This window comes from Eubalaena glacialis, chromosome 8 (genome assembly GCF_028564815.1).
Source record: "Eubalaena glacialis isolate mEubGla1 chromosome 8, mEubGla1.1.hap2.+ XY, whole genome shotgun sequence".
Lineage (NCBI taxonomy): Eukaryota > Metazoa > Chordata > Mammalia > Artiodactyla > Balaenidae > Eubalaena > Eubalaena glacialis.
In genome coordinates, this window is record NC_083723.1 from 85,805,512 (window position 1) to 85,949,690 (window position 144,179).

A 144,179-nucleotide genomic window follows, 5' to 3' on the forward strand; every position below is an offset into this window, starting at 1 on the left:
CTTATATAGGCATGTGTCATTCAGAGGAAGGAAGGTAATCCATTAATTAATTGGGAGAATTCCTACCCCTCCCACATGGAGAGACTGCCTAATTGCATAAGATATGCACACTGATTTGAGCAGAAGGGTACTCAGTAATCATTTTTAAATGACTTAACCAATATATACACAAGCACATACATGAATATTTATACCAGAACCCAAAAGTCAATTTTTCCTTGAACCCAGTGGTGATAGTTCCATGAACAAACTCCAACATATTGAGATTTTTAAAACTTTACCACCAAAGTAACTAATACAAGAATTACTACATTCAATATAAATAAGCAAAAGTCTTAGACTATATTAAAGAATGAACTGTAGTATATGTATGGGCAGGTTAAATACAAAATATAGCAAAAACAGAAATGAAACATAAGGCACCTGTGTGCTATGTTTTATATCATGTAATATTTTAGATTGACTTAAGATTTAACTTTGATCATGACATAGCGGTCAAGAAATATCACAGTAGGGTATGAGCCAATATGTTTTGGGCAGTTTACTTCTCTAGCTCTGATTTCTTCAACTATGAAATAAAGACTTCGGACTACATGACCTTATTAAAGTCTTTTAAACTTATTTGATTGTAGTTAGTATTTGAACATATGTTTAGGTAGCTGGAAAAATATACCTAATGAGTCATCAGTGCCCTGTACCAAACTCCCTTCTTAACAGTGCTTCTCTTCTCTCCTCATCTGTCTCCAGCTATGTGTTCTGATTCCACCTTTATGGTCTTACTCTCTGCAATCTACCCCACAATTTATCCCCCATCCTGTCCTTTAGTTGCTACACCTCTCACTGCCAACTCAGATGAATTAAGCCTATCCCTCTCTACCTATTCAGGCAGCCCCAACCCGGCCTCCACCTGATTTCTGTTCTGGTTCCTCCCTGATTCCACTTGCTTTCCAGTCTCTTAAGTACAGTGGGCTTCATTGTTCCTATTCTCTAATTACATCTGTCCTTTAGGAGCCAAAATGGCAACTGGAGTATAAAGGGAAGGGGAAATGTCCCTAAATAAGTAATAAGTGTTTATATGAAGACGACCAGGCTCTTGCTTTGGGCAGCAGAGTCCTGCTTTCACATAAATATTGACCCATCCTTAAAAGGTAAATGTGGAAGTTTAAAATTTCCTTCTTGTTTTTGCTACAATCTGAAACTCTTCTTGAGACACACTTACCAGTGACAATGTAAAATTCATTAGGAGAAAAATTGTTGAGTTTTGCTTTTATGTTTCTTATTTAAGGTTGCGTACCTGGATTCCGTAAAGGCAATGTAGACCTTAACTTTTTTTTCTTAAAATCTAGAAATTTTTGTTATAGGGGTTAGCACAGTGTCTTAGTTATGAGTACAGACAGGATTTGAGTCCTGGCTATCTCACTTACTGTAGATCTCTGAGCATTTAATTTCTCTAAACCTCAATTTTCTCATACCTCAAATGGGAATAATAATAGCTCCTACCTCATAGAGTTGTTGCAAAGATTAAGTAAGATAATGTATATAAAGTACATAGATATATAGTAAATGCTTTACAAAAGGTAGCAATTATTATCATAGCAAGGCTCAAGATGGAGAAGGAATTATTTATATCATCTTTTTCTTTTCGGGGCATCCAAAGAACCAGCTACAATTCCTCCTAGGGAAAACAAAAAACGGAGCTAAAAATAAGCCAATTTAAATTGAGAGCCTAAAACCATACAATGCTATCTAATAGGCAGTATTATCTTCTTTTCACAGATAATAGGCAGTATTATCTTCTTTTCACAGAATTTTGAGGCAGGCAGAAGATTCTAGACTGCTCACTCTTAACTCACAAGTACACAGGATTTAACTCCCCTGGAAGTCCTCAAAGTTGACAAGTTGGGCCCTATGAAATGGAAATAAAATATTTTCTGGATAGCTTTTTCTGTGTTTTAAAGTAACAGCTTTAGTGAGATATGATTCACACACCATAGAATATATTCTTTTAAAGTGTAAGATTCAGTGACTTTAGTATATTCACAATGTTGTGGAACTATCACCACTGTCTAAGTCCACATTTTCACTACCCCAAAAAGAAACCCCATACTCATTAGCAGTCATTCCCATTCCTCCTTCCTTCCAGCCCCTAGCAATCTGCTTTCTGTCTCTCTGAATATGCCTCTGCTGGACATTTCATATAAATGGAATCATACAACATGTGGTCTTTGTGTCTGGCTTCATTCACTTAGCATAGTGTTTTGAAGGTTCATCCATGTTGTAGCATTTATCAGTACTTCAGTTCTTTTTATAGCTAACTAATATTTAATGGTATAGATATACCAAATTTTATCTGTTTACCAGTTGCTGGACATTTGGGTTGTTTCCATTTTTATGGCCATTATGAATAATGCTGCTATGAATATTCATGTACAAGTTTTTACGTGGACATATGTTTTCATTTCTCCTAGGTGTATACCTAGGAGCGGAATTCCTGGGTCATATGGTAACTTTATGTTTAACAACTTTATAAACGGCCAGACTGTTTTCTGAAGCAGCCACATCATTTTATATTCTCACCACCAATGTACAAGGGGTCCAATTTCTTCACATCCTTGCCAACACTTGTTATTGTCCATCATTTTGATTATAGCCATTATCGTGGTGTGAAGTGGTATCTCATTGGCTTTTTTAAATTAATAGACTTTATTTCTTAGAATAGTTTTAGGATTACAGAAAAGCTGAGCAGAAAGTACAGAATTCCCATATATCCCTTCCCCTCCACTGCTGCACACAGTTTCTCCTGTTATTAACATTTTTTATTAGTGTGGTACGTTTGTTACAATTGAACTAATAATGATACATTATTATTAACGAATGTAACTATACTTTGCATTATGGTTCACTCTTTGAGCTGTACAGTTCTTTGGGCTTTGACAAATGCATCATGTCATGTATTCACCATTATAATATCATACAGAATTGTTTCATCACCCTAAAATGCCTATGTGTTTCACCTATTCATTCCTCCCTCCCTCTTCCCAAACCCCTGGAAACCACTGATCTTTTTACTATCTCCATAGTTTTGCCTTTTCCAGATTGTCATACAGAGTGGCTGTACCATTTTGCATTCTCACCAGCAATAAATGAGAGTTTCTGTTGCTCTTTCTCTTTGTCAGCATTTGGTATTGTCGGTGTTTTGGATTTTAGCCATTCTAACAGGTGTGTAATGGTATCTCATTGTTGTTTTAATTTGCGTTTCCCAAATGACGTGATGTTGAGCATCTTTTCATGTTTATTTGCCACCTTTACATATTTTTTGGTATGTTGTCTTTCACATAGATCTTTTGCCTATTAAAAACTTAGATTGTTTTCTGATTGATGAGTTTTAACAGGTCTTTGTATATTTGAATGCAAACCTATTATCAGATACGTGTTTTGCAAATATACTCTCCCAGTTGTGGCCAATCCTTTCATTCTCCTAATAGTGTCTTTCATAGAACAGACTTTTTAAAATTTTAATGTAGTCCATCATATTAACTTTTTCTTTAATAGATCTGCTTTTGATGTTGTATCTAAAAAGCCAACGTTATCTAGATTTTCTCCTGTTATCTTCTAGAAGTTTTATAGTTTTGCATTTTACATTTAGGCCTGTGATCCATTTGGGGTTAATTTTTGTGAAAGGTGCAAGGTCTGTATCTAGATCCATTATTTTACATGTGGATATTCAGTTGTTCTGGCATAATTGTTTTCAAAAAAGGTTATAGTTTCTCCACTGAATTGCCTTTGCTCCTTTGTCAGAGATCCTTCGACTGTATTCATATGGGTTTATTATCTGGGCTCTCTATTGTGTTTTGTGGATCTACTTGTCCGTTCTTGCACCAATACCATACTGTCTTTATTAACGTAGTTTTATAGTAAGTTTTGAAGTCGAGTACTGTCAGTCCTCCAACTTTGTTCTTCTTCAATATTTTGTTGGCTGTTCTGGGTCTTTTGCATATAAACGTTGGGATCAGTTTGTTGATAGCCACAAAACTTGGTGGGATTTTGTTTGGGATTGTGGTGAATCTATAAATCAAATTGGTTGTCACTATTGAGTCTACCTATCTGCAAATATGGAATATCTCTCCACTTATTTAGATCTTTGACTTCTTTCATCAGAGTTTTGTAGTGTTCTTCATATAGATCTTGCACATATTTTATTGATACCTAAGTATTTCTTCTTTATTTTTGGTGCTGATATAAATGGTGTTGTATTTTTAATTTCAAATTCCAATTGTTCATTGCTGATATATTAGAAAGCATTTGACTTATTTTTATTAACCTTGTATCCTATGACCTTGTTATAATTGCTTATTAGTTTTATGAGTTTTTTTTATTGTTGGAAGTACGTTAATATTATATATATATTTTAAAAATCAGTAAGAAGGAGAGGAAAAAACCTTAAAACTATAAGCAAACTGAACAAATGAACCCAGTTGTATTGCAAGTGAATAACATAACCATATAGGAGAAAAAACTAAGTAACTGCTAAACATGTCATTTGACTATATACACTTAGTTGAGTAGCAGGGTAAACAACTGCAAACAAATGCTGAACTCTTTTTAGAAGGTTTATTGTAGTTGTATGAAAGAAGCAGTATGAAGTTATTTGGGGTGTATAGTAGAATTGAGTAAATAAATATATTGATGATGTTGGGAGCCAGGGTTCTCATTGTGGAAGAAGGCAAATATAGATACGGAATGGGGCAAAGCATGGAAAAAAAGATCCTATGGGAGTACATTGGAATTGGAGATACCAGCATAAACTCATGATTTCTAATACATTTTATATACACACACACATACGTATATTTGAACATGTGTGCTTACATACATATATATATACTCCTAACACTGTCAGCTGAAAAGGCCTAGAAACATATGACAGTGAGCACATCTGGCACGCAGATATTGGTTACTAATACAGTTTCCCAACTAAAAGGAATCTGGGCTCCTGGTAGAAACTGTTGATTCCAGGGCTGAGGCAGGAAAGGTACAAGATGAGCCTGGAACAGTGTGTTATGCCAGAAATTGAAGAAGAACTTTAAAAAAAAAAGGTAAATTAGGGCATGTCAAGAGGACACAGGAGCCAACTTAAGGGGCTCCCAGTGACCAAATCTGGGATGATTTGAGTATCAAGATAACTAAGGGTAGTAATAAATTATAAGCCATTGAAAAATAGGAATTCTTTTGCCATGAACGAAAAAGGCTGAGGAATGATAAGTACCAGATTAAAGGAGACTAAAGAAATTTGACAGCTAAATGCAATAAGTGATTCTGAACTGGATCTGATACTTCTTACTGAAGGAAAATATATGCTACAAAGGACATCATTGGCGTCATTTCACAAAATTGGAGTACAGATAGTAGGTCACGGTATTGTACCATTGTTAAATTTCCTGAACTTGCTAATTCTACTGTAGATATTTACTGGAATCTTCTTGATTTTAGGAAATAGACTTTGAATTACTTAGGGATAATGCGGCATGATATGTGAAGCTTACTATAGGGATAATAGGGCATGATGTGTGAAGCTTACTATCAAATGTTCAGAAAAACAATTTGTTTGTGTGTGTGTGTGCGTTGACTACCCAGTATGAATGCAAATGATAAATGGGGCAAAAAGTTAACAATTGGTGAATCTGGGTAGAGAGTATACAGAGTTTCTTTGTACAGTTCTTGCAACTTTTCTATAAGCTTGGAATTATTCCAAATAGAAGATTTTTAAAGGTTGGTGTTTGGCATGCACAAAATATTAAGGGTAATAGAGCAGACTTCTGAAAGCAGAAGGTTTGATAACGTCAAGCATTTTGAAGGACTGTTACGTGGAAGAAGGATTAAGACTTTGAATTTGCCTAATCTTATTTTGTGTCAATCTGCTTTGTGTAATATTACAGCACATCCAAGAGCTCTTGACTAGAATGAGAGGTAGGAGTTCTTTAAGCTTTATGGAGTCTTCTGTATCATTCAGAACAGAAAAGTGCGAAGACTGGCGCTTCTAAAGGTTCTTCCGGTAGAGTGAATGAGTGAAAGGGACTGGGTGTAGGAAAATGGGAACTGGTGGCAACTTGAGAGCAATGTCCTCTCTAAAGACTTTCAAGTGCGATTAAAGACAAAACCACAATCCTGCATAGTACTGCTGTGCGTTGTGTCTGGCCTGGGAGTGGCCAGTTATGATCCCCTGATCTTACCTAATCCTCCTCTTTTTTTTTTTTCAGGTGAGGAAATGGGTACCAAAAGTCACAAAGTGTGTGAGATAATGAAAGGTGTAAATGTGTGCATGTATATCGAAACACATCATATTTAATGAAAGAAATTAACATCCACACATTTGTACTTTTGTACAATTTTGGGTAATATATAATTTTAAGCTGTTTACAAATAACATGTAATGCTTCAAATATTACATAATGTTGATAATACATTTCTAGCAGAAATAAATATATTGCACTTAAAAAGAACTTCATTAGATGTTACTTTATAGTATTAGGCTTATAACTTCTTTTTTCATAAAACATTTCCCATGCCCTTCCCACCACCCCCAGCACACACACTTCATTACAGTGACTGTTCTCACGCAATTCGTTAAGCAAATGAACACAGCAAACAATAGAACTGTGATAGAGTCTACTAAAGAGGCTAGATCCAATTTTATCCTTTAGGAAATAGAAGACCTTCTTTTAGGTTTCTGAAACTAAGAAAAACAACAACTAAATACAGTATTTTAATGTACCAGAAGTAAAATACAACAAGTTGTATTTTTTGTCCAGATGTACTATTTCACCAAAATGTTTTTATTTTCTTATTATCAGGGGAGGAGATTGGAATTATCTAAGGGAGAGACAGAGAAATAAGGGCCAGAGAATATTTATGGATTATTTGTCTATCAGATATTTATAAATGAACCTTTGCGTATTTAGGCATGCTGAAGAAAGCTAAGTACTGGAATATTTTATAACTGGCATGGAATAGTAGTGAAGAAAGAATGTTATGATTTCCTAAAATTTTAAGAGTTTTTAACCTTCCCTTTGCTTGTTTACATAAAATCCTTACATTCTGAAATAATATAAAAATTTATAAAATCCATCCTCCACCCAAGCCTAGCTCTCTAAAGGAGCCAGCTGAAAATTTTTTCTGTCTAGTCTAAATTTATAGTATAATATTGTTTTGTTTGTAGTAATTATCAATTCCATACACATTTAATAATGAAAACAGTTTTCCTTACTTGGTCAATGGAAGATTGAGTAAAAATACTGTTTTTCTTGCCATATTTTATCCTGCACATTACATAACTGACTTTTTGAACTTTAGTTACTGAGTCATGGCTTGAGTTTGACTGTGTTTTTAATGAGGTGGTAAAGTCACTCCATTTACCTTATTTGAAGCTCATTTTTCTCTGTATAATTCAGCTTAAATATAAGCAGGACAGCCTGAAAAGCTAATGTGAAATTCAGAATTGGGATAAATATCCTACTATCTCTATGAAAAATTCATAGGCAGTATGGGATGAAGATGCTTTGCTTCTAAGAATACTTATTCTTGGGGTTTTAGAGGGTTTCCTTTTTATCCCCCAGGGTGGGGCATTGTGGCTGGAGAAGTGCAATTACAGAGATGCAGATAAGGGTGGAGAGAGGAGGTTTTGGAATATCCCACAAAGTCAATGTGACTCTTACACAGGGTGTTTACTAGATGATGCATCATAATCAGGAAGTGTCTTAATATCTCCTACTCTGTGCCCACCTACTAGAAATGGTGGTAGACCTTTAAGACAACATACCATTGTTATAAACTCAAAAGGACCAGCAATGTAATATAAATTCATTAATGTAGACCTTGTTACCTAATAATTTGTGATATGTTGGACACAAACTGGATATGTTTATCCTTTATACTGCCCAGGGTGGACAGAGGAGGGGGGAAGATTTACTAAGTAAAAGAAATAAATGAGCTTACTCAGAATTATTGATAAACGTTTTAAAAACATATCACATATGTAGAATCTATTAAGTTATGAATTAATTCTTTTGGGTTAGATAAAGCCATTCTGGCAGGGCCGCTTTTAAGCAGCACTATACGTTAGCCAAGCTTTTTAATACTGTAATACACCGGGGGGGGACCCTGAATTTATTCCAAATATACCATAACTAATGCTCTTTATTATTCAGTTGGCTTTGTCCCTAATTATCTAGTTCTTGCAATTGTTTTTGGTAAAATAGACTTTAGAGTTTTAAATGTTAAATACCCAAGGAGTTAAGTAATAATCAACAAGCAGAAGAGCTCAGAAGAACCCTGGTGGGGTCATATATCTACCCCTGGTTTCCATGACTAGAGTGACTGATCAGGTTAAGCTCTATTTCACCTGTGTTTCTTCTTTCTTGTTCAAATAATACCAGATACTTAAAAAGTGTATCCAAGAATTTCAGGTGTGATTTTCCAAGAGCATGCTTTGGTGTCTTAGTCTTTGCTCTTCTCTAAGCGTGCTATTTTTATTCTTATATTGATTAATTACAAAATAAAGTTATGAATTCAGGACGTACTAGCATAAAACCATATTTAACAAAAATATATAAACCTACTTTGAGACACACCAATTGGGAAAAATGTCAAAATAGTATTAAAATGATCCTTTCATGCTCGTTGAAAAGAAAATTCAGATATGGATTTGCTTTAGTAGACCAGTCATTTATTAGGGTATTAAGTAGTATCATGTAAAATAGTATTTACTTTTGTTATTCCTGCTTTAAGTAGTAGTACTCTGTATTAAAAGCACTGACAACAGGCCAACTATTAAACATTAAATCCCTATCCTAAGCTCTGTGGATATTTACTTTAAACATTATGTATAACTACTTTTTTAAAGAAACGCACATCTGTGCTGTGTTTGAAAACAAACTACCTGTGGATACTATAGCATAACATGCAAGAAGTTAGAAATAAGCCTACAGTGTCTGCCATAGGACTTTGAGATGTTTGGTTAACATATGGAGAAGCTGGTGCTTCTCCATAACCAAACCTTGGAATACAGTGGAGAAAGTCAATTGCAAGTTCCAACAATAGCATCACTTAGACAGGCTGTGCCAATTATACCTTGTTTCATAGGCTGGAAGTGCCCAAGAAAGTCATTTGATATGGAAAAGCCTAACATTAAAACAACCAAATAAAATCCCACTTGAGTTTGATGTGATAAGTATATTACATTTGACTTCCAAATACACGTCTACTCTCAGCAGCAAGATTTCCCATCTCTTTGAACAGATTCAATACTTTTGTAGTCAGAACGAAGTAGAATGAATATGACATTAAAAACTAAGAATATTGGGGAGCTTTGTGAAGAAGACAGGTTAAATTCTATAGCTAGAATGCATTATATCTAAAATTGAAGGACTACAAACTTCATTAAACCTCTGTTATTAGGGAAAAGAACTGTTGCAAAATGCCAAATGTACTACCCTGATGGTAAATGCTTAGATATATATGGCTCAAAAATAATACAGATGTTATATATAACTACAATATAGTTAATTACTATTATAAATATTAAAAGAAGGCTTAAGAAGATAGCAAGAGTTGAAAATAAAGTGGATAAATCCTTTAGATTTACTTATAAGCACTTCCAATGTTTCAGTCAGGGTGTCACTGAGTTAACATGCAATTTCATATTATGGCCCTAGAAAAATGGTAGAATTACTGAATGTAATACAGTGAGAAAAAAGGGCCAATCAGATAGATGGACACATACCTATTCATGACCAAAGGTTAAGTGGTGGCTATATGGGCATTTAGAATGGTCATTCATAAATCCTTGTCAATCAGTGGCAGCAGCTAATCAAACAATGAAGCAGATTTACTGAAAATGAGAATTTGACCTGGTGCATTTTAACATCCATAAGGTCTCCCAAAGCTGAAGTAAAAATGAAGGGAGCTTTGGTACCCACGGCAGAAAAATTCCTTTTAGAATAGGGCAACCATCTGTTTATTGTAGTGAAAGAAAGTCTCATGCGTCAAGGTGTAGAGACTTTAAAGTGTCCCTCAGTGAATATATCAGCAGTGTATTTAGAATGCAGCCCAGAAAAATAAAACCTCAGTTTTATTTGTATATGGAAGATTTTTCCTACATAAATGGCAAGTAATTGCAAGAAAGAGAATTAGAAAGAAAGAAAAGACTGTGAAAAAGAACTTGTCAGGTACTGGCCCTTCAATATTACAGAAAGAACTTTGTGAAGTCATTACCACCTATTCATCCACAAAATAGGATGCATTAGCATTATCTCAGCTCCTTCCCCAGCAAACTAACACAAAGGAAAACTAAACATGCTTAAGCTACAGCACTACAAATACTTCTCTATTGGCTCTCATTTCTATAGGGAGAAATGGACTTCAGTTAGTCATTATGCATTATGGTATGTTATATAGTATTGCCTCTTTGAAGATCCTTTTAACCTGTGGAAAGTAGAAAGAAAACCTATACATGTTGACTTTATACATTACTGCAATGACACAGCATTTTTAACCACTAGGAATAATGCATCTTAAGATTCATCTGCCTTGTATTATTAAACTTTCTTGGTACATTGATATCCAATAGTTGCGGGACTTAGGCTGGCTAAGAACTTTACACTGATTCTCTCTCAAAGCCAAAAGCTGTCCGCCACTACAGATGAATCCTGGTCCATGGTGCTTTCCCTCAGTGGTAGGTTTTATTGTGAGTCCAGCTCTCCTCTTTAATAGGTCCCATGTCTCCTGGAGAGCCCCGGCTCCAACACCCCACATCCCACCCACCCAACCCTGTCTTATATTTCCATACCCATTTGCGCATTCTGGATCTGGATTCTCCTATTTTTAGAAGAGTCATACAAATGGCGTCATCACAGCAGAGGAATGGCGCAGTCCTTGGATAGCAGCATAGGGCCCCTGCTGAAAGTAGTGATGATACCGGGGCATGTGGAATGAGGGGAATGTCGGGCCACTCCCCTGCATGGAGCTGGCAATGGCCGATGGGGTTAGAGGCATCCCAAGTCGGCTATATGGTGGCAGAGAGCCCTGTATAGGGTGAGGAATGGGTGTCGCTATGGATGCTGTGCTGGTGCCAAGAGCAGTCAGGGACTGTGGGTGCTGAAATCCAGGAAAACTGGATGAAGATGATACCCAGGAACTGAGAGACAAATTATCAGATGTTGTAAAGGCTGATCCTGAAAGGAAAAAAAAAAATCTCATTAGACTGGAAACTCTACTTCAGTGTGCAAATCAAGAATTACATTATCTGAACAAATACTGTATGCTAACACATATATATGGAATCTTAAAAAAAAAAAAAAAAAAAAAAGGTTCTGAAGAACCTAGGGGCAGGACAGGAATAAAGATGCAGACATAGAGAATGGACTTGAGGACACGGGGAGGGGGAAGGGTAAACTGGGACGAAGTGAGAGAGTGGCGTGGACATATATACACTACCAAATGTAAAATAGATAGCTAGTGGGAAGCAGCTGCATAGCACAGGGAGATCAGCTCGGTGCTTTGTGACCACCTAGAGGGGTGGGATAGGGAGGGTGGGAGGGAGACGCAAGAGGGAGGAGATATGGGGATATATATATATGTAAAGCTGATTCACTTTGTTATACAGCAGAAACTAACACACCATTGTAAAGCAATTATACTCCAATAAAGATGTTAAAAAAAAAAAAAGAATTACATTATCTGCAAGGGTCAATTTTATTTTTAAAAATATGTAATAGATCTATAATTTAAAAGAGAGACAGGTTAAATCATGAGGCATATCTAGCTTTCCACACAAGAAGATATCATTTATACCATATATGGAAAAGAGAATTTACTGACTTAACTCAATAGATGGCCTGCATACTCCCTGAGAGTGGCCAAAACACTAGCACCCTGCCTGAAGGTAATGACCTGATTCCCTTTAAAGGACTTCCAAATAGCTGATATCTGTCTTAACCTCTGTAGCATCCCTATAAGTAAGGCTGGACAGACAAGCCTCAACGAAGCTACCTGGTTTCCAAAGCCACTATGAAAACCCACAAGACTGTTTTTCTTTTTTTTTTCTTTAGCTTCTGTAACTCTTTTCTTTTGGAAATGATGAGAACATTTACTATGTTGATTACATTTAAGACAGATACACAAAATCCAAACACATTTTAATATGCCAGCTCTATTCAGCATAGCTGAGTTATGTGGAAACAATAAGCACTGTCAAAAATAAAGCATAAGTACTTAGAAATTACTCTAAAAAGAAATGCATGATACTTATTTGAAGTTTTTCACACGACTCTATTGAAATAGAGATGTAAGGAAAGATTTTAATAATTGGAGACACATGCCATATTCTGGGATGAAAAATAAAAATTTTTTAAAAGTCATTTATTCCCAAATTAATTTATGGGTTGAGTGTAAAGCCAATGAAATGCCAATGTTTTTTCCCTCTTCAACTCGATTCTCAAAATTATCAGGACAAATAATGACAGAATTTTAAATTTTTTTAAATTATAACAAGGATAGATTTTCCCTACCAGATATAAAAATATGTTATCATGTTATAAAAACAAAGTAATGCATTTATGAAAATAGCATAGTACTGAGCAAGATGAGAAGCCACATCAATAGAAAAGAACAAATTGTCACAATACAAAATAAAATATATATGTATATTGTATTTATCATATATTTAGTATATAATAATATACTAAGTAATAATGGTAATATACATCATTACAAACTATCAGGAATGACAGCTTAGTGTCCATAATTTTTTATTAGATATTTGACAAGATGCAAGAGTAAGTTTTTCTTATATCACAGTATCCAGAAGTTGAAACAAAAGTTGACACTGAATTTTCCAGTTGTATAATTACTAGTAGCTCATCTGGATTTAGCTATAAGAGATGTCATATGTTCTGACTGTTTATGCTATTCCATATCATGAACATAAAAATATGACAGAGGACTCTCCCCATGTGAACATCCCTGTGCCTGGGCACCCCCCTCTGGTTTCTTTTCTCTGGCCTCCCAGATGCAGAGGGCTCCTCTTTGAACATCTGCAGCAGAGGAACTTTTTAGTACTCCGCTATTGTCACCACCTGGGGCACCACCTCTACACAATGTGTTCACTAGGAGAATCTTCTTTTTAAAAGTGTTTTCCATTCTAGTCATTGATCCTAATAAGACATTCCTGATATAAGTAAAACAGATATATTCCCTGATTTTCAGATTGTAAAACTGAGGATGAGAAAGACTAAGGGGCCACCCCCAAAGTCCAATAGCTCTTTGGTAGTAGATCACAGACAAATAACTCCTGGGCCCTGACTCAGAGGCTCAATGTCCTTTTACTGGAAAACAAACTACAGGAAAGCTTTAGGCAGCATCATCACTTAAGATGCAAAGGCAAAATAATGATCAGCCTCAGGCTGTCCCTTCCTGAAGAGGCTTCTGAAATACTTCGGGGCAGTCTCTCCCCTGAGGGCTAGAAGTCCCATCACCTCCCTGCCCAGCAGTTGCATAGCCCAGAAGTGGTCTTACCTCGATTCTGTGTTGTCTGAACCTCATCCCCCAGCACATCCTCTTCTCCTCCGTAGGTACGGATGGGTGAGCGGGCATAGGAGTGTTTCTGAATCAGGCTCTCCACACTTTCCCTAGATTAGAGAGTGATACATCCTGAGTAAACTAAAAAGTTAAGTACTCAGAGAAGGAGAGGAGTCTTAAAGATGATTTACCAGTCAGTAAAACCATTTTCTCAGCCAAAAGACCACCACTTCAGTAAAGAATCCGCCTTCCAATGCAGGGGACGCAGTTTCTATCCCTGGTCGGGGAACTAAGGTCCCACATTCCGCAGGGCAACTAAGCCCACATGCCACAACTACTGAGCTCACTCACGCATCTCAACTAGAGAGCCCGCGTGCCACAAACTACAGAGCCCATGCGCTCTGGAGCCCGTGCGCCACAACTAGAGAAGAGAAAACCCACAGTCCACATGTTTCTAGTGTTCTAGAAAACTAGAGAGAAGCCCAAGCACCACAACGAAGAGCCTGCACATCGCAACTAAGACCCGCCGCAGCCCAATAAATAAATAAATAAATAAATAAAATATATTAAAAAAAAAATACCACCACTTCAGGGAAAGATAACATTCAAAACATGCACGTTTATTTCATTGTAGATGCCTCAGAAACATGACCTCAGGCATATAAATACAAGAAACCTAACTGGACAGGATAAGGACAATTCCCTGAAATTCTACAAAATTAGGGTCAAAGGTGAACAAGGACCTATAAAACCTGACCATAGGAATATGGAGTTTAATGATGTGAAAAAATGACTGGTGAATTTACTATAAGGAGCTGCAATCCTGTGACTTCATCAGCTAATGAACACAAAACACTCACCTGATACGAACTGCACTGATTGAACATCTGATGAAATACTGGCCCAAAGTTCAGAATATCATTAGTCATAAAAAAGACTCAGTGTTCACTAATAAACCTAGTAAGTGCATAGAGTATATGACAATATGGGTAGTATGGATAATGGCCACTTTGAGATTCTTGTTGCTTTAAGACTGAAAATTATGGAAAACCTATGAAGGACACATAAAGGGCCACTACGGAATTTAAGCCCCCAAATAAATTGGTACATTGTCTTTGTAGATGGTCTTTCTCTTGCAATATAGTCTAAAAACTAAAGAGTGTTGTTAACTTTCAGAACAAAAATTATTTTGGTATTTGCCAGTTCAACCTGCTGCCATTAAGCGAGAAAAACACCAGATAAGAGGTTTTTTTAAAACATTAATTAATTATTTTGGCTGCATTGGGTCTTCGTTGCTGTGCACAGGCTTTCTCTAGTTGCGGTGAACAGGGGCTACTCTTCATTGTGGTACATGGGCTTCTCATTGCGGTGGCTTCTCTTGTTGTGGAGCACGGGCTGTAGGCACGCAGGCTTCAGTAGTTGTGGCATGCGGGCTTCAGTAGTTGCGGTACATGGGCTCAGTAGTTGTGGCTCGCCGGCTCTAGAGCGCAGGCTCAGTAGTTGTGGCGCACAGGCTTAGTTGCTCCACGGCATGTGGGATCTTCCCAGACCAGGGCTTGAACCCGTGTCCCCTGCATTGGCAGGTGGATTCTTAACCACTGCGCCACCTGGGAAGCCCCCAGCTAGAGTTTAGCCAAATGATTTCTTTGCCAAAAATGGAAGTTGGTAACAGGTTAGCTTATACAGTATACATCTCCAAGAATAGCTGTGGCCTAAAGACCAACACCAAATTAACCACCAAAGGACAAAAAAAGGATTTTTAAAAAGTGTGTTGAATAAAGGACAAACCGAACACCAAATTTCATCTTGAGGGGATAAGGAAAGCGAATAAAATGTCATAATAACTTTTCAAAATGTAATACTTGTCAACATTTCACAGAGATATACAGACTTTACCTGTGAAAAAATACTAATAGTGAATTTGGTGTTCTAGAAAGCTTGTATACTCACACAGATTAAAGCATTGTGTCATATTATATAGCATGCAAATGAAGACTTAAAGGTATGCCTAAAAGAAAAATTAATTCTAACAACTACTCAAGTTATATCTTTACTCCCAAAAGGTTTTAAAATAAGCATACAGTACCACCTCATGCAGCCAAAATCACTGGGATCAGGCAAAATCCAGATCCAGTGGATTAACATGTAGGTGTTTAAAAAAATGAGGCCATTCCATATTTATTGATATGGAATGATCACCAAGACATATTAAGTGAAAAAAGTTAAGTACAGAACAGTGTATAAAGTTTGCTACCATTTGTGAATTTAAAACAAGAAATATGTATGTTTGTATATGCACAATATTTCCAGAATGTTCCAGTTCCCAGAACAGGAAGTGGCCTAGAATAGGTTTTCTCTGTAGTGTGGAACTAGGGGCCTACTGGAGCAATGATTCCCAAATTTGTCCCAAATACACTTGAGTTACCTAAAGCTCTTAAAAAACAACTATATTGAGGTAAAATTAATGTACAGTAAGTGGCATATATTTAAATTGTACAATTTGATCGATTTGGGCTTATGTGACCAGTGACACCACCACCACAAGTTAGATAATAAATGTATGTAACACCTCCAAAAGTTTCCTCATGCCCATCATGCTCCCTGGTCTCCACCCCAACATACTTTTCCAAGGAAAACACTAGTATGATTTCTGTTCCTACCCATTAGTTTGTGTCTTCTAAAATTTTTTTAAAATGAAATCGTACCTTATGTGTATCTTTTTATCTGGCTAAATTACTTTGAGATTCACATATCAATAGTTCATTCTTTCTTATTCTGAGTAGCATTCTATTGTATGGACGTACTATAGTCTGTCTGTTTATCTGCTGATGGACATTTGCGTTGTTTCTAGTTTTTAACTGTTACACATGCCGCTGCTGCATATATTAATGTATATTTTTAAATATACATATGATTTCCGTTCTTTGGGGAAAATGCCTAGGAGTGGAATGGCTGGATTGTATGGTCGGTATATGTGTAATTTTTTAAGAAACTGCCAACCTATTTTCCAAAGCAGTTGTATCATTTATTTTAGTATTCCCGCTCGGCAGTGTATGAGAGTTCCATTCCTCCACATTCTCACCAACACTTGGTGTGATCAATCTTTTTAATTTTAGCTATTCTAATACATGTGTACTAGTATGTCATCATAGTTTTAATTTGCGTTTCCGTAATGACTAAGATGTTGCACATCTTTTTATGTGCTTATTTGCTTCTATATATCAACTTTGGTAAAACTGTTCAAATATTTTGTTCATTTTAAAAATTAGGTTGTTTCCTTATTATTGAGTTTTGAGATTTCTTTATATATTCGGGATGCTTGTCCTAACAGGATGTATGACTTGCAAATATTTTCTCCCAGGCTGTGGCTTGTCTTTTCATCTTTAACAGTGTCTTTAAAACAGCAGAAGTTTTTAATTTTTATGAAGTCCAATTTATTGTTTGCAATTTTATGGATGCTTTTGCTATACTATCCCAGAATCTTTGCCTAAACCAAGACCATAAAAGTTTCTCTTAATTTTCTTTTCTAGAAGTTCTTATAGTTTTAGGTTTCACATAATGATATATAATTTGCCTTGAGTTGATTTTGTATAAGCATGAGGTATGGATGGTGTTCATTTTTTGCTTATTGATAGCCAACTATTCCAGCACTATTAGTTGAAAAGATGACCCTGTCTCCACTGAATTACCACTGCATCTTTGTCAAAAAAAATCTTCCTCTTTTTGCCTTCTTTTAGGTTATATTTTATAATTCCATTTCATCTCCTTTGTTGGTTTGTTTATTATTTATAACTTTTGGTTTTTTAGTGGTTGATTTAGTGTTCACAGTAAATATCTTTAACACATCACAATCTGCTTGGCAAGTGATAGTTACCACTTTAAGACTCACAATAACATTACTTTTATTTCTCTCTTCTAACCTTTGTACCATTCTTGTCAAACATTTTACTTTTACAGAAACCCCACACTACACTGTTATTTTTTTGTCTAAACAGTTAATTATGTTTTAAAAGATTTGAATAATATGAAAAAGATTGATCTACTTATTCTTGTAGTTACCATTCCCACTGTCCTTCATTCCTTTGAGTAGATCTAGGTTGACATCTGATATAATTCTCCTTCTACCTGAAGGACTTCCTTTAACATATCTGTAGTGCAATTTTGTGTCTGAAAAAAGTCTTCATTTTGCTTTTTTTTTTTTTTTTTTTAACATTTTTGCTGGGTATAAATTTCTAGGTGAGCAGACTTTTTTCTTTCTGTACTTTTAGAAATGTTGCTCCACTGTCTCCTCATTTACTTTGTTTCTGACTAGAAACCTGCTGTCATCCTTATCTTATGTACTATGTCTTTAATTCCCTGGTTGCTTTCAATATTTTCTACACTGGTTTTGAGCAATTTGATTATGATGTGCCTTGGTGTTATTTCTTAATGCTTCTTGAGCTTGGGTTTGTTGGCCCTCTTTGAATTGTGTGTTTTTAGTTGTCATTAAATTTGGAAAATTTATGAACATTATTTCTTCAAATATAATTCTTCCTTCATCTCCCCATCCACCTTTTAGGGGCTCCAATTCTCCAGTTACACATATATTAGACTGTATAAAGTTTCCCCACAACTCACTGATACTCTTCATTTTTTAAAATTTCTCTTTGCTCTGTTTTATTTTGGATAGTTTCTATTGCTGTGTCTTAAAGTTCTCTAACATTTCATCTGCAACATCTAATCTGCCATTAGTCCCATCCAGTGTATCTTTCATTTTATACATTATAGTTTTCATCTTTAGAATTCTGACAGCAAGGTCCTAATGTATAGCACAGGGAACTAGATTCAATATCCTGTGATAAACCATAATAGAATTTTGATTTGGATCACTTGGGCCTCTTCCGTGTCTCTACTTAATTTTTGGCTATTTGGAATACAGTTATAATAACTGTTTCAATGTCCTTGTCTGCTAATTGTAATATTTGTGTCAGTTCTGGGTTATTTTCAATTGGTTAATTTATGGGTTATATTTTTCTACTTCTTTGTATTTCTGGTAATTTTTAATTGGATGTCAGACGTGAATTTTATCTTGGTGGTTGCTGGATATTTCTGATATTCTTATAAATATTCTTGAGCTTTGTTCTAGGATATAGTTAAGTTATTTGGAAATAAGTGATCGTTTGAGGTCTTGCTTTCAAGATATGTTAGGTAGAACTGGAATACTGTTTAGTCTAGGACTAATTTTTTTCTCACTATTAAAGCAAAACCCTTCTGAGTATTCTATCAAATGCCCTGCAAATTGCAAGATTTTCCAGTCCATCTAGTTAGAACAGGCATTATTTTTATCCCTGTATGGACGCTAGGTACTGTTTCCGCCAATCTTTTCAGGTGCTCCCCTCCCCCCAACCTCTGGTAGTTTCCTCACACATGTGCTAGTCAGCTCCCAGCTGAACACTCAAGAGGGACCCCCTGTAGGACTTTGGTATTCTCTTCTCCTGTGGTCTGTCCTGTGGATTCTCACTGTTTGCTCTCATTGAACTCTCAGCTCTGACTGCTCAACTCAGGGAGTCTGCCAGGCTCAGCCTGTATTCTCCCTCCCTGTGCCATGGCCTAGATACTCTCTCAGACTCTAAGCTGGGTCCATCATAGGGCTCACCTCATTTGTTTCCCATCTTTCAGGGATTACTGTCTTTTGTTGCCTTGTGTCCAGTATCATTTAAAAAAGCATTGTTTCATATATTTTGTGTGTTTCTTAGTTATTTAAGGCAAGAGGTTATATTTGGTCCTTGTTGCTTTACCTTTACCTGAAGCAAAGTCTGTCCTGAGGCTCTTCTAAAAATTCCAAAACCAGGTCATACCCACAGATCAAGTAAATCGCAATCTATGGGGTGGGACACAGGCTTCAGTAATTGTTAAATCTCCCCAGGTGGTTCTAGTGGAGGAGAAGGTGTGTGATGGATACTTTTCTCCATATATGCCTCTGTACCATTTGAACTTTGGACATGTTTATTCAAAATTAATTACAAATCATAAACTATCATAAGAAATGGTAACGTACCAATGGACAAAAAGAGAAGAACTGCTGGTCTAACGCTGATACTTGGGGAACTTATAATGAATTGATAAAACTCATTATCATGCTGATTTTTATATCAATATAGTAAATGCATTGGAGGCAATGTGGTATATGGGAAATTTCATGGGCTTTAAAGTCACTCATCAAATGGATGAATGGATAGATGAGTTTATGGACCACCTAAAACCATTTTCACATTCTAGTTTTGTTACTTCCTTAACCTCTCTTCATCTGTAAATTGGGAAGTCATTCATTCATCCCCCCAAAAATTATTTAGCACCTTTTATGAACAAGGCACTATTCTAGGAATTATGGAGACAGCAGTAAGCAAAACGTAAAAATCCCCGCCTAATGGGAGAGAGGGCTGGGGGAGAGGGAGAAAGATGATAAGAAAAATATGTAGAAAAATGTGTAGCATATTAGATGATGATGATAGTGCTATGGAAAAATAAAAGTAAAGCAAATAATAGTGATAAGAACTATAACTATGAGAATTAAATGAGATAAGGCATTGGAATTGCTCAAAGTGTCTGGCACATAGGAGGTACTCAGTAAATATTAGTGCCCTATAAAAGTATATCTAAAGCAGGTAAAAATTCTATTCTTTTAGATTATATTTTTTCCAATTTATTTCACCCATATGAATAATCCTAATTCAGAATAACGTGATCCAAACAGGAGGATTTTTCTCAGTGATTGAATGTAAAAGTCAGCAGAAAACTTGAAAAGTACGTTATTTGCAGTTCTATTATAAAATTATACCTATCATAAACTATAACATTAAGCTTTAATGAGTCCATATCACCTGTTTAAAAGTGTAACCTATTTTTAAAGATCCCGTGAACTTGTTGAATCCCTTGAGTTGGACTTGTTGACATGAAAATATTTTATCATTTACTAAGAGGCACCAGTAAATGCAGAAATTAACAGAAAGGGTAACTTGGCATGACATGGACCCTAACTAATCAATTTGCCAACTGCCATATATTTTAAGCTTTATATGCCCACACTCTGGTAATGTTGGACCCCTGTAGCCTTAACAGCTGAGTCACTTACTCAAGGACTTAATTCACTGTAATATTAGAGCATGCCTGTCTTTTTGGGTAACTTGGGTCATTAAGAAAAGCATCAATTGAGACGAGTAACCCTTAATAAAATGACAACTATAGCATACATTCAAGCTGATGTCCTTTCAGTCTAAGCCATGTGTCATACTGTTAATATTTAAAATGAACTTAGAAAAGAATTAGGTGGTCATTTTCACATGAGGAAAGAACTTGTTTCAGATACCCTAGAAAATATTTTCTCTTTGTAAAGTCATAAAGGAATGACCATCAATGGGCTGAAATTATGGCTGGTGTATTGCTAAGGTGTATTCTGTTGCCCATCCTAGGCACGTAGACTGCTCTATCCAAGCATTTAAGTTCAAAAGCAGAGTGTAGTATCTGCCTCTCTAAAAATGCCCTTATATAAAATCATTTAAACATTTTTCACATATACACAAGAAAAATTGTTTAACACAATGAATCACTGCCTTGTGAAATATTTTGCTTTTCTATACAAAGTACATTATATTTATTTTGTCCTTGGAAGATCACTGGTATCATTACTTATTCTTGTCTCTAAGAGGGAGAAAAAAGGGATTTATTGAAGTGATTTATTTTTGTCAGGCCTGGAAGGGAACTGAAAGCAATGGCAGTTCTTATATAAAGGATGGCATAATTAAATTATTGCCTTTTAAGTGATTGAAAACAGTGGTGCAAATCAGGGCCGTCTCTTCGAAGATGTTACAAAGAATAGACAGCTCATGTTGTTTACTTTATGTCTAATCCCTGTTTCCAGCAGAATGAAAAGTGCAAAGAATTTATTTAGCCTGGAAGACTACTGTGAGGATTTCTGGAATACTGTGTTCTGAAAAATAAGGGATGACTCACCTAATGGGTTAAGTGACTTAGGTATTACAAGCTAGGACAGTATCTTGTAATGCTCAGTTCTGTTATATCCCAAAGCAAGAGACAATAGTTACTTTGGATTTTAATAGATAAGTAAAATGGGTACCATTATTGAAGGTTGGCCTTTCTAATATCTAACACTAAATTATTTTTCTAGGCAAAAAGCGTACATCATTAGGTATCTTTAAGAGATCTCTTCTGACTAATGTGTAACTATCAATTCCAAGACTAATATACATGTGAGAGACACAATCATAGCCAGAAGGTGGGCAAGATACAGGGTAGCTGCAATGATTATGTTGATTCTGCAAAAATGTTCAGAACTATTGGAAGTCATCTGAACTATTTGTTCAAACTCTAGATAAGCAAAACCAACATACTCTACCAGTATTGAACTGATTACCCTTCCTGTATCTCTGAAACTAGAGTACAAATTTCTTAATGCTCAAAAAAGCAAAACCCTTTTCCTTCACATTCTCCTTTGCACCATCGCTTTACCCAATATATTCCTCTTTAAATGCACTTACTAGATGGATGGCAATCATGTGTTTGCATGACCACCATTACCACTACACTGTTGGCCTTTGAACAAGGGAGAGAACAATGCTTGCTTTATCTAGGCAGTGGTTCTCAAACTTTAGTGTATTATAGACTGAGTGTTTGTGTCCCCCAAATTCATGTTGAAATCTTAATCCCCAATGTGATGATTTTAGGATGTGGGGCCTTTGGTAGACTGTTAGGTCTTAAGTGTGGAGCCCTCATAAATGGGATTAGTACCCTTATAAGAAGAGAAAGGAGAGCTTGCTGTAGCTTTCTGTTCTTCAGCCATGTGAGGACACAGTGAGAAGATAGCTGTCTATGAACCACAAGCAGGTCCTCACCAAAAACTGAATCTGCCAGCACCTTGATCTTAGACTCGCCAGCTTCCAAAACTGTGAGAAATAAATGTCTGTTGTTTAAGCTACTCACAGTCTATGGCATTTTTGTTATAGCAGCCCAACAGACTAAGTGTTCATCAGAATTACCTGGAGGGCTGGTCAAAACACAGATTTTTGGACCCCACCCTAGAGTTTCTAATTTAGTAAGTCTGAAGTATGGCTCGAGAATATTATTTCCAGCGTGTTTCCAGGTAACGCTGATGCTACTGACATGGAGGCCACACTCGGAGAACCACTGCCCTAGTGTAGTGGTTACTGGAACCTGCTTAGCTCGAATCCTAGCCCTGCCACTTGCCAGTTGTGTGCCTTTGGTCAAATTACTTCACTACTCTTTGCCTCAGTTTTCTCATCTGCAAAATGAGGGATATTAATATGACCTAGCTCTTAGGGTTATTATTAAGATTTAATGAGTTAAATACACATAGAGAGTTTATATTTGTACTTGGCATATAATAAGTGCTCAATAAATGTTTATAGGTAACAAAATTAAATCACTGTTATTGAGTATCAAAATCATGTGTTCCTAAAGCTGGTTACATAATCATAATCATTTTAGATGAAATTGAGACTTCCAGTTGCTATAACTTGCTATGCTTCATTTAAACCATCCTACAATATACATGTCAGAGAGAAAATTAAATAAAAAGTAAATATTATTTCGATTTACATTCTAACTTTCTTTCTAGATACAGACCTGGTAAAAAGCTGCATTCAGGGAGAAAATGTCAGATCCATTAAAATCAAATCTAATTTACAGGAAACAAAATATTTAAAGTTGTCCTTGCTCATCAGTTTGCTCATGTTTACATCGTATCTTACTAGGCCTTTATAAACAACTCCTTGTCACAAAATTTTTCTAAAGATTTATGCAGATAATGTTATAAATTACTGGAAGACAATATATCAATATTTGTTGCTTCCACAAAGTACTTAATAAATGAAAACTTTAGATAATACAATTGGAGATGTATTATAAATCATTAATTTTAATTTGAGAACAGAAATATATTATGCAATACATTTTGGAAAAACAAAATAATCTTTTTAAAAGCTTTTAGATTTTAGCTTATTTTTATTTATGTGACTTAATCCTACTAATTTTTCTTTTCAATAGTAATACACATTTCTGGTTTTATATCATTATTAGCAACTTAAATAAGTAAACTGTACCACTGTGGGAAAAAAAAAAACTAGTTTCTTAAGTCTAACTGTTGTGACTAGAACAAAGGTCTCATGCAAAGTACAGATTATTCAGCCTCTAAAAATAAACTTTAGTAAATTGTGAGGCAGGGAACAAATATCCTTTAGACACAGATAGAAAGAAAGAAACAAGCAAGAAAAAAAGGAGGACAAATTATGACCGTAAGTCAATTGTGAATAACTCTGCTACTCTATCAAACCCGCTGATTTGTTTGACACTGTTTTGTAATATAAATGTGTCCTCTTAGAAGCTGTGAATAAATGAGTAACGTTTTAAATGCAGGAACATAGCTTGCTAGTTAAAAGAATCTTGTGGTAACTACTTATATAATTTGAAAAAAAAAATTTAGTTCTGTTGAAAGTCATCCCTTCCTTTCTGTGGTTGTTGTCACCAGACTATTTTAATTTATTAAATTAATAGATTGTATTTAAAAGCAGACTTTAATCTGGTTGCCAAACAAAATAACTTTCATTTTATGCATACAGTCTTTTATACTAACTCTGTCTTCACTGGAGATGATAAAAAGATGTTTCTTTACTAAGAAGCTGTGCGATCAGATTCCTTATCTGTGTCTGGGCTTTGCTTTCTCCTATAAAATGAGGGTGTGGTAGGGAAATGGTGGGCTGGATTAGATGATCTCTAAGATCCATTATGGCTCTAACAATTTATGAGTCTATCAATATATAAACAGAAGTAAAAATTAAAAAGAGCCATTTTGAAAAAGTCCAGTACTAGTTGCAAAGAACCCTGAGTTCTAACCCCAAATCTTCTATTAATTGTGTGATCTGGCAGATCACTCTCTGGGCCCTACTTGCCTCATTGGTATAATGACAGAGAAACTGGTTGGCTCCCCAAATCACTCCAGCCTTAAAATAAATAAAGCAGAGACCATTGTTACTAGCTTTTCCCATTTGCTTTCTTTAGTATTTTTACTTTCGAATAGCCTGCCTCTCATGTGGTGGCTGCCTTTAACATCCAGGGTTTTTTGTTTGTTTTTTTTAGCTGACTTCATTGAAATTATGTTTCACTTTTACTTTATTACAGACACTGCATAATCTACTTTGTAAGAGTCTCCATAATACTCAAGTATAGTTGTATTTATGAAAGATTAAGGGAATTAGCAAACTAAGTTATGAGCCATAACCATTTCACTATTCACTAGGCTGAAGTTTAATCCATTTATTTTCTCAGGCAATACAATGCTCCCCCCCCATATATATATTCCTCTGCTTTGCATAAATCAGTTATACTGGTTTTCTTCTAAAGATAGAATATAAGAGTGATATGTGAACTTATGTTGTCAGCTATTTGGGTAACAACTATTAGGTTGGACTAATCAGTTCATGACATGCATGACTTATTCAGGAGCCCTGAATGTCAGAATTTTCTTTTTTCCAAAGCTAGCCAGAATGCTTAGAAGAAAGCCCAGATACCAACAGGTATCCTAAACAGGGGAAGGTGAAGATGAGGAGGAGAGATGAACTAAGTACACAAAAGTATACTGCAGAAAGTCTTATTCTGGACCACACTTTAAGAAAAAAAGTGACTAATATGTCCAAAATTCAAAGGTAGAGGAGGAGTTTTTAAAGAAATGTCTCTACTATAGGACATCTGGAGAGAGCACTGAGCAGGACATCCATTCAGCTTCCCACTGAGTCCACCAACATGATGCAAGTGCCAGCTGTCTGGATGGGACCCATGATGTAGAGAAGGAAAATCCACATAATCCTTACATTTCATTTCACCATGAATTTCCTCTTCTCTGCCTCTAAGGTCATCAGCAGAGCTTCTGACAATTTAAAATTTATTCCATTGGCAAGCTCACTAGAAGTTAGTGTAGGGAGGGTCTTGGATTGTACTCCAAGGACTCCTCATTCTAAGGAAGCATGAGGTACAAGAGGAACAAATGAATAATGTTTCAGAAGACTGATGCCACCTTCTTTCTGTCCCTTCACATCATCTATGAGTGAAAGAAATAAGAAGGCAACATGTCCAGATAATCCTCTGGGAACTGGGCATCCCCTTCTGCCCTTTGATCAAGGACAATAAGAACAAAAGAAAAAGAACGAAATCTTTTGATCATTCCAGAAAACAGGCTGTCACTTACATGGGAAAGAATATTAGATTGTCATCAGAGTTTGACAGCCATAGTTTATTCCCGGAGACAGTGAAGTAACAACATATCTAAAATATGGCAGGAAGGAAAATGTGATGCAAGGATTGTGTATACCAAGTCAAACTGACTTTCACAAATGAAGGCCACAGACTGTCACGTTCATGCAAAAGACAAGGAATTTTGGTCCCACTATAGCCTTTCTTGAGGAACCAAGTAGAAAATGAACTTCAGACAACCAAAACACTGGAGAGACACTGACATAAGATGCATCAGGGGCATTAAATACATATTTACTTATAGAACTAAGACTAAACTATGGTTATAAGAAAGGATGTAGTATGTAATGACTGTTCTCTGACAAGGTAGATGAGAAACAGTTCTCAAAAATGGGGGGAAGAATGGGGAAAGAACATGATAAGTAGAATAAAGTTGTTGATTATATATGTTTATTAACTGGGATTAAAAGGATGTTACTTCAAATCAGATGCTGAAAAAGAGGGAAAGTAGGGGGGAAGAAAAAAAGAAGTTACTAGTTAATTTCAATATTGCTTCTAGGAGGGGACTTAAAGAAAATTAGGAAGAGGGAGAGTAGGAGTTCTTAACAGATATTAGTGTAAAGGAAAACAGAACAAGAGTATGAATCTTGCTAGTTACCCAAAAAAAAGTATAAAAAAAAAGGTTGCTAATAAAATAGACCACATAGTAAAAGATTATTTATATAAAATACTTGTATATCTATTTAAATATAACAAAACAATATGACACACCTGAGCCCAAACATATTACTATATACATTACATGTATATTATATACTTACAGATATACATATATGTAATATAATACTAATGTACATTGTTACATAAAAAACAAGGTGAAAATGTATAGAATGTTAAAATTTAAGAAAAAGAAGCATATATAAACATGTATCTGCTTATATGAAAAAACATAATGGAAGGATAAACAATGCTTTTTCTTTTTAATAGTTACCGATAGGAGAGGGAAGAAATAGGATGGAGGAGATATAGAATTTTGACCGCCTTTGAATAAGCCATGTTCTGTAGATTTGTCTTGAAACCATGTAAATCATGTATTAAATAACCATATAAGAAAATTATACTTTTTTAAATTCCAAAAAATAAAAAATACAATAAAACAAATGAACCTAAATGTGTATCATTAGGTTGGTGGTATGACCAAAAAACAAAACAAAACTTAAAAAAAACACAACACTCTAGTATCAACAGAATCTACACTAAGGACAAAAAGAACCACAAAAAGATTTTTAACTATTTTTAGTTGGCACATTGTTGGAGATATGCTGACATACATATTCTGAGATTGCTATGCTTCTTTCTCTATGCTGTGAGATAAAGCAAAGGAGCAATGACAGAATATTCTATCATTCCTGGTGTTACTGAGAACTAGAGGCTCAGCATGAGAGAAAAGAAGTACAGATAAAAGGTCAGAGAGGTTAAGTAAAAACTATCATCCTGAATTGAAATAGAAAGTATTAGTATGAACTCAAGTAGGATTTTACCTTTAAAGTACATGTGAGTGTGCACACACATATCCTTCAAACTGAGGACAGAGACTATCTCTAGGGAGGGGGATTCTGAGAAGTGGAGGCTCACATTTGACTTATTTAAAGTTTGAGTACTGGATTCTTACACATTTTAAATATCACATTTTTCCATTTTAAAATGCAAATTTGGGAAATATTAGTAAAAGTATTTTCTAATTCCTTAACAATAAACTGGATGATGTTTTAGGAGTCTTTCTAACACCAGCTTTCCCAAATGCCTTTTATACAGTTCTCTAAAGGCCCTGCAAGTTTTCTCTGAAAGAGGAAAAGAAATTACAACCTATTTTTCAGTTATTCATTATAGTTGAGGCACAAGATTAGACGATGGATAAAAATAACATAGATAATTGAAATTTATAGAGAATCTTAAAAAGTATGCATCTCTGAAGTTATTACTCTGTCATCCTACTCTGTCATCTTTCTTCTGGCTTGAACTACAGGTGCTAAAATGACCCTAAGGCATGTCTCAAAAACTACCATTGTAAAGAGAGGAAGGATAAGGTGTTGGCAGAGGTCAGATCTCACCAGCTTTGTCAATTAGCATCACCATATGGGCCTCAAAATGAAATTCTGAGTTTCTTCATTTTAAATACCATCCTAAGGAGGTAAAATTTCTGGGTAGGAGTTTTCCTTGCTGCCAACATTTCCACAGCCCCTTAAAGCTCTAAGCCTGTGATCAGCAAACTTACTCTGTAAAGGCCTGGTAGAAAATAGCTTAAGCTTTGCAGGCCTTAGGATCTCTGTCAGATATACTCAGCTCTGTCACTGTAGCATGAAAGCAGCCACATACAATACATAAACTGAAAAACGTGACTGTCCTGCAATAAAACTTTATAGACAATAAATTTTAATTTTATATTATTTTTGCATGTCACAAAATGTTATTTTTATAATTTTTTCAACCATTTAAAATGTGAAGACCATTCTTCGCTTGTGGGCTATACCAAACAGGTGGCAGACAGCAGGGTTTGCCAACCCTGCTCCAAGCTATTTACCTGATTAGAGGTGGGCCCCACTCACCCCACACTGCTCTTCATGAAAACCTTACTGCCTCAGAAACTCCACAAGCCAGCTTAGAGCTATGTTAGAACCAACACTGCTTTTTTTCTAGCACCAGAAGTCATTATTTAAGACCTAGGAATTATCCATAAACTGTGAACCTCTTTAGCAAACCTGCCAAAATGCTTGCTGCTCCATGGCTTAATGCAGATAAAACTATAAATTTCCAGAGTAGCAGATTTGCAACTTTGTTTCCTGAAGTTTTCTTCTTCATCTAAACTAATAGTGTTTGAGCTCTGAGCAAGAAGGCCTGATTCCCTCTGGGCTTGTGTCCAAATTTCATGTGTTTGAAAGTTTTGTTCAGTCCCAGGGAGTTTTAAACATATTTTATAGAGACTCTCAGTGTGAAGGGAGAGTGCCAACTGCATAGTCTGACATTTTAGCCACAGGAAAGGAGTGAGGGAAGCATCAAACAGCGTGCAGTTCATCGCTGTACAGGGAGGAAAGCTACTTGGGGGGATGGGGAAGAAACGAAAAGCCCTCTGTCAGAGCTTCACCTAAACCCCACCTTGGAGCAGCAGAGATTAATGATAAAGGCAGATCTTTGAGCAGTTGATGAGAAGCAGATTCTTACACTGCTGGAGGCCATGAGGAAGGGATCCCACAGCAGCACGCTCTCAGCTAGCACACTGTGGTCTTGGTACACTGAAGGGTGTGGGGCTAATGACCACCACCGGCTCTGGAGGAGGGCCATGAGGTTGCTTTGCTGGGCATGGAGAGGGAACAGCTGATTTCCAGCTGCTGAGGCAGACAGGGTAATATAATCAATGCAAAGTTAAAACTCCCTTTTCCAAGGCTATCTCCACCTACCTGCAACAACTTCCTAACCCAAACAGAATAATTTTATTTCCAAATTGGCACCCTCACAGTAAGTTTAAATTATTACCCCTTCTTCAGTCTGCACCTGCAAGATTAAACAAAGAGCCACATGATTTTATTCACAATTAATCTCAGCTCCTAACGCTAAACAAACAGACATCCCATTCTATACATGAGCTAGAGAAAGGAAATTGGAATTACAAAACACTCAGCAATTCAAAAGAAGAAAACTAATTTTTAAAAACAGAACAAGTGTTCTCTTTTGAAACAGACTTGTTCCAAGAAACAAATATTTTAAGTCTCTAATTTGTAGTTTCAAGTTTTTAGTGAGATTTAAGAAGACCCGACACTAATAAAGCAGGGACTAGCAGGCATGAAAAGGAAACAATCTGGAAATGTAAAAGGATACTTGAAAGTGACAAAATAATAATTACCACATTTTAAAAGAACTCAATAAGGACAGCAAACAGCATACCGGATGCTGTAGAAAACAGCATCAACAAATTAGAAGAGTCATATAGGAAATTCTTCCAATATCAGAGTAAACAGTTAAAGAAGTAAAAATTATTAAACAAAAGATGAAAGAAATAGGGAATAGATTCAGGAGTTGTAACATTTATATAATAGGAATTTTAGTAGGTCTGAATAGAGCAGAACAATTAGAAGCAAAAAGAATGAGGAAGAGGAGAAAAAAAAAAGAACAAGAAGAAAATTTTCCTGAGATGAGTAACGACTTGAGTTTTCAACTGGAAGCGCTCAGTTATATTGTGAATACGAATGAAAAAAATTTACAACTGAACAAATACTGGTACAATTTCTGAATTTCAAAGGAAACTTTCTAAAAGCATTTTTATCAGATAGGAAAAAAAGGTAATTTTCCAACAAAGGAAAAACAGTGAGTTGAGCATCAGCTTTTACTCTATCTACAGTATTTAAAAACTAGATGACAAAGGAAGGTTGAAAGAGTTCTGAGGAGAAAGACAGTGATGCTAGTCAGGTTATAATAATGGCAACAGATCCTCTCAGATATGTATGAACTGATAAAGAGGGTCACCCATATATCCTTCCTCAACCAATTACTCAACATTTATCAACAACTGAGAATAAAGTCAGAACACAATTCCAGTAATCAGAGTATAACAGAAGAAATGAGCATTAAACAATGAAATGAGTATGACTAGAATTAAATTTAAATGATTGTGGTTGATGTATTTGTGATCCTTACATTAACATTAAGAAAAAGAATTGAAAAAGAAGATAAAGAAGATACATGAATAAAAAGCTGGATTTTAAATCCCAGATTTTTTAAACCAAAACTATAGGTTGAGGGAGGGGCAGTACAAGGAAAAAATCACATACTAAATATCTCCTATTTTACAAGAAAAGAAAATGTATAGTTTCATTCCTAACAATAAGAGAAATATCAATTTTACAATTATGTCTTTCAGAATTTAAAAGCATAATTATATTAAAAAGAAATATAATGAACATTAGAGAAAGGACTTTGGTTTCAGACAAACTAACCTGGGTGTGAGGCTCAGCTGTCACAAATTGCCATATGTGAATTTGAATGAAGTATTAATCTCTTTAAGCTTCAGCTTAATAGGGATGATAGTCATTCTTTATTATAGAATTATAGGGATGATAATCATTCTTTATTATAGAATTATTTTGAAGTGTAGCTGAAATAAAATGTGTCAACTGCATAGCTCACTGGCTGACACGTGGTGGCTGTGGAATGTTAACTGTAATAAAAGTGGGGTGGGGTGGGGGGTGGTGCCGGGACTTGATAAATTTAACAAAAGACAGGAAGAGAAAATAAGGGGCAAAACAAATAGCTGAATTAAACAGAGAGCAGAAATAGTTAGAAACAATACCAAACATATCAGTGGTTATAATACTTGGAGACAGATTAAATTTTTCGACTAAAACACAAAGACCTTCAGACAAATTTTTAAAAATACACATACTCTGTATGACATTTTTAAAGACACAGCATTATTTTTTTTTGTGTGTGTGTGTTACTTTCTGCTTTATAACAAAGTGAATCAGTTATACATATACATATGTTCCCATATCTCTTCCCTCTTGCATCTCCCTCCCTCCCACCCTCCCTATCCCACCCCTCTAGGTGGTCACAAAGCACCGAGCTGATCTCCCTGTGCTATGTGGCTGCTTCCCACTAGCTAGCTATTTTACATTTGGTAGTGTATATATGTCCATGACACTCTCTCACCCTGTCACATCTCACCCCTCCCCCTCCCCATATCCTCAAGTCCATTCTCTAGTAGGTCTGAAGACACAGCATTATTTACTCAACAAATATTTGAGTGTTTACTATGTACCAGGCACTATTCTAGGTTCTGGGGATATAGTAGGAAGCAAAAGACAAGGCATTGGACCTATCAGATACTGGGGGCTGCATAATCTAGGCAGAGGGTAAGTAAGTATAAAGGCCCTAACTGGGGCTAAGATGGGCCTGGGCATGTTCAAAGGAAAGTGAGCAAGACAAAGGTAGGTGAGTTCAGAGAGATAACTGGGAGGGCTGGAATCAGATTCTATGGGACCTTTCAGGCCTTGTCTGGACTTTGGATTTTACTGTGAATGGGAAGATAAGTCACTCTGAGCAAGAGTGATGTGATCTGACTTCCTTTCTTTGATAAGATCATTCTGATTGGTGAACTGAAAATGGACTTAAGAACAGTAAGAGTGGGAGTAGAAAGATCAATTAGAAAATTAATGTAATAATTCAGGAGAGAGATGATATTGTCCTAGATAAGAGTGGTAGCAGTGGGAATGGTAAGAAGCAGTTGGACTCCTCTGGATATAGTTAGAATGATTAGTTGCCTGCATGTGGAAAGAGAAAGAGGGGCCAGCAAGGGTGACACCCAATCTTTTGGCTGGAGCAACGGGAGGGATGAAGCTGAGAAGGGAACTGTAAGAGGAGAGCAGGTGTAGAAGAGTGTGGTTGGGCGTCCTGTTATAGATGTGAGGTACCCTTAGCAGAGACGGAAAAGTAAAAGAAATAGCCAGCCAGAGCTTTGACTCTAGAGAGGCCAGAACCAGAGATGTAAATTTGATAGTAGTCAGCATATAATGGCATTTAAAGGCATGAAACTGGTGATATCACCCAGGAAGGGGATGCCAACTGAGAAGAGAAGAGGTCCGAGAACTAAGGCCTGGAACACATTACTGTTTACAGATGGAGGACAAGGGGAAGAACCAACAAGGAGATGGAGAAAGAATGGCCAATGGAGTAGAATAAAAACCAGAGATTGTGAGAGATCTTGGAAGCAAAGAGGAAAAAGGGAGAGAATAAATGTCAAACCCTGGTAAGAGGTGAAGTAAGATAGGACTGAGAATTGACCATTGTGGTTAGCAATGGGGAGTTCACTGGTGACCTGGACAGAGGAGGACTGGTGGGGTAGTGCAGGTGAAACTCTAAATGACAGGGTAGAAGAGACGAAGGGAAGAGAGGAACTGAGAAGAGAATACACACAACTCTTTTTAAGGAGCTTTACTATAAGAAGGAGTAGAAAACTGGGAAAATCAGTAACTAAAGAGACACATGGCATCAAGAGAAGGTTGTTTTTTACTTAAGGAAAGAAATGTCAAGATATTTGTTTGATTACGCAAGAGAAAGAGGGGTCTATTGCCGTAGGGACAAAGATTTTTAAAAATTGAAAGGCAAATAAAAGTAAAAAATGTTAAGGTATACCAATATAAGATGAGACAAAGTAGAACTCAAGACAGGCATTAAATGGGATAGAAGTAAATGATCATTTGATAAATTATGGAACAAACAAAGTAGTTAAAGAAGTATTCCTCAAAAGAATAGTGCACCCAGATGAATTTATGGGCAAGACTGTAAAGTATCACTTCTTTGGATTTAAACTGATCAAACAATGAAAAGAAGGAAGATATTTCAGTTTATTCAAACAAACTAGTAGAAACCTGATACCAAAAACTGACAGAGAAGGAATGAAGAAACAAAGTATATCTCTGTTATGAAGACTGATACAAAAAGTCTTAAATAAAATATGAGTAAGTTAAATCCAGCAATATATTACAAGAAAAACAGATAAAATCCAGATAGGATATATTCCAGAAATACAAGGATGGCTCAACATAGTATGACTAGAATTAATCATATTGTTATTTAAAAGTAGAAAAATAATTAAAATTGTCTCAGTGGATGTTAAAAGAGCATTTAATATAAATTCAGTTAACATTCAGGATAGCAAAAAATTCTTAATTTAGGCATACCTCAATATGATAAAGCATATCAATCTGAAACCAACAGCCAATGAAAACCATATATAATGATAAAACACGAGGCATTACTAAATAAGTCAAGAACAAGAGAAAAATGCTAACTATCATCACTTTTTAATAGTATTCCGGAAATTTTAGTTAGTGTAATAAAACAAGAAAAAGACATTGTTAAAGGCATAAATCCTAGAAAGAAAACAATAAAATGATCATTTTTGCAAATGATATGGAAATCTAAGTGGTTAACTCAAGAGACTAAAAGGAAAAATTGTTAAAACTAATTTTTTTAAGTTCAGCAAAATGGCAGGATGCCAAAGACATATAGGAATCAATAGCTTTTTACAGACTAGACAGATTTCTAATTAAAAATTCTATTTTCAAAAGCAAGCCCTCTCTCACCAAAAAAAAAAAAAAAACCTTCTAGTACATTCTAGACAAAAGAAAGGTAACGTGAGCCACATATGTAATTTTTAATAGTCTAGTCACATTTTTAAAAAGTGAAATTAATTTTAGTATTTTATTTAACCCAGTATGTCTCCAAAATATTATTTCAACATGTAATCAATATCCTAAAACTATTGTTGAGATACTTTCAGTCTTTTTTTCATACTAAACCCTAAAAATCAGTGTTTGGTTTTTTTGTTGTTTGGTTTTTTGTTTTTGTTTTGTTTTGTTTTTTGGTGCCTATGGTATTTCTTAATATGGAATAGCCACATTTCAAGTCCTCACTAGCCATCTGTGGCCAGTGGCTATTGAACTGGACAGTGTAGCTATGTGCCTAAGAAACTGTGTAGGACTTATAAACTTGAAAATACCAAAACTTCTAAAGAACATAAGAAGAGGTTTCAGTAAAAAGACAAACATATGACATACTCCTAGAAGTCTCAATACTGTAAAGATATCATTTTTCTCCCCCAAATTATTATATAAATTCAACACAAGCCCAATCAAAATTCTAATGACATTTTTTGGGAAGACTGGACAAAATTTCAGAGACTGGAAGCATAAATGTCAAAGAATGTCAAGAAAATTTGAAAATGACAAGAAAAAAGATCTGGAGTTTGTCATATCAGATATTTACCTATCATCAAATATTTATATATTATACCAATTTACCAAAATTATAACAATACAATACTGGCAGATCAATAAAGAGACTAAAAGCAACTATAAGTAAGAATTTAGTATATGATAAAGGGGAAATTTTTTTAAAGTGGGAAGGAATATGTTAGTAAATACATAGTTTTGGGGCCACTTATAAAAAATATACAATGACATCTATTTTATATTTTATACAAAATCAATACTGCATGAGTTAAGTATTTAAATAAAAACCTAGAAAGCAATAAAATGATAGAAAATCTGTAGTTGAATATTTACCTATTTATGTTTTTTTGGACTAGAGAATCTTTTTAAGATAGAAATCATAAAGAGAACAATACATTTGGTGATGAAATATTCTATTTATCAAAAACATAAGTAAAAAGCTAATTTCAAATGGATAAAATAATCCCAACATATATGAACAATAAAAATATTAATACATAAAAATAGCTTTTATAGATGAATAAGAGAAAAGATGAACAATCCAAAAGAAAAAAACAATGGGCGAAGGACATAAATAGGTCAGTTTATAAAAGAGAAATACAGAGTTTTACCTATCAAATTGGCAAAGATAACAAGATGATGATCATATTTCACAAGGGTGCAAAGAAATGGACACTCTTGATCATGACATGGACAATCTTTCTTGAAGGAAACTTGGCAGTATATGAAAAGCCTTTAAAACATGCATATCTTTCCATTTATATGAGGTACCTAAACTAGACAAATTCATTGAGACAGAAAGTAGAATAGACATTACCAGGGGCTGTGGAGAGGAGGAGTAGAGAGTTACTGTTTAATGGGTACAGATTTTTTGTTTGGGATGTTGGAAACATTCTGGAAATGGATATGGTGATGGTTGTATAACATTGTGAGTGTACTTAATGCCACTGAATTATACACTTAAAAATGTTCAAAATGCATATTTTACCACAATTTTAAAAAATTCCATTGCGTGACTATAAAAATTTATTAAACCATTCTCCTATTGTTGAACATCAGATTTTCCCCAAAATTTAACAATTAAAAATAACATTATGGTTAAAATAATGTGTGTCCTTTTACACAGCATTTTTATTTGTTAGTATTTATCCTATAGTAATAATGAATAATATGTGTAAAGATACACATTTTACTTCCCGGCACTGTTTGTAATAACCAAGAGTGGGAAACCTAAGTAACTAACATTATAGGATTGGTCAAATTATTGTACACAATGGAAAATTAGACAGCCATTAAAAAGTATACTACAGACATATACCTATTGATATTAAGGGGAAAATGATTAAAAATAGTGTGTGTGGTAAACTTCAAAGGAAGTTAATGTTCATATGTGCATAGGAAAGTATCTGGAAGAATATATAATAAGATTTTGCCAGTGGTTATCTCTGAGTGAATGGGATCTTGTTACTTTTTTTATGCTCTTTTTCTTGCTTGTCAGTATTTTTCTGCAATAAGCATGAACTCTATTTGTAAAAAACAAAGCAAACAAACAAATGAAAAAACCTAACAGAAGAAACTTAATTTTGAACATTTAAATATCTTCAGTCATTTCTCCTTTCTCAGAAGTAATACCATGCCTTCACTTACTATACAAAGTGCCCCTTCCCTCCCCCACAAAAGAAAAACCAACTGATAGAGTGTCTGTAAGTTATTTATTATATGGCACCAGCAGATAATTCTTTCCCTGAACTAAATAACTATAAATTAGATTGTATTAAGAAATCCCTTTGAGCTTTTGATTTGCTTCTTGGCTGTCCATTGTAGGTATATGTGCAAAGCATCTAATGAAAACACTTTATACTTTTGGTAATGAGATGAATTGCCTTTTATAAATGAGGGAGATGCTGTCCCTGGGGGAAGGCTGCATATGAAGTATGTAAGACATTCAGGTATCTGAATGGAACCTCATAAAATGAGAGCAAGAAAACCAGAATGCCCTTTAGAGTATCCTCAAAGCTTGTGCAGATGTAGAAAGAATAATACTGTGAGTTTAGAGGTATAAGGCAAACAGATCCAATCCTAAAGGCATTTTTGTTTGGGTGTCCCACACAGTAGCTGTAAATCTGGAACAGGAAACTTGAAATCATTAAGGTCACATATTTGTAACATCATATTCAATTAGGTTAGAAAAGTGCAATTTCTGTCATCATGTCCTAAAAAGATGTGTTTTTCTCTCAGATCTCTTATTAAAAAAAGCTCTCTATATTGTTACAAATAGGGCTGTTTTCAGTCAGTTACAAGGAGCAATTCAATTACTAGATGCTTTAGTGCAGTAACTGACTCCAGACTAATTTAATTTCTTTAGGTCTCCAAAGATCAATTGATCTGATTTGTCCCATCCCCAAAGGCTGCTTAGAAAAAATTCAGACTGAAATACCTGGAAATGAAATCCAAAACCTTGTCCAATTTCACACTACTTAGGTCATCTTGCAAACTTGCAGCTAGTCACATAAGATGCTCTCTTGGCCCTCAGACCATTGAAAGCTTCTTAGCTTCATGTACATGTGAGTGTTCCCCACATCAGGATGTTTATTAAATAAGTGAAAAATGTGGCTGCATGTGTTACCAAATCCGTCGCTCTAAAGGGTAGTGAGTCTGGGTACTTGTCTCTCATGAGCACAAGTGCAACAAAAGGGGCTATTTTTACTCTAGGAGTAGTTTATTAAGACTATTAAAAGTAGCTTAGATGGGGTAAAACTATGCTCATCTAATAAAATATAATTATTTTACATTTTGAGATTTAGAAGTGCTTTCATAAATGTCATCTTACATGGTTCTCATAATAAACCTTTGAAGTAAGCAGGGTTATTTTCTCCATTTTCTAGATGAGGAAGCAGACTCAGGGGTTAGGTGACTTATCTAGGATCACTCAGGCAGGAAAAGGCAGAGCTGGGACTCTAACCCATGACTTTGTCTCTATACACCATGCTCACCCACTGATTTGAGACAGAAGATATGATGCCCACTGTAAAAACACATCACTTACTTCCCAACTGAGCCACTGTTTTCATTCTTGCCTGACCCCTGACTAGAACGGAGAAAAAGTTCACATATTAAAACCCCACTTGCATAAACCCAGTCTGAATCAGTACCTCTGGCATTCCAGAAATAGGAGATAAAAAAGGCCACACCTAAATGCAAGTAGCCTTTGTAAATGGACTCCTTTGTCACCCACGCTGCTGATACCACTTTCTCACTGACTTGGGTCTTATGACCTATTTGCACACCTATGTCCCACCTAATTGGAGAGTTATCTCCTTGCCATCTCTCTGCATTTTGCAATGGATTTTCAACAAGCTCAAGTTTCTTTCCCTGATCTCTCAATACCCCACAATCACTTGTCAAGCACTCCAACTAATTAATCTTTTCTACTCAGATGCCACAGTTCTACCCAACTTTCAGTCTCTCCTGCTGGATACTTTGTCTCCCCACCGAGCTTCTATATCTGTTCCCACAAGTCAAAACCACACGCCTATGCTCCGCCATTTGGGAAGGATGAGGGAAGGATAAGACAGATGTTGCTAAAACATGTAATTATCCTTTGAGTTTCCAGGACAGGTTAGAGAGAAGTGCTGAGGTCAGATGTGACCATGTGGTAGGTAACAAAGAGTGTGGCAGAAACACATAGCAGTTGGTAGGGAAATCACACAAAGATTTGGAGATAAAGTAAACCAGAGGGCTGGTAGCTAGGGTACCCCACCTGTCAATAAAGATTCCAGGCCACATAAAAGATCAGATACAGAAGATGAGTAAGATCTGACGATCTAATGTGTGAAATGGTGACTATAGTTGATAACATTGTATTATATAATTCAAATTTGTAAAGAGAGTGGAACTTAAATGTGCTCACCAAAAACAAAACAGAATAAGTACAGAAAGTTACATAGTATGTTTAAGGGATACAAATAATCTTCTCCTTGAAAAAACCATTTTTTGACATTCATTCTGGCAAACTATGCATCTCCATATAGTCATTACTCATCACTTAGACAGTCTCACACTGTGTGAACCATTTTAATTAAATAAAAAGTGGGGTAAATTACGGCACATGATTGTCACTTGCCTTCTTAAAGGTCCTGAGATCTGATAGCTTTCCTATTAAGTATAAGCAGTCTATGCTGTAGGTAAAATATACACCTTGATTTAAATTGCCTCTCCTTGTTTCAAAATTCCAAACTACCTTTTTATAAGTCTTTATGTTAACAAATATATCCACTTCAGAAGGCAAAGGCTATTAAGATTCTATTTCTCTGTGGATTGCCACTCAAGACATGAAGCTTAGTATCATCGAGAGGACTGTGTCTTTGATAACAAAGAAGCCCCGTTGAAAAAATGTCCTGTCCAAAGAAACCACTTCACTCAGAAATTGAGTGTAGAATAGATCCAGCTGCAGCAGCTGTCAAAGCTTAAGCAGTTGCATATCTACAGGGTTTATAACTGGAAGGGAAGGTGGGGCAGAGAACTGGAGACTATACAGGGTACTGGAGACTCTATACAGTGAGGTTATGGCTCTTTGGTGTTGAAAGGAGTGTGCTCTTACAAACTAGTGCTTCTCTTTATCTTATCTGGGCAAAAAAGTAAACAGAAAATTCTCATTACCTCTCAATGTCAGTGAGCCTGGAGGAGTCCCGGAATCCTTTGGCAAAAGGGTTACTATCTATTTTCAGCTTGGTTATCTGGAAAGGGAAGAAAGGGTAACAAAACAGTATCATTTCCATGGTCAAGGAAATAAAATCAGAAATAAAAAGTTTGTTCATTTTCCATCATGGCACCCCAAGAATATCTTAATGTCTCTCAGTATTGTGATAAAGGTTAAAATTGCTAAGGAAGTTCACAAGAGGCCTAAATTGGGTGGAATGGTCAGAGAAGGCCTCAGAGAGAAGGAAGTAGTTGAGGACCGACTGGTCCTAAAACAGGCTGGAAGTCAATGGATAGAGACAGTTCGAAATGGGGGCCTTTTACAAACAGTGTGGCTGCCGTGTGAAGTATTTAAGAGAGTAGTGAAAGGCTAGAGCTCAACTGGGGAATGGGGAAGCTGTCTAGAAGGCCAGCATTGGTGGGTAATGGGGAATAAAAACAAGAACATTACCTCATGCTGACTTGGCAGCCTCATTTGTTAATACCATGGGTACCTATATATACCATAATGGATACCACAGTAGTAACTTCATGTTCAATACTATATGAAATACCTGACATAAATACATGATATAAACCTTTCAGCATATAAATTTACCCCTGTTCCCCTTTCCATCTGACTAAATAAGAATCAAATTAGTGGGTCTCTTATTATCCTCCCATATAATGTTACTTACAGACTCTATGCTTATATGGAAAAAAAGTATTTCCTAATAAGAATCATAGTCTGAAGTATTAAGTGTCTATGTTGTGCTAGTCATAATTCGCACAATATTAATGTAGAAAGATCCATTAAAATATATGCACTGCACCTTCACGGAAAAATACGTTAGGTTACAAAGAAAATAAATAAATAAATAAAACACTGATTAAAAGATGCTCTACTTGCAAAATTCCTGAGTGTTAAGAGCTAAAAGGAATGGAGGAGGATTACTGGAATTAGAACCACAGACACCTTTAAAGAGAGTCATAGCTCATTTGTGTCAAAATGAGAACCCACATTCATCTTTGGAAAGAGAGACACACACAGAATAGTCTTAACCTGGAAAAAAAGTTATAAGTTGAGGGAGGCATGCCTTCCTCTTTCAAAGTAAGGAGTAAACACAATCAAAAATATATCTATTTTGAGATATATATATATATAATAGTTTGAAATACTATTTTGCCAATAAGCAACTTTTCCTTTGATCAGAGTGTATCTACTTTTCCTTTTAAACTATTAACATCTAAAGAATTGCTTTTTTCATTACAAAAGAAAGTCTTTTTTTTTTACTTTTCAAGTTTTCTTAATGTGAGCTAACCAATGTACAAGCTGCAAAAAGCTATTTACCTCACTTAAAATAGAACTTCCCACACTATCCTTACCAGAGAGACTGCACTTCTCTATCATTAACACTGGTAAGTTTTAAGATTGATTCTTTGATATTAGTTTTTAAGGGCACTTGACAGTGCCTCAGAAATGCTCATTTTTGTCCCATGCACATTCACTCTAGAGTAGCCAAAAATAAAATTGCTAATTTCCTTTTCAGCTTAGTTAATGGAAAATGGTAAACAGTGAAGGAAATAAGCTAGATAAGTAAGAAACCTGTTCTTAATGGACAGCAACAGGACTTTGTGTGCATAGAAAGAAATATACAGGAACCACTGAGGTTGCCCCTAAAGTGTGGCCATCAAGAGTTTGTAGAGAACCTTCTCTCACAGTCAGCCACCCCTTTAATCAAGGGCATGGATTTCTAAAGGGTGAAGTCTATTTTAGCCATTCTTTCAGACTAGGATTTAGTATTAAAGGTCAGTTTTCAGGGCAAAGGCAAAAATTTTTATTTGTTTGAAATAAATTATAAACATCTTCTAAAGCCCAAGCAGTCAATATATTCTAGGATTATAAAACACCAACAAGATTTTTAAATCCTCAGAAACGGGATTTCTTTGATTATCTTTTTCTACTGAATAATTATAAATGAAAATACTTCAGATTTCTAAAGTGCTTTATAGTTCATGAAAACACTTTCACAATAATTTATCAACAGAAATGAGATCACATGGTCCCTAAAATTCCATGGAGCAGGCAGAGGCATACATAGAACTGGAAGTGGTTTAAGTGCCACTAAAGAAGCTGGCACCACATCCCCTGCAGTGTTAGGTGACGTTAAGTGTGAACCAAACCCAGATAAAAGCTTCCAACTGAAACTGTAAGATACAGCAATAAAGTTAAGTCTTCAAGTTCAATTCTTATAAGCTCATTTATAAAAAGTGAATGGATTTGCCAATGGATAAAATTTTCTGGAGACAAAGGCAAATAATATCTGATGGAGAAACTAATTTTGAACGAAGTCCTTTTGCAGCCATCCCTCTAAAATGTGAACCATATCAGGAATTCCCTGGTGGTCCAGTGGTTAGGACTTGGCGCTTTCACTGCCGGGTCCCGGGTTCAATCCCTGGTCGGGAAACTAACATCCTGAAAGCCACGCAGTGCAGCCAAAAAAATTTTTTTAAATAAATATAACAAAAAAATGTGAACCATATCAAGCTTTGTTTGAGTCTTTATAAACTAATAGAAAATATTATCTATCTGTTATAATAGTTAAAGAACCACCTTTGATCCACTTTGTCCCTGAAAAGGATTTTGAGAATTGTATTTGTTGTTATTTATATTTCCAGGAGGTAGACTGTTGGCTCAGAATGTGATGATTGTGGAGTTGTCATAGAAAATAAATATTCTCAGTGTGTGTGTGTGTTAGTTGCTCAGCTGATGTGTCACCATATCTAGTATTACTGCCATAACTTTGAATGAGGAAGTGAATCAAATTCAACACAAGTTTTCAGATTTCTTTGGAATTTTCTTTCATTTATTGGAACTTTCTCTTTCCAGTATCTTTTTGGTCCTTCTTTCATCATCCCCAAGAGTATCAATGGTAACTTTTTTACTTTACATTTGATATAATTTCAAACTGTAGGAAAGTTTCAAGAATAGTACAAGGTGTACTCATACAGCTAGATTTACCAGTTGGTTCAGCAGTGATTTAACTTTAGTGTGTTCAGTAGAAAAGGAGCTCAAGAGAGTAACCAGGTATTTACTTTCTCTACGGACTATTTTATCTAATTCCAGGGAAAAAAATTGCTTTTGGAAGTTAGAGAAAAAAAGCTGAATGGATCTCTTACTACTAAAATTGTATGGGGGCCCTGAACTAACCACTACAGTCTTGAACAGGCTTTATGGAGTACTGATTAGCAGTACAGGGACTGTGGGTAGACTTCTTAATGAGCCCACTGTGCTCACTGTGGTATCACTAGACTCTGAATCTACTGGGGCGCCAACAATAAGCACCCCAGAAATGTTTGTTTGAACTTTGCTTCAAGGACAAGCAGTCAGAAATATGATTTCATATGTTTACCGGTTATAGACTAGGTGAAATTCTTGAGTCTACATAAAAAGCATTTTGTTTTCTATTTTAAGATAAAGTAATTTTTAAATAGCAAAGTTTTAACATTCTAGTTAATCATGCACTTTTAAAAGGTCAGGCACAGATTTTATTCCATGGATATTTAAATAAAAACCAGTAGTTAATAGAAAGAAATTCATTTCTGCAGATATAGTTTTATATCCCTTCATGAAATTTGGGAGAATGAAAAAGTTACGTATTTCAGAACTGATGAGAGAAAGACCTGAGTTATATACAGTGATGTCAGTTGGACATCATTTTCCTAATATAGAATACCTGCAGCTTGTAAAGCTGTTGAACCAGCATCACCCATGTCAAAGGTAAAACTAAAAGGAAGATCCAAAAATAGTCAACTACCAAAAACATATGTAGAGAACCCATGTGAAACTACAAGTATGTCTTTATGATTCAACAACAAATTTTAAAAGCAGCAATATTTTTCATTTTGTGAGGAAGAATAATTAACAAGTAAGGACAGCAGTATGTGCTTAAGAAATCCTGTTTCAAGTGTATCTACATATATGCAAATCACTGACTAATTCTGGTCAAAATACACCCATTTTTTCATGTATTATCTTAATAATATGGAACATAATGCATTTCCTAACCAAAAATATTCATTCTTTCAACATCTCCTTTATAGATAAGTATATGTATAAATGGAAGGCAGATTTTGATGCTGCCAGCTGCACCAAAGAGAAAGGGACTTTTTCTAGTAGTTATTATTCCATGTGATATCACTGGACTCTGAATATAGCTGGGGTTCCCAGCCACAAGGTGAAATTGGCCCTCAGAGACCATTTCTCCAATTATCAGGAAAAGATCTGTCCAAAGGCATTTAAAAATGAAACCTGACCTACACTTCAACTCTACAGCAATGGCTTGCCTGCTCAAAAACAATGTATGACCTTTAAATCTTAAATTATAAAATAGTTTGTTGAAAGTATAATGTATTTAGCTTTAATCTAATAATGTAAAGAAATGCAATCATTTCCTCACAAAAACCAGAGGAAAAAATAGCAAAAATAGAAAAAAGGTCCCGTTTTCATTACTTACAAATAAAACTACCAGGCACAATAAATGAGAAGCTTTTTCACAAATTCTAATGGAAAATTTGATTTGGCTTTTAATATGTATGTAAATAATGTCCTATCCAAAGTTTAAGAGATATAAAGGCGGTCCTAAGTGTGAACTTTTAAATTTTCTTTCTCTCTTTTCTCCCTGTTCTTTGTGCATGAAAATATTCTAATATTTATACTGTACTTAGTACATATTTGTTTATTTCCTATATATTTATTTTATGTTTATTATGGGTAAATCAGTAGACAAGCATGGTATAGCAGTGAAAAGGCAGTAAATGTGAGGAGGCCTAGAAAGAATCAAGGATAACTTTAGAAAACTGTATAAGACTAATGAAAATACTAACCCCCAAAATGATTTATTCACCCCACATGAATTTCGATTGGTCTTATGAGGTCTATAAACCATTTGCAAAAATGGCTCATTAGTATCCCAAATCAGATTTTTGACTATTAATTGAATTTCAAATATATATGTGAGTAGATTCACGTCACCCCTGTGGCCGCCATCTTCTTTGCCTGTAAACTGGGACTAAGAACCAGACCATCTTAGGGAACAACTGTAAGGATCAAATGAGATACTGTGCATAAACATGCCTTTGGAAATTGTAAGGCACTCTATAAATAAAGCACGTGGTGACTGTTGGACTGTCTCTGGAATGTCCAAAGAGGATTTGCCACCATTTGGATTTTTAAATGTTAGTGGCAACTTTTCAGCGAGATAAATGAATGCACAAATGTTATACTATTTATCTTTAAGTAAAAGCACACACACATACACACACACATACGGCACTGTGCTAGGGATTATGGCTTTAAAGGTGGGTGCACAGAAATAAACGCAGACATGGCAGGATCTATTGAGAAAAGCAGTACTGAATTTAATCACTTATTGTGGGTTATTCAGCAATGAAATGATATATACTAATCATGTTAATTGTTACACTTAATGATGCAGTGAAAGCTAGCTAGGCGCTGGTAGGTGGATTTTGAGCCCATTTATAATCTTAATTAGAAATAAACATTTTCAAGAGGAGCAACTAGTGTTGGGATATGTGTTTATTAGAATCTTAGCCTATTTTAATTTAGCAGTATTTTCAAATTCAGTTTCCCAACCTTGACACTGTCAGTGGTCATTTTCTTGGCCTTGCAATCCAGCAGGATGCTACCAAAAAGGAGTTAATACCCAGAAGATGGTTCTTTCACTTACCAGATTTGTGACCTTGGGCAAGTGTATTAACCACTCTGAACCTCAGTTTCTTCATCCACAAAATGAGGCTTATGGGGCCTTATTCAGGGGATTAGTGTCAGAATTAAGTGAGATATTGATTAAAAATATAGAGAGATTCTTCTAAATTAAAATAAATCCAAACCATGAACCTTAGGTGGATACTAGTTCAAAGGTGGGGGTGGGGGGGAAGGCTATAAAGACATTTGTAGGTCCATCCTGAAATTTTTAATATGAACTCAATTTTAGATGTTGTAAAGATATTGTGGTTACAAAATAATCTTATTGTCAGTCTAAACTTGTAGAAGTACTAACAGGTAAAGTATCATGATGCATGCATCTTAGTTTCAAATGATTTCGAGAAGGGGGAAAGTATGTACATGTACAGAGATTGAGAAATGGGGCAGGGGAGGTAAAGCAAATTGGAAAAATGTTAATTGTTGAATCTGGGTGGAGAGTATACGTGGTTCATTTTACCATTTGTTTAACTTCTGGATATTTGAAAATTTTCTAGATAAATGTTGAGTGGAAACAAAAGAATTCAGTGAGGTAATGTCACTAAAGCATATGGCTCCTATTAGAAACAGCTAATGCCAGTGGATATTTTGACTGTCAATATAGGTTGATTACCATCTTGTTACACTGGCTGCTGTCAGTGTGAAGAGCTCCCTGCACACAGCAGGTAAGCAATGAGCACTTGCTGAAAAGAAAAGAAAAGAAATTAACATAAAGAACTGAAACCCTCTAAAAAGGATGTCTTGAATCCATCAGGGTCACAAGCTGAGAGGAGGTGAGGTTCCCCTTTCTTGGGGACACCAAGCACCTAAAGCTTAGAGGTTAGGCTTTTAAACCTAACTACCTGGATTCATATCTGTGATGGGAGCAACAGGGTCACATTGGATAAGTTATTTAACTCCATGCCTCCATTCTTTGAACTGTAAAATGCAACATAAAAATACTGTTGTTCCTATCTCATAATATCATTGTGAGGATTAAATAAGACAGTGCACTTCAAATGGTGCCTTGCACACCCAAATATTAGCTGTTATTATAATTACGTAGATAATAACCTCCTATTCCATGTTCCGTGATATGAGAGGTCCTGCCAATATTTATTCAGGATTGCTCCTTCACCAATTAAACCAAATCTAAGGTGTTACACTTAGAACTTTCCTTAATTTTGTTCTGTCCATAATTTTCACTAAACAATCCCAAGTTACCTATTCTTGCTTTGGTTCCCTTTACAGATAATTCTGATAAAAGCAATGAAGTTTCCATATGACAAGTTTTTATTTCATTCTCAAACATCAGCAGGTTTTCTTGTATTAGTATAAATCTGATGTTTTATAATATAAAAGCTACTAATTCAGTTAGTGTAAATTGAATTAAATGTTTCAGGAATCTTTTCTGAACCTGTGATACCTGTATTACATGTGTCCTCAAATAAATTAAAAATGGGATTGTTGATGTCAGTGTTCCAGATTCTAAGAGAAGTAGCATTATGTTTTAGGCCTTTGTGGGCTTCACTCTATACCCAAATTTTTAGCTTGGGCATTCTCTGAAAGTTGCCACTCTTGTGCTGTTATCTTAAGGATAATTAAAAAGTTATAGTACTTTGCTTTTACTTAAAGATAAATAGTATAACATTTGTGCATTCATTTATCTCATTGAAAAGTTGCCACTAACATTTAAAAATCCAAATGGTGGCAAATCCTCTTTGGACATTCCAGAGACAGTCCAACAGTCACCACGTGCTTTATTTATAGAGTGCCTTACAATTTCCAAAGGCATGTTTATGCACAGCATCTCATTTGATCCTTACAGTTGTTCCCTAAGATGGTCTGGTTCTTAGTCCCAGTTTTACAGGCAAAGAAGATGGCAGCCACAGTGGTGAAGTGAAATCTACTCAAAGTCATATGGAAATTATAGGTGCTTATGCCTTACAGACACATACCCACTCTGGCCATTTTTCCACATCCCTTCTCTGACTTCCTGTTTCCTCATTTGTGTAGGGCTACCTGGGCTTTCAGTTTCATCTTCTTGCTTTTCCTGAGAGACTCAACACCATGTTTCCTTGGTTGACCATCCCACTCTGGACTCTGAGCCATCTATCAGGCAGCACCTAACAGTTATTCACTCAGAACCAAAATATAACATCAAGACATGAGGAGAGCAAGAGTCTTGGCTACCTATAACCAGTCAAATAAAAGCAAGACACAAAACCCAGAGTAAACGGACAATGTGAGTTCCTTTTACTAAAGTACAGTATATCAAAAGGAATTCTACTTCTGGTCCATTCGGACTGTGGAAAAGTTACTTGTCCTCTCTTAGCTTCAGATTCCTCACTAAAGAATGTTACTGTTACCCCCGGCCTTCAAGATTACGCTGACCATGAAAGAAGAATACATGGGGAAGTATCTAACAGCACCCAGTCCTTAGCAACACTTTGATAAATATTTACAGTAGAGTTGGACTAAGCCATATGGATGAAGAAATGCATAAATTTTAAATATGATTTGCAACAGAGTAGAAAATATATAACTCAATATTATAAATTAGATATCTTGATGTTAATTAAATACACAACTGCTTACATACTACAGTTTATTATCTAAAGAGGCATTTAAGATCATTCTACTAGAATTATCTTACCCTGAATTACAGCTGAATAAATCTCACAAAATATCTAACGTATCAGTAGCTTGGGTAGTTGGCTAGCATACTACGTGTGCTAATTTAGCAGAAAAACTGAACTTCTAAATTTTATGAAGCAATGAGTTATGGTTACGCATGTCATGAGGCTCTACCAGAAAGAGAAGGAAGCAGGTAATGTTCTTGAGAAAATTTGAGAAGGCAGATTGGGTCAGGTTTGGGTGGGACATGGGAGCAGTGAACAGCCTGACCAAGAATATAAAGGTTCTAAGAAAGATGGTGTAATACAGACCTTCATAACCTTGAGCCACGGATACTCAACATATTTGGAAGTCCTGGGGCTGATTCTCCATAGCTTTCTCCAAAGTGAATTTCTGTTTTGAGTACTGGGATAGCCCTTCTCTCCAAGAGGATAACTCTCCTAAAGCCTTATCTTATTCGGGAAATAAATTGTGAAGGGTATACTCACCAGTTGATTCTGGTAGGCAGTGACCGCCGTAAAAACTGTTTCTGGAAAGATGAATGTTCTGAATTCTTCAGACTTCAGATTGAGTAATGATGCTGTGTGGTCTTTCTTTTTAATGATGTGCACCCGTGGCTGGTACTTATGCATTGAGTTCAAAATTATCTGTAGCAAAGAGTGGGAAGTACAGTACTGGATTTTAAGTACTTATAGTGCTAATAAACAGGCCAAATTACAATGAGGCAAAGAAAGAACCATAAAATCTACAGTGTCAAATGCAGTTTTAAGATTAGGATCTACCCTTTCCATTCTTCAGGCAAATAATTTTCGCATGATACTGCAGAGTATTGTGAATCACGTTTTACCAAACCAACTGCAAATAATACAGGTTGTTTCAAGTGTCCTTTCTAAAATGATAGAGGAAAAAGTCATCTGGAAGATGTTAATTTTTTAAAAAACGCTTTTTGTTTTTTAGTCTGGTTAGACCAAAGGCAGTATGTCTCTAAATTTTCTAAAGTAAGAAATTACATATTTGAGGAGGCTAGATTGTTATTTGGGGCAGTGGGGGGTGAGGGGTAGGTGGCAGATGGGGCGGAGGGTATAAAACAATTTTAAAAGGCAGTGTGGTATAAGGTACCTTGGTTGGAATACTGAATCTGCTACTTTCTAGCTCTTTAATCTTGGGCCAAGTGATCTCACCTCTCTTACCTCATTTTCTTAAATGCACGAACAGTATTAACTTCACAGGGGTTGTGGTGAGGATCAGACGCTGTAACCCTTGTAAGTCACATAGCAAATAGGAAGTGCTTAGTAAACTGTATTATTATTATCGTCGTCATCATTTCTGACAACTTCATTGATTCTTGACTTCCAGTTACAAACTAAATAAGAATGTTAGTGATGGAAGTCTTCCATTCCATAGCTGCTAAAAGTTGCCTGGTACTTAGAGATCAGAAATATACCCTGTTAACAAGGCAGTATTTTTCATGTATCATTTAAATAAAATACAATAATTTACCATTATGAAATTTGACCAACAAAATTTACTTTCAGATATTAAAGATTTTCCACATCTCCCCCCGCCCCGCAACCCAGACAGCTACCTAAATCTACAAAATCGGGTATGTCTTTCCTGGGATAACAGGGCTCACAATGTACGCCCTTCACCCCAAGGGCCTAGCAGAGAGCTTGGCTCTCAGGGGAGGTGTCTGATACATGCTGTGGCAGGACTGGGGTCAATGGCATACAGTGTTGTTGCTCTCTTGTTCTTTGGCTAACTTGGGTGTGGTGGGTGAGTGTTAACACTGGTTGACTTGAGCAGAGTTAAATACTAGTCACTGTGAGATAACCGATACAGAAATCAATCTCTTTCCATGCTGAGATATAAGCCAACAAAGTTACAGGGCATTAACTGGCATTGAATTTTTGAACATGCCATCTTTTTATGATCCCAGACCTGAATAGGAATTACTGAAACAAATGAGACGTTCAAATGAATCAAAATAAACTTAAAAAAAAAAGTTATCTCTTTGTGCAATGCGTTTATTCCAAGGAGTTCAAGATATCTATGCTCAGTCGTAAAACTGGAATAAACTTGAAGTGACAGAAGTAAACATTTGCCTTCTAATCCTGATATAAGAAAAACCTGAGCATTCATTATATGTTGTACTAAGAAGATAGAGTTTTCAAATCATACACACACACACACACACACTCACACACACACAATGGAAAAAAACCTAAGCTTTAAATAAGGTCCCCTCTTCCTTATACCACCCCCACGTTAATTTCCTTTAGGAAAGGGTGCTGGACAGACTCAGACCCCAGGCTGAGTCTCAGATCTCAGGGCTCCTTGAACCTCTGCTCAAGCTTTCATGGGGCTAAGAAACACTGATAGAAATGTAGACTTTGTTTCATCGAAGAAATAAATTCCTGGAAATAAGAAATTTTCCTGGAATGCATATACAAAGGGGGCTTCTTTAGGACTGATTCAAAGAACTTGGCTAAACAACACAGGATCTAAAAATATTTCCTGGTACTTTTCAGAATACACTATTTCTGGTGACAAAGAGTTATATTAAATAATAAAATTTTAAAGCTAAAATGGGTATTAGCAACCATGTAAGACTTAAACAATTTGTCAAGGTCTAATCTTAGCATAATCAGACTAGAACCCAGAGCTCCTGAAATATAGCTTAGTGCTATTCCCATCCATGAAGCTGATGCTAAAAGGAAAACATATCAGTTCTGGACAACTGATCTCAAAATGAATTCTCAGGTCTTTCTGGAAAAACTCAAACAGTTCTTATAAAAGTTTCACATTGGAAAATACTAGAACCATAAAAAAATTTCATTTCTCTCTGCAAAGATTTCAGTGGAGCCCAAGAAATTTTAATATGAATGACATTAAGAATGATCATGGGCCTACAGAAAATGTCTCTCAGATACTTCATAAATTTTAACCTGAAAAAAAAAAAAATCTGTCAATGAAAACATCTGAAAGAAAGGACAATTCTGCCAACGTCCTTGAAGGTAAAAAAAGTCAGTTATCTTTTCCAATACATCAAGTAACAGAAGCCTGTTAACCTACTTCCAACATCCCAGCAGTGCCACCAGCAGACTTGTGAGTGAACCTGGTTACTCTGACTTGGTCGAGATAAACAAGATCTCCTGTGGGCATATGGATGGCAGTGCCTGAAGTGATTTACTTGTTTCCAGGTTCAATCCAACCATTAGAAACCACGTCTAGAGCTCTCTCTTATCTATGTGTAACCGTCTTTTTTGAGAAAAGTTTTGCAACTCTTCTTCTAAATTGCATAAATCCAGTAAAAACTAAAACCTTAAGTAACAGGAGCCTTAATAAAGGGGATAAGAGAGAGAATAATTATATCAAAATATCTAAGCCAAGGAGAGCAACTATGAAAAGCCCAATGTGCTTTCTAGCAAACGAGGCAAAAAAAGAAACAGTATTCTCTTCATCAAAAAGAAGCATGCATGTCTGTCTAAAGTTTTCTTAGCGTAAAATCTAACACAGATTTTAAAAAATGTGAATCTTTATTTAAGAGCATGAAATAACAGCACAGATAGTTCCTTAAAAAGCAGTCTTAGCAAACATGGAAAAGTCTGTGTCAACAGCTATTTGTTCTATTAACTGTTGATAAGAGCTGAGAATTCCAATTTTTCTTTTCTTCAACATTTTAATGAACTCCTTACTGATGTAAAATCAAATTGTTTTGTTTTTAACTGCAAGACTTCATTGTGTTTTAATATTCATAAGGCTCTCTACAGAGGGGATATATAATGAGCTAACAGCACTTTCCCAAATTTATTTGTACATAAAATCCTTTTGTCCCATTGCATCTCACAAGAATGTATTCTATACAACACACTTTGGGAAACCCCCATAGGAGGTCTCAGCCCCATTCCCTTTATGCTGTGTTATCTGATATACTACTGATAGAAATTAGATGTTTAATCCAAAAATGGGCTGTAGTAACCTCCAAAATGCACATTCCCTTTGTTTAGTTGGTGCAGGTGGTAAAGCAGTTGCAGAAGTAGGAATCCATGGTGCCAGAGGTCCCTGACCCTCTTGCGTAGAAATGGCATACAGCATCTCTGTAAATGACCTCTTGACAATAGCAGTCAAGGTTCCCTGTAGAACATATAAATGTTCTCATAGAATGACTCAGAGCTGGAGGGTGGGAGGGGGAAAGGGAGAGAGGAAGAGACATCGAGAGAGGAAGTTTTATGTGGTTTCTCCATTCCATCCCAGGGAATCCGCATAGTCCAAGCACTGTACTTACATGGCCATGTTGATCCAGTTCATTGTTGGTGAGTTTCACCTTTTCAAAAGACACCATCTGTTTAAGTAGCTGCTCACCAGTAAAAGGAGAGTCTGGATGTACATACAGCCTAAGAAAATTGAGAGAATTTTATTGAGACTTTAAAAAAAAAAATCTCTCTTTGGGTTATAAAATATTCTGATTCTAAAGGAACACAAAAATCTCATATAAAGTGAATTTTATTTGCCTCGTATAATCTCAAATTTAATAATACAGCAATACCAAAATAATGCTGAAACATCTAAATGTGTTTCTTTGTGTACCAGTGATTTAAAAGGGGTAATACTAATGGTAGTATATATATGTCAATCCTAATCTCCCAATTTGTCCCACAGGAAGCTCAGCTCAGTGCTCTGTGACGACCTAGATGGGTGGGCTGGGGACGGGTGGGAGGGAGGTCCAAGAGGGAGGGGATATATGTATACATATAGCTGATTCCCTTCACTTGTACAGCAGAAGCTAATGCAACATTATAAAGCAATTATAGTCCAATTAAAAATAAATAAATAAAATGTACTTAATACATTTTCTGTTATTTGCTGAACAAGCCATTTTTTTAAAGGTGGGTTTTTCCCATCGACCTAATCAACTACTGGTCTGCTTCTGTCAAATACAAAATCCTATTGTTGTAGATATTTTCAAAAGAAAGACTAGGTTATAACTAATTGCAAAATGAATCCCTAGTATAAGCACTGCTAAAAAGCAATGAAGACAAAGAATTTAAAAGAGGAAACAATTCTAGAGAATCTATTCATTTAAACTTGAAGGTGATTCAATTTAAAGTTTGTGTTCTTTATAAACAAGACAGAATAATTTTAATACAGTGACCTGGGGAACTTTTAATAGTCCACAGATCACATAGTCTGTTTGCTTCTCCTGGTACTTTAAATATTACTACTTTCATCATCACCTAGTTAAGTGCTCACTAAGGAGAGTGAAAACAAGTTGGGTAAGCTTCAAATTATTCAATGTATTTATCTGTAAACAGCCTAAGCAAAAAAAAAAAAAAAAAAAAAGGCTTTGATGGGAAAAAATATACTTACCAAGTATTTATCGTTTATTGATCAGCTGCTATGTTCAAGGCAATCTTTTACTCACTGACAGTTAAATGCAGGTCATTTGTTTTGCCTGCAAGCTTCACACTAAGTACAACTCTTTGTAAATCACAATCCTAGTATCCACTCAACATAAGCGTTTCTGAAGTCAGGGATATCATAGAACTAATGATAGGGGAAGGAAATATCCTTGATTTAATGGGATAAATTCCTTTATCCATGCAATGGGTTATTTATATCTATATTTTGTGTAGAATCTTTATAACTATCATTAAACAAATATTATGGTCGGGGCAAAGGCAAGGAAAAAAGTTTAAAAACATATTCATGTAAAGAACAAGAAGTCTATGCTGTGGTTTGTCACACAAAGGACTAAGAATAGAAGAATTGGGTGCATGTGCTGCAACTCACAAAGCCCACAAGAAGCAAAGCACAAAACAGGCTGACAGCACTAAAGATTCTTACCAGACCCGTACAAGAACTCAGGTGTTTCTCTGCCCGTTTGTTTGATTTTTTTTTTTAAGGAGTGCTCAAAATTGCCTTCCAATTGAAGTACTCTTTGATGACACAACCATAATAGCTTTTCAAGTGTCACCCCTCCAAGGCTATAACTTTATAGGTGCAGTTGTTCTACTAATCAGCACCACATCCTACCCACTCCTCCAAAAAGGTTCAAAAATATTTAAAGTCCTAGAAGTTGATGAGATGGTCCCTCTTTAAGTATCAATTCACCACATATGATAACATTAATAAAGATTAATTTATTTAAATATCAACTACTTTTAAAAAAAAGGAAATGTCCTATATGAAAATATAACATTACTTAGGTCATGTATAATGCCTTGTCCATTATTATGATCAAATGATATTGTCAAGCATCATTTCTTCTGATAAGGAACAGCTGACTGATGAACTTCAGTCTAAAATAAAGTGCTTCAAAGAACTAGAACTGCAAGGAATTTCTACCATCAGTTCAAAAATGATCACCTCCCAAGTTCTTCACCTTTCCCATATGGAGCTAGAGAATATAGCACTATGTCTTTTAATAATAATAACAGTTGCTTATATGATCTAGAATATTTCTATCCTATAATGCACAAAACATTTCAATCTAATATCAATATAAGTAAGCTGAACTAGTATGAATGAAAAAGCATACAGGAAGCCCCGCTTCTCTCAAGTCCTCTGGGACTTAAAATTCCAGCAATAGCTTAAACATGCTTCAGTTAAGATAGTGTATTGGTACATGCTTTCCTTTTCCAGCCAGAACAGATTAGTAACATAAACAAGGCATGTCATATTTCCAACTGGCCTGCACCAGTTCCCCATACCTTCAGATAGGAGGAAAATGTATGCTAAATAAGAGTGATTAACTTCTTAGAGGAAAGAGAAAAAAAAAGAAAAGGGGTTTGCTTGTAAAAATGGTTAGGAATCTGCTACAATACTTCTCTCATTCTCTCTTCTTTCTTCCTCTCTCTCCCCCTTTAAAAAAAAACTAAATTTTGGAAAGAAGCTCTAGAGTAATGTGAACTGGCTAGTTAATAGTAAATAGTAGAGAACACTAATTATATTCATTTAAGTATCTATTGTAAATTTGTAAATCTTGCTCCTTTTTTAAAAAAAAATCAGTGACATTTAAAAAAAAATTTTTAGTCCTAAAAATTATTTAATATGTTATTTAATATATCAGTTTGGAAGGGCTGGGAAGATCTCCTTCCTAGTCTCTTGTGGGAATGGAAAACTTGGAGAGGCTTCTTTTAATCTCTTCTCCAGTGTATTTAATATACTGTAAGCTCAATAATATGATCAACCACTAAGTAAGCTTAATATTCCATTTGAACTGTATGTGTAAATTGTGTTGATTCTGTGCCTTGACTTAGACTCCAGACTAGATACTAACAAAGAACCATACTTTGAACCATAACTTCAGAGTTCCTAAACCTGTACATTTAAATAAATTCTTAGCTCTGATATGAACTTCCAATCAATTATAAAAATTAGTCATAAAACAACTTTAAAGCTGTAAGGCTTGGTTTTAGAACCCTAAATGTAAAGTCAGCTAAGATTCATTGTTTGTATTAAAGTATGCAGTTAAGAGTCCTGTTCTTAAACTATTAGTATTCACATAAGTAAGAACTTGCTGTTTTTTTTCCCCCAGAATGCTCATTTGGGCAGTAGCAATAAAGGTTTGCATGTGATTTTTAAAACGGAGTTCTCCTGGAAAAACATTACCAATGAATAGCACAAAAACGAACATGTTTTGTTTGGGTCATTACCTAATATATTGAGTAATTTCTCAGTAAAAGAATATTTTTTTAACATCTTTATTGGAGTATAATTGCTTTACAATGGTATGTTAGTTTCTGCTTTATAACAAAGTGAATCAGCTATATATATACACACATACATCCCCATATCCCCTCCCTCTTGCGTCTCCCTCCTACTCTCCCTATCTCCCTTTAGGTGGTCACAAAGCACCGAACTGATCTCCCTGTGCTATGTGGCTGCTTCCCACTAGCTATCTATTTTACATTTGGTAGTGTTTATAAGTCCATGCCACTCTCTCACTTCGTCCCAGCTTACCCTTCCCCCTCCCCGTGTCCTCAAGTCCATTCTCCACGTCTGCGTCTTTATTCCTGTCCTGCCCCTAGGTTCCTCAGAACCTTTTTTTTTTTTTAGATTCCATATATGTGTGTTAGCATACGGTATACAATGGAATATTACTCAGCCATAAAAAGAAATGAAATTGAGTTATTTGTAGTGAGGTGGATGGACCTAGAGACTGTCATACAGAGTGAAGTAAGTCAGAAAGAGAAAAACAAATTCAGTAGAAGAATATTAACTTGATGTCGAATTACATTTATCCACTAATTATAATGAGGGAAAAAAAGAGTTTGTTTTTCTTACTTAAAAATCTCTGAGCCTTTTACTGGTCAAAAACAACCACATTTTACCAATATGATACTTACTATGTGAGTTATAACCACGTTATAACAAATATTTACTATAAGCAACTACTTTACTAAAATGCACACTTCTGAAAAGGATTTTAGGGCAGCCACTTCATCAGTAGGTTTATTCTGTTTGGTGTTAGCCAAATAGAAAAGATGGATGCCATATGAAATGGGTCCAGATTTCTAATAAATATTCCAATTGAAATTTAAGAAAAACTTTGACATGAATTATGACGAAAGATAAAATTAAAGGCAATGTTCTGCATACAAACTCTTGCCTTTCTCAGAGACTAACCCATATTTTGTGTAGTTAATCCTGGAGTGTCTGGGCTTGGAAAGCTCTCTTACCAGAACTCACGGCTTTAAAAACAGACCTGCTTAAAATTCAAACAACCAGGGCAGGAGACATTCTGCCAGCAAGGTTAATACACATTTTGCTTGGCTGGAAAATCTGGAGGCACAAACCTGGCTGGCAGCGGAGGGTCCGCCTTGCCAGCCACCAGCCAGGAGGACCGGTGGTAGGCATAGCGGTACCTCTTGTTGTCCACAGGGACGATGTCCATCAGTACTATGTACTTGGCCTCAGAATCCACGCCGGAAAAGGACACACGGATGGTAGGAAACATCCTCCTGACACAGTGAGACAAAGAGAATCACCCGAATTAGAGAGGGAGGAAAAGGGTCCGCCTTCCCTCCCTACCCAGCCCACAAACTCTTTGTGTTTCCTGTAAAGCCATTCAGAGATGTGAATACCGAGACTGACCTTCTCCCGAGCCTAGATAATCTTAAGTGTCATCTCTGTAGGAGTCCTCATTAATACCCAAAGGTCTGCAATTAGGGAAAATCCTGTGCTAAATCATCAAGCCCATTAGGCTCCCAGACCAAAGTCTCCAGAGCAGACGGAGTCCTATAACCTCCTTGCCTTGCAGGGAGAAAACTCTCTCTTGCCTTAGTAGAAAGCCAGAGCAGGGTTCTCAAGTTGAGTTTCGTTTTGGGAGACTCTGGGCGGTGTGTCCCAGAGTCCTGAGAGCTGGAGCAGTCAGGCGCCAAGGGGCCACCGACCCCCAGAGCCTTAGCCCCAGTCCCAGGAGCAGCCTGCACCTGGGACTTCCTGCCTGCCCTGAGTCAGCCCACTGCGGCGCCAAGGGGCCCCCTGCACCACAGCTCCTTCCTACCGGGAGTGTGGTCGTTTCAAATTTCATTCTTCCTCCCAGGTTTTCATTTTAGTTTTTAATGGGAGCTTCTGCAAATTGAGGCTGATAAAAGGGAAGCCGCCTGCCTCCCTCACAGCACCCAGCAGCCCGCCCTGTACCCCGGCACGAGCTGAGTTCCTGCTTCCCTCCAGATGCCAACCCTGCACCCAGAAGCCATCCCAGGCTGCAGGGGGCCAGAGATCCCAGTCCCATGCCCTTAGGGCAGGGGTGGGGCTTCCCACTGCCAGATCCCAAGAAAGCAAATGCCTGGACATCTGTCTCAGCAGCTCTTTCCAAAAGCAAGTCTGCCGGAAGAAACCCTCCTTGAGCGAAGCTTCCTTTTGGAGCTTAGGACCAGTAGAGTTTCACCCAGTTCCTGGAAACTCCCTCTGCCACCCAGGGCACTATTCCCTTCTCCCCACTCCTCACCCGACAAGCCCCCCTACAACCTGCCAGACTTGGTGATGATCATCTCCGTGCCCAGCTCGTGGAATTTGTCCCAGAGCTCCTTGGTCTCCAGGCTGCAGGCAATTTTGGCCATTTCCTCGCTGGGGATGATGGGGGTGGTGGGGATCAGCGGCTCAGTGCACAGAGAGGAGGAGGATGGGCTGCTGTTGCCCGCGACGCTGCCACCAAACTCCCCATGAGCATCTAGGCTGGTCAGCTCGCCCAGGGGCTGAGCGCAGGACGACTTCTCGACAAATTGTTCTGCAGGCAAAGAGAATTGAGAATGACAGCTAATTCTGTCAAGCAAAGATACAGGAAGGAGAACAGCACAACTGAAATAGGTTCCTGGATTTGACTTTGGAAAAGTTACGCACAGAATCTCCAGGAGGGCAGCAATAACCCATCACTATATAAATTAAGCCTGAAATTCCTGTGAAGTGACATGGCTCCTGCTTGCTTACGGAACCAAATGAGTGAGTTTTAGAACCATGGTTTGTTACCACCATTACTGAAACCCACTTTGGAGAATAGAAATGCGAGGAGTGGATAAAGGGAAAGGCATGATCATAAAGAATTAAAAGCAAGTAGTCCTGTTGTTATCCCTCCCATGTTCTAGACTTCACAGCTTGTGGGCTCTAGTGCCAGTTCTCCCTCATTGACAAAGAGGACACTTTTCTGCAGGGAGATCAAGGGAGTGAAGAAATCAGCACCTTCCTCACTTTGAGAGGAACTTCCCTTCCCTCCTGGAGTCCCCTCCCCATAAGAGAAAGTGAAAAAGGGGTGTTGGGGGGGGTTAAAAAATTAAGTCACTTCACTTCTCTGCCTGGCTCCCAGTTTCCTAGGCTTTCAGATGTTACATTAGGGCATTTTTATAATTTCCCTCCCAGCCTGAGATCTTACGAAAGACTAGCATATTTATTGCTTGTTAAATCACAGGAGTACAATCTCTGGGCCAATTTTTTGGACCGGGCTTGAAACAAGTACTTGAGGGATGATATGTGTATTTCTCTCTCTCTCAAGAACGTTTTGTAAGTGAGCAAAAGAACCCCAAACCCAGAAGAGCAGAGTATTAAAGTAGGAAGAACAGTTTGCCATCTACCATCAAGCTGAAACACCACTGCATACGAACCAAACATTCTCCCCCACAGATGATAAGGGCCTGGGACTACACCAGTCACTTTGATGGAATACAGGGGGAGCTCTGTAATTGTCCCAATTATCTTGCATCCTTTAAAAAAGAAACTACTTGAATCCGCAATGTGAAACTGAACTTCAAACAGCTCTGTTCTAAGTGCCCTCAAGGAATTGAAACAAGTTATATATATATATATATATATATATATATATATATACACACACACACACACACATACACACGCATACACACATACACATATAATGTTTTATTTCCCATATTTCTCTTTTGACTTGGGGCAGGCACGCAGGAAGCAGAGAATTTTTACCTTCTTTTCTCTTAAAATAATAATCCAATTCATGGAAGCATTTTAAATTAAGAATAACCAAATTAATTATCTTTCTGTTTTCAAATTCAAAGAGAACCATGCCATGGCAAAATCATATTTTTTACTAATGTTTTCAGAAACACATTCACATAACATCTGTATAGGGAATTAACAAGCAGCCTTAGAAATTTTCTGACAATTGAAAAACACAAATGCTGTAAGCTCCAGACTAACCAGTGGGTCAGGGTTGGGAAGTGGAGGAAGAAGAGAGTGATACAGAAATGCTCTAACACAATGTTATATGTCAATTATATCTCAATTTTTAAAAAAATTAATGATCTAGTCGTCTGAGGTGGTTCTTCTGAGTAGATTTAACGTGTTTAAATGAGCAGTAATGAGACACTTGTGACTCCCACCCTACAGTTTCTTCAGCATCTCGCTAGTGTTTCATTCTCTCTTAACAGGTATTTCACATGCCGGAGTCCTTGGCTTACAGCTGCTAATTGTGCTCTGTTGAACTGGCCCCTGAAAGGGACTAGAATGCCTTCTGGTTTTTTTTGGAGCCGGTCTCAAAAGCCCCAGGGGAGGGAGGATGCTCATTTTACAGACTGGGGTGAGGGTGGAGGTGCCGTGAGCTGTGAATGGTTTTATAGTTTAGAATTCAGAGGAAGGTGGTTTTTTTCTCAGGAAAGTAGAGAAGGAAGCAATGTTGCAATGACAGTGGAGCTGAAGCTGGCATGTTTCCCAGTCTACTGTCTGTACTTCTGTCAGGAATTTTAACCTGAAATCCTCTTTTCCTGCTAGCTACCAAACTGTAATGGGGGCATTTATAAAGAATTCAGAGGCCCCCTAAATAGGAGCGGATAATGTTGGGAAGTGCCACAAATGTAACTTTGAAATTGGTGGTGAATTTTTTTCTAAACAGTTGGAGTTTGTCTGATTGGTTGTTTCCATTTCTTTGCCAGGTTTAGATTTACACAGGAGGATAGGTGGGAAGAACCAGGGAAAGGGAGTGAAAACCTTGGAAGAGAGACTTTTTGACATGTTTTCTGGAGATCATCCGGTTTCCTTTTCCTTGGTTCTAAGTTGCTGCAGGGATTTTAGTTCTCTCTTCTCTCTCTGCCCAGGCCCCTTATTTTTCATCTCTAACATTTCATCTTTTATATTATTATTGTTGTTTCAAGGTGTGAGATGTTAAAATGTTGAGAAGGACAGGGAGAAGGAAGAAAAAAACTGACGAGAGTTTAAAAGTTTTTTAAAATATTACCCTAAGTTCGCTATTTGATGCTTTCCACAGTTTTAGGGCTACCAGATGATCAGGATGTGGAATAATGATTACCCGGGGACCCAAGAGGTGATGATGAGAACACTTCTTTCTCCCTCAGTTGTAAAGGGACTTAAAACACTTATCTCCAGCAGTTTCTTTCCCACACAATTCACTCGTGGTAAGGGGAATATAGTCCCTTTTTTCCCTTTACTCTGAGAATAGTGTCTTCTATAAATGGTAAAGGTTGTTAAATAAACAGTATAGCTAAAAGTTGAGGAATCTGGGAAATGGTAACTGGCTAATGTTTTTGCCAACCTCCACTGATGTCTTACAGATAAGTCTAGAGCTTCTGTGAAGAAAATGGTTCATGCGGGGACAACTGGCTTATTCTACAGCACTTGACAGTTGTCTTAAGGAGCTGACTTTGTGTAGTCTATTCAAGTCGGGGGAAAAACAAAATTAAACTAGTTTCTTGTGAAGTCAGAGTCTCCTTGGTTTCAAATGCACAAGCAGGTGTTACACGCATCGTAAATCCTGTTGAGTCTTTAAAAGGGGTTTTATTATTATTTATCCCCTAAATGTTTTTATCCCAACAAAGTTACACACACCGGATGTCCGACTTGACATAAGAATTCTAGACAAATAGGGAAAGCGACTAGCGATATACGTACGAGATAAGAAACCGGTTGCATTTAACAGACTGTGAAGTCCCCAAAGAATTCGGGCCTAAGAGAAAAAAAAATCTCCCACCCGCAACGTATAGTCTATGGCCTGAGGGTCAGAGCTGCCGCGAGCCGGGAAAGGTGGCCACCCTCGAGAGCCTCCTGAAGCTAGGGAACAGAGGGACAGACAGATGTGCAGCACTCCGATGCCTGCGCACCCCGACGGTCTAGCACCCGACTTACCCAGTGGTTTGATAGTGTTCTCCGTAGATTCCTTTTCTTTGGAGCCGCCGCTCGACATCAGCGCGGCGATGGAGAAGGCGTTGGCCCTGGAGGAAAGCTGGGGCTTGGGCGACGCCGTGAACTCCATGGCCCCTAGTGCGCGGTCCTGGCCAGGGACCTGGCCTGCCGAACTGCCGTCCAGCTTCCCCAAGAGAGACAGAGACTGAAACACAGCGGAAAGTTTCCAAGTGCAATCACAGGGGAGTCGGGGACTCTAGATGAGTCAGCCCCAACCTCCCCAGAGCTCCACACCGGCCTCTCCTTTCCCCCACCGCAAGAGCCTCGAGCCGCAGAGACTTCAAACTAGTCGGAGAGGACCAACCACGGTCTCAGCTAGGTGTGCAAGCACCGGGACGCTCCGTAGGACCACAGGCTGTGCCTCTGGAAGCTGGAGACGGGCATCAGCTGCGCAAAGCCCAGGGGTCCTGCAGCACCCGCTCCACGTCTTTTCTCCCTCCCCACTCTGGGGACAGTCGAAGCGGCCGAGCGCAGCTAAAATGGGGCGGTTGCCTGGGAGCGGGAGCGTAGCCGTGCGAGCGCGGCGGGGCGCGGAGGACACTACGCCCGGGCGTTCGCCGCCCTGCGCCTTAATTTGCTGGCAGCTGCGATCCCGGCGGCCCGCAGCCAGTCAGCGCCGCCACACGTCACCGCTTCCTGATTCCGCCGCCGGGGGCGGGGCCGCGGGGCCGGGTGGGGAGGGCGCGCCCGGGGCGCGGCGCCCGCGTGGCCTCGCTCAGCAGCCGGCTGGAGCATGGCACCCGTTCGGGGAATGGGATGACACCACCAGGCTGGCGCAGCGGCCGCGGACTCAGCCGGCCTGGTCTCGTAGTCCAGGAGTGAGAAGGAGGTGATCGCTGTCGGGAGGGGGCATTTTGGTCGTGTCCTAAGACCTGGGATCTCGGGAACGTAGATCAGAGGAAGCCTATGGGAGTTTTCGCTCCTTCCATTCTTTTTCTTACTGGTGCTCAAAGTTGCAAAAGAAAGTTAGAAAGCGCTAAGTAGGGCAGAAACCGACGCCGTAGAGCTGGCGCCAATGGGCCAGAGCCCATTCGCCGGGCAGCACCCAGGGCTGGATCCCTGCACTCGTTGGGCTCCAAAATCTGGCTGCTAGACAGTGGGGCGGGAGAGATGCAGCCCTGCAAAAGATACGCCAAGTGAGGGCTGTGAGCATTTGGCAAAGGATCTCAGAACCACGGCTTCTTCTGCACACCGGTGCGCCTCTCATTCAGGGTTTCTGTTCTCGAGAGGGACTCTCGAAAATCGGGCCTTGACCGAGGGGAAGGCGAGGGGCAGACGCCGTGCCGGGGGGGGGGGGGGGGGCGCGGCACCCTGCTGGGACCACGCGACGCGCAGTTGGAGAGTGCGAGCCTCACAGCGCCCGGGCTTGGGGGACACGGAACCTTCAGCCTTCACAAACTCAGTTGCGACCTGGAGTTCCCACGGCCTTATGGGGGTCGTCTTGTTGGCCTTGTTCAGCTTGAATAACTTAAATTCTCCGAATTCGTAGGGTAATCCGCCTCACTCGGAGCCGTGTAAACTTAGGCTGACACACATACTCAAGCTGTACATGTAAATATTTGCGCTCCTTTCCAGTCAGTCGGTTTGGCGATTAGGAGCCTCTTGGTGGGTCTTGAAAGGAAAAAAGAAAAAGAAAGAAAGGAAAGCAGCTCCCATTTCCCACCAACGTTTTTCTCTCTCCACGGCACACACATTCCCCATCCCCTGAAATAAACTTATGGGGAAAAAAAACCTGAAAGTCAAAAGTTGAAATCGTCCATGTAAGTAACATGATGACAGCTGGGAGACTCGTGATTTAAGCCTGTCTTGTCACCGTATATCAATAGTTTCTAACAATGTACTGCATGAGATTTCTGATATTAGTCTCGATGTACAGAGAGTGTATGTAAATTAGGGGGAAATTTGTAAAACTATAGACTTTTGTGCTGGAAGGGATTTACGCCGTCTTCCCAGCCCATGTCCATTTGCTTTGAGAGTGAGAAACCGGGTCTGGCTGGCAGGGTGGTGCATCTCCCCTAAAATCGGCCCAGCCGGCTAGAGGCGCAGACCTGCACTCCAGGCGAAGATTTTGATCACACCCGGGCCCTGCAGCTGTGCCTGGGCTATTCACGGGCGATCCACAGTAGAGTAACGCCGGCTGAGAATGCTTTCAGATTAAACTTTGGTAAGAATAGAGGCTAAACCACCGCATGCGCCTACAGATTATTTTCTATTCTTGAGTCTTTGGTCCTTTGCTGTTTTTGGACAGCCCAGACCCTTGGGTTAATAAAGCTTCCCCCCAACACACACCCTATCTCAGTCAATGCAACAGTGACATTTCCCTTGTTTGAATGTAAGGCGCAAGCTTGTCCCTCTCCCGTCTCAAGTGCTCACTGTTTGGCCAGGAAGGGAGATTTCTGTCATGAAGTTTTTTGGGGGCATGAGGTGGGGGGTTGTTTGTTTTGGGTGAGTGATGTCATAGTCTAGAACTTTATGCTTCAACTGGGCATTGAAGATCTTATTTGCTGGTTTCACTTTTCATATGAGGAAACATCATATCTTTTATCTTAACGGTTCAGGCTGGAATTTGAATAATTTCATGACAGGGACATTTTTAGAAAAATTGGCAGAGCAAGGGGAAAAATGATTTGCCCCCAATCAGTTTCCACTTTTCCAATTGCCCACGCGGCCTTAGCCCAATTCTGGGTCTCTGGTGGGCAGCGAACTTTGACTGTTCATCCTACTGCAGGCAAAATAGGAAGCTAAGCTAGCGCGCGCGGAGGCAGGCGGCACACCACAGGAATTAAAAGGGCCACTTTAAACAAATTCGGGCTCTAGAGGTGAGCCGTTTGGGGATCCCTAAAAAGTGATGCATCTCGTTGGTGTTGAAACCGCGGCAATAAAATGTATACTACAACATAATTATCAGGGGCACACTGTCCCTTCTCTTAGATTTATTGCCTCTGCAAATCAATACCGTGCTATAAAAACGGGGAACCAGTGCTTGGCAGAGAGGTGCCGTCACAGGGTGATTCAAAGCCCACCCGAAGAGGAGATCGCCCAGTTCTGAGGTCCCTTCAAAACCCAGGTGTTAGCGCGGGTTAACAGGTAAAGCCACCGAGGGGGTTGGAACAAAGCAATCACATTAACACTTCCCTGCAGGCCCTTCTCAGGCTGACTTCAGGAGGGCGGGGGCGACTCTTGGACACCGGAAAGTGCCTTGCACTTGGAGAAGGCTTTGAATCTTGACTTTAGCCCACTTTAACCCTCCCTGAGACTCGGTACAGGTTACCTAAATTTCTCAAAGCCTTAGTTTCATCATCTACATTAAAATAGACCAATAATTTATTCCTACCTAGAATATCGTTCTGTGGATTAAACGGGATAAGGTGCGTAAAGCGCCTAAACAGTTACCCCAATATAAGTAAACCATGAGTACAGCATTTTATTGTATTTAATTTTTGAGCTGCAATTTCGCGATCTCAGAGATCTTTCCTTCGCGTGCTCACGTACAGGTAGCTGTGTGGACAGTTTTGGAATGTACGGATTGGGGTCACATTGTGGTAATGGACCATTATTTACATCTTGCTAAACTTTGGAGCCTAGGAATTAAAATTTGGGGTTATATGTCTGAGTCAGGTTATACGGAGTTTGATTATATGGAGGACTGGAAGATGTTTCTTTATACACACTACCGTTTCAAATTGTCATTTGTAGTCTCCAGAACTCAAAAGTTGGTCGACCCCAGAACTGTGCAGGAAGAAACGGTTTCACAATTTTGGCCAATAGCCCCTCGCTTAATGGACGTTAACACTAACGCAGAACCCTCCGCTGACAGCGGTAGGGACTCTCCACCCGCGTGGGACGACTGCGCCCGGAGCGGCAGGACCCGGTGCCACACCAAGAGCACCGCCCGGTACCCGAGGGCGAGAAAGGAGACCCGCTTCTCAACGCAAGGGCAGCTCTACTCCCGAGATCTCGTCCCCATCCTGTTTTCCGCTCTTTTTGGTAAACTCCTTAAAAGCAAAAGAAAAGGGCTTCGGTGCTTTTGGATTTCTAAATTCGGTTTACCGAACAAGAAAGACACCCGAAGCAGCGTAGGGAGCGCGGCCGCAGCCCCCTGGAAGCCGGTGCTACACGTCCCGGGGGCGCGCCGTGAGCAGCGCGCATCCCTGGGCTGAGTAGGGAGCGCGCGGCGCAGCCTCTGATTCCACTGTGCGGTGAGGGGAGTGGTCTGAGCCTTTCCTCGGAGGAACCCGGACCAAGGCTCAAATGCGCATCCTGACGGAGTTAAGTTTTTTGAACCCAGGTGGTCCCCGAGAAGCGCCCCCTCCAGTCCCGGCCGCAAGAACGGGTCCGGAGCTCAGGTCCACCCCGGAGGCCCCAGGGCCGGGCGACTCGAGGCGCCCTCACCCAATTCCGGTTCTAAGGGCGAAGCATAGATCAGCTCCTCGAGGGGCGCGGCCAGAGTGTCATCTGGCGGGTGTGTGTGTGTGTGTGTGTGTGTGTGAGCACGCTCGCGCCCAAGCGGCCCGGGACTTCACACTGGCGCCCGGCTGTAGAACCCAGGATAAGGGATGTTTTGTGGGCCTAAGGCAGGTTGAGCCCATCTCCAGGGCTTACACCCTCAGATAGTGAAGGGAAAAATCTTTCCGGGCCAGAGCCCCCGACACTGCGACGTTGCCGGCCGGGCCTCAAGCTCGAGGAGGTCTGCGTCTGTAGGTGCGCGCCACCGCGCGGCTACGGGAACTTGCACGCCCGGGGCCTTCTCCGGTTCCCGTCGCGTGGAGCCACCGGGCCTACGGGCAGAGATCAGTCGCGGGGCCTCAGAGCTCCTCACAGGCTGATCCCTTAGGGTCGCGACCCTCCTGCTCCTTCTGTCGACCACTCGCATGCAGGTTTGTTCCGCAGGAGCTCTAGACTCTAGGGACCGACCCTAGGCGCCCCAGGCCTCCTCCTGACCAGGGCAGAACTCGTACATTAGAATTGGGTGCAAAACTCGCAGCGTGATCCCAAGAACAGCAGAGAAATCTCTTCTGACCCTGTGGGCGAGGAATCCAGACCTGCTCTCTCCCACCCCTCCTCCACCTTCCTTCCTCCTCCTTCATACGGGCTCCTGCCCTCCTTTTCCAATCCTCCTCTTGGGACGTCGTTGCCTTCCCTCTCTCAATCGCCTGGCTGCTGACCAATCCTGTGTTTAACACTTAGATATTTCGTACATCATGAATTTTTGCATGAATTTTGATCTTTTAAATTACTGCATTGAAATATTATTTCTTTATTAGATTTTTTGGCATCCCCTTAAATTTTAGGGTCTCATCCTAGTCTTGGCCGGGTCAGGAAGGTTAAGAATTTGATCGAAATTATACTGATAATAATCAGTAGAGCGATGATTTCCACTCAAATCTCTAGCTTTGAAAGCATCTCCCCTGCCATTATCGCGCACACTGGACTGTTTAAGCGGGAACCCCCACTACGAGGAGGAAAGCGGACAGAGGATGGTCCTCTGCATCAGGATGAAGGTCATCATGGCCGGGTGCCCTGGCCCACCGGTGGGGAGACGTGGGGCCTGCGTGGATAGGGCACACCACAGCCAGACAGGCGGCCCAAGCGTCCTTCCTGAGCTGTGATTTCTTAGGTGTTTAAAAACAAACTGAAAACTAAATGAGGCAATTTCCGTAGAAGAGCAACCACAGCTGTCTTGTCAGCGCCCCTCCTCTCGCAAAGTAGCGTCGGTTTTGCAGATGTCACCTAATTAAACTTAATAGCGATTACCACATTTTGGAAGGTGATCCAGCCTTCCAACAACCAACTGCACCCTGTCCCCTGGGTGATTGCTGGAGCACATCCTGCCTTCGATTTTCAGGAGCTGGAGCCAGTTGTTTGGTGACAACTTGTCCGGGTCCTTATCAAGAGGTTTGGGAGATCAAGGCGGGGAAGATCCAGGCAGGAAGTAGTCCTACAAGGTATCTGCTGCCAGCCCCCATTGCAAGTCTCCCCAGAAGCAATTTGATTGAAGCTCATTTTATTCCCTTACCCGCGGAGGGCAAAATACACCCAGTAAGGGCTTGGGTGCCTATTCCCAAATGTCAGCATGTTCCAGACGACTTGAAGCCTGTATTATGTAAGGGAACAAAGATGTATGCATCTAGTAAAAGATAAAGAATGCAGAGTATTTGTTCATTTATCTAATATTACCTGGTACTTACTTTGGGCTGGGTACTGTGCTAGGTTCCATGAATAGACCAGTGATCAGAACCCTAAAATTTCTGCCTCATGCAACTCACAGTCTGGTGGGAGACACCAATAATAAACACATGAAACCATACACACACAAATAAATAGAAATTGTGATAAAGATTTGAGGAAACAAGGAGCAGAGATACCCAATTCAACCTGTTTATGGGCATTCATTCATTGTGGACAAGGCATTGGCTTATTGGGGTGGGGATGGGGCTGGATAATTTGCATATGGTTCCTGCCTATCAAGGATTCAAAACGTAGCTGGAGATGTGTAAAAGAACATCGATACGAAAAGTATACATTACAGTTTTCTCAACATTGAGCTAACAGAACTCTTAGGATGTAAGGGCATAAAGGCAGACTAAACAACCTTAATAAAAAAGCTTGCAGAGGAAGGTGTGGAGCCTGGCATTAGAAACACCAGTTTGGGCAAGTGCCTCTGTTTCCATATCTGTAAAATATGGTTTTCTGATGATAATACCTACATCAAGTTTGTTGTGAAGGTTAATGTCTGTCTGAGGGTAAAGGACTTAACAGATTTTACTATTGGCCAACTCTGGAACTTTGGCGAGGCCCCTTTTCAATTTAATACAAATTACAAATTTGTAATTGATACAAATTAGATCTGATGGAGAACTGTGTCCAAGAGCCCCAGTTTCCACCCTGGAATTGCAAGGAATGTAAGAAACAGCTTTCTCTCTGGAGTCTGTGAAAGGCTCTGGGTCTCACTTGATTTCTATGGTGTAAGAGAAACTCATACTTCACCACTAGGAAGGGGCCAGGTCCCCGGGGATGCTCAGGCACACGGCCTCTCTGTTGTGAACGCCCTCGCTGGAAAGACTGGAGGTCCACAGATGGCCTTTGGGCTGCATCTTCTTCCATTAACTCACGTAGTTTGAAGGCATTTTGCGTACATTTCAAGTCCTGGATGCTAGTTTTTCAGTGCATTGCAAAGAGCTTCTATTGCGCACTTAATACATGCCAGGCGCTGCACTAGGCTTCCCAAGAAATACATAATGTTGATAATAATATCTGTCGGGTAGCATTATCATCTGCATTTTAAAGTTGCAGAAAATGAGGCTTGGAACGCGAAGTAACTCATTTGATCTAGGGCACACGGATAGTTTCATGGTGGAGCGGGAGGCAATCTTGGACTGTGTGACCCAAGTCTTTTAGCTCCGCAGTCTTAACCTCCAACCCATATCGAATGCTATCACTAACTTGGCTAGTTTCCGGTTCTGGAAGCAGAGGCAGTTCGGAGGAAAGGGCTGAATTCTCTGTTTGTATATAGCAGCCCCAGAAACCCGTAAACACCTGCCTGTCTTTGTTGTATGCTCACCGGGCCAGAGAACATTGTTCCTTCAAATGTGGGCAGATGTAACTCGCATGCCCACGGTCCACCCGCCCGGCGTACCAAACAGAAGGCGGGCCAAGTAAAGGTCTTTCGGTGTCGCACATAGACCGCGAGCCCAGGCGGCCTTTGTCATTATTTCTTCTTTCCTGGGGGTAATTACCGACTAATCTGCAGGTTCCGCGGAGGCAGCGGAGGCGGCGAGGGGGGATGGAGGCGGGGCAGGCCCTTGACATCATGCAGAGCTTGGCTGGAGTCTGCGTACCCCCAAGTATGGGAGGCAGACTTTCAAGTTTTGGAGGTTTGAAGCCAGCTTTGTCCTTTATTGGCCAAGTGACCGTGGGCTATCTGGCTGCTCTGAGCCTTAGTTTCCCTAGCGTGAAGCGGTCGGCTCGCACAGTGCCGGGCGCCGGGCGCCGGCTGAGCACACAGGGAGCGGCGGCCCCAGTTACGGAAATGCGATGGCAGGAAGCGGACACTTTCCTCAACGGAGAGGCGCAGACTCACCGAGCCCAGGGGTTTGCAAGGCTCACTCTCGCCTCTTGACTCTGGGATCCGCTGGTTCTCTCCCACCAACCCATCCCCTTTGCGGCTGTCATCGGTCCAGACCTCCACCTTGGAGGGGCCACGACAGCCCAGAGTAAAGGGGACAACAGCAATGTATGCTCGACTCCACTAAGTTCCATCACTTGGTGACTCTAGAGGTGGACTCAGATTCCTAAAGATGCTTCCTGAAGTGACGCTCTAAGGGGTCCCTGCGAACGACCGAATGGTGGAGAAGCAGACCCCGACCCGCTTCTCTGCTCGAGGCGCTCGGGCCACCGTCCTGCACACGCGGCTCCAACCCAGGACCCGGGGCCAGAGACGGTGCCCTCGGCTCCGACCGCGGCAGTTCTTGCGCCTGGGACGCAGACGTCCAAGTTAGAGGCCCCGCCGCTGCCGCTCCCTGCTTAGTCGGCGCGGTGACGGTGGCGCTGGCGGCGGCGGGGGCCTTCCCTTGGCTGCCCCGCCATTTAATCAGGACTATTATCAGACTCGGCTTGCAGGATGGCGCCGGCCGAGCTTTACCCCCATTAGCGCAGGGCTGGGTGGGGGCTGGGTCCCCAGACTGCCGCCTGTCCCGGCTCAGCTGCAGCGCTTCTGGAGCGCTTTGAGAAAGGCCGAGGCTCGGGGTCTGGCGGCGGCTTGGGCCGTCTCAACACAGCCCTTCTCCGGCTGACAGTTTATTAGACTTTTATTTCCTACCTCCCAACTCGACCCTTTCTAGCTCTTTGGCGTTGGGGCAAATCACTGAACTTCTCTGAGCCTCAGTTTCTCATCTGTAAAATGGATCTGGATAGATACTTAACTCTAGGTCCTCCTGAAGATAAACTGAGATGATGCATCTTAAGTGTTATGCGGATCACCTGGCGCGCACAAATGGTGTTAATACTATTACTACACTAGAATTATATCTGCTTTTTAAAAAAAAAAAAAGCCCTCTCCCCTTTAATTAAAAAAAAGAGGGGGTGGAGAGGGACCAAAGAAGTCCAAAGATTACTTATAGACTTGCTGGTTTTATTCATGACTTGCTGGGTTCAAGTTTCTTCTCTGCCACTTGCTATCTGTGTGACCTTGGGCACTTCACGTCGTCTCTTTGTGCCTCTTTGCCTTAGCTGTAAAATGGATGGAATACTAGGACCTGCGTTATTGGACTGTTGGGCACATTAAATGAGATGATGCATGTAGAATGCTGAGCACAGGGTAGGGTCTCTTTAAGCACAGGTTATTTGTTATTAGTTATTAGCAAAGTGTTTTTACAAACCACATTCTTTAGGTTTGTTTTTAATCTTCCTACAAGCAAACAAATGTCTCCTGATGTTAAGGAATATTTACGTCGGGGTTGGGGTGTCAGGTTTAGGGCTGAATGTCAGGTCTGGAAATGCCAGGGAGGGAATCATACAACAGCGTCTTCTAGCCTCCAGAATTCCCTCTTTGTATTCCCATCACAATGCGCTATTGACACGGTCCGTTTAAAGGTAAATGTCTGGACAGCAAAATCAGTCACTATTATTTTCAGATGGCAGCTAAAAAATTAGCACTCTCAGCAACCCCAGTACTGTCAGCAACCCCAGTACTGTCAGCAGTAGTTTCTAATCAGTAAAATATAATTAGCAAAGCAAGACTAATTATTAAAGTGACCTTCTAAGTAGTGAATGTTTGTGAATGGTCCTTAAGTGGGATGTGCTGGGCACACAGCCCAATACTTAAGGACTGCTCTCAGCTTCAGCCAGCACTAGCCTCAGCTCATCAGCTACCCCAGAAGCCTAGTGCTGCTTTTCTTCCTCTGACATGAAACAAACGGCCCATATAATGATTAAATTGTTTCAAGTGCTTGTATGTGCCTGGCAATATTCTAAGCACCTTACCTATATTATCTCATTTGATCTTCCCTATTTTACAGATGAGGAAACTAAGGCACAGAGAGGTTATGTAACTTACTATAAATCACACAGCTAATAGTTGGTGGAGCATAGGTTAGAATTCTTGTTTTCCTTTCTCCTGTGTTCCCATCTCCCAGCACTTTTAGCCCCTACTCTTCTGCAACTCCAAAAACACTTCAAAACCAATGTGTCTGGAAGAAATCAAGCAAACAACAAACCTCAGAAAGTTCTCTTCTTCTAAGGAGGCACCTAGGGGTGGAGGCTATCATATGTGGCAGGATTCTGAAGACCTTTACTAGTCAGGATGACTTCTTGTCAGTCACTTGTCCTTTGTGCCACAATTCACTCTTTTGGAAAATGATTGGATGCTTCTTATATTGTATAACTGCTAGTTATAATGATAACTAACATTTACCTAGACCTAAGGTATATCAAAATCTGTGGCAGGTGCTTTTATATACATCATTTCATTGTAAAACAAATCTCATAAATTTTATTTGATAATAAATACTGTCTATGTCACAGGGCTTTTGTAATGATCCAGTGAGTCACATCATTTGGAAACATTTAAAAAATAAGATGTTATTATAAATGGCTATTGTTTATTTTAAACATTCTGAAAAAAGTACTTTTTTGCACAGTGATTTTTCAATGTGTGGTTCAAAGTCTACCTGAATCCAAAGCACCTAAGAATTTTGTGTATTTCTTGGTTCTACCCAGAGTGACTAGACTCAGGTCCCCTGGTGCCTAACAGGGCAGAGGCGGGTGAAGGAACACACATTTGAACAAAGCACCCAAAAAGGCTCCTGAATTCCTAGTCTTTCTCATGGCACTGCAGTCTTCCTATTGGCCACGTTTAGCTTTGGATTTGACCAGAGCTAGTGAGAAACAAGAATGTCCCACCTCTTCTGAGAATCCATCTGTGATTAATCAGAAAGTCCCACACTATAATTTTCATCATTTCCCACCACACCTTTAACAGGAAGGGGTGACTTCTGATATGTCTGTTGTTTCTGTCAAGGGTGAATACTAGAAAAGCATGACTGACTCTATGCAAGTTGAGAAAAAAAGAGCCACCAGCAAGTTCCCCCCCATCCCACCCCACCACACACAAACACATTACATAGAGGGCACCGTGGGAGGTGAGGTCCTTAGCTTGGATTACTGCAGCAGGGACCAAGACATTGCAGAATGTGTGAGAAGACCAACAGGGTCACTAAAATTCAGCCCCCCCCATCTTGTGGATGAGGAAATGGAAAATTGAAGCCTAGATCAGGAAGTGACATGCCCGAAATCACCTACACTGCTGGTGATGTCCTTGAACCAGGTTGCCTGACTTCTGCTGACCCTCTGACAGGAGCTTTGCTGAGGGGTAGGAAAGCCTTCTCATTATCTATGATTGGTTTCCTAATTTATGCAGCTACACTCTCTCAGTCATGGCTCACACATATTAGGCTTTGGTGTTGCTCATGAAGCCCACACAACTGCTCTAAGAACCAAACCTGAATTCTGCAGCAAGGCCTCATTTGGTCATGAGCATAGAAGAAAACTTGGAGTCCTGCCCTTGGCATCAAGGGTTTGACTTCCAGAGGAGTTCCTTGTCATTTGGGTTGTACAACAGTGATCTTTGGATTTTAAGGTTGACAGGCCGACAGGGTTGATTTGCTCATTTTTGGGGTTGTGGGGTTGGAGGAGGAGGATTTACGTATGACCAGATAAAATGCAAGTATTTGAAATAAAATATTAAGGAAGGGGGGTGGAGATAATGTGTGCATCAGTTAGGATTCTATGTTGCTAATAGTGGGAAATTCTTTTCAGCTTAGTTTAACAATAAAGGGAATTTGTTGGCCTACCCATTTAAATAGTTTTGGTGTAGTTTCAGGTGAAGTGTGATTCAAGGCACAAAGGAAATCTCTTTTTCTCATCTCTGGCTTCTTGGTGTTGGTGCTAATTTTTGGCAGGCTGTTTTGGGGGGCGTCACAAGATGACTGTCCCCTGGTCTCATGGCTACGTTCTTCCTTGTTTGCATCTATTAGGAAATAGTCATCAGTAGCACCTGCAGAGAAAGGAGTCCAGAAAATGTCATTAACACCTCATTGGCCCTCGTTTAGGATCATGTACCTTGAACCCCAAACCATGATCCAAAGGATAGGGGTTCACTGATTGGCTTGTTTGGGAGTTTGTAACCCCTGGAATTTGGGGGTAGTAGAAGTCCTCCCAAACCATGTGACTGAGACCAGGGAAGGGGTGACTTCATTAAGGAGAAATGAAATTACTATTGGCCACATTTGAGCTTGGGAAACCTTGCTTAAGAAGATTTTTTTCTTTTCAGGAAACCTGGGTTGTGTTTCCCAAAGGAAGCTTTGAGAACCAGGTTGCTTCAAATGTTACTGGCTTTTGTACATCCTTCCAACTAAAAATGTTTTTTTTAACATTTTCAAATGGTTTTAAAAATCAAAAAAAGAATATTATTTTGTGACATGTGAAAATTATATGAAATTCAAATTTCAGTGTCCACAAATAAAGTTTTATTGCAGGGGTTAGCAAACGTTTTCTGTAAAGGGCCATATAGTAAATATTTAGGCTTGCAGGCCATATGGACTCTGTCACAATTATTCATCTCTGCCATTGTAAAATAATAGCAACCATAGGCAATGTGTAAACAAATAAATGTGGCTGTGTTCTGATAAAATTTTATTTATGGATACTGAAATTTGAATGTCTATAATTTTCACATGTCACAACGTATTATTCTTCTATTGATATTTTTAAACCATTTTAAAATGTAAAGACCATTCTTGGCTAGCAGGCTGTATAAAAACAAGTGACTGGTCAGATTTGGCCCACGGGCCATACTTTACAGAACCGTTTTATTGGCTGCCTTTGCAGGACAGGGGCAGAGCAGAGTAGCTGTGACAGAGACCACATGGCCTAGGAAGCCTAAAATATTTACCAGTTGGTCTTTTATAAAAAAAAAGTTTGCTGCTGCTTACTCTAGAATGGTACTTCTCATGCTTTAATTTGCATACAAAGCATTTGGGGACCTTGTTAAAATATGGATTCTGATTCTGTAAGTTTGGGTCAGCCTGCATTTCAACAAGTTCTGAGATGGACCACATTTGGAGGATTTTTCAGTCCTTCTTGGGACATCCTATAACAGAAAGCTGAGAGGAACTCCTCTCTTGCCCCACACCCACTTGTTGAATTAGAACCATGTTTTCAGGGGTCTAGGGGTCTGCATATTACATGAACAGATTCTAACTCTGTGGTTTTTTTTGAGAACCATTAATGTAGATGCTTTAACAAAAGTTCAGTGACAAATACATTGAGGACAGGGATTAGCCAAACAATTGACCTCAGAGCTAGTGAGATTCTGGTGGCTTTTTGTTCAACAAAGGATTAATTCTGTATTTTAAAAAAATCTATTTATTGTAGCATACAGATTATTTATTTGTTGGTTAATCTCCAAGGAGTGAACACTGATTAGAGCATCTTGATTTCACATGAAGACAGTGATTTAGGCATAATGATTGCTGGCGTACTGGCCCTCGCCCTCCATTTTTCCCATTTCAGTTATGCATTTATGATCTGCCAGATCTATTAATGTACAGATAGGTTTAAAGAGTAAGGATTGGGTTTTTATCTGTTCTTTATGTAGTAGCAAGGTAAATTTTCTATAAAACCCCATTAAATCCTTTCTTTGTTGACTTCCTCTTTCCTTTCTCCCTCCATTCTTTCCTTTTCTTCATGGCCATGCATCTTCAGTTCGTTGTCTTTATTTCCAACTTTAGCAAACTTCGCAAGCATTAATATTCCAAAACATGAAGCTTTTATATTAGAGCTAAGAAAAAAAAGGGGGAATGGAGAATCTTTAGCACACATGGGATTTGGGGCTTACAGAATGTAAGAACAGCAAGGAGCAGCCAACCTGAGAGCCCAGAAGGGTGGAGACTGAGCAGCTGTGGAAATAGAACACTCACCCCTAATTGAGTGGGGAATCTGTGTTGTGATGTGTGATGTGTCAGACACACTGTTCAAGCAGCATTCACGACACTGTGGGTCACATGAGTGGAAAAGCACCATTCGTTTTCTTCTTTTTTATACTTGCTAATGACTCAAAGCCAGCTTTCTAATTCAATCTGTGCACTTGGTCATATAAGCCAGGCCTGTCAGTACTGTCTGCTTCTTGTGGGAGCGCGATAGGACACTGGGGGATGGAGAGGTGGGTGGAAGCAAACATTCCATTTAAAGTCTGCAAAGAAGTGTTGGGCAGGTTGGGGAACTACTAATCTATTATTAATTTAAGTTATAGTTGCTTCATATTGGACCCTGATGGGTATTTTTATTTTCATTTAAATTAGCAGAATTTCTTAGTAAAAGAGAAAACCAAGTAGTGAAAGTTAATAATGATAATTTTTAGAAAAGCTATCTTGAATGTTCTTAAATAGTTAAACTCTTATTTAACCAAACCATGGTGTTTGGTTAAGCAATATTCTCCTACTAAAAACAAAAACAAAAAAACTAATTTGTCAGGGTTGGGTACAGAGAGGCTTCCATTCTTGACTTGATGCTTACCATAATGCAGAATGATTAGCCTTCTAGCTTAAAAGGCTGCAGAGTAAAAGAAACCTGAAAATGAAAATCCCCTTAGACCTCTTAGAATAAATTATACGGATTTGCTAAGTACACAGACTGGCCCTCTTAAAAGGGAGATAACCACTTTAACTATTGCTTTGGAAAGAGAATCCATAAGACCAATTACAAGTCTTATTTTACATTAGTGATTTTACACCAGTAAAAATAACCACCTTAGGTCCTTCACAAGGTGTTGTTTTAAAACAAAAACCAAATGAATTTGGAGTCTGTTTACATTTCAAAGATAAAGCAGCAAAGAGTAGTAAAGAGCCTGCTAGACCAGGGGTCAGAAAACTGCATTCTCCTCACTCCTTCTGAGTAACCCCAGCAGGCTGTGAACCTCAGACTTTTCCATCCATGAGAGATAGAGAAAAATGTCTGCCCCGCATTCTTCATGGTATTTTTTTTCCTATTAATTGTGGTAAAAGTTGCGGTACTTTTGTGAGGCACAAGTGAAATTTAAAAAAAAAAGAAATTTCCCTTTGAAAATTATGAATTCTAGCAAAAGATATTTTGGAAGGTTGAAACAGGTTTATTGAGACTGTAAAAACATTTACATGACTATTTAATATCAAATTATGTTCCATTTTCCTCTTTCCTAGCCTCAGCTTTCTCAAAGTAAAAATTATATATAAAATAATCAGAAAGGGAAGGAAACCGGTCCTTTTTGTTTTGTTTTGTTTTTTGTTTTTTTGGCCGCGCCACGTGGCTTGTGGGATCTTAGTTCCCCAATCCACGCCATTGGCAGTGAAAGTGTGGATCATCCCTGGATCCTCAGGGAATTCCCTTGGTATTTCTTGATGACTGATCATAGGTTCTGTGGTAGCCAGCCTCCACGATGGCCCCCAATGAACCCACCTCCTGGCATCACATCCTTGGGCTGTCCCCTCCTATATTGTTCCAGGGTTGGCCTGTGTGACCAATAGGATACAACAGAAGTGGTGGTGTATCACTTCCAAGATGAGGTCATAAAATGCTGAAGGTTTCTTGTCTCTGTTTCTGTCTCTGTCTGTCTCTCTGAGCTGTCTCTCTAGGGGGGAGCAAGCTGCCATGTTATGAGCAGCCCTATATAGAAGCCCATGTACTTAGGAACGGAAGTCTCCTGCCAACAGCCAAGCTTAGAAACAGATCCTCCAACCCAAGTCAAGTTTCTAGATGATTCAATATTGCCCAACAGCTTGACTGCAACCCCATGAGAAATCCTGACTTAGAATACCCAGGCAAGCTGCTTCCATATTCCCCACCCTTGGACATAATGTGAAATAATAAACGTTTGTTATTTTAAGATGTTAAGTTTTGGGGTAATTTGTTGTGCAGCAATGAATAACTGATACAGGTTTTAACAGGAAGAGAAAATGTCAGAGATGCAGTTGATGAATTCTTTTAACTAGAGAATTTAACCAAGAAAGCCTGTTGGGCACACATTTCCTTACTCATCAGTTTAGCTCTGATAAGAATTTGAGAGGCAAAATGTCAAGATGTAGTAATTTAATCTAATGAAGTGTGTTTTGACGTTGATGTTGCCCTTGACAGATCATAGCACACAGTTGAGGCAACTGTGCAGCATGAGGAGAAGAGGAGTTCACCAAGACCAACATGGTTTAATCAGGCTTTAGTCAGGAAAACAGCCCACGCCAGGTAGCTCAGTAGAGGGAATTTGAGATGGGGATCCAGGCACAGAGATTGAAAAGGCTAAAAATTCAAACAGAAAATGGGGAGGCAACTCAAATTAGCCATAACAAGAAGTTGCTACCACCCCTGTGATTGGAGAAACCAGGAGCTGTCATGTGCCAGGGACTGGAATGACAGTGCAGGCTACACAGCCAGAGCTGAAACCATAGAGAAGAAGCTGCAATGACAGAGATGCTGCCCTAAGTACAGAGAGATGGGGGGAAGCGCTAGGGCCCTGCCCCCTCGGCAGGCCTTAATTGCCCACCAGCCCCACCACTGGCTGGCCTGACCAGAATCCATTTAGAAACAGAACCTTGGAAATACAATTTGCCAGGGTCGTCACCTTGTGAAACAGAGCAGGGGAAGTGTGAGGAATGGATCTGAGAGCAAACAGGCATCCAGCTGGCGCAGTCCACCTCTTCTGCCACTCAACAGCTGTTCTACATTCCCACCCATTTTTATTTCCCAAACAACGTCAACCTCATGCTTCTATTATTCATACAAATGAAGACTCTCATTCTCTTAGGAAGGGGAGACACAAAGTAAAATCAGTCATTTCAGAGTCCACTTCTATCCATTTCAAGGTCTAGAATCACCAGGTGATAAAATTCTTCCCTTTAGGATCACATGTGACTCCTCTGGTCTGGTAATTTATAAATAAGCAGCCACCAAAATTCCCTACACATAATAGAGGAGAAGGAAAAGAAGTTATTGTGTGTGTGTGTATGTGTGTGTACATATTATATCATATTATATTATATTATAATATGTTGTGTATATGGAGGATGACAAAATAGGTGTTATCACTATAGTCCTCATTTCTGTAACTGATTATCAGGCCATGTTAATATTTATCACTTTCTTTTTCTACCACCCATTTCATGTTCCCTTTGTCCCCAGCTTGCATGTCAGCTAGTCAAGGATTTTTATTTGGTGAGAAGATCTAAAGTTTCATTCTTGAATTTTCTGAGGTCGTAGTGCTATTGCCTTTACTGAATTGCTGTAGTCTTTCATTAAACTTATATAGAAGACATAAGAGGTGTCCCAGTGAATTCTGGTTCTTGAGAGTTCTCCATGCTCCCATTATGTAGCAGCAACCCAGTTTCTCCTTGGTAATTAGGATCTGATGCCTCAACCAGCATTGTACCCCCTTCTCTTCCTGTTTGTTCAGTGCCATAAGGAGCACAGATTCAGAGCCAGATTTAGTAGAATCATTGCTCTGTCTCCCAAGGGAAGCATTTCTCCCCTAGGAACCAAGGCTTCTAAATAATCATACCCCAAGGTCTTGGGGTTGGGAAGCTAACACTCTTCAAGGAGTCACTAAGTACAGAGGGGTCATTCCTTTATATCGCCTCCTTCCATTCCTTTATATCTAGACTTCTATATTATGGCTATTGGAGAAATAGCACCATATATTGGTTGTGGTTCAGAGTATGTATTACATCCTGAAGGACAGCGTCTGCAGTAGGTAGAATAATGCCACCCCCCACCTCAGCCCCCACCAAGATGCCCACACCCCAGTCCCAGGAATCTGTGAATATGTCAGCCTACATAGCAAAAGAGAATTAACATTACAAATGGAACTGAAGTTGCTAATAAGCTGACCTTAAGATAGGAAGAGTAGCTTGAACTATCCACGTGGGCCCAGTGTAATCAAAAGGGTCCTTAAAAGTAGAAGAGAGAGGCAGAAGAGAATCAGAAGAGCAGATGTGATGATAGAAGCAAGGTCAGAGTAATGAGGTATGACACAGACTCAACTCTCCATTAGTTGCTTTGAAGAAGGAGGAAGGGAACCAAGAGCCAAGGAATGCAGATAGCTTCTAAAAGCTGGGGAAAGGCAAGGGAATTGATCCTACCCAGAGCTTACAGAAAGGAACGCAACCCTACCAAAGACTTAACACGGGTGAGACCTGTGTCAGACTTCTGAGCTACAGAAATGTAAGATGATAAATTTGCATTGTTTAAGCCACTAAGTTTCTGGTAATTTTTTATAGCAGCAACAAAAAACTAATACAGTACCTCAGTCTTTCAGGGTGTTTATCTCTCAGCAAGTGCTGTGTAGCTGAATCTGCAGTAAGCCGTTTACCATCAGACCAGATGTTTCTGAGTGATAGGCTATATTATAAGATCAGTAAGTTCTATGAGGGTGATTTCATTGCTGGATTTTTCTTGCTATAAAATGAGTTCCTTGGTTAGAAATGTAATGGTGAATTAATCCCACGGATGGTGGTGTTGGCAGAGGCACTGTGGGCAGAGAATGTAAATTCAGAGTATCCAGATCAAATTAGATAAGGTTAGGCCCATGACTACCCTCTCCCTGTACCACCATGGCTGTTTGATACATGGGCCCCTGTTAGTTTTGCATATGGGCCCACTGAGCAAGCAAGCACTGGGGTGGCTAAGGAAAGAAGACAAATTTCATCCACTGAACAGACCATCTTGTCCGCCTGAATATTAAGAGTCTTCTCTGTAGTAGATGCCCTTTGAAGAGTATTCACATGGGACTCAAATATCTTCCCACTCTATAGCTGTTCTAGGCAATTCAGCTGCATATTCTATATACTTTCTTGTAGTCAACCTCATTCTTTCCAAGCCTTTGATCAGCTGGGCAACTTAACCACTATCTACAAATAAGGGTAGATCCATACCTCAGGACATCTCTCCTTTCAGGCAAAGTGGACAACCAGATGTACTGCTTAAAGATTTTTTTCACAGAAAGTTCCCTTCCCCACTGCCTATAAAGCCACCGTAGAGTGTAACTTTTGGTTTGACAGCTGGAATTCCCAGTTGGACCCAGCTTGTCATGCAGATTTATATGTAAACCAGGCCCAAGTGTTTTCTTCCTTCAGCAACTTCCAACCACGACTTCCTTCAACAAGGAGTCATAGGGGACTCCTCGTGCGTTCCATAGAATTGGACTGAGGGAGAAGTGGTGATGCATTGAAGAAAGCTCCCAGACAGTCTAAGTCAACTTACCTGTTCAAGCATTTTACTTGAGCCTTCCAGGCCTGCTCAAGCTCAAACTTATGTATGCCATTCCCACTTGATGATGGATTATTTTCATGTCCACCCTAATTTGTGGCTTGATGGCTCAGATAACACCCTAGTTCAATATGAGTGGCTCTGTAGTATTAGGTGTTCAGTTTCTTCCAGTTTCTGGTAGTAAGTCAGAAGCTGTTCTCAAAAGGAAAAGATCTGCAGAGTGAAACATGGCTATTCCAAAGTTTAGGGGTCTGTGCCGGATCTTTCTATTGTGGCTTACCTCAGAGCCCATACAGCATCCCGATCTGCAACAGGTACTCCCAGCACTAATACATCTGTGATGTCAGAAGATCTGAGTTACAGAGCAGTTTGTATCATACCTTGGAGAAAATAAAGAGCCTCTGAAAACTAGCAGTCTAACAGGTAACTCAGTAAAAGACTTGAAGCAGCAACTTGAAATGAGGAGCCTATTGCCTTCAAATTGTGAGGCCCACCAAGCATTGTACCACCAAGTGAGAATCAACTTGTTTTTCATTTTCATCAAGATGTTCCACTTGTCTCTCACCAACATGTTCCTGAACATCTAAAAATGTTTTCGAGTGGGCCCATGAATTTTTATGGGATTTTTATTCTGCTTGCTAGACTGTATGTATCTCACTAAGGCATCTAAGATACTTGCTCTTACTGCTTACCAGGTCGAGTCAACATGATGTTATCAATGTGGTGGACCAACCTGATGTTCTCTGGAATGTCAGCTGATCAAAGTCCCAGTGGACGATACTATGACAAAGAGCAGGAGAGTTGACATAGCCCTGAGGCAAGATAGTGAAGGTGTACTGCTGTTCCTACAAGCTACTGCTTTTAATTGCATCTGCTAATTGATATAGAAGAAAAAGCATTTGTCAAATCATGAGTTGCATAATAAGTACCAGGAGCTCTGTTAAATTTTTCCAGTAAATGTATGCACATCTGAAACACCAATTGCAATTGATATACCACTTTATTAATTTAACAGTAATTTCTGTTGTTCTCCAAATGGAGTCAATCTCTATCTGGCTTTTGCCCAGGCCAAAAAGAGATGGGTTAAAATGGTTAAGTATAGGAATCATCACCCCTGAATTTTTCAACTCTTTAATGCTACTATTAACTGCTGCAATTTCTCCAGATATGTGGTTTTTTGTTCTTTTTTTTTTTGGTTTATTATTTTGGTTGAAAGGGGAGAATTGGTTGAAAGGGGATAATTTGGTTGAAAGGGATAATTCCAGAGTCTTCAACTTGGCCGTTCCTACCATAGTAGTCCTCATATCAAGTCAGGGAGCCAATGAAGATATTCTTCCAACTCTCTAGTATTATGTCTTTTCCAACTATGCTGTCTCTGAGAAAATAACCACATGGATAGGGAATTAGGCCCTCTAGACCTATTCTAAGACTGACTAGGACCCAAACTCCATTTATCACCTTAGACTTCCATAAACCTCCAACTGTGTCCAGTGGATCACAGTGAAATGTAGACTCAAAGCCACTGTCTAATAACTTCTGAAGTGTTGGTATTACTGGCTTTTTTCTCTTCCTGGCACATTGTGGGGATGTGAGCAGGTAATTGAAGAAAACACTGTCAGACCATGTTCACAACTGTTTATAAAGCCTTTAGAGAATTCCTTTCACTTTTCTGGTGGGTTTTTAATAAATAATCAAAGGAAATGTGTGTAACTCTTTAGATTATAGTTTATTTATATTCCTTATCTGTGCCCCTTTTCTTATACCATAAAATTATAAGGTCATAAATGTTCTGCTGCCTGTAGATATTTAAATGCTTTTTGTATCCTAACTTTAGAGTATATATAAAATCAGAAATAATGTATTTTGGCAACCTGCTTAGTTGAAATTGTAATGATCAGAAAGGAAATAAATCTGAATGAAGAAAGCACTGGCTAAAAAAACATGGTCACAGACCACTTTGGGGAAGATGTGGAGGAAGATTTACAATATACACTTATGGCAATGGGACCTGCTCTCAGCTCAAATTAAAGGCTCTGGGTCTGCCCAGTGGCTTAAGTTTGGGAACTAGATGAAAGGTCTTTCTTTATCTCATGTTATGGGAAACACAAGTCTGATTTATGCTCATTAAACCTACAGTTTTTCTGATGATATAAATCAAGTAATATTTTTCCAGGCAGTCTATTTCATTCCCAGAAGCACCGTGATCAGTTAACCACCATCATACATTCTTATGTGTTTAAACACTCTGATTGCCACTCAGCCGTGCTGCCCATCATGATAATTACACCCACCTTGCTGCCACTTGGCCACTGCTTGTCTGAAATCCCATCATTCCCACTGAAATCAGCACGCCTATTTCAGTGGTAGTATCTCCCACTACCACTGGATGCTGGTTCTTCCCTCCGCAATCATTTTAAAATTCCGTAATAGACTATACTCTAACACCTCCCAGGTACACAGGGGTAGGTTGCCCATAATAAATTCACTGTGATATATTCATCTCACTAAGCTTTCGGATTGCTTCTTCCACATTATACAAGAAGTTCCGGCATCTTGATCTCATTGGATATAGGTCATCAGCCTATAGGTTCAGTTATTCAAACAAACAAAATGTTAGAGCCATTTGCAGCCAGGTAAGCTAGCATATTAAATTCAGAATGTTGGATAAGTGTACCCATATTGATAAATTAGCCTATACTATATTGGTCTAATAATTATTGATTCCCACACAGGTTCCCCAGGTTCTTACTAATATAAATTACCAATAAATTGAAAATGTTCAGTATATAAGCTATATTTTCCCAGAAGAGACTTTACAGTTCTGCTCCTGAGGTGTGCTAGGGTCTGATCTTTTCTCTAGAGCTGGAGGCAATGAGGGAAATGGGGAATGGTTTTGCAAAGAAAAGATATCCCCTGGAAGCAATTTCAAACAGGGAAAACATGATCTTAAGCTTCACGTAAGAGATCTGCTGATGCTGTATATTGAACTTTCAGTAAACCAGTATAATTCCGTTCAAATCTGATCATTAGCTATGTGTGCCCTGTGGCTAGAAGAAATTAAATTTTTTGAGGCTGCTATAGCATGTCTCTGATTCTCTGACCATGCCTTGAGTTGAGAGTTAAATCACTGAACTTATAATTTTATTTCTGTTAGTGTCACAGCACTATTAGAAATATCCAGCCTATTCCATGATCTTTGCTTTATCTATTAATACCATAATGGTCGGATGCGGCAGCCATTTGATCTCTTAAAGCCTTGCCTTCAACCAGCAGTTCATCATAGGCAACCACATGTATTAACTGAAGTAATCTTGATGTCAGCGTATGCCACATATCATCAGTATTCCATTCCCCACCAGCAATGGGTCTCCCTGAACAATGCAAACACTTCCTAACATTTAACTCCATCAATCCCCTTCCAATCTGTTATGGTATTGTTAACATATATTTTACTTACATATTCTGTGAACTCCACAGACACAATTGCTGTTATTGTTCTAAACAGTATTTAAAAAATTTACCCACACATTTACCTTTTTCCAGTGCTTTCATTCTTTTTTTTAATTGACGTTTTTATTTATTTATTTATTTATTTATTTTAGTTTTTACTGGAGTATAGTTGATTTACAATGTTGTTAGTTTCTGCTGTACAGCAAAGTGAATCAGTTATACATATACATATATACACTCTTTTTTAGATTCCTTTCCCATATAGGTCATTACAGAGTATTGAGTAGAGTTCCGGTAGGTCCTTATTAGTTATCTATTTTATATATTGTAGTGTGTATGTATATGTCAATCCCCATCTCCCAATTTATCTCTTCCCCCTTTCCCCCCGGTAACCATAAGTTTGTTTTCTATATCTGTGACTCTATTTCTGTTTTGTAAATAAGTTCATTTGTACCATTTTTTTAGATTCCACACATAAGCAATATCATACGATATTTGTCTTTCTCTGTCTGACTTACTTCATTCAGTGTGACAATCTCTAGGTCTGTCCATGTTGCTGCAAATAGCATTATTTTGTTCCTTTTTATGGCTGAGTAATATTCCATTGTATATAGATACCACATCTTTATCCATTCCTCTGTTGATGGACATTTAGGTTGCTTCCACGCTTTCATTCTTCCCTGAAGTTCGCTACTTTCATCTGAGGTTACTTTCCTTTAGTCTGAAGAATTTGTTTTGACATTTTTTTATAGCTCAGGTCTGTTGACAATAAATTTTCTTAGTTCTGTATGTCTGAAAGTGTCATTATTCATCTTTAATTTTCTTAATAAACTTCAGTTTTTAAACAGTTTTTAGATTTACAGAAATATTGTAAAGATAGTACAGAGTTCCCAAATACACCACACAAAGTTTCCTCTATTATTTACATCTTATATTAGTATGGTACATTTGTTACAAATAAATAACCAGTATTGGTACATTACCATCATCATTCTTATTATTGATATGTTATTATGAACTGAAGTCTTATTCAGATTTCCTTGGTTTTTACCTAGTGTCCCTTTTCTGTTTAGGACCCCGTCCAGGATACCACATTTCATTTAGTCATAATTCTCCTCGGTGACCACATTGCTGGTGGGGAATGGAATACTGATGATATGTGGCATATAGTGGTCATTACAGTTTCACTGTTATTTTCGAAGGTTATTTTCACAAGGTTGGTAGGTTTTTAAAAAATTTAACACTTTCAAGATGTTGTTCCATTATCTTTTAGTATCTATAGTTTTTGATGAAAAGTCAGGCAAAAGTCTCCTGTTGTTCTTGTGGTAATAGAAGTCTGAGTAGAAGTTTCTTGGGCAGGAGAGGGGGTGTATGGATTGGGAAAAGGCACAGGGAATGCTTTTGAGGCATAGAAATGTTCTGTATGTTGATCTGGGTAGCAATTACATGAGGGTGTAATCATGTAAAATTAATTGAGCTATTCACATCTGATTTTTGCATGGTAAGTATATTATACTTCCAAAAAATATTTTTAAACATCATTTAAAGACAAGTCTTGCTAATATAGTGAGTCTACCAATTTGGATCCAGCTCTCCCTTCTATAACCAACACTAAATATTAATAAATTGAAAAACAGATATAATTATGAATTAAACGAATTCCTATTTTTATATAACTTGTAAACTGAACTAAGACAGATTGACATTTTTTGTTTAATGTCATGGTCATGGTAAATAAATTATTTAAATCTTTTTTGGTCAAGAAAAGTATTTTGTAAAACAAACTTGTTTTAGGTGATAATATAATTTACTTATATGAATCAGCCTTACTGAACAATAAGGCAATAAATGCTCCAGCTAGACCCCCCTCACATTTACTATACCCTCGAATTATAATCTAAAATTACAATAATTAACAATTACAATAATAAATAACAATAATAAATGACACAGTCAAAAGAACAGAGACAATGGAGTTTAAATCCTGTCTCTATTTCTTGCTGGCTGTGGAAACTTTGTGACTAAGTTACTCTGAACTTCAGTTGTCTTACCTGGACAATGAGGGTAATGAGACTTGTCTCCGAGAGTTATGGCAATGAACAAAATTATATAATATATGTAAAGAATGTGACATCTAATAGATGCTCAATAAGTGGTACCTACTAATAATGACAATGCTTGTTATAATAACATTCATAAGATAATTATGGCTTATGCTATTTTTATTACACATATATTTTTCCAGTATCCAAAATATTTTATTACTATCTATTGTGGTTTTATAGATACTATCTATAGTATCTATACTGAAGCAGACAAGCAGTGCTTCTGGATGAATTTCAGACATCATGATTTTTCCTTCCTTTTATTTAACATTCCCTAGGATAATGCTCTTTAAGAACAGTCAATGTAATGCCACAAATGCTGCTAATTGGTGCTAAGGAAATTCTCCTGGATGTACGTATCTCTTGAGTTCATGGTGACAGGTTGGCCAAATGAGATGACTCCATCCCATCTTTTTTTGTCAGATTGAAATAGCAGTGACTTATTAATAAGTGAGGAAAATGATAGCAGCCTTAGAAAGGAAACTTGTTTCTCTATAAGACATGCCCTCCAGATAATCCAAAGTTGTGCAGTGGCAGCATTTGGGGAATTATATGAATCTGGAATTATATGAATTATATAAAATCAAATCCCACCCCAGAATGTTGAATCTCAAGTATGGTATGTATTCAGTAAATGTTTACTGAGTAAATAATCAGTAACTTAGAATGTGCTAGGTACCTGGGGATGCAAAGAAGGGTAGGACTTGACTCCTGCCCTTTGGGGTGTATGACTGAACACCAAGAAGTATAAAAGTAGAATGGGATTAAATTGTAGGAGCTCAGAGAAGAAGGCTGGGGAGGTCTTAAGTGGGATCCAGTTGGAAATGATGGATGAATAGGATTTATGTGGGAAGAGAAAATAAGAGAAATTTCAGAGAAGAATGACATAAGAAAGGACAGGAGAAAATAAAAGCATTAAATGCCTAAAAGGTCTGGTTGAGAACAAATCAAGAAAGGAGAATATTTCATATAGAAAATTTTATTCTGTAGGAATGGGGAGTTGTAAACTTTGCAGATTTTAAATCAACGCAGTAGTAGTGAAAGGAGGGAGAGACGGAGCTGGCATAGTGGATGGGAAACACTGTGGTCATTGATGGTCTAGATCGGGCCACACAGGGACGGATGAGAGAGAATTTTCTAAAGAAGAGCCAGCAGACTTTGATAAATGTTGGTTACAAAGCTGTCTTTGTGGAAAGTGGGTGAGGTTTAGAAGGAGAGCGAAGGTGGAAAGGTAGAAGTCTCAGACAGTTCCCAGTGTTTGTACCTCGTTGGATGGAAAAATGACTTTACTCTGTATAGAAACGTGAAAGGGAAAATAGATGGTGAGTTTGGTTTGAGAGTTTGTGATTTTGTGATTATCAGAACACCTGCAAGCAAATGACCCACAGGCCAGAGTTTGAATGGCACAAGACTATGTAAACAGGAATAGAGGTGGCAGTTGCTAGTGTTTCGGGGTAACCTCTAGGGATTTGTGGTAGGTAAAGGCTTTCAGCACTTGTCCTCCTCACAACCTTTATAAGAAGGCATGGTACAATGAAAGTGAAGCCTCAGTTAGAGTCATATGAACATTTGTATCAAGCAGGTGCAAAACAGCTATACAGCCTGTTCCTGCAAGCTTGGAGAAGCCCTGTTCTGTCCTTAGGCCTTTTAACAAGCACCTTGACTGATTCTTTATGAGGTGGATGGAATGATATTCTGATGCCAGGAGCAGCCAACCTTCTGGTCAAATCAGGCAACAGAGTCACCCATTAGGTGTTGGGGGGTAGGGTGGGCACAGAGCAGGCAGAGTGGTAAACTGAGGGTCAGCCACAGAGCTCACTTTACCTCTTCCTGAAAGGGCAGCAGAGCCCATATAATCTCTCTAGCCAACCACACATCATGTAAGCCACTCTTTTCACTGATTTAAAATGATTTTAACAGCCCTTGTGCAAAATAACCCACCCTCTAATTTTATTTTATTTATTTATTTTTTATACAGCAGGTTCTTATTTGTTATCTATTTTATACATATTAGTGTATATATATCAATCCCAATCTCCCAGTTCATCCCACCACCACCCCCAGCCTGCTTTCCCCCCTTGGGGTCCATACGTTTGTTCTCTACATCTGCGTCTCTACTTCTGCCTTGCAAACTGGTTCATCTTTACCATTTTTCTAGATTCCACATGTATGTGTTAATATATGACATTTGTTTTTCTCTTTCTGACTTCACTCTGTGTGACAGTCTCTAGGTCCATCCACGTCTCAACAAATGACCCAATTTTGTTCCTTTTTATGGCTGAGTAATATTCCATTGTATATTTGTACCACATCTTCTTTATCCATTCGTCTGCTGATGGACATTTAGGTTGCTTCCATGACATGGTTATTGTAAATAGTGCTGCAGTGAACATTGGGGTGCATGAGTCTTTTTGAATTATGGTTTTCTCTGGGTATATGCCCAGTAGTGGGATTGCTGGGTCATATGGTAATTCTATTTTTAGTTTTCTAAGGAACCCCCATACTGTTCTCCTTTGTGGCTATATCAATTTACATTCAAGAGGCTTCCCTTTTCTCCACGCCTTCTCCAGCATTTGTTGCTTGTAGATTTTCTGATGATGCCCATTCTAACTGGTGTGAGGTGATATCTCATTGAAGTTTTGATTTGCATTTCTCTAATAATTAGTGATGTTGAGCAGCTTTTCATGTGCCTCTTGGCCATCTGTATGTCTTCATCGAAGAAATGTCTATTTAGGCTTTCTGCCCATTTTTTGATTGGGTTGTTTGTTTTTTTAATATTGAGCTGCAAGAGCTGTTTATATATTTTAGAGATTAATCCTTTGTCCGTTGATTCGTTTGCAAATATTTTCTCCCATTCTGAGGGTTGTCTTTTCGTCTTGTTTATAGTTTCCTTTGTTGTGCAAAAGCTTTTACGTTTCATTAGGTCCCATTTGTTTATTTTTATTTTTATTTCCATTACTCTAAGAGGTGGGTCAAAAAAGATCTTGCTGTGATTTATGTCAAAGAGTTTTCTCCCTATGTTTCCCTCTAAGAGTTTTATAGTGTCTGGTCTTACATTTAGGTGTTTAATCCATTTTGAGTTTACTTTTGTGTATGGTGTTAGGGAGTGTTCTCATTTCATTCTTTTACATGTAGGTGTCCAGTTTTCCCAGCACCACTTATTGAAGAGACTGTCTTTTCTCCATTGTATATCCTTGCCTCCTTTGTCATAGATTAGTTGACCATAGGTGCGTGGGTTTGTCTCTGGGCTTTCTACCCTATTGATCTATATTTCTGTTTTTGTGCCAGTACCATACTGTCTTGATTACTGTAGCTTTGAAGTATAGCCTGAAGTCAGGGAGTCTGATTCCTCCAACTCCATTTTTTTACCTCAAGATTGCTTTGGCTATTCGGGGTCTTTTGTGTCTCTATACAAATTTTAAGATTTTTTGTTTTAGTTCTGTAAAAAAAATGCCATTGGTAGTTTGATAGGGATTGCATTGAATCTGTAGATTGCTTTGGGTAGTATAGTCATTTTCACAATATTGATTCTTCCAATCCAAGAACATGGTGTATCTCTCAATCTGTTTGTGTCATCTTTGATTTCTTTCATCAGTGTCTTATAGTTTTCTGAGTACAGGTCTTTTACCTCCTTAGGTAAGTTTATTCCTAGGTGTTTTATTCTTTTTGTTGCAGTGGTGAATGGGATTGTTTCCTTAACTTCTCTTTCTGATCTTTCATTGTTAGTGTATAGGAATGCAAGAGATTTCTGTGCATTAATTTTGTATCCTACAGTTTTACCAAATTCATTGATTAGCTCTAGTAGTTTTCTGATGGTATCTTTAGGATTCTCTATGTATAGTATCATGTTATCTGCAAACAGTGACAGTTTTACTTTTTCTTTTCCAATTTGTATTCCTTTTATTTCTTTTTCTTCTCTGATTGCTGTGGCTAGGACTTCCAAAACTATGTTGAATAATAGTGGCGAGAGTGGACATCCTTGTCTTGTTCCTGATCTTGGAGGAAATGCTTTCCGTTTTTCACCATTGAGAATGATGTTTGCTGTGGGTTTGTCGTATATGGCCTTTATTATGTTGAGGTAGGGTCCCTCTATGCCCACTTTCTGGAGAGTTTTTATCATAAATGGGTGTTGAATTTTGTCAAAAGCTTTTTCTGCATCTATTGAGATGATCATATGGTTTTTATTCTTCAATTTGTTTATATGGTGTACCACATTGATTGATTTGCGTATATTGAAGAATCCTTGCATCCCTGGGATAAATCCCACTTGATCATGGTGTATGATCCTTTTAATGTGTTGTTGGATTCTGTTTGCTAGTATTTTGTTGAGGATTTTTGCATCTGTATTCATCAGTGGTATTGGTCTGTAATTTTCTTTTTTTGTAGTATTTCTGTCTGGTTTTGGTATCAGGGTGATGGTGGCCTCATAGAATGAGTTGGGGAGTGTTCCTTCCTCTCCAGTTTTTTGGAAGAGTTTGAGAAGGATGGTTGTTAGCTCTTCTCTAAATGTTTGATAGAATTCACCTGTGAAACCATCTGGTCCTGGACTTTTGTTTGTTGGAAGATTTTTAATCACAGTTTCAATGTCATTACTTGTGATTGGTCTGTTCATATTTTCTGTTTTGTCCTGGTTCAGTCTCAGAAGGTTATACCTTTCTAAGAATTTTTCCATTTCTTCCAGGTTGTCCATTTTATTGGCATAGAGTTGCTTGTAGTAGTCTCTTAGGATGCTTTGTATTTCTGTGGTGTTTGTTGTAACGTCTCCTTTTTCATTTCTAATTTTATTGATTTGAATCCTCTCCCTCTTTTTCTTTCTTTTTTTTTTTTTTTTAAACATCTTTATTGAAGTATAATTGCTTTACAATGGTGTGCTAGCTTCTGCTTTACAACAAAGTGAATCAGTTACACATATACATATGTTGCCATATCTCTTCCCTCTTGCATCTCCCTCCCTCCCACCCTCCCTATCCCACCCCTCTAGGTGGTCACAAAGCACCGAGCTGATCTCCCTGTGCTATGCGGCTGCTTCCCACTAGTTATCTATTTTACATTTGGTAGTGTATATATGTCCATGACACTCTCTCACCCTGTCACATCTCACCCCTCCCCCTCCCCATATCCTCAAGTCCATTCTCTAGTAGGTCTGTGTCTTTATTCCCATCTTGCCACTAGGTTCTTCATGACCTCTCTTTTTTTTTTTTTTCCCTTAGATTCCATATATATGTGTTAGCATACTGTATTTGTTTTTCTCTTTCTGACTTACTTCACTCTGTATGACAGACTCTAACTCCATCCACCTCATTACAAACACCTCCATTTCATTTCTTTTTATGGCTGAGTAATATTCCATTGTATGTATGTGCCACATCTTCTTTATCCATTCATCCGATGATGGACACCTAGGTTGCTTCCATGTCCTGGCTATTGTAAACAGAGCTGCAATGAATATTTTGGTACATGACTCTTTCTGAATTATGGTTTTCTCAGGGTATATGCCCAGTAGTGGGATTGCTGGGTCATATGGTAGTTCTATTTTTAGTTTTTTAAGGAACCTCCATACTGTTCTCCATAGTGGCTGTATCAATTTACATTCCCACCAACAGTGCAAGAGTGTTCCCTTTTCTCCACACCCTCTCCAGCATTTATTGTTTCTAGATTTTTTGATGATGGCCATTCTGACCGGTGTGAGATGATACCTCATTGTAGTTTTGATTTGCATTTCTCTAATGATTAATGATGTTGAGCATTCTTTCATGTGTCTGTTGGCAATCTGTATCTCTTCTTTGGAGAAATGTCTATTTAGGTCTTCTGCCCATTTTTGGATTGGGTTGTTTGTTTTCTTGTTATTGAGCTGCATGAGCTGCTTGTAAATCTTGGAGATTAATCCTTTGTCCGTTGCTTCATTTGCAAATATTTTCTCCCATTCTGAGGGTTGTCTTTTGGTCTTGTTTATGGTTTCCTTTGCTGTGCAAAAGCTTTGAAGTTTCATTAGGTCCCATTTGTTTATTTGTGTTTTTATTTCCATTTCTCTAGGACCTGGGTCAAAAAGGATCTTGCTGTGACTTATGTCATACAGTGTTCTGCCTATGTTTTCCTCTAAGAGTTTGATAGTGTCTGGCCTTACACTTAGGTCTTTAATCCATTTTGAGTTTATTTTTGTGTATGGTGTTAGGGAGTGTTCTAATTTCATACTTTTACATGTACCTGTCCAATTTTCCCAGCACCACTTATTGAAGAGGCTGTCTTTTCTCCACTGTATATGCTTGCCTCCTTTATCAAAGATAAGGTGACCATATGTACGTGGGCTTATCTCTGGGCTTTCTATCCTGTTCCATTGATCTATATTTCTGTTTTTGTGCCAGTACCAAACTGTCTTGATTACTGTAGCTTTGTAATATAGTCTGAAGTCAGGGAGCCTGATTCCTCCAGCTCCATTTTTCGTTCTCAAGATTGCTTTGGCTATTCGGGGTCTTTTGTGTTTCCATACAAATTGTGAAATTTTTTGTTCTAGTTCTGTGAAAAATGCCAGTGGTAGTTTGATAGGGATTGCATTGAATCTGTAGATTGCTTTGGGTAGCAGAGTCATTTTCACAATGTTTATTCTTCCAATCCAAGAACATGGTATATCTCTCCATCTATTTGTATCATCTTTAATTTCTTTCATCAGTGTCCTATAATTTTCTGCATACAGGTCTTTTGTCTCCTTAGGTAGGTTTATTCCTAGGTATTTTATTCTTTTTGTTGCAATGGTAAACGGGAGTGTTTTCTTAATTTCACTTTCAGATTTTTCATCATTAGTATACAGGACTGCAAGAGATTTCTGTGCATTAATTTTGTATCCTGCTACTTTACCAAATTCATTGATTAGCTCTAGTAGTTTTCTGGTAGCATCTTTTGGATTCTCTATGTATAGTATCATGTCATCTGCAAACAGTGACAGCTTTACTTCTTCTTTTCCGATTTGGATTCCTTTTATTTCTTTTTCGTCTCTGATTGCTGTGGCTAACACTTCCAAAACTATGTTGAATAATAGTGGTGAGAGTGGGCAACCTTGTCTTGTTCCTGATCTTAGTGGAAATGGTTTCAGTTTTTCACCTTTGAGGACAATGTTGGCTGTGGGTTTGTCATATACGGCCTTTATTATGTTGAGGAAAGTTCCCTCTATGCCTACTTTCTGCAGGACTTTTATCATAAATGGGTGTTGAATTTTGTCGAAAGCTTTCTCTGCATCTATTGAGATGATCATATGGTTTTTCTCCTTCAATTTGTTAATATGATGTATCACGTTGATTGATTTGCGTATATTGAAGAATCCTTGCATTCCTGGAATAAACCCCACTTGATCATGGTGTATGATCCTTTTAATGTGCTGTTGGATTCTGTTTGCTAGTATTTTGTTGAGGATTTTTGCATCTATGTTCATCAGTGATATTGGCCTGTAGTTTTCTTTCTTTGTGACATCTTTGCCTGGTTTTGGTATCAGGGTGATGGTGGCCTCATAGAATGAGTTGGGGAGTGTTCCTTCCTCTCCAGTTTTTTGGAAGAGTTTGAGAAGGATGGTTGTTAGCTCTTCTCTAAATGTTTGATAGAATTCACCTGTGAAACCATCTGGTCCTGGACTTTTGTTTGTTGGAAGATTTTTAATCACAGTTTCAATGTCATTACTTGTGATTGGTCTGTTCATATTTTCTGTTTTGTCCTGGTTCAGTCTCAGAAGGTTATACCTTTCTAAGAATTTTTCCATTTCTTCCAGGTTGTCCATTTTATTGGCATAGAGTTGCTTGTAGTAGTCTCTTAGGATGCTTTGTATTTCTGTGGTGTTTGTTGTAACGTCTCCTTTTTCATTTCTAATTTTATTGATTTGAATCCTCTCCCTCTTTTTCTTTCTTTCTTTTTTTTTTAAATGGGATGAATATCAGGAGTCCCACTTTTTTTTTTTTTTTTTTTTTCACACACACTGTATTTTATTTTTACAAGAGATAAATAGACTGACACCAAGCATTGTACATGGATGACCACAACAAAAGCAACAATGATTGCAATTACCAAACATGAAACACACTCATACTATGTCATAATATTGACATTCAGTCCAGTAATCCTCCACTGTAACAGCTCCTTTACTTTGCAGTGAAAATTGATTTGTATATTCTTTGCCTCTGAGTTCTTGTGGGATTTTTTCTTTTTTTAAATTCAACCAGAAAGTCACAAAAATTATACTCATCCTCATCAGTTCACTCAGTCCCATGTAATTAATTTTTTTTTTTCATCTTGATCTTTTGTTAGCACTTTTATGAGCTCCTCAGTTTTTCATTAGAGTTCTGAAAATGCTTATTCATTCAGTTCAGCAGTACAGTCAGGTACCAGAAACCTGTACTTGTCAGAGTCTTTTCCATGAATTTCCTGAAGATGAAACCCTTTTATAGGAACATATTTACAAAAGCATCAGAGTACACCCAGAACTGTCTGTAAATGACAAAAGACTTAAAAATGACCACGGTTAAAGATTTGATGAAAGTTCATAATAATGCAGTTGACAAGAAAATTAGTTATTTCTGAGATATACATTTTAAAGTAATAACTAGGGTTATGACTTATAACATTATACCAGAACATATAAGATTTTTAGAAATTTCATGTAATGTCTGAAACATTTATATTAACATATTTCCATACAAATAACCGAATGAAAGTTTAGTATTAGTTGTTTTGTTTGTTTGTTTATACTGCAGGTTCTTATTAGTCATCCATTTTATACACATCAGTGTATACATGTCAATCCCAATCGCCCAATTCAGCACACCACTATCCCCGCCCCACCGCAGTTTTCCCCCCTTGGTGTCCATATGTCTGTTCTCTACATCTGTGTCTCATCTTCTGCCCTGCAAACCGGCTCATCTGTACCATTTTTCTAGGTTCCACATACATGCGTTAATATACGATATTTGTTTTTCTCTTTCTGACTTACTTCACTCTGTATGACAGTCTCTAGATCCATCCACGTCTCAACAAATGACTCAATTTTGTTCCTTTTTATGGCTGAGTAATATTCCATTGTATATATGTACCACATCTTCTTTATCCATTCGTCTGTTGACGGGCATTTAGGTTGCTTCCATGACCTGGCTATTGTAAATAGTGCTGCAATGAACATTCGGGTGCATGTGTCTTTTTGAATTACGGTTTTCTCTGGGTATATGCCCAGTAGTGGGATTGCTGGGTCATATGGTAATTCTAGTTTTAGTTTTTTAAGGAACCTCCATATTGTTCTCCATAGTGGCTGTATCAATTTACATTCCCACCAACAGTGCAAGAGGGTTCCCTTTTCTCCACACCCTCTCCAGCATTTGTTGTTTGTAGATTTTCTGATGATGCCCATTCTAACTGGTGTGAGGTGATACCTCATTGTAGTTTTGATCTGCATTTCTCTAATAATTAGTGATGTTGAGCATCTTTTCATGTGCTTCTTGGCCGTCTGTATGTCTTCTTTGGAGAAATGTCTATTTAGGTCTTCTGCCCATTTTTGGATTGGGGTGTTTGTTTCTTTAATATTGAGCTGAATGAGCTGTTTATATATTTTGGAGATTAATCCTTTGTCCGTTGATTCGTTTGCAAATATTTTCTCCCATTCTGAGGGTTGTCTTTTCGTCTTGTTTATGGTTTCCTTTGCTGTGCAAAAGCTTTGAAGTTTCATTAGGTCCCATTTGTTTATTTTTGTTTTTATTTCCATTACTCTAGGAGGTGGATCAAAAAAGATCTTGCTGTGATTTATGTCAAAGAGTGTTCTTCCTATGTTTTCCTCTAAGAGTTTTATAGTGTCCAGTCTTACATTTAGGTCTGTAATCCATTTTGAGTTTATTTTTGTGTATGGTGTTAGGGAGTATTCTAATTTCATTCTTTTACATGTAGCTGTCCAGTTTTCCCAGCACCACTTATTGAAGAGACTGTCTTTTCTCCATCGTATATCTTTGCCTCCTTTGTCATAGATTAGTTGACCATAGGTGCGTGGGTTTATCTCTGGGCTTTCTGTCTTGTTCCATTGATCTATGTTTCTGTTTTTGTGCCAGTACCATATTGTCTTGATTACTGTAGCTTTGTAGTATAGTCTGAAGTCAGGGAGTCTGATTCCTCCAGCTCCGTTTTTTTCCCTCAAGACTGCTTTGGCTATTCGGGGTCTTTTGTGTCTCCATACAAATTTTAAGATGATTTTTTCTAGCTCCGTAAAAAATGCCATTGGTAATTTGATAGGGATTGCATTGAATCTGTAGATTGCTTTGGGTAGTATAGTCATTTTCACAATGTTGATTCTTCCAATCCAAGAACATGGTATATCTCTCCATCTGTTGGTATCATCTTTAATTTCTTTCATCAGTGTCTTATAGTTTTCTGCATACAGGTCTTTTGTCTCCCTAGGTAGGTTTATTCCTAGGTATTTTATTCTTTTTGTTGCAATGGTAAATGGGAGTGTTTCCATAATTTCTCTTTCAGATTTTTCACCATTAGTGTATAGGAATGCAAGAGATTTCTGTGCATTAATTTTGTATCCTGCAACTTTACCATATTCATTAATTAGCTCTAGCAGTTTTCTGGTGGCAGTTTTAGGATTCTCTATGTATAGTATCATGTCATCTGCAAACAGTGACAGTTTTACTTCTTCTTTTCCAATTTGTATTCCTTTTATTTCTTTTTCTTCTCTGATTGCCGTGGCTAGGACTTCCAGAACTATGTTGAATAATAGTGGTGAGAGTGGACATCCTTGTCTCGTTCCTGATCTTAGAGGAAATGCTTTCAGTTTTTCACCGTTGAGAATGATGTTTGCTGTGGGTTTGTCATATATGGCCTTTATTAGGTTGAGGTAGGTTCCCTCTATGCCCACTTTCTGGAGAGTTTTTATCATAAATGGGTGTTGAATTTTGTCAAAAGCTTTTTCTGCATCTATTGAGATGATCATATGGTTTTTATTCTTCAATTTGTTAATATGGTGTATCACATTGATTGATTTGCGTATATTGAAGAATCCTTGCATCCCTGGGATAAATCCCACTTGATCGTGGTGTATGATCCTTTTAATGTGTTGTTGGATTCTGTTTGCTAGTATTTTGTTGAGGATTTTTGCATCTATATTCATCAGTGATATTGGTCTGTAATTTTCTTTTTTTGTAGTGTCTTTGTCTGGTTTTGGTATCAGGGTGATGGTGGCCTCATAGAATGAGTTTGGGAGTGTTCCTTCCTCTGCAATTTTTTGGAAGAGTTTGAGAAGGATAGGTGTTAGCTCTTCTCTAAATGTTTGATAGAATTCACCTGTGAAGCCATCTGGTCCTGGACTTTTGTTTGTTGGAAGATTTTTAATCACAGTTTCAATTTCATTACTTGTGATTGGTCTGTTCATATTTTCTGCTTCTTCCTGGTTCAGTCTTGGAAGGTTATACCTTTCTAAGAATTTGTCCATTTCTTCCAGGTTGTCCATTTTATTGGCATAAAGTTGCTTGTAGTAGTCTCTTAGGATGCTTTGTATTTCTGCAGTGTCTGTTGTAACTTCTCCTTTTTCATTTCTGATTTTATTGATTTGAGTCCTCTCCCTCTTTTTCTTGATGAGTCTGGCTAATGGCTTATCAATTTTGTTTATCTTCTCAAAGAACCAGCTTTTAGTTTTATTGATCTTTGCTATTGTTTTCTTTGTTTCTATTTCATTTATTTCCGCTCTGATCTTTATGATTTCTTTCCTTCTGCTAACTTTGGGTTTTGTTTGTTCTTCTTTCTCTAGTTTCTTTAGGTGTAAGGTTAGATTGTTTACTTGAGATTTTTCTTGTTTCTTTAGATAGGCTTGTATAGCTATAAACTTCCCTCTTAGAACTGCTTTTGCAGCATCCCATAGGTTTTGGGTTGTCGTGTTTTCATTGTCATTTGTCTCTAGGTATTTTTTGATTTCCTCTTTGATTTCTTCAGTAATCTCTTGGTTATTTAGTAACGTATTGTTTAGCCTCCATGTGTTTGTGTTTTTTACGCTTTTTCCCCTGTAATTCATTTCTAATCTCATAGCGTTGTGGTCAGAAAAGATGCTTGATATGATTTCAATTTTCTTGAATTTACTGAGGCTTGATTTGTGACCCAAGATGTGATCTATCCTGGAGAATGTTCCGTGCGCACTTGAGAAGAACGTGTAATCTGCTGTTTTTGGATGGAATGTCCTATAAATATCAATTAAATCTATCTGGTCTATTGTGTCATTTAAAGCTTCTGTTTCCTTATTTATTTTCATTTTGGATGATCTGTCCATTGGGGTAAGTGAGGTGTTAAAGTCCCCCACTATTATTGTGTTACTATCAATTTCCTCTTTTATAGCTGTTAGCAATTGCCTTATGTAATGAGGTGCTCCTATGTTGGGTGCATATATATTTATAATTGTTATATCTTCTTCTTGGATTGATCCCTTGATCATTATGTAGTGTCCTTCCTTGTCTCTTGTAACATTCTTTATTTTAAAGTCTATTTTATCTGATATGAGTATAGCTACTCCAGCTTTCTTTTGATTTCCATTTGCATGGAATATCTTTTTCCATCCCCTCACTTTCAGTCTGTATGTGTCCCTAGGTCTGAAGTGGGTCTCTTGTAGACAGCATATATATGGGTCTTGTTTTTGTATCCATTCAGCAAGCCTGTGTCTTTTGGTTGGAGCATTTAATCCATTCACGTTTAAGGTAATTATTGATATGTATGTTTCTATGACCATTTCCTTGATTGTTTTGGGTTTGTTTTTGTAGATCCTTTTCTTCTCTTGTGTTTCGCACTTAGAGAAGTTCCTTTAGCATTTGTTGTAGAGCTGGTTTGGTGGTGCTGAATTCTCTTAGCCTTTGCTTGTCTGTAAAGCTTTTGATTTCTCCATCGAATCTGAATGAGATCCTTGCCAGGTAGAGTAATCTTGGTTGTAGGTTCTTCCCTTTCATCACTTTAAGTATATCATGCCACTCCCTTCTGGCTTGTAGAGTTTCTGCTGAGAAATCAGCTGTTAACCTTATGGGAGTTCCCTTGTATGTTATTTTTCATTTTTCCCTTGCTGCTTTCAGTAATTTTTCTTTGTCTTCAATTTTTGTCAGTTTGATTACTATGTGTCTCGGCATGTTTCTCCTGGGTTTATCCTGTATGGGACTCTCTGTGCTTCCTGGACTTGGGTGGCTATTTCCTTTCCCATGTTAGGGAAGTTTTCGACTATAATCTCTTCAAATATTTTCTCTGGTCTTTCTCTCTCTCTTCTCCTTCTGGGACTCCTATAATGCGAATGTTGTTGTGTTTAATGTTTTCCCAGAGGTCTCTTAGGCTGTCTTCATGTCTTTTCATTCTTTTTTCTTTAGTCTGTTCTGCAGCAGTGAATTCCACCATTCTGTCTTCCAGGTCACTTATCCGTTCTTCTGCCTCAGTTATTCTGCTATTGATTCCTTCTAGTGTAGTTTTCATTTCAGTTATTGTATTGTTCATCTCTGTTTGTTTGTTCTTTAATTCTTCTAGATCTTTGTTAAACATTTCTTGCATCTTCTCGATCTTTGCCTCCATTCTTTTTCCAAAGTCCTGGATCATCTTCACTATCATTAATTAATTAATTAATTAATCTATGGCTGTGTTGGGTCTTTGTTTCTGTGCGAGGGCTTTGTCTCGCTGCGGCAAGCGGAGGCCACTCTTCATCGCGGTGCGCGGGCCTCTCACTATCGCAGGCTCTCTTGTTGCGGAGCACAGGCTCCAGACGCGCAGGCTCAGTAATTGTGGCTCACGGGCCCAGCTGCTCCGCGGCATGTGGGATCCTCCCAGACCAGGGCTCGAACCCGTGTCCCCTGCATTAGCAGGCAGATTCTCAACCACTGCGCCACCAGGGAAGCCCTCCCTCTTTTTCTTGAGGAGTCTGGCTAAAGGTTTATCAATTTTGTTTATCCTCTCAAAGAACCAGCTTTTAGTTTTATTGATCTTTGCTATTGTTTTTTTTGTTTCTATTTCATTTATTTCTGCTCTGATCTTGATGATTTTTTTCCTTCTACTAACTTTGGGCTTTATTTGTTCATCTTTCTCTAGTTCCTTTAGGTATAAGGTTAGATTGTTTGTTTGAGATTTTTCTTGTTTCTTGAGGTAGGATTGTATTGCTATAAACTTCCCTCTTAGAACTGCTTTTTGCTGCATCCCATAGGTTTTGGATCATCGTGTTTTCATTGTCATTTGTCTCTAGGTATTTTTTGATTTCCTCTTTGATTTCTTCAGTGATCTCTTGGTTATTAATGTATTTTTTAGCCTCCATGTGTTTGTGTTTTTTACATTTTTTTCCCTGTAATTCATTTCTAGTCTCATAGCATTGTGTTCAGAAAAGATGCTTGATATGATTTCAATTTTCTTAAATTTACCAAGGCTTGATTTGTGACCCAAGATGTGATCTGTCCTGGAGAATGTTCCGTTGCACTTTAGAAGAAAGTGTAATCTGCTGTTTTTGGACGGAATGTCCTGTAAATATCAATTAAATCTATCTGGCCTGTTGTGTCATTTAAAGCTAGTGTTTCCTTATTAATTTTCTGTCTGGATGATCTGTCCATTGTTGTAAATGAGGTGTTAAAGTCCCCCACTATTATTGTGTTACGGTCGATTTCCTCTTTTTTAGCATTTGCCTTATGTATTGAGGTGCTCCTATGTTGGGCGCATATGTATTTCCCACCCTCTAATGTAGATTTAAATAACAATATTAGAAGTGCTTTTCACACACACACACACACACACACACACACACATACACAAGTGTGGATCCCTAATTAGGGTTCTTCACCTGCTAGCTAACCAGCACCAGGGCATAGACTAAAGTTAACCCACGCACACATATACATCACATACAGAAGTATTTTAAAGTATATGACTGCACGGAGAGGCAGTCCAAGGAGGCAAAAGCTGAAACCACATGAGCATCTCCCTCCATGGGAGAGGGGTTACTAGAGGAAAGACACATGGGATGAGAGCATTTCAAGACAAAAGGGGGGGCCCAACAACAGGAACTGCATCAAAGAAAAGTGTCATTGAATTGGTGTTTAGGTTTATAATAGGGGATCTTTGGGAGAACAGTTTGCGAGAGTAGTTGGGGCTGAGGCCAGGTCACAGGGGTAAGTGTGAGGCTGAGTGGCCAGCAAATGGCAGCAGCAGGTGTAAGCCACCTCTTTGAGAAGTTCCATGCCAACCATGGATCATTTTCCTGGGGCAGGTGAGGCATCAGAGTCTGAATACAGAAAGCCGCATCTTACCCTGGAGCTCCATTTTAATGCTGTCCCAAGGGGTTTCTGCAGCCAGGCTACTTTATGATGAGAATCTTTCAGACTTGGGCAAGTCTATGTGGCCTGCCGTTTACTAAATATTGGGCAGTGCTATGAAAAAGCTTCAGGGTATAGCATCTCTGTTCCCTTGTAGTATAATTAAGTCTCATCTAGGTGTAGCAATTTCCTTCTCTTCCTTCCTTGGGCAAAGATAGAGTGAGGGTCTCCAGGTGTTGGAGCTGCACAGCTGGCACAACAGAAGCTCTGTCTTCTGGGGCACAGGTGAACTGGGCATGAGAGCAAATGGTCGCAACAAGGTAACACGTACAAGAGGTGTGCAGGAGGTCTTGTGGGAATGTTGTATGCGAAGGCTTCCTGGAGAAGATCTTGAAGGATGGGTAGGAATTCATAACCCAGCTAACTAACAAGGCCGGTTAGAATTGATGAAGCATGAGTTTCTTTCTCAGATAGGAAAGAGAGAGTTGGGAAAGCGAAGGGAGGCCAGAGGAAGCGGCGCTTATGTTCCACTTTGCATACTATTAGACACGCCGTCCACATCTTTGCTTAACAATTTAAGGAGAAAATAAAAGCATGCTTGTGTGCATGTGGCTACAGTAGAGAGTCATTTTACACATATGGACATGAACTCCAAACAGGAAAATAAATGACTCAAATCACATTAATAGTCATGTGGTTACAATGTGCTTGGGCCAGGAGCTGCCTACAGAGAGAGAAGTGACTTGCCCAAAAAGCTAACACTTGAATAAAGCGCAGACGCACAGTGGAAAGCCACGCCATCCCACTGTGAGAATCCAGGCAGTAACAAGATATCATACCCAGTCGAGGCTTGTCTACCTCAAAGTCTGGGTCTGGACAACCCCTCAGAATAGGCATCATTTCTGCAATGCCCGGAGCAAGGTGCTGTGTGGATGTCTTCTCTAATCTTTTCTGATGACAGGCCTGGTGACCTTTGGTGGCACACAAACTCTTTAAGGGAAAAAAAAGTATAAAGTGCAGAAGCCTAAACAATCCAGTTCCCAGGATTAGCAGACCATATCCAGCCTTCACCTTGAATTCTTCATCTTGCTCAGTTTCCCATTAACATGAGACAAGGTATTAAAGAGGTCGGGGTTTTGAACCAGACCAGGGTGCTTGGTTTTCTTTATGGGTCTATCTTTGCAGCATAATTAAAAGCCTCACTTTGCAAATTCATTTGCAGCTTGAGAGACCAAAAAGAAATCTAAAAGTGATGTTCAGAGGAACGTTTTGTGGCCTGGAGAGGGGTACTCATGGTATTAATGTGAAGCTACCTGTACCCAGTCCCCTTTCAATAGCATGTCAGGGCACAAAGCCTCCCTTATAAGATCTGACAAGCGTATGTTCTAGAGGAAGCGGAGGGGAAGCTCTCCGTTCATATGACTAATTAGACGGACTTCATGCTGGGTTGCTCTTTTTTGATGCAGGTCCTGGTCCTAATTGTCAATTTGCTCCTCAGAAAGTAAGGTTGAGTTCAAATGCTTATGTGCCCTGTTTTCTTTTAGCATTCCTGACCTGAAACTGATGCGGGGTGACAGGGAACAGACGGGAAAGAGACTTCGCGCTGTATTCAGAGTAAACCTTTTCAAGTTCCCCACTAGGAAGACTGGACCACTAGCAGCAGCTTCTACAAGCTATGTTTATCAATTCACATGGCTCACACCAGCTGGGAGTTCTGCCCAGGCTCGCACAAGCCTCTTTGATGGGCAGCTAAGCCCAAGTGAAGAGACCAGAGATGCTTATTGGCCAAGTCTGCTTGGATAGTTCTTCAAAGGCCAAGGCAGTTACTGGCACAGACATGGCAATGTGTTTGGGGATAATATTGGGAAATGGAGTGTGAGAGATTGATTGCAAGAATGGCTGCAATTCTTTACCCCTCCCTATAGCCGTGCCCTTTGCAGTGTTCCTCCTATCAAAAGTTGGGGTCTTTTTCCCCACCCTTAAATCTGGGCTGGCCTTTTGATTTGCATTGACCAATTGAATGAGGTGGAAGTGAGTTTATGTCAGCTTCAAGCCCAGATCTTGAGAGGCCTGAGCACTTATGCTCTATCTCTTGAGACAGTGCTATGTGCACAAGTGGAAGGATGTGAGATCATATGAAGCAAGGGTGAAGCATCCCAACTGAGTCCATCCTAGACCATTCCGTGCCCAGCTGACCTACCACCTGACTGTGACGCATGCATGAGCAAGCCCAGCCGAGATCAACCCAGCTTGACTCAGGCCATAAGTACCACCCAGCCAACCTGTAGGCTTAAGAGCAAAAGGAAATGCTTATTGTTTTAAGTGATTTAACTTTGAGGTGTGTGTTAGTTCAAGTACTCTTAGAAGCAGATACCAAGGTGGAGTTAGATGTCCAAGAGATTTACTAGATGAAATGCTGCTGAAGGATAAAGAGGAGGGAGACAGAGAAGGTGAGAGCCTTCACACTGAGACACAGGTCTGACCTCTGTAGAAGACAGAGGGAAGGAAGGATAGAGTAGTTTGAGCCTCAGACTGCAGCACAGGGCTAAGAAAGTTCTGGCCAGCCTGACCAGGAGTTCTTGAGCCAAAGTCACTGTGAAAGGAACCCCGTGTTTCACAGGAGTGGGTCTGCATTAGCAGGTCCTCTGTGTTCAGTCACTGGAAGTGTGAGTCATACCCTCACTGACTTGGGGATGGATCCAGAAGGGCAGCAGCTGGAGCCATTAATCAGTTATACTCCCCACAGCAGGAAATCTGAGCAGCTTAAGTTGGTTTGTTACCCAGCATTATTGGGGCAACAGATAATTCATACATGGGGCAAATAGGTTTCCGTTCCTCCAGAGATTTTTGTTGTATCCTGAGTTTAACCTGTCTTCACCCTAAATGTGTCTCTGTGACTAAAACTAGAGAAGAATCATTTCACTGAATAACATCAAAATTTTCAAAGGTTTTGGGCAACTGTAGCTCCTAGACCAAGAATGTCCTGTTAAAACTGCAATAGACTCAACATTCCGTTCCTCTAGAGGGCATTATTTTGTTTGTTATTTTGCCCAGGAAGGTGTCACACAGTGTCCTCCATGGCATGCCAGGAAGAAACAGTCCTTGGCTAAAAGGCTTTTAATTACCTAGATTTGAAATTGGCTTCAACCTGTGAGATAAAATTTATGGAATATTGTTGTTGATGACAAATCCTTTACATATCTGTGTGGCCTAGATTAGCATGCCTCGTTATTATTGTTTTTATAAAAGCAATTTAATTACTAAGCATTTGTAATCACTATTATTAATTAGTTTTTTATAGATATCTGGGAAGAAGATACAACCTCAAATTCAATTAACATTTATGGAGCTCCTTTTATTGCTAGGCACTTTGCCAGGGACATATTTTATTTGAATTCTCACCAAAACTATGGGAGGTGCTTATCATCTCCGTTTGTCTCAGTGATCACATTGCTAGTAAGTGAAAGAGCACAGGCTTGGAGTTAGGTCCTCTGACTTCATAATTCATGTACTCAACAATCATTGATTGAGCATCCAGAGTATTCTAGGAGCTGTACTATTTGATAGTAATACAAGCACAGTTCCTGTTCTTAAATCATCCACAGATTAGTAGGTGAGGCATATACCATCTTTTTCTGTACCTCAGTGAGATGCATGCTATAACTGAGAGAAGCACAGGGCACTTTAGACACTGAGAAATGGAACTTGTTGTGGGCTAACTGTGTTCTCCCAAAATTCATATGTTGAAGTCTGAACTCAGTACTCAGATGTGACTGTATTTGGAGACAGGGCCTTTAAAGAGGTAGTTAAGATGAAATAAGGTCATATGACTAATCCAATATGACTGGTGTCCTTATAAGAAGAGGAGATTAGCCACAGACATGTACATACAGAGGAGAGACCATATGAAGACACAGGGAGATAACAGCCATCTACAAGGCAAGGAGAGAGGCCGCAGAAGAAACCAAACTTGCTGACACCTTGATCTTGGACTTCTAGCTTCCGGAACTGTGAGAAAACAAATCTCTGTTGTTTAAGCCACCCAATCTCTGGTATTTTGTTATGGCAGCCCTAGCAAACTAATACAGCACCTAATTATACTGAGTGGGTTGGGGGGAAAACAGTTACAGGAGGATCTCAAAGAGAAGCATCAGGGTGTATAGAGTGAATATGGGACTGAGAGGAGGAAACATGACTTTTAGTCCCTGCCTGGCTATCGTGTCACTGAATAGCCTTCAGCAGGTCACTTCCTTTCTCTGGGAATCAGCTTTCTCATCTGTGAAATGAGAGGATAAGCCTAGAAGAGGGTTGCCCAAAATATGTTTCATGGAACACTGATCCCTTGAGAGACTTCTCAGAAAAAAGGGAGATAGGAAGGTCTCTGTGGTAAGATACATTTGGGAACACTGTACACTGTACTCTCTCTTGGGTGTTTATAACACAGAGCGGCACATTGTAGCTTCTGAGAAGTCCTATTTTATGTAGAATTTACCTAACTTATTTAGCCACAAAACTCCATTTCCACAGTACATTCATTAATACTAATATGGGTTCCAAAGAACCCACACTGAGCAACACAGGCCCAAGTTCCTTATCTCTTTATTTTCCAACTCCAATACTTTAGTGACTTTAAATATTTAAAATAAAATATTAAAAAAATCCCAAATACAGAATCTTCAGAGACTAGGGGTGAGACCTGTGACTTGCAAACCATTGATCCAAAGAGATAGTTCTAACACCAGGAACAAATGGAAAGGAGATGGCATTTATTGGGTTTGTGTTCTCCTGCCTGATATTTTCCTCTTCATTTCTAATATTTAAACCTAGTTCTTTTTTATTGTCTTATTTCTTTAGCAATGTAGAAAAATAATGATGATAGTGGAAATGCTTGGCTTGCTTTGGACTTTAATGCAAACACTACAGTGTTGCACTATTAATTTGATGTTGGCTGTTGATCAGAAAAAGCTTTTCTGTACTATGTTAAGGAAATACCTTTTTATTTATAGCTTTTAAAGAGTTTTTAACAGAAGTTCTGTTGTCTTTTAACAAAATCCATTTTGGCTTTTATAGTGATAATTATACGATCTTTTAGCGTTTGAATTATTAGTGTAACAATTAGTTATGCATTCGATAAAATTACCCTTACATTCTTAGGATAATGGTAAGTTGGTCATGATATAGTATAGTGTGTTAATTGATTTCAAAATTTCAGCTGAATATAATTACTAACATTCAGCTGACTATAATCAGATATATATATTACATGAACATTTAAAACAAAACAGATTTGTGCTATTGAGGATCTCACCAAATTATACCAGGATGCTTTAGTTACCTTACATAATCAAACTGCCCAGCTCTGGTTCAAGGTGATGGCAGTAGTCAACTGTTAATCTATTGGAATATTCAGTAATACATGAATAGAATTTGACAAAACATGGACAATCTCAGAGAGGATCTTCTAAAGAAAATTCTGTCATGCAAATCTCAATTTATATACATTAGTAGTAGGAACAACAAATATTACAGAAAATTGTTTGTTAAGGTCAAATTATAAAATAAAGCCATGAAAAAGGGATTTTTTAAAGGTATGTTAGGTATTATCTTTTGAAAATTCTCCTTATTAACCCCACTTAATAAAATATTGACATAAAAAAATTCTTTTTCTGATAGTTTCAGTTTTAGTTGTGAAAACAGCACATCTGATCTCAATTAACAAATACACTTAACCTGTTTCTTGTCACAAGATCCTAGATAAAAAATGTGGTATCTTATCTAAACTTTTTCTGATTGACTTTTAGAATATGTAAAAAACAGAGCTGGGTAGGGACTTCCCTGATGGTCCAGCGATTAAGAATCCACTTTTCAACGCAGGGGAGATGGGTTCGATCCCTGGTCAGGGAACTAAGATCCCATGTGCCGCAGGGTAACTAAGCCTGCGTGCCACAAATACAGAGTCTCAACAAAGACCCAACACAGCCAAAAGTAAATAAACAAATAAATATTTAAAAAAATAAATACTAAAAAATACCAACAACAACAGATCTGGACTAATTATTATGATAACATAAAGTGGAAAACATCACCAGAACAGGTATTCTATATCTCTTATCTTAACAATGTAAAACAAAACAAAGAAAATAAGACACCAAGGGAAATGGCATTAGGCTGATTTATTTGGTAGTTAACCAGTTTACATCAAATTTATTATTGATTTAAATGCTTATTCAAATCTTGATAGTAATACTCAGATACACATCAATGACAGATTATTAATTTATGCTTATGTCAGCAATGTTTCCCATCCATGGAGATAATCAGGCTTTGGAAATCTTCAGAAAAACACCCATTAAGTCCCCTAACATCATTAGCCTCTTAATTTCTCTTACAACCATAGCAATAACCGTGGAGCTCAGCCTGTGCCAAAGCACTGCTGCAGAAGCCATGAAAAAACACCTTCATGGTTTTTACAATCCCAGGAATTCTTGGACAACTTCTTTGCTAAATGAGGAGCATGATGCAATGGATCAAGGAATATTAGGGTTAGATGGGCCCCTGATTTGCTGTTGATAGCTCAGTCGGCTTTATCACGTGCATTCCCTTATTTGGGGGGACATCGCTGAAAGCACTAAAGACAAACACCATATCAAGAAGTTGAAGAAAAGTCTCAGATAACAGCGGAGTAGTATTCTCTTATGTGCAACTGTGTCAGTGAACCCAAGCTAGGTATATTCTCCTATTTGAGAATCACAGAATGCCAGAACTGGGAGTGAACTTAGAGATCCTTTTGTTCCACCAGCTCATTATAAAGTGAGTGCCAGAGTGCTTGAGTGATGCGCTTCCTCACTATGGCAGACTGCCTACGTGCTCATCTGTCTCATTACTTTGACTGCATTTACCAAACTTGTGGTTAGATTAGAGTTATATGACTATCCATGGGATGTGGGCATGAGTGATGTGTGCCATTCTAAACCTGGCACAATCCTCTTCTCTCACTCATTATTTGAATGCAAAGGATGCTGTGGTAGACTCAGGAACTCCTAGAAGATGGAAGCACAAAAAAGATGAAAAGAACTGATACCCCTAAAATATCACATTGAAAGCTGGACACCTGATTGGACCATGACATGGGTGAGAACTATTGTGTTAGGCTACTAAAATTTGGGGAGTTGTTTGTTACAGCAGCTAGTAAAATTATCCTGACTAATACACTGATAGTGTAATTTGGTGGTACAAAACTATAAACAGGATTTCTAATATCCTGTCCTTGCTCTCAATTACATATCATCCTTTAGGCAGAAATCATTTTCTCCACAGGAATGTTTTTCTTCTTGAACACCTTCCAGGAGAGGAGAAGTTTAACTTTTGCAAAGCTAAAGTGACAAGCTATGGACGTGATCATACTTAAGAGTTCTCAGGTTTTCTCATAGTAGCATGTATTTTCTTTTCTTTCAGATATAGCTGATGGGTAGTTGGGCACTTGTCCAATGTGAAACGAACTGTGCTTTTTTTCAGTTTTTAAGACATGGAGGAACTTAGCAATGTTTAGGCACCTCTGGAAACTTCCCAGGAGTCAAGGGAAATGACTCAATCTGCTTGGGGAAGATGGTCTCATCTGCTTTTAGTGATTCCTTTTATTCTTATCATTTGCTTAGAAAATGATTAAGAAGGCCATAGGTGGGGAATATTCCACTTGACTCTCTGGCTTATTGATTGAACATGGAGCTCATATTAAGCTGTGAATGGTTTATCTCCATAAATTCACAAATGAGCCTGAAAATCATCTTACTTTCATGTTCATGGAGAGATGGAGAGAATGTTTGCTTCTTCTAGCCACTGTGGTAGCCTCACTGTTATACCCCATTGTGCTGGAAAGGGTGAACTCTGTTTCTTATTTGGGAATATTGAGCTTTTTCAGTGATGTTTCCTGTGGAATTTTTTTTTCTGTCCTTGTTATTTTTTTCTGATATGTTTTTCTGATGTAAATTTTTTTGGACTATGATAAAGGATAATTTAGTTTTAGTCTTTTCATATCACTTATTTTATACCACTTTCTTAGAAAAACAGAACTTTTTGGAAAGAAAAAAAATCTTGACAGAGAAAGATGAATATCATATGATATCACTTATATGTGGAATCTAATAAAAAATGATACAAATGAACTTGATGAACACTTTTAACTTGAGTTGACCAACTGACATGTTTTTCAATTCCCAGATAGGTGAGTTCTAATTGGCTTCCTCTGGAGATTACATCATAATTTTCAAGGGGATTACGAAGCAGTTTGAGCTAAGCCAACATCTATTTGAAGAAGTTAGAAAAAGAACAGCAAAATAAACTCAAATAAAGAAGAAAAGAAATAAATATGAAAACAGAAATTAATAAAATAGAAAACACAGACACAGTAGAGAGGATCAACAAAACCAAAAGTTCGTTCTTTGAAAAGACTATTAAAATTGATCAAGAAATAAACTGGCAAAACTGACCAAGAAAAACAAGAGAGGTCTCTCTAATTTTCTAATATTTTCATTTCAGGGCTATAATTTTCCTTTGTAAAAACTCTTTTGGCTATAGCCCACAAGTTTTTAAATGTAGATTTTTTTGTTAGCATTATATTCAGATGATTTCTAATTCCACTGTGATTTCTTCTTTGACCCACAGATTATTGAGGAGTGTATTTCTTGATTTCCAAACATATGGATATTTTCTAATTTTTATGTTTATTTCATTGTGGTCAGAGGTCATTCTCCACAGAATTTCAATCACTTGAAATTTTGATGAGATTTTCTTTATGACCTAGTATATATTCCTTTTTTTTTTTAACGTTCCGTTTGTGCTTGAAGGACATGTGTATGGTTGTGTTCTACATATGTCAATTGGTTAAAGTATATAATCGGGTTGTTAATGTCTTCTGTGTTCTTCCTGACCTTTCTCTGTCAATAAGGATACAGTAGATTCCAACAACATGATTACTTGTAACAGTTTCTGAGAGAGATGATTATAGGTTTGTCTCTTTCTCCTTATAGCTCTGTCAAAATTTCTCTTTATATATTTTGAGGCCATATTTTTAGGTGTATATACATTGGTGAACAAACCTTTTATTGTTACATAGTGTATTTTTAATCTCCAGTAACTTTTGTATACCTAAAGTCTACTAGTTTAATATTAACATAGCCACACCAGCTTTCATTTGGTTGTCATTTTCATTGACTATATATGAATATTATATATTATATATGTAATTATTTTATGTTCTACCTTTCTTGTTCCTCATGTTTTAGGTATGCATTTTATAAGCCATATATAGTTTTTTCTTTCTTAACTCAGCCTATCTTCATCTATAATTAATATTTATTTCATTCCTTTATGCAGTGAGAAGTATTATAATAGAGTAGTAGGCCTAAATTTGTAAAGAAAAAAAAAATGTAGACCCAGTTTAGCAGCTTGGCCTAGGAGCTGTAAGCAGTAAGACTTGTTTGTAGCTACTGGCTGAGAAAATTGTTCCTGTGTCTCTGGATGGTACCCAAACAAGTCATAAGACAGACAGAGTCCTCTGAGGCATTCCTTTTTTTTTTTTTGAGAGTCATGTTATCTGACAGAGTACATGAGATGGGAGGCAGGGGTGACCTGCCTGGCTAGCCAGCTCAGACCCATCCACCCTGGCTCCTTATACACGACAAATGCCAGGGCCAGATTGTCCTGACATCCAGGATGCCCTGAGGGGTGTTCCGTTCCTTCTCTGATCCCCAGTGACTGGAAGCAAAGTGGCCATGTGCAGATTCTCAGGCTTCTGTGCAGATGTGGGGCTGTGGTATAAGAGAGGAGTATTTCCACCTTTGGTGCTTATCTAAGGAGAATTTCCTTCTGAAGGATGACAACATTTTTTTCCCCTCTATCCCAGATTGCAAATCATGATGGCATGATTCCAGCGCTTCATTCTATAGCCTGATAGAAATGATAGAGCTAATAGAGCTCCCTGTGTAGTCCTGACTATACTATTTATATCCAGTTGTACCTCTGAATCTGTCTCTCGTGCATGGGGCATGAGCACCATGAATAATCCTGCCTCTTTATTCACAGTTGATCTCCCTTCTATCCTGGCATATATTAAGCACTCTATAAAATGATGGGGACATGAAAAGAGAATAAATAATCTGTATAGTAGCTGTTTTACTGGGGAGTGTGGAAGAGTTAGAGAAAGTCACTGATACGAGAGAAAGGTTCCTTCACATCTATTTACATGTCTTTTCTTTGGGAACTTTTTCACGTAAGTTGCCTATTTTATCTTCATTTATTTGGTCTTGTAGGTTTTTACCTTGCTCCTTCATCAGTAACATATTTTTTTGTCGTTTCATTTTTTTTTTTTTGATGGGTATTCCTGTCTTACTGGTTGTTTGGCCTGAAACATCCAGCACTGGAGTTTGCAGGCAGTTGGATAGAGCTGGGTCTTGGTGCTGAGATGAGGACCTCTGGGAGACCCCACTCTGATTAATATTCCCTGTGGTCTGAGGTTCTCTGTTAGTCCAGCGGTTTGGACTCAGAGCTCCCACCACAGGTGCTCGGGCCTGACCAACAGCCTGGGAACCAAGATCCCACAAGCTTCATGGCATGGTAAAAAAAAGTAAGAAAGAAAGAAAAAAAGGAGCAGTACAATATCAAAGAATAAAAAACAAAGTAAAATTAGAAATATAAAAAATATATTAGGAAAAATAAAACTAATTGAAACAACCGGTTGCTGGGGGTTCCTCCCGTCCCCTTAGGTGTCGGTGGTCCCCCACCGGTGCCTGGTAGGTGCCCTAGTTGTGTGGAGATGCGAATTCTGCATCCTCCTAGTATACCATCTTGACTCCGCCGTCCTTTTCTTTGGGAACTTATTGCTGTTAAGAGGTAAGACATGCTGAATTATTGTATATAACGTCAAGTCCAAAGTGGTGTCTTCATTTTGTTCCTAGTTTATAATGCGAATCCTTATTTTTCATGAAATTCTTCTAGCAGTTCTTAGTGTTATTGCTCCTTCTGAGAGGAGTTGGGGGGCAATAATCATGCAATGTGGCAGCTGACTGGTTTGTATCTGGTAGAATCCAGCCCTCTCCATGATGTTCAGGTTTCAACAGAAGAATGTGTTACCAAGGACCCTGAGCCTTTGGGGCTTGGTTCTTTCTGCCAGGGAAGAGCTAAATGTCTTTTAAGACATAAGCTGCTTTAAAACAAGACTATCTCATTTACAATAACACTGAAAGCTATCCAACAATTGGCTAACATTGCTTGGAACATGAAAAAACTCAACATATCCCCCCCAACCATTTAAATTCTAAAGTGGGATGTGTACCCCTCAACCCAAACCATCACATAATCCTTGAGGCCTATGCCCAGATGAAGACAGACACTTGACAAAGAAGGAAGGGCTACTGGGAACAGAATGGACAGACACAGATGGCTCTTTCTAACTAATGCCTTGAAGGGACTCATGAGATTTTGTTTTGGGTATATAAAATGACTCATTCTAAATTTTGAGTTAATGGGAGGTGGGTAGATGTTGGGGACTCAGTTCTAGTATAATATATGCTGATGTCACATCTTCTGGTTAAAGTAAAAAATAAACCTGGAATGTCCTTTTATGCTCTAAGGCAAGGTAAAGGAGGTAGGACAAAAACTACCATTTGTTCAATAAAGTTTGGGAATACTCTCAAGGCCTTCTTACCTGGTATGAATTTGAGGCTCTTTGAGCCACAGGAACTATTTTGGAGTTGGTCCTCTTCTGCCACTTAGAGGAGGGGAATTCATTCTTGGGATGGAGGACAAAGGGAGATTGATCTTGGACACTGAAATATTAGGAGAGAATTGCAGAGAAGCGGGAGGGTGATAAAGATATTGATAAACAGTAGTACCCAGGGATGTACCCAGGGAAAATGGTCATAGGAAATTAGAATGGTGTGGTGGAGGGAGGGTTACTAATGTCAGTATCTCTCCATGCGAACCCTGTTGGCATCTTTGGAAGGACAACTCTTCTTGGGAGGAGTGCCCTGAACAATGCCCTAGTCCTCAGTACAGTAGCAACCCCTCAGTACAGTAGCACCCCCTAGTCATTGGGTAACAATCAAATATACCCCTACATACTTCTGAATACTCCTTGGGGGATGATATTGTCCTCCATTGAGGGTCACTAGTAGATGTTCAGAAGTCAAGGATCTAGACTGGGCTTTGCTACTACCATAATGTGAGTTTCTGGACAAGACTTTTAACCTATGTAGAGCCAGTTAGTTTTCTCATCTGGAAAATTTAAAGGATTGGAAGTTCTATTAGATCTCTTTCAGTTCTTAGAAATCTGTAATTTCTACATTAAAAAAAAAAATGAACGAATGGTCTCCTTGGATTCTACAAAATAGACTAAGTGTACCCCAGAAGCCACAGGAAAAAGCTAAGTCTGAGATAATTTTCCCCAAAGAAACTAAACACAGGCAGTGAATTGCAGGCATTGCAGGTCTTCTAGGACTGATGAGAATCTTTTTCCTTCTTATTCATTTTCCCCATAAAACTGTGGCTCATTTCTACTTGTACTGGGTGGAAATGGGAAGGAGATCAAATAAAAAAGGAGAGTAAAAAGCTTCGTGATTTTAAGTGAATTTGATGAGAAATACTAATTTATAAAGTCATTGCTTGCCTCCTGTTTATTTCATTTTTAACTTCCCCTCCTCTCTCCCACCTTTTCCCTTCCTCCAAGGGCTAGGCTTTTATCACTGGGATCATTTGATAAAAGTCCTACTTTGCCGTGTGACATTGCAAAAAGGATCTGTGTACCCAGGAACATTCTCACTATTTCCAAAGTATCCATTTTTTGTCTCACTTGCTCTGTAGAGACGTTTCCCCTTGGGGTGTTCTTACTCACTTGAGTGCTTTAAGTCTACATTAATACACTTATTTCAACTAGACCTTTAATCAATATTTCATGGGATGTATTGAGAAGACCCACTTAATCTCTTTTAGTCTCTGCAGGTGTAGGAGTGAGAGAAAGCACTGGCCCGAGAAGACGGGTGTCATTTACACACAAATGAAGATGTTCCTATCGATCATAGGCTTGTTGGGATAATACTTGTGATGAATCATTCATAGGAAGGGGACAAGGCATCTTATGTTTTACAGAGTGGGACTTTTGGATCCTTAAATATCTATCAGAGTCCCATTACTGAAGGAGTCAAGGATAACCATTGGACTGACCTCCTGGCAAGGAAAAATACTAATAAAAATAAAACAACTTGAATAGGCAGACCAATTGGGGCCACAAATGATTCTGACATTTGTGAACTGGGATATTTTGAAGAGATCTCAGAGTTTATCATCCACAGGCAAATAAAACTCTGTGAATGAGAAAATTGGAGTGGCCTTTGGAAAGGTAATTTATTTTCGGTAATGTTTATATTATGGTGGTAAGTTGCCTGGGACTTGGAACCAGCAGGACTTTGCTCAAATTCTGATTCCTAAACTTATTATCTATATGAATGTGGGCATTTAACTTTACGCTTCTTAAACGTCACTTCCTGAGCTGTAAAATGTTTATTTAATAGATCACATATGTTAAGCATTTACTGTGTGCAAGATACTTGTCTAAATTCTTAACATATTTTATTTTTATAATCCTCAAAGTAGCCTTAATAGGGAGATATTGTTGATTACTGTAGCTACGTAGTAAGTCTATAAAGTGGAATTTCTTCTACTTTTTTATTCTTTTTCAAAATTATTTTGGCTGTTTTAATTCCTTTGTCTTGTCATATAAATTTTAGAATAAGCTTATCTATACCTATAAAAACCTTGCTGGGATTTTGGCAAGAATTGCATTAAACCTATGAATCAATTTGGGGAGAAATGACATATTTACTATATTGAGTCTCCTAATCCATGAAAATTGTACATCTGTTTATTTAGATGTTTGATGTCTTTCATCAACTTTTTGTAATTTTCAGCATACAGAGCCTGTTCATGTTTTGTTAGATTTATATATAAGTATTTCATTTTGGGGAGTGATTGTATATGTTGTATATGGTATTGTGTTTTTAATGTCATTTCTCACATGTTCACTGCTATAGAAATATGGTTGATTTTTGTTTTTTTATTTGTATTCTGCAATGTTGCGGAACTCAATTAGTTCTATTATTTTTTTTCAGACAATCCTTGGGATTTTCTATGTAGGCAATCATGTTATCTGTGAATAGGAAATGTTTTATTTTTTCCCTTTCCAACCTGTATACCTTTTAATTTCCTTTTCTTGCCTATTATACTGGCTAAGACTTCCAGTATTATGTTGAATAAAAGTGGTGATGGCCAACATCATGCTTTGTTTCAAATATTGGGGAGAAAACGTTCAGTTTTTCATCAGTAAGTCTACTGTGAGTTATAGGAGTTTTATAGACTCTTTTTATCAAGTTGAGGAAATTCTCCTCTATTTGTAGTTTGCTGAGAGTTTTTATTATAAATGGATGTTGAATTTTCTCCAGTGCTTTTTTTTACCTTATTGATACGATAATATGTTTTCTTTTATTTAGCCTGTTATTATAATGATTGGTTTCTAAATGTTGAACCAGCCTTGCATTCCTGGGAAGAATTCCACTTGGTCATACTGTATCATTCTGTTTATATATTACTAGGTTTGATTTGTTAATATTTTGTGGACAATTTTTGCATCTATGGTCATGGGAGATATTGCTCATAATGTTTTTGTCTGGTTTGTTATTGAGATAAAAATTTTAATATTATATTTTTGAGCTGGTATGTGGGAAAGCTATTTATTTTTGCACTTTGTTGTTATATCCAGCCATGTACTTGAAATTTTGTTTCAATTCGAATAACTTTTTAATTCATTTCTTTTATATTCTAGGTAGACAATTGTAACTTCTATTTAAAAAAACACTTTGGTCTCTCCCTCTCTCCCAAATTGATACAGTTTTCAGTTGTTCTTGTATATGTGCATTACCTAGTGCCTCTGCAACCCCTGCAACAATTTTAGTAATTTATATTTTTATAAATATAACATTTCACATTGTATCTGTACATAGTATTTACTAATAAATTTAACCTCCTTCCTATCTGTAGTGATATTTCTTTTTTCATTCCTAATTTTTTACATGTTCTCCCTCTCTCTCTTTCTCCATACTAATCAGACACATCAGAACTTCAGCGTTTTTTCCATTTATTCTTTTCTTTAAAATTGAGATATAGATGACATATAACATCATATTAGTTTTAGGTGTATAACATAATGATTTGATATATGTCTATATTGTGAAATGATTACCACAATAGTTAACATCTGTCGTCATACATAGTTACAATTTTTTTCTTGTGTTGAGAACTTTTAAAATTTATTCTCTTAGCAACTTTCAAATATACAATACATTATTGTTAACTATAGTCACCATGCTGTACATTACATCCCCAGGGCTTATTTATCTTATAACTGGAAGTTTGTACCTTTTGATCACCTTCACCCATTTGCATACCTCCCACCCCCACATCTGGCAACCACCAGTCTGTTCTTGTGTTTATAAGTTCAGGATTTTTTAGACTTCACATTAAGTTAAATCATTTGTATTTGTCTATATATCATACTATTTGTCTTTCTCTGAGAACCTTAACTCTTAAATTGACCTTTAGAATAACAGCGTTTGATTTTATAATTATCTACTCTTTTTGGTATTTTGTTTTCTATTTTATTAATTTATGTTCTTATTATTAATCTCTTCCTTATTTTTTTTCTTAGCTTCATTCATTGAACACTTGGTTTATTTATTTTCAGGCTGTTAATTTTTTTTGAGTACTCTTTGGTCACATTTCATAGATATCAAAATGTAGTGTTTTCATTATCATTTATTGCTAAATAGTTTATCATTTCAATTTTTTTAACATCTTTATTGGAGTATAATTGCTTTACAATGGTGTGTTAGTTTCTGCTTTATAACAAAGTGAATCAGTTATACATATACATATGTTCCCATATCTCTTCCCTCTTGCGTCTCCATCCCTCCCACCCTCCCTATCCCACCCCTCTAGGTGGTCACAAAGCACCGAGCTGATCTCCCTGTGCTATGTGGCTGCTTCCCACTAGCTATCTATTTTACATTTGGTAGTGTATATATGTCCATGCACTCTCTCACTTTGTCCCAGCTTACCCTTCCCCCTCTCTGTATCCTCAAGTCCATTCTCTAGAAGGTCTGCGTCTTTATTCCCGTCTTGCCCCTAGGTTCTTCATGACCATTTTTTTGTTTTTTAGATCCCATATATATGTGTTAGCATACGGTATTTGTTTCTCTCTTTTTTGACTTACTTCACTCTGTATGACAGACTCTAGGTCCATCCACCTCACTACAAATAACTCAATTTCATTTCTTTTTACGGCTGAGTAATATTCCATTGTATATATGTGCCACATCTTCTTTATCCATTCATCTGTTGATGGACACTTAGGTTGCTTCCATGTCCTGGCTATTGTAAATAGAGCTGCAATGAACATTGTGGTACATGACTGTTTGAATTATGGTTTTCAGGGTATATGCCCAGTAGTGGGATTGCTGGGTCGTATGGTAGCTCTATTTTTAGTTTTTTAAGGAACCTCCATACTGTTCTCCACAGTGGCTGTATCAGTTTACATTCCCACCAACAGTGCAAGAGGGTTCCCTTTTCTCCACACCCTCTCCAGCATTTATTGTTTGTAGATTTTTTGGTGATGGCCATTCTGACAGGTGTGAGATGATATCTCACTGTAGTTTTTTTTTTTTTTATAGCAGTTTTATTTTAAATTTCAAAATTATTTTTTTCATGTAATTGAGACAAAATTTAAATCATGTATATGAATACAAAGATGAACATATGTGCTTTATACGCTGACAAAATCTAGTTACAATATAATATATATTTTTAAACCAAGTTTTCTATTTTCACAACACAGTGAAAAACTACGTTCATAAAAATGTACATAGGAAAATATAATAGTTAATGTGTTCTCTTTTCAAATATATATGGCTCTGATGGTACTTTAAAAATCTATATACAATGTAACCAATAAATTTGTAAAAACACTTTCCTTCAGCTAATGGTTTATTCACTGTGATTCATAGTTCATCACTTAAGGAACTCTCCTGGCTAGAATCACAAACACATTTTGAATGTTTGGTCAAAGGAGCATGAAAATGCCAGTTCCTGGCACAACGAGTAGAAGGAAATAACCTACAGGATGGTATACTTCAGATAAAGACAATCTTAACTAACCTCCAGAGCAATCTTTTGGGCAAGTGGTACCTTACTCTCATTAAGTCTTTACTGCTGAGGGCACTGGGTCTCTGGAGTTGATTTGGAGGACACGTATACAATAGGGTGTGATTTCTTACAGGTTGCCTTTTCCAATTTGCTTGCAGTTTCTTTACCTTCTTTAACTTCTGTTTGAAGCCTTGATTCAGCAGCTAACCTGGGAGAGTTAGGGGTGTTTCCACTTCTTTCACTTAAGGCTTCCGACTCAGCTGGAACTCCTATAAGTTTCACACATTTCTTTTCCTTCCTTGGCTGAATACCCACGGACAGATTTTTGTAAGGAGACAGAATGACTCCTGATGTGCTTACAGAAACTGTCTTTTCCAACTGCAAGTTATCTTCTAAATTGTTAGGACAGGACTGTACCTCCTCGTTCTGAGGTGGTAATCTATAAACTTCTTCCTCAACAGCACTGGTGGTACATACATCATTAGGGGTGGTTATATCCACAGGAAGTACCTCACGCCTCTTTTTGAGTACAGGCACTTCAATTTTCTCTTCAGGTTCATACTTCAGTTTTAACTCATCTAGTTTAGCTCTCAGTTTCATATTTTCACTTTGGGAAAGCTGGAGGCACCTTTCATTCAAAAAAAGTTTTCGCTCAATATCCAGAGCCTGCTGGCTCTCAAATAATGCTTTCATTCGCTGGATAGACAATTCACCTTTAGTGCTTTCATTTTCTTTGTTTAAGTTTTCAAGCTTTATTTGAAGTAAATCTGTGTAATAGGTGTCATCTTCCAGAGCAACAGAGTTGGCTGAAGGCTTAGATTCCATACTTTCATATAAACTCTTAAATTTCTCCAGATTCCTAATTTCACCTAAGAGATGTTTAATTTCACCATTCTTTTGCTCCAGCATGGCAAGTAACCGTTCCTGCTGTTCAAATTCAGCTTGAGACCCTTTCATTTGTAGCAGTGTGGCGATTTGTAACTTCATTCTTTGCATCTGTTCTCTATTAAATGCATTTTGCTTCTTTAGTGACTGATACTTGACTTTCATGCTGATAAGCTGACGTTCCATTGCTGCCCTTCGATCTTCCACCTCTGCAAACAAAGAGTTGCCTTTACTGTTAGGGTCCAAGGCTTGCTGGAGTGCCTGGTCTAGCTGCACCTGAAGATCTTGATTTGCTACACGAGCTTTCTCTAAGGCATTATAGTAAGAAACTGCTTCTTTCTGTCACTCTTCTTTTTCTTCTTTAAGCCGGTCTACCTGGCGCATTAAATTAGTATTAAGAAGTTCTAGCTGTTCTTGTCTGTACTGTAGTTCGTTCACTTCTTCTTTGAGGGTGGTCTTCATACTTTCCATTTCAGTTAGCTCAATTTGAAGAGCCAGCATCTCTGAAGAGATGCTTTCGTGTACACGTTCAGACATTATTCGCATTTCCTCTGATTTGCAAGAAAGGAGTTCTGATGATCCACTTTGTGCTTCAGCTGCTTTTCACTAAGCCTAGCTTCATCTAATTCGGCTTTCAGTTTTTCTAACTTATTTTTTAGTTGATTCACTTCCTGCCCATGGCTTCTGCTCAGCTGTTCTTCTAATTTCTCCAGGTGCATTTTTTGTTGTTGTTTAATAGCTTCACATTCAGAGCTCAGACTTTCTAACATTCGACTCTTGAGCTCAACTTCTCTCTGAAGAGTATATTTTTCTTGTTCATAATTCTCAGTCATGGTCATCATTTCATTACGACATTTATCCAATTGATTCTGCAATTCGTTCTGGCTCTCCACTAGTTGTAAACCATACTGTGCAGCTTTTAGTCGCTCTTCTTCAACTTCTTTGAGCTTGCATCGAAGATCTGCTATTATATCTGCCTCCATGATTTTCTTCCTGTCTATTTAACAATATGTTATTTACCCAATACATCCAAAAGATGATCATTTCAACATGTAGTCATTATAAAGATTATTAATGAGGTTACTTTTTGGTATAGTCTTCGGATTGCCAAATGGGGCTATTGGCTGTCGTACTGGACAGCGCAGATCTAGTGTTGGTTATCCTCCGGAGGCCCAGGCAGCAGACCCGGCTCTCCGTATCTACGCAGAATCCTCGGGAGCGTCGAAGCGGCCCAACGGAATATTGAGACCGGCTCGGAACCTGGTTTATAAGAACTGAGTTCCGCCGAAGAAGCTGTTCCAGCTGACAGCCTGGGCGGAGACCCAGGCCCCCGGTTTCCTTAGGCCCTGCTCTCCCCTCCCCAGTAGTCCTCTCCATGCCGCTCCCCAGCTTCCCTCTTCACACGCACTTCCATCCAGGTACCTTGCCCCTACCTCTCTCCTCACCCCTTCCCCTGCTGCTGCAGCTCGCCGCGCTCAGATTCTCGACGTTAACTCCACCGCACCGCAGAGACACCGACCCATTCACTCCTCATTGTAGTTTTGATTTGCATTTCTCTAATGATTAATGATGTTGAGCATTCTTTCATGTGTTTGTTGGCAATCTGTATATCTTCTTTGGAGAAATGTCTATTTAGGTCTTCTGCCCATTTTTGGATTGGGTTGTTTGTATTTTTAATATTGAGCTGCATGAGCTGCTTGTAAATTTTGGAGATTAATCCTTTCTCAGTTGCTTCATTTGCCAATATTTTCTCCCATTCTGAGGGTTGTCTTTTGGTCTTGTTTATGGTTTCCTTTGCTGTGCAAAAGCTTTTAAGTTTCATTAGGTCCCATTTGTTTATTTTTGTTTTTATTTCCATTTCTCTAGTAGGTGGGTCAAAAAGGATCTTGCTGTGATTTATGTCATGAAATGTTCTGCCTATGTTTTCCTCTAAGAGTTTTACAGTGTCTGGCCTTATGTTTAGGTCTTTAATCCATTTTGAGTTTACTTTTGTGTATGGTGTTAGGGAGTGTTCTAATTTCATTCTTTTACATGTAGCTGTCCAGTTTTCCCAGCACCACTTATTGAAGAGGCTGTCTTTTCTCCACTGTATATTCCTGCCTCCTTTATCAAAGATAAGGTGACATATGTGTGTGGGTTTACCTCTGGGCTTTCTATCATGTTCCATTGATCTATATTTCTGTTTTTGTGCCAGTACCATACTGTCTTGATTACTGTAGCTTTGTAATATAGTCTGAAGTCAGGGAGCCTGATTCCTCCAGCTCCATTTTTCTTTCTCAAGATTGCTTTGGCTATTCGGGATCTTTTGTGTTTCCATACAAATTGAGAAATTTTTTGTTCTAGTTCTGTGAAAAATGCCAGTGGTAGTTTGATAGGGATTGCATTGAATCTGTAGATTGCTTTGGGTAGTATAGTCATTTTCACAATGTTGATTCTTCCAATCCAAGAACATGGTATGTCTCTCCATCTGTTTGTATCACCTTTCATTTCTTTCATCAGTGTCTTATAGTTTTCTGCATACAGGTCTTTTGTCTCCTTAGGTAGGTTTATTCCTAGGTATTTTATTCTTTTTGTTGCAATGGTAAATGGAAGTGTTTCCTTCATTTCTCTTTCAGATTTTTCATCATTAGTGTATAGGAATGTAAGAGATTTCTGTGCATTAATTTTGTATCCTGCTACTTTGCCAAATTCCTTGATTAGTTCTAGTAGTTTTCTGGTAGCATCTTTAGGATTCTCTATGTATAGTATCATGGCATCTGCAAACAGTGACAGCTTTACTTCTTCTTTTCCAATTTGGATTCCTTTTATTTCTTTTTCTTCTCTGATTGCTGTGGCTAACACTTCCAAAACTATGTTGAATAATAGTGGTGAGAGTGGGCAACCTTGTCTTGTTCCTGATCTTAGAGGAAATGGTTTCAGTTTTTCACCATTGAAGACGATGTTGGCTGTGGGTTTGTCATATATGGCCTTTATTATGTTGAGGAAAGTTCCCTCTATGCCTACTTTCTGCAGGGTTTTTATCATAAATGGGTGTTGAAATTGTCGAAAGCTTTTTCTGCATCTATTGAGATGATCATATGGTTTTTCTCCTTCACTTTGTTAATCTGGTGTATCCCATTGATTGATTTGCGTATATTGAAGAATCCTTGCATTCCTGGGGTAAACCCCACTTGATCATGGTGTATGATCCTTTTAATGTGCTGTTGGATTCTGTTTGCTAGTATTTTGTTGAGGATTTTCCATCTATGTTCATCAGTGATATTGGCCTATACTTTTCTTTCTTTGTGACATCTTTGTCTGGTTTTGGTATAGGGTGATGGCCTCGTAGAATGAGTTTGGGAGTGTTCCTCCCTGTGCTATATTTTGGAAGAGTTTGAGAAAGATAGGTGTTAGCTCTTCTCTAAATGTTTGATAGAATTCGCCTGTGAAGCCATCTGGTCCTGGGCTTTTGATTGTTGGATGATTTTTAATCACAGTTTCAATTTCAGTGCTTGTGATTGGTCTGTTCATATTTTCTATTTCTTCCTGGTTCCATCTCAGAAGGTTTTGCATTTCTAAGAATTTGTCCATTTCTTCCAGGTTGTCCATTTTGTTGGCATATAATTGCTTGTAGTAATCTCTCATGATCCTTTGTATTTCTGCAGTGTCAGTTGTTACTTCTCCTTTTTCATTTCTAATTCTATTGATTTGAGTCTTCTTCCTTTTTTTCTTGATGAGTCTGGCTAATGGTTTATCAATTTTATTTATCTTCTCAAAGAACCAGCTTTTAGTTTTATTGATCTTTGCTGTAGTTTCCTTCATTTCTTTTTCATTTATTTTTGATCTGATCTTTATGATTTCTTTCCTCTGCTAACTTTGGGGGTTTTTTGTTCTTCTTTCTCTAATTGCTTTAGGTGTAAGGTTAGGTTGTTTATTTGAGATATTTCTTGTTTCTTGAGGTAGGATTGTATTGCTTATAAACTTCCCTCTTAGAACTGCTTTTGCTGCATCCCATAGGTTTCGGGCCGTCGCGTTTTCGTTGTCATTTGTTTCTAGGTATTTTTTGATTTTCCTCTTTGATTTCTTCAGTGATCTCTTATTAAGTACTGTATTGTTTAGCCTCCATGTGTTTGCATTTTTTACAGATTTTTTCCTGTAATTGATATCTAGTCTCATAGCGTTGTGGTAGGAAAAGATACTTGATACGATTTCAGTTTTCTTAAATTTACCAAGGCTTGATTTGTGACCCAAGATATGATCTATCCTGGAGAATGTTCCATGAGCACTTGAGAAGATCGTGTATTCTGTTGTTTTTGGATGGAATGTCCTACAAATATCAGTTAAGTCCATCTTGTTTAATGTATCATTTAAAGCTTGTGTTTCCTTATTTATTTTCATTTTGGATGATCTGTCCATTGGTGAAAGTGGGGTGTTAAAGTCCCCTGCTATGACTGTGTTACTGTCGATTTCCCCTTTTATGGCTGTTAGTATTTGCCTTATGTATTGAGGTGCTCCTATGTTGGGTGCATAAATATTTACAATTGTTATATCTTCTTCTTGGATTGATTCTTTGATCATTATGTAGTGTCCTTCTTTGTCTCTTGTAATAGTCTTTGTTTGTTTGTTTGTTTTTTTAAACTTGAGCGAGCCTTGGTGTTCATTTGCAAGATGAACAGATTCTTGCCTTCTCTGAGTTTTGTTTTTTGTTGTTGTTGTTGTTTTTTAATTTTATTTATTTATTTATTTTATTTTATTTATGGCTGTGTTGGGTCTTCGTTTCTCTGCGAGGGCTTTCTCTAGTTGCGGCAAGTGGGGGCCACTCTTCATGGCGGTGCGCGGGCCTCTCATTATCGTGGCCTCTCTTGTTGCAGAGCATAGGCTCCAGATGCGCAGGCTCAGTAATTGTGGCTCATGGGCCCAGTTGCTCCGCGGCATGTGGGATCTTCCCAGACCAGGGCTCGAACCCGTGTCCCCTGCATTGGCAGGCAGATTCTCAACCACTGCGCCACCAGGGAAGCCCCCATAGTCTTTGTTTTAATGTCTATTTTGTCTGATATGAGAATTGCTCCTCCAGCCTTCTTTTGATTTCCATTTGCATGGAATATCTTTTTCCATCCCCTCACTTTCAGTCTGTATGTGTCTCTAGGTCTGAAGTGGGTCTCTTGTAGACAGCATATATACAGGTCTTGTTTTTGTATCTATTCAGCCAGTCTATGTCTTTTGTTTGGAGCATTTAATCCATTTACATTTAAGGTAATTATCAATATGTATGTTCCTATTCCCATTTTCTTAATTGTTTTGGGTTTGTTATTGTAGGTCTTTTCCTTCTCTTGTGTTTCCTGCCTAGAGAAGTTCCTTTAGCATTTGTTGTAATGCTGGTTTGGTGGTACTGAATTCTCTTAGCTTTTGTTTGTCTGTAAAGGTTTTAATTTCTCCATCAAATGTGAATGAGGTCCTTGCTGGGTAGAGTAATCTTGGTTGTAGATTTTTCTCCTTCATCACTTTAAATATGTCCTGCTACTCCCTTCTGGCTTGCAGAGTTTCTGCTGAAAGATCAGCTGTTAACTTTATGGGGATTCCCTTGTGTGTTATTTGTTGTTTTTCCCTTGCTGCTTTTAAATTTTTTCTTTGTATTTAATTTTTGATAGTTTGATTAATATGTGTCTTGGCGTGTTTCTCCTTTGAGTTATCCTGTATGGGAATCTCTGTGCTTTCTGGACTTGATTAACTATTTCCTTTCCCATATTAGGGAAGTTTTCAACTATAATCTCTTCAAATATTTTCTCAGTCCCTTTCCTTTTCTCTTCTTCTTCTGGGACCCCTATAATTTGAATGTTGGTGTGTTTAATGTTGTCCCAGAGGTCTCTGAGACTGTCCTCAATTCTTTTCATTCTTTTTTCTTTATTCTGCTCTGCAGTAGTTATTTCCACTATTTTATCTTCCAGGTCACTTATCCATTCTTCTGCCTCAGTTATTCTGCTATTGATCCCTTCTAGAGAATTTTTAATTTCATTTATTGTGTTGTTCATCACTGTTTGTTTGCTGTTTAGTTCTTCTAGGTCCTTGTTAAACGTTTCTTGTGTTTTCTCCATTCTATTTCCAAGATTCTGGATATCATTACTATCATTAATCTGAATTCTTTTGCAGGCAGACTGCCTATTTCCTCTTCATTTGTTAGGTCTGGTGTGTTTTTACCTTGCTCCTTAATCCGCTGTGTGTTTCTCTGTCTTCTCATTTTGCTTAACTTACTGTGTTTGGGGTCTCCTTTTCACAGGCTGCAGGTTCGTAGTTCCTGTTGTTTTTGGTGTCTGTCCCCAGTGGCTAAGGTTGGTTCAGTGGGTTGTGTAGGCTTCCTGGTGCAGGGGACTAGTGCCTGTGTTCTGGTGGATGAGGCTGGACCTTCCCTTTCTGGTGGGCAGGTCCACATCTGGTGGTGTGTTTTGGGGTGTCTGTGGCCTTATTATGATTTTAGGCAGCCTCTGTGCTAATGGATGGGGTTGTGTTTCTGTCTTGCTAGTTGTTTGGCATAGGGTGTCCAGCGCTGTAGCTTGCTCGTCGTTGAGTGGAGCTGGGTCTTGGCGTTGAGATGGAGATCTGTGGGAGATTTTTGCCATTTGATATTACGTAGAGCTGGGAGGTCTCTTGTGGACCAGTGTCCTGAACTTGGCTCTCCGACCTCAGAGGCACAGCCCTGACACCTGGTCATGTGGCTGTAGCTAGGAGGCCTCAGTTCCTTGCCACATGGATCTCTCCTTAGGGCTGCTTGAGTGTCCTCATGACATGGCAGCTGGCTTACCCCAGGATGAGTGATCCGGCCCGCGGTCCCCAGGACTGTCACAGCTTCGCCTGCTGGGGCCCCTCCGGAGCCGGCAGCCTCAGTGAGCCCGCCCTCCCCTCGGGCTCTGCGGCAGTTCAGTGACGGCGGAGGGAAGAGCTATCATTTCAATTTTGTTTTCTTCTTGCTCCTAACCCCTGCCAACCACTGATCTTTGTACTGTTTCCATAGTTTTGCCTTTTCCAGAATGTTATATAGTTGAGATCATTCAGTATGCAGCCTTTTCAGATTGGCTTCTTTTACTTAGTAATATGCATTTAAGCTTCCTCCATGTCTTTTCATGACTTGATAGTTCATTTCTTCTTAGCACTGAATAATAATCCATTGTCTGGATGTACCACAGTTTATTCATCCATTCACCTACTGAAGGACATCTTGGTTTTTTCCACATTTAGGCAATTATGAATAAAGCTGCTGTATATTCTTATGTGGGTTTTTGTGTGAACAGTTTTCATCATCTGCTTAGATACCAATAAGCACAACTGCTGAATCATTTAGGAGTATGCCTAGTTTTGTAAGAAACTGCCAGACTGTCTTCCAAAGTGGCTGTGCCATTTTGCATTCCTATCAGCAATGAAGGAGAGTTCCTGATACTCCACATCTTTGCCAACATTTGGTGTTGTCAGTGTTTTGGATTTTGGCCATCTAATAGGTGTGTATTGGTATCTCATTATTGTTTTAATTTGTATTTCCCTAATGACATATGATATGGATTATTTTTTCATATGTTTTTTTTGTCATCTGTATATCTTCTTCGGTGAGCACTATTTTATTACTCTAATGACTGTTCTTAAACTTTTATGAACATCTGTGGAAATGTATTAATTTCTTAAATTATAAAAGCAACACAAATTGTTATAAAGTTACAGTAGCATGGAAGTCTAAACAGTAAAAGTGAAAGTCCATTACAACCCCTGGAAAAGTTCTTAATGAATATTACACTTTCAGATTTATTGATGCATAAATAAGTGTGATTTTCTGTACAAATATGACTATACTGTACATATGGACTATACTGTACATATGGAATAATATATTTAAGTTTATTTTGCTTTTCCTCTTTACCACCACAAATTTTTGTTTAGTTAAAATCATATTTAATTTTAGTTTGACTGTTTACTTTGGATTTCATATTTTGCCTCAATATTTCCTAACGATTGCCTCAAGTTCACAACCGTATTACAATCCTTTAGCCTTTGTTTTTCAGTTATCTTTGCTTATCACCAACCCTTTTATCTCAAATCTTCCTCTTTGTTCATTTTGTTTGTTTTGCTGAAGAATTTCCTTGCATTTTTTTTTTGAAAATTGAAGGTACATTTATTTTACCATACACATTAAGTGGCAATGTCATTATCTTCTAGCATCCTGTGTTGAAGAAATAAAGTTGGACAGTGTTCAAAAGGTGGTTCCTTCGTAAATAATTCATTCCTTTATTTTCAGAATGAGTTAAGAAATTTGGGGGGATATGTCTAGATAAACATATTTTTTCAAGATTTTTGCTCAGCAGTCAATAGTGAAGTCCCAAGTCTTTATTTATCTCAATTATCCTGTATTGTTTCTTTTATTGTTTCCCCTTCTCCAGTCTGTTATCTCTTTCTTCCTTTTATATTAAACGGATCTTCTAAATATATCCTCTAAGTCTTTCTTTGTCATATTTTTATTTCTTTGTTTATTGTTCTATTTTATGGAAAATTTCTTTGCTTTGTATTCCATATCTCTCATTTGGCCTTTGGGTGGTCCATTTTAATTACTTCAATTTCAAGCATTTCTTCTGAGCAGTTGTTTCCTTAATCTTTGATTTCTTCTTTAAAAATAGCACCTTACAGTACCTTGTTCTTCAGGAACAAAACATCCTCCTGAAAATTTTGGAGGTTGCTAATTAGAATTTTTAAATTTTGCTTTCAAATATTATATCTTTAGTTTTCTTCAGAATTGTTCTTTCTGCCTGTTCATCTTGGCTCTTTCTTTGCTACCCTTGGTTTTTCTCAGATGTTTGGTGATCTTTCATTGCTCATTTAAATTTATAAATGAAACACTTGGATGTTGAGTGTTTCAGGTTGGCATGGATTTCCTTTTTTGTGCATATCTGTTTTCATAATAGGTTTCTTCCCTGATTGGAAGGAATGAGGAGTAGATGGGCCTGCTGACAGGCATGTTTCTTTTTAGAGTAGATGAGGGAGGCAAGTTGGGGTTCCACACAGTTATCAAAATAAGGAAGATTTTTACCTTGATACTAGAATACTTTAGTGTTTTCATTCCTAGAAAAACTCTTTTTTTCCTACTTACCTTCCCTGCATGATCATTATCTAGGATGAGAATTTCCCGGAGCTCTGTTCTACTTTTCTCTCTTTCCAAACTCAAAAACTGTTAGGACACCCTCTTCCCACAGCCCCTAAAGGCAGACTTCCCACCATGGAAAGTATTCTCAAGGCTTTGTCCTGGAGACAAGCACCATGGCCAGCCTCCCTGTACATATGCAGGAGTGGATGGGGACTACAGACCAAGCTGCTCATCAAGCAGTCCCTTAATTGTCCTGAGCATTGCCCCATGGCCAGGATCTCCTCCAGTTCTGATTTGTATTCTCTGCATTTGAAGATTCTAAAACTCTTGGGGTGAACAACTCTCTTCTCCTCAGCAGCCTTTTCCCCTTCCTGTTTTGTGTATAGTTTATTCTACTCTGGTTTCTCTATCAATCTGATCTTATTAGTTTTCTAACTTCTAGAAATTCTCCCAAACGTATGGTCTACTGGTGATATCATTTCCTGTTCCCCAGGTTGTTATAAATTTATTTTTCAATTACATATTTTGTGTCATTTCAAATAAACTTTGGCAGAGAGAGGAGGTACATGTGTGTACTTAGCCTGCCATATTAAAATGGAAGTCTTCACCTATTTTTGATCCACGGTTAAGGTTCTACAGGCTAATCAAATGTAATCCGTCACCAGTATGTAGATGCTAGTTTAAATTATCTTTTAGTTTCTAAATGAAATCCCTCAAGCAGGAATTTTATCCTAGGATTCATGGATCCCTAGAGATCAGTTAGCCCCTGTGCTCCGAAATAATCTCTAGGGGATAATAGGAGAAAAAACTAGAATAAAGCCCTTTGAAAATGTTTTTTCCTGGGCTACTTAAAATGGCAATGGACAATTAATGAAAGATAAATAAAATCTAAAACTGCGCATATCATTCAGGAAAACTTTATGTAAGGTACTATTTCCTCAACATTATATTATGAGAAAATTTAACATACAGAAAAGTTGAAAGAATTGTACAGGAAACACCCGTATACTCACTTAGTTTGGACAATTACAGTTAACTCTGTTTGCTTTATCTCAGATCTATCCATTCCTCTATCCATCAGTAAATTCTTCTTTCCTTTTTGATGAATCTCCAAGGAAGTGGCAGCCATTAGCGCACTTTAAAAGGTACTTTTAAAATAACAGTACATTTTTCCCTGATTTTCCTTCCTCTCATTTACTTTCTCTCTTTTTGTCATCATATTCTCATGACACTAATAGGTGAGTTTCTCTCTGTATGTAATGTTCTTGTCTGCTTGGTTGGCTAATTGGGTGGGTGTTTAGACATGCAAACCAGATTGGCTGCTTTAAGGACCAATGGAAAGCTTACCTCTTCTGCAAAGACTTCTTTAATTGAATGGGTTGACAGTCCGTTCTCCTGTGATCTTGGATCATTTTGGCAGGTCTCTGCTATTTATCAGATTGGTATTGTGAATCTTCCTTTATATGAGTGTCTCCCCCTTTGACTATAGGATCCTATATGTGTATGCCTGTGTGTGTTTATGGTTGTGGGGGACAGTGGGTTAGAGACTGGGTCTTGTTCATCCCTGTTCAAGAGTTGAAACAGTTCCTGGAACATACTAAATGAATAAATCAGTTGGTGAGCAAATGAGTCAGTGCTTGCCCACTTTGACTAGACAAATCAGTTCAAAATTGTTTTTATGATCATTGCTTTTTTTATTAGTTTATCAGGTGAAATGAGAATGATTGCTTTGCTTAAGAGTATTTGCAATCCACATGATCGATATGGTTTGGTGTAATTCTTAAAGTAGGTGAGAAGATGGTCAAAGTAAGGCTCCTTACGTCGTTCCAGACTCAAAGTCAAGAGTAGGTACCACTATGCAAAAATGGAATCTGTCAATTTATAATCTCCGATTCCTGGACAAACCTAATGTCATCTTTATTCTGCTTTGCTAGTGTCATCAGAAACTAGTCACAGGCGCGGGTGGACCCTGGGTGGTGCACATGTGCAATAGCATGCCATGGCGCCGTCTCGCAGGGCATCCTCGCACATGGGTTTTCTCGCCAGCAGGCGGTGCTGCCCTGATTGCTCTTTGACCTGAGGAATTTCTCAGAGATCTGGAAAGAAACCAGAGCGCAGGGCCCCAGATCTGTCTGTCCTCAAAGCCTGTGCTTCTGACTGCTGCTCATCACACCAGCTACAGTTTTGTCAAGTCCTACATGAGAAACCAGGCTCAGAGAGGTGAAGTCACTTGCCCAAGATCACACAGCAAGTAAATGGTAGACCTGGCATTCAAATCCAGAGCCTGAGCTCTTAACCTCACGTTATAGTTATCATTTGGATTTGCAGATGATCTTCGACAGGAATCAAAGCTCTTTGAGTAATGGCTGATTCTGGATTTGGTCAAGAAATGTACAAAGATGAGACCAGAGGGCAGACAGCAGAAGCAAGAAGAACTACAATCCTGCAGCCTGTGGAACGAAAACCACATTCACAGAAAAATAGACAAAATAAAAACGAAGAGGACTGTGTACCAGATGAAGGAACAGGCTAAAACCCCAGAAAAACAACTAAATGAAGTGGAGATAGGCAACCTTCCAGAAAAAGAATTCAGAATAATGATAGTGAAGATGATCCAGGACCTCGGAAAAAGAATGGAGGCAAAGTTCGAGAAGATGCGAGAAATGTTTAAAAAAGACCTAGAAGAATTAAAGAACAAACAAACAGAGATGAGCAATACAGTAACTGAAATGAGAAATACACTAGAAGGAATCAATAGCAGAATAACTGAGGCAGAAGAACGGATAAGTGACCTGGAAGACAGAATGGTGGAATTCACTGCTGTGGAACAGAATAAAGAAAAAAGAATGAAACGAAATGAAGACAGCCTAAGAGACTTCTGGGACAACATTAAACGCAACAACATTCTCATTTTAGGGGTCCCAGAAAGAAGAGAGAGAGAAAGGACCTGAGAAAATATTTGAAGAGATTATAGTCGAAAACTTCCCTAACATGGGAAAGGAAATAGCCACCCAAGTCCAGGAAGTGCAGAGAGTCCCATACAGGATAAAACCAAGGAGAAACATGCCAAGACACATAGTCATCAAATTGACAAAAATTAAAGAGAAAGAAAAATTATTAAAAGCAACAAGGGAAAAACGACAAATAACATACAAGGGAACTCCCATAAGGTTAACAGCTGATTTCTCAGCAGAAACTCTACAAGCTAGAAGGGAGTAGCATGATATATTTAAAGTGATGAAAGGGAAGAACCTACAACCAAGACTGCTCTACCCAGCAAGGATCTCATTCAGGTTCGACGGAGAAATCAAAAGCTTTACAGGCAAGCAAAAGCTAAGAGAATTCAGTACCACCAAACCAGCTCTACAACAAATGCTAAAGGAACTTCTGTAAGTGGGAAACACAAGAGAAGAAAAGGACCTACAAAAGCAAACCCAAAACAATTAAGAAAATGGTAATAGGAACATACATATCGATAATTACCTTAAATGTGAATGGATTAAATGCTTCAACCAAAAGACACAGGCTTGCTGAATGGATACAAAAACAAGAACCATATATAAGCTGTCTACAAGAGACCCACTTCAGACCTAGGGACACATACAGACTGAAAGTGAGGGGATAGAAAAAGATATTCCATGCAAATGGAAATCAAAAGAAAGCTGGAGTAGCAATACTCATATCAGATAAAATAGACTTAAAATAAAGACTGTTACAAGAGACAAGGAAGGACACTACATAATGATAAAGAGATCAATCCAAGAAGAAGATATAACAATTATAAATATAAATGCACCCAACATAGGAGCACCTGAATACATAAGGCAACTGCTAACAGCTATAAAAGAGGAAATCGACAGTAACACAATAATAGTAGGGGACTTTAACACCTCACTTACAACAATGGACAGATCATCCAGACAGAAAGTTAATAAGGAAACACTAGCTTTAAATGACACAATAGGCCAGATAGATTGAACTGATATTAATATGACATTCTATCCAAAAACAGCAGATTACACTTTCTTCTCAAGTGCACATGGAACATTCTCCAGGAGAGATCACATCTTGGGTTACAAATCAAGCCTCGGTAAACTTAAGAATATTGAAATCATATCAAGCATCTTTTCTGACCACAAGACTATGAGATTAGAAATCAATTACAGGGAAAAAAAACGTAAAACACACAAACACATGGAGGCTAAACAATACGTTACTAAATAACCAAGAGATCACAGAAGAAATCAAAGAGGAAATCAAAAAATACCTAGAGACAAATGACAATGAAAACACGATGATCCAAAACCTATGGGATGCAGCAAAAAGCAGTTCTAAGAGGGAAGTTTATAGCAATACAATCCTACCTCAAAAACAAGAAAAATCCCAAATAAACAATGTAACCTTACACCTAAAGGAACCAGAGAAAGAAGAACAAGTAAAACCCAAAGTTAGTAGAAGGAAAGAAATCATAAAGATCAGAGCAGAAATAAATGAAATAGAAACAAAGAAAACAATAGCAAAGATCAATAAAACTAAAAGCTGGTTCTTTGAGAAGATAAACAAAATTGATAAACCTTTAGCCAGACTCTTCAAGAAAAAGAGGGAGAGGACTCAAATCAATAAAACTACAAATGAAAAAGGAGAAGTTACAACAAACACCACAGGAATACAAAGCATCCTAAGAGACTACTACAAGCACCTCTATGCCAATAAATGGACAACCTGGAAGAAATGGACAATTTCTTAGAAAGGTATAACCTTCTGAGACTGAACCAGGGCGAAATAGAAAATATGAACAGACCAATCACAAGTAATGACATTGAAACTGTGATTAAAAATCTTCCAACAAACAAAAGTCCAGGACCAGATGGTTTCACAGGTGAATTCTATCAAACATTTAGAGAAGAGCTAACAACCATCCTTCTCAAACTCTTCCAAAAAACTGGAGAGGAAGGAACACTCCCCAACTCATTCTATGAGGCCACCATCACCCTGATACCAAAACCAGACAGAGATACTACAAAAAAAGAAAATTACAGACCAATACCAATGATGAATATAGATGCAAAAATCCTCAACAAAATACTAGCAAACAGAATCCAACAACACATTAAAAGGATCATACACCATGATCAAGTGGGATTTATCCCAGGGATGCAAGGATTCTTCAATATATGCAAATCAATCAATGTGAAACACCATATTAACAAATTGAAGAATAAAAACCATATGATCATCTCAATAGATGCAGAAAAAGCTTTTGACAAAATTCAACACCCATTTATGATAAAAACCCTCCAGAAAGTGGGCATAGAGGGACCCTACCTCAACATAATAAAGGCCATATATGACAAACCCACAGCAAACATCATTCTCAATGGTGAAAAATGGAAAGCATTTCCTCTAAGATCAGGAACAAGACAAGGATGTCCACTCTCGCCACTATTATTCAGCATAGTTTTGGAAGTCCTAGCCACAGCAATCAGAGAAGAAAAAGAAATAAAAGGAATCCAAATTGGAAAAGAAGTAAAACTGTTGCTGTTTGCAGATGACATGATACTATACATAGAGAATCCTAAAGATGCCACCAGAAAACTACTAGAGCTAATCAATGAATTTGGTAAAATTGCAGGATACAAAATTAATGCACAGAAATGTCTTGCATTCCTATACACTAACAATGAAAGATCAGAAAGAGAAATTAAGGAAACAATCCCATTCACCATTGCAACAAAAAGAATAAAACACCTAGGAATAAACCTACCTAAGGAGGTAAAAGACCTGTACTCAGAAAACTATAAGGCACTGATGAAAGAAATCAAAGACGACACAAACAGATCGAGAAATATACCATGTTCTTAGATTGGAAGAATTAATATTGTGAAAATGAGTGTACTATCCAAAGCAATCTACAGATTCAATGCATTCCCTATCAAATTACCCATAGCATTTTTTTACAGAACTAAAACAAAAAATCTTAAAATTTGTATGGAGGCACAAAAGACCCTGAATAGCCAAAGCAATCTTGAGGGAAAAAAATGGAGCTGGAGGAATCAGACTCCCTGACTTCAGACTAAACTACAAAACTACAGTAATCAAGACAATATGGCACTGGCACAAAAATGAAAATATAAATCAATAGGATAGAAAGCCCAGAGGTAAACCCACACATCTATGGTCAACTAATCTATGACAAAGGAGGCAAGGATATACAATGGAGAAAAGACAGTGTCTTCAATAAGTAGTACTGGGAAAACTGGTACATGTAAAAGCTACATATAAAAGAATGAAATTAGAACACTCCCTAACACCATACACAAAAGTAAACTCAAAATGGATTAAACACCTAAATGTAAAACCAGACACTATAAAACTCTTAGAGGAAAACATAGGAAGAACATTCTTTGATATAAATCACAGCAAGATCTTTTTTGACCCACCTCCTAGAGTAATGGAAATAAAAACAAAAATAAACAAATGGGACCTAATGAAACTTAAAAGCTTTTGCACAGGGGGCTTCCCTGGTGGCGCAGTGGTTGAGAATCTGCCTGCCAATGCAGGGGACACGGGTTTGAGCCCTGGTCTGGGAAGATCCCACATGCCACGGAGCAACTGGGCCCGTGAGCCACAACTACTGAGCCTGCGCGTCTGGAGCCTGTGCTCCGCAACAAGAGAGGCCACGATAGTGAGAGGCCCGCGCACCGCAATGAAGAGTGGCCCCCGCTCGCCGCAACTAGAGAAAGCCCTCGCAGAGAAACAAAGACCCAACACAGCTAAAAATAATAAATAAATAAATAAATAAATTTATAAAAAAAAAAAAAGCCTTCCCAACCAATGTGCTTTAAAAAAAAAAAAAAAAAAGCTTTTGCACAGCAAAGGAAGCTATAAACAAGACGAAAAGACAACCCTCAAAATGGGAGAAAATATTTGCAAATGAATCAATGGACAAAGGATTAATCTCCAAAATATATAAACAGCTCCTGCAGCTCAATATTAAAAAAACAAACAACCCAATCAAAAAATGGGCAGAAAGCCTAACAGACATTTCTCCAATGAAGACATACAGATGGCCAAGAGGGACATGAAAAGGTGCTCAGCATCACTAATTATTAGAGAAATGCAAATCAAAACTACAATGAGGTATCACCTCACACCGGTTAGAATAGGCATCATCAGAAAATCTACAAACAACAAATGCTGGAGAGGGTGTGGAGAAAAGGGAAGCCTCTTGCACTGTTGGTGGGAATGTAAATTGATACAGCCACTATGGAGAACAGTATGGAGGTTCCTTAGGAAACTAAAAATAGAATTACCATATGACCCAACAATCCCACTACTGGGCATATACCCAGAGAAAACCATAATTCAAAAAGACATATGCACCCCAATGGTCATTGCAGCACTATTTACAATAACCAGGTCATGGAAGGCAACCTAAATGCCCATCAACAGACGAATGGATAAAGAAGTTGTGGTACAAATATACAATGGAATATTACTCAGCCATAAAAAGGAACGAAATTGGGTTATTTGTAGAGACATGGATGGACCTAGAGACTGTCATACAGAGTGAAGTCAGTCAGAAAGAGAAAAACAAATGTCGTATATTAACGCATACATGTGGAATCTAGAAAAATGGTACAGATGAACCAGTTTGCAAGGCAGAAATAGAGACACAGATGTAGAGAACAAATGTATGGACACCATGGGGGGAAAGCGGGCTGGGGGGGTGGTGGTGGGATGAACTGGGAGATTGGGATTGACATATATACACTAATATGTATAAAATAGATAACTAATAACCTGCTGTATAAAAAAAAATTAAATTAAAAAAAAGAAATTAGTTTTTTCATTGAGAATAACACACATCATACCATTGTAAATAAGTTGCGTATGATGTTTACTTTTTTCTATTTTTAGAAATTTTCTCAAGATTAATTTTAGTCACTGGTCTAACAATTCCCATCTCAGTAGTGGGAATAAAACCTTGCATCTTGACCCATATCCTCTGTATGTCATGACTTCCTTTGAGCTTACGTGATTCAAGAGCCAGCCCCACAAAGAAACGCAGGGCATGCGTTTAATAGGAACCAACATTTTTTGATGAAATATGATGTGCTTGGCACTGTACTAGGCAGTTTACATTGGTTATTTTTGTCTAAAGTGGCCTCCAATGGAGGGGAAATTGGATTAGCTGGCTGAAATCACTCAGTTGAACTGTCTACATGGCTACTGGTCATTGGCTGCTTGCTGATTTGAGGCTAAGGAACTTTTTCTCCTCTTTAATGTTTGTCTTCGTGATTTAACATCATGCTCAAGAGCAGTGCTAGAGGCCAAGCAAGGCCCTCAGCGGATACTGGGCTCACATCAGTATTTACTTTTCAAAAATGAAAGTGCTTCAGAGAGTGCCCTGGTGGGCAAGACCTGGGGAAGACCTCTTTGGTCCAGCTTTTTCTTTTGTTCAAGTCATAGATTCCTGATCTTTTAGCCAAAGGACACAGACCCTTTCCCCCTTGTTTTCCTTGCTCTCCACAGGCAGCCTGCAGCCCTTTGGTAGCCCTGGGAGTTCATTTGACCAGATGTAACAAATATGGCTTAGGAGGGGATTAAACTGTAATTTACCTGGAAGAACACCACAGTCTGGAGTCTTTTCTGAGCCCAGTACACCTGCAGGAACGTCCCAGAAGCCTGCCTCTGTCTTGTGGGACCAACTCACCTCCCAGGCACCACTGTGTGGCTGGGTTCCCCAGGATGCCACTTTAGGACAGTCTGTGCTTGTGGGAGCAGATAAGTGAGCTTAGAGGGGCCTTTTATCAGCTTCTGTGTTCACAGAGGCCAGATGATCTTCAAGGAGTTGCTTAGAGATTTAAAGCACTGATGTGACAAGGATACTTTGATTCCAATGTTCCAGCCCTCTCCCTGCAGCCAGTGTTTATGTAAACTTGAAAAAACCTGCCACTACTGTTCATCGCCCTCGTTTTTCAACCGTAATGGTAATGACATTCCAAGGACTAGGAGAGATTTAGCATCCTTCAAGTCTGGGGTTAGATTCTCCCTCAGACATGGCATTGGAGTGTTGTAGTCCAGCTCTTGGGAGCACAGGCAGAGCGGACTGCAGGAAACAAGGGAGACTGCTCTCAGATGGAGTTTTGAAATCAGCCCCCGGAAAGCTTTAATTTGTGTATTGATTATTGTTGTATATGCAAAATTCTGACTTAAAAGACTCAAAGTCTCTTTTTGCTTTAATATATGAATCAAAATTCAAGAACTAGAAGTCATGAGTTTCTCACTGCACCCTGTGATCTCTTTCCCAAGCCTCCTCTATTTCCCCTCACTCCTCTTCCCTCTCAAACTCAGATCCTCTCCTCTCTCTCTGTTTTTTAAAATATTTATTTATTTATTTATTTATTTGGCTGCACCGGGTCTTAGTTGTGGCACACGGGATCTTCGTTGCCACGTTCAGGATCTTTAGTTGCGGCATGTGGGCTGTTAGTTATGGCACGCAGGATCTAGCTCCCTGACCAGGGATTGAACCCGGACTCCCTGTGTTGGAAGCGTGGAGTCTTAACCACTGGACCACCAGGGAAGTCCCCTTTCCTCTCTCTTTTATGGCCCTTATTTCCAATAGCAAAGATGGGACTCTGTGAAGGAGAGAGACTTATCCCATCAGTACAGATGACAAACCAAAACAACAGAAGGGAATATTAAGAACTGAGACTCTCCCCCTCCAATCAAAGACATATGCTTGCCCTTTGGTCAGCTTGAAGTGCCTCTCCCCGCCTTCCACTTCTAAGGGGCCTTAAATGTCCCTACCATCATCTGTTTTTCTTCCTCAGTCAGTCTTTCCTGTAAGAAACCTCGATCATTCAATCCCTATTCCTACTTTCCTGTAAGAGTAAAGGGAAAAACAAAAAGATTTTGGATGGGGGAATAGAGTTTTGTGTGTGAGAATACAATTTTTTGTCACTCTTCATTCTTTCCCTAATGAAGGCCCTAAGGATGAAGTTGGTGGGCACCAGGAGACCATATCCTGGTCTTGAGTATCTCAGCCACTTCTTGGGCAGTTCTCTGATCTCTGTTTGGCACCCTCAGTGCCTCTGAAGCCTGGCCCTGGTGTGGTGCTTTGGAGAGCCCTTCCTTCAGGCTGATCATTGGAATGGTGCCGAGGGCTGTGAGCACAGTCACACAGACGAAAGGAACTGGATTCTTTTCCTGGAATCCAGAGCAAGGATCCTGATGGAGACTTTTTCTTCCTCTCGAAGGCTGAGCCTCTGGCAGTCTTCTTTTCCATCTGTCCAGGAAAGCCATCTTTCAACAAATAGAGTTTTAAGAGCTTTTATCCTGCTCTTGCATCCAAGAGCTGGCCCAGAGCATAGCTCTTGGCTTTTCTCAAAACCAGCTCTGTTTGGGAACATGAACTCCATAGGGTTTAGTATATGGATACCGGCATTTTTCAACTTGCCAGTCTTAAGTAGAAATTTAGGGGCAGATGCAGGTTTTGTGAGGCTTGAAAGCTTGCACATGACATTTTGAAACCAGCAACCTGATGGGAGGTGTGATGAAGTAGCAGATAGAGTGGAAAGAGACAGCAATCTTGCAAATCGGGTTAAAATGTCTTACTTCAGCAACTTAAAAAACAAACAACATGTGACCATGTGAGCACATTACGGGTGGTCATCCAAGGCCTAGGAAGGAGCCTGTGCAAGTGAGGAGCCCTGCAGTCCATGCTTCATTAGCTTCATTGTAAATTTGCCTCTGTAGGAATGTTTTCCTCTTAAAAAAATGAAAACACATCCTTCTTGTCCCCCAAACCATATTACTTTATGTTTCTAAAAATGCTTTTCAAGTGATTTTTGCACAATTTGACAATGTATCAATAGCCTAAAAATATTCACGTTTTATCCCAGTAATTCTCCTTTTGGCAATCTAGTATAAGAAAATTAACTAGATTAATGGAAGAGCTTTATGCACAAAGATGTATATTGCAGCATTATTTATAATAACAAAAAAAATGGGTAAACTTTAATGACTAACAACATGGGAATGACAAAGTACAATATGATATATTCACCTGTTGGAATATTATACCATTAGTGCCAATGACTTTTCTTTACAAATGCCTATAATAATCTGGGAAAATGCTAATATACTAATATTATCAGAAAATAGCAGTGCACAAAACTTGTATAAACAGTATATATAAACAGCCAATTGATAACATTGTCTTTGAATTTCCAGCTCTTTGGAAATATTCTTGTGTTACACACATCTGACCCCTTGGATCTTTGGAATTTCGAAAATTGAGGACCAACACTGATCACACTAGAAAAAAGTCTCATTTTAAAATATCCTCTGATTTTATATTGTTTTTTAAAGATAATTCTCGGGACTTCCCTGGTGGCACAGTGGTTAAGAATCCGCCTGCCAGTGCAGGGGACACGGGTTCGAGCCCTGGTCCAGGAAGATCACACATGCCGTGGAGCAACTAAGCCTGTGTGCCACAACTACTGAGCCTGTGCTCTAGAGCCTGTGAGTCACAACTGCTGAGCCCGCGTGCCTAGAGCCCGTGCTGCACAACAACAGAAGCCACCACAATGAGAAGCCCATGCACTGCAAGGAAGAGTAGCCTCCGCTCGCTGTAACTAGAGAAAACCTGTGCACAGCAACAAAGACCCAACTCAGCCAAAAATAAATAAATAAATTAATTTAAAAAAAACTTTAAAGTTAATTCTCAATACTAATGGGAAAATGATGAAATCAGCACTTTTATTTATTGCTGATTGAAGAATAATAAACAACATTTTTGGACAGTATTTTGACAATATTAATCAAAAGCCTTAAATGTATTCATACCCTTTGACACAGTAATCCCAATTCTGAGCATCATTAGTAGCAGATGCTGTACTGCTGTGCATAGAAAATGCAAAAGAATCTATAGATTTGGATTAATCAGTGAGCGTAGTAAGGTGGCTGCATATACGTGTCAATATTCAAACTATTATGAAAATCAATTGTATAGATTGTTAGAAAATGAAATTTTAAAAATATATCATTTACAATAGGATAAAAATAACATCAAATACCTACAAGTATGTCTAATGTGAGATATTCAAGGCTATTACCCAGAAAACTATAAAATATTATTGAAAGAAATTAGAGAAGACCTAAATAAATGGAACTGTACTATGTTCATGGATTGGAAAACTAAATATTTTTAGAAGATGTGTATTCTTTCCCTACCAAACCGATCTATAGATTCAGTGCAATCCCAAGCAAAATCTCAGTGTTTTTATTCTTTCTTTAATTATAAGCTAATTTTAAAGTTTATTAAAAAATGAAAAAAACTAAAGATAGCCAAAACAATCTTGAAGAAGAACAAAGCTGGAGGACTTACTCTACCAGATATCACAACAGCCAATATGGAGTTATTTGTAGGCATAATTTGTATTAGTATTAAATTATATTAAGCCTCCATTTCTTTCCCCATTACCTTTGTTTTTATTTTTATTAATGGCATGTATTATGTATATTTATATTTTTATTAAAGATATATTTGACTACAAATATTAAGTGTTGTATATGTATGTATACATAGATTTTACCAAACGTTATATGGTCCTGTCTGGCTTTATAAATGAAAAATAGCTATTTTTGACAATGATAGGTTAAGTGTGAGTTTTTTCTGATTCATTCCATTTTGTATTTTGTAGATCTTTTCAATTTGAAATTCACTTTCCTCTTTAGGTCTGGAAAATTTCTTTGGTTATTTCTTTGATAATTATCTCCTCTGCACTTATTTATTCTTGTTCATTTCACTCTTCTCTTAGTGGATGTTAGACCTCCTGGTTTGATGCTCTGTGTCTCTAATCTTTATTGCTCATAATTTTCATCCCTTTGCCTTTTTACTTTTATGCTCTGAGAGATTTTCTAGACTTTTTCCCCAGTGCTTTTATTGAATTTTTATTTCACAATCATATTTTTAATTTCCAAAACTACTTATACCCTGATCATTCCTTCCCCTATTCTTTTTTTTTTTTTTAATTTATTTATTTTATTTTTTTATTTTTGGCTGTGTTGGGTCTTCGTTTCTGTGCGAGGGCTTTCTCTAGTTGCAGCAAGCGGGGGCCACTCTTCATCACGGTGCGCGGGCCTCTCACTATCGCGGCCTCTCTTGTTGTGGAGCACAGGCTGCAGACACGCAGGCTCAGTAGTTGTGGCTCATGGGCCTAGTTGCTCTGTGGCATGTGGGATCTTCCCAGACCAGGGCTCGAACCCGTGTCCCCTGCATTGGCAGGCAGATTCTCAACCACTGCGCCACCAGGGAAGCCCCCCCATTCTTGATTTGTGGATTAAATAGCTTTTCAAATCTCACTGAGCCTGCTGATTAGATTTATTTTTTAAAATCACTGAACTTGTATTATGTTCATGTTCAGTTTCCCTTGCTCTTTCTCTTTCAAACTGCTTTTTTCCCCTAAAATGTCTGGATACCTTTGAGTGTTTGTAGATATTTAAGAGTATGGACTAGGCAGGCAAACCTCTGTACATGGGCATGGACTTGTTACTGGCAGACGTGTCTTTCAGGCGAGCAGTTGGGGAGCTAATTATTCTGCTTCCAAAAGCCAGGATGATGACTGCTTTACTTTTAGGCACTAACACCTCCAATAGTTGCCTTAGTTCACTCCAGATATACTGTAATTTTTTTTTAAAAAGAAAATTACACCCCCTTTTTTTGGCTATGGATAAATGCCTGCCTGCTTGAGATTTGTGCAAGGAGGGAGGTATTTGCTATTTTGTTTATAGTCCGTCACTCATTCCCTGGTTTTCAGCTCTGCTTCTTACTTCCACTCTCGTGTGTGTTCCCTCTGAGTCCAGAGGTTCTGTGGTTCTGCTGCTTTTGGATTCCTGCAGCTTCCTCAAGGTTGCTATTTCCCCTGCTGTGCTTCAAGCCACTGATGCCCCTGCATTTACTTTCTATCATCTGGAAATTTGTTAAAATCTCTTGTCTGTTGATGAGTATCCTTCTATTCACTTGCTGTTATAGTTTTATACCTTTCTGTTGCTTTACCATCATTTTTCTGAGGACTCAGGAGATGGAGAGTCTATCATGGGAATTTAGTCTGTCATCCTGAAGCCGAATCCTTTAATCTACTTAAGAGGAATCCCTTAAATTCCATGGAAGATGTTTGGTTTAAGCCCAGTTTTGAGAAATAAGTAGAATTTACATAGAAACAGAGGATTGTAGAAGACAGACCAAAGAGAGGACAGGTTTGAACAATAGTGTGGAGATGTGCATTGACCACGTTAGGTTTGAAGAATAATGAGTGTGTCAGCCTAGCAGGATCCCAGAGTTCCAGGGGGAGAGTCATGGGAAATAAGACTTGAAAAGTAATATGGATTTAGAGATTTTAGTTCTAGATGGGAAAATTTGGCTTTTTGAGCAGAGCAGAAAAGAAATCAATATTTTAAAAAGATTTATTTGGCAGGATGTGAAATATGCTTTGGAGGGAGATAGACTGTAGGCAGAGAGCCAGTTAGGAAACAGGTGTAATCATCCATTTGTGAAATGAGGGATGATGGCAGCAGAAAGGAAAATAAGGAAGAGATGGCAAATTAGAAATAAGAATCTATATTACTTAATGACTGATTGGCTATGGAGGATAAGACACCTGTCAGTTTTCAGGACTAATGACTATGGAGAATTACTGGCATTGATGTAGTTGGAAAAGTCATAGGCACCTATCCTATTTACACCTCCTCTCTCTGCTAAGAGTAGGTCACCCACAGTATAATCCTTGTTTCCAGCCTAGGTTTTTACAGGTGGCGATAGCAGTGGTGGTAGTGGTAGTGATGATGGTAGAGTTAGTAGTGATGGTGATGGAGGCAGTGGCAGAAATAGTGATGATGGTGGTGATGACAATGTTGAAGGCAGTGGTAGTGGTGGTAGTAATGTGATAGTGGTGATAATTGTGGTAGGGGTTGGGTGCAATCGTGTAGGTGGTAGTGACAGTAGTGATGGAGGTGGTGTTAGTGGCACCAATAATGGTGGTAATGGAATGGTGCTGGTGGGAATTTTGGAGGGGGATGGTGATGGTGGTGGTGATAGAAGTGGTGGTGGTGGTGGTGATAGAAGTGGTGGTGATGGTGGTAATGGAAGTAGTGGTAGTAGTGGTTGTGTGATGAGAGTGGTGAAGGTGCAGATGGCTTTAATGATGGGGAGGTGGTGGTATGATGGTAGTCATGGCAAGTGATTATGGTAGGGACTGTGGTGGTGAGGGTGGTGGTGGTGATAATGGTGGTGATGAGGATGGAGTGATAGTAGAAGTGATTGTGGTGTGGGTTGTTATAGTGATGGAGGGAGTCATAGCAGTGGAAATAACAGCAAAGGTCATGTCCTGGTGACTGTGGTAGGGTGTGGTAGTAGATGGCACATCTTAGCTATGCAACTATAACTTTAAGTCTTGAATTTACTCTTGTCTACTCACATCATGAATTTAG

The 144,179-nt window shown here is 38.5% G+C and overlaps 2 protein-coding genes across 2 annotated transcripts; both read right to left on the reverse strand.

Moving 5' to 3' along the window:
* Nucleotides 1-10,887: 10,887 nt before the first annotated feature.
* Nucleotides 10,888-61,426, reverse strand: TBX20 (T-box transcription factor 20). The gene is made up of 8 exons (XM_061197911.1): nt 61,300-61,426; nt 57,667-57,925; nt 56,490-56,654; nt 51,977-52,085; nt 48,180-48,338; nt 39,273-39,349; nt 13,570-13,682; nt 10,888-11,228 (listed from the first exon to the last, which is right to left on the reverse strand). Exons 1-8 carry the CDS (start codon nt 61,424-61,426, stop codon nt 10,888-10,890), a joined length of 1,350 nt encoding a protein of 449 aa, XP_061053894.1.
* Nucleotides 61,427-118,686: 57,260 nt separating this feature from the next.
* On the reverse strand, nt 118,687-120,573 carry LOC133096348 (protein Spindly-like). The gene is given in 2 exon segments (XM_061197912.1): nt 118,687-120,165; nt 120,168-120,573. Coding segments are annotated over 2 exon segments (1,806 nt in total). The 3' UTR covers nt 118,687-118,765.
* Between the last annotated feature and the right edge of the window lie 23,606 nt (nt 120,574-144,179).

What these genes read in the sequence shown, in the direction of transcription:
- TBX20 (XM_061197911.1), bottom strand. Translation starts at nt 61,426, where the DNA reads ATGGAGTTCACGGCGTCGCCCAAGCCCCAGCTTTCCTCCAGGGCCAAC. An exon ending in GACCCTCCGCTGCCAGCCAG is followed by an intron (nt 52,086 to 56,489) that starts GTTTGTGCCTCC and finishes CAATTTTCTTAG; the next exon opens with GCTGTATGTACATCCAGACT. An exon ending in CTGCCTACCAGAATCAACTG is followed by an intron (nt 39,350 to 48,179) that starts GTGAGTATACCC and finishes TTCCCTTTCCAG; the next exon opens with ATAACCAAGCTGAAAATAGA.